At 40.0% G+C, this 144179-nt stretch overlaps 1 protein-coding gene and 1 non-coding gene across 2 annotated transcripts; one reads left to right on the forward strand and one right to left on the reverse strand.

Moving 5' to 3' along the window:
* Positions 1-634: 634 nt before the first annotated feature.
* Positions 635-88886, reverse strand: Gldc (glycine decarboxylase). The gene is made up of 25 exons (XM_027943075.3): positions 88632-88886; positions 88022-88100; positions 66824-66959; positions 59791-59955; positions 55961-56038; positions 54838-54985; positions 54341-54537; positions 52505-52601; positions 46258-46363; positions 44772-44911; positions 44158-44238; positions 42460-42557; positions 41755-41839; positions 41537-41578; positions 39486-39628; positions 26925-27000; positions 21690-21815; positions 19858-20007; positions 18313-18425; positions 17217-17358; positions 14505-14616; positions 6766-6861; positions 3474-3646; positions 2218-2298; positions 635-1321 (listed from the first exon to the last, which is right to left on the reverse strand). Exons 1-25 carry the CDS (start codon positions 88884-88886, stop codon positions 1178-1180), a joined length of 3063 nt encoding a protein of 1020 aa, XP_027798876.1. The 3' UTR covers positions 635-1177.
* Positions 57143-57216, forward strand: Trnan-guu (transfer RNA asparagine (anticodon GUU)). Its single transcript has one exon. It is a non-coding gene; the product is annotated as a tRNA-Asn (tRNA).
* Positions 88887-144179: the final 55293 nt, after the last annotated feature.

A 144179-nucleotide genomic window follows, 5' to 3' on the forward strand; every position in this document is an offset into this window, starting at 1 on the left:
TAATTATCAAGAGCACCTCAAATATTTGCTTTTGGGGGGAGAAAGTCATGGCAGGCATGCTAGTTGCCTACCCAAAACCTATTCCCCTTTCCTTTCACAAAGTGCTGATTTTGTCTGGGGCAGTAGGGTGCCCAGGTAAAAGACCTCCCCTTAGTCCCTTGTAGTTAGGAGTGGTGATCTGAAACAATACTGGCTGGTTAAAAGTAAGGAGTTCCTAGATGGACCTTCTTGAAAAGCACTTCAAAAGAGACAAAACTTCAATAGAATGTGCCTTTTGCTCTTTCCCCTCATTCCTATCTTAAAGGGCTATGTGATACCTGGATGTGCAGTAGTCATTTTGAAATGTAAAGGCAGGCAGAACAGCAAGACTGACAGAGCATCAGCCCTTGGCTGGTTAGCTCTGGACTTAAAAAAAAAAAAGCTGCTATTTAAATTGAAATTCTGTACTTGAATTTTAGTTACATGCATCCCAACACAATTCTAAATGGTCAAAGTAACCTTCAATGGTGACCAGGACAAGCAAGCTTTCTTTAGCCAAAGGCAAAACAGATAATATAACTATGGCTCTTGGGTTGGGTACTCTTGTTGCTCTTCAGTTCCCCCTGAATCTGGAGTGTGATAGGGTAAAATTATAAAATGGAGGGCATTCTTCAAATTGAATTGTTTATTAGAATACTAATAAATGCAGATAAAAAATCCACACACAGAAAATGAACACACTTAAATGCTATTACAGATTAGGCAAATTAGTCAGGAAAAAAGTTCTTCAGTAGATATAAAATGTAAACATTTGCCCTGGGATTTCCCACAGATGGCATAGTCCATGAGGACTTATTTGGAACAAAAATGTGACTATTGAATTTCCAGTAAAGCCTCTAACTTCTGCAAACTTGCCACATTGAAAAAGTTCCTAGCACACTCAAATTTTTCTATGCAAAAAAATAAATGGCTTCCAATCAACTGGATACAGAGTATTGAAGCAAAAAAAACCAGACTTCCAACAGTCAGCTGCCACTCACTATGCTAACTGTATTTACATTAACCTTGAGAGAGATTATAAAAATATAAAGTACATAAAACCCTTACTTGAGCCTGGGTGGGAGATGAAATATTTATTGCTTATCAAATGCTCCAGGGAGAGACATCAACTTGGTAGCTTGAACTTAGGGAGAGAATATTAAGAAGAAGCTCTCTTCTGTTCAGAAAATGGGGACTCATAAACTTCCATGGGTGGGCAGGTACAGACCAGGTGCTGATCTCCATATATGTCATCAATCCGGGCAATGGTTGGCCAGAATTTGTTCTCTGGTTTCACAAAGGGCTGGAAAGGACAAAAGATGAAAATACTAGGGGATATTGTGAGCGTATGTTCTTGGGGAAAAGGAAGGCGCAAAGATATTCCCACAGCCCAAAATACCATTAGCCCAACAAGTACTAAAAGCTATTCTGTCAAAAACAACAAACATCCAGTGCAGTGGTGCACACCTATAATCCCAGGAACTCAGGAGGCTAAGGCAGGAGGATCACAAATTCAAGGCCAGCCTCAACAACTTAGCAAGGCCCTATGCAACTTAGGGAGGCCCCACCTCAAAATGCAACATAGAAAGGGCTGGTATGTTGCTCTCTAGGTTCAATCCCCAGTACCCCCAAAAAACTTCAACTTTTGCCTTAGTAGTGGCAATCCTATAATCCCACAACTTGAGGCTGAGGCAAGAGGTTAGCAAGCCAGCCTCAGAACATAGCAAAAACCTGTCTGGGACTGGGGCTGTAGCTCAGTGGTAGGATGCCCCTTGGATTCAATCCCCAGTAATGCATTAAAAAAAAAAAAATTCCAACATTTGAGCCTTGTCCCTATGTCACTCCCAACAGACTACAGAGTACCTTCTTCATATAATCTGTAAGAAGGCAGAGTGCACTTGGGTCCATTTTTTGTTGAATGGCAGTAGAAAACATGTTAATCACAGAGATCCCCTAATATTCAGCTTTCTTCTGTACCTCTGTTACTGTGGGTTCCAAACCTGTGGTGAATGTCCTACTTCTGACCTCAGGCACTGAAGCCAGGGCCTTTGCCCTGTGTTCATCACGACCCACCTATCACAAGGTGTGCCATATAGGGTTTCTCTAATGAGGCTGTAGGAAAAGGATCCCTCAGGAGATGTGGCTTAGGCAAGTAAACACCAACGCAATTGCCACATTCAGCTTCAGAGGAGAACTTACAAGTGGGAATGCCGCCACCTCTCTGGAATATGGACGATCCCAGTGGGAGGATGTGACACAGGTCAAGGTGTGTGGAGACATCTGAGAGAGACAAGGATGACAGTCAGCAGTGCACTGCCTTCTGCTCTACGCAACAGTCCTCGAGCTTCTGCTGGAAGCCCAGCGAGAGGAGTTGTCTTTCAATTTGGGGGATAGGAAAATTTTTGATGATATATTTCAATTATTAGAAGGGTAGGTAATAATAAGCATATCTACCACCCAGCAAGGTGACACGAACATTTTTTCATACTTGCTTCACCTTTTAAACTAAGACATTACATAGTTAAAGCTGTAACTCCCCTCTGCAACTCATTGCTTGCTCTCCTCATCAGTGATAATCACTGTCCTGAATGTAGTGCTTATCAGTCTCATGTTTTTAACATTAATAAACAGCAAATAGCACAATTTGGCTCATTTTTAAACTTATCAATCTTTGAGAACCATTCTCCATCTGTTTCTGTAACTCAGTATTATGTTCTTTGAGATATCTATTGCCATTTTTAAAAATAGTCTAAATCCTGGAAGAATCAATATCTGGGGAGAAAAAAGAAATGACAGTAAAAATATATTCCTCACATTTAGCAAGGGCCTGCCTTCTCTTAGGCAGTGGCCCCTACATGCCAACTTGCCTTAGTTCCTTGTTTTCTAGCTTAGAGCCACGGAGATACAACCATAGCCTTCATGGTATGTTCCATTCATGGTTCTCCAGCCCAATGTCTGGACCTAACCAAAACTTAAGACCCTAACCAGATATAAAATTAACATGCTATAGAAGAGGTAGGGTAATGCCTAACAAACTTTTCTCCAATATGGCTCATATACACTGCAAAACATCCAGGGCAGATCAAATGTTCTCAGAGGCCACTGTTCCAATACAAGAATTTGTATTTATACAGTTAGAATTTATGCACTTCTGATTTATGCCATCATTTCACTACAATGCATGAGAGACTTAGAAGGATAAGAATGCTTCAAGTCCTTCAGTATCCACTGCCTCCTTTGGCAATCCGTTGGGTACATGTAGGTATGTAGCTCCCACCCCAACATTATATCCGAGGAATCAGTTTGCTCAAGAAATGGACTACACCTTCTCAGAAGAATTATCTTATTCTAGGCAAGACTATCTTCAGATGAGAGTTCAGTAGTTGCCAGCAGACTGTCCAGACACCATTTCCTACTCTATGGGACATCTGAATAAAGTATCAGCGCTGACGCACCTTTAATGGATTGACCCTAGGGTCGATGCGGCCCTCTTCAATGTCAGCAATTTCCTGCCGAATGTTGATCATGGCATCACAGAATCTGTCCAGCTCTGCCTTGTCTTCTGACTCAGTGGGCTCAACCATGAGGGTTCCTGCCACAGGCCAGGACATGGTGGGGGCATGAAATCCTGAAAAGGGAGATAGAAGAACTTGACTCATTTACTTTGGCCTCCCCTTATAATTTACCCAAAGGAAATCATCAAATAAATGTGTGCACACATACATGCATCTATACATGTATACACATGCATACTGCACATATACATGGGTACACACAAATATACATGGAAATTCATCTTAGCACAGTTATTCAAAGAAAAACTTAGGATATAAGCTAATTTCCAGCAATAGGAATTGGCTAAATAAATTTTACAGGACACCCATACAATAACTGTGAAAGCATTCAAAAATATATAAATTAATATTTGTTAAATTGGGTAAAACTTCAAAATTAGGTGTAAAAAAAAAGTTACTTATTACCCCACTTTGGTAAAATGACAACAAAAAAGACAAATACTAATGTTAACAGAGGTTATCACCAGGTTTCATTTTGTGTTTTAGGCTCTTTGAGACTGGATATAGCTCAGTGGTAGAGCATGTGCTGAGCATTCACAAGGCCATGGATTATCCCCAGCATGCACACACAAACACGCGCACATCCCCTCCCCCCCCCCCAAAAAAAAACACCTTTCTGCAATGATCATACCTTACTTACAAATAACAGAAATAAAAATATAGCCTATACAAATTTAAGTTACATATTGTCCCCATTTTTGTAAGTGAGGAAACTGAGACTTGGTCAGTACAGGGAAAGCATGAATGCAGCATGAGGTGTTTCTGTTTCCAAAAGTTTTTATACGTAAGATGAATCAATAAGAAATATTAACAAAAGATTTCCTGAACAAAAGCAAACAACATTTTTACATTTTTCTGTGGAAAAAAATAATAAAAAATTTTGAGGGTGGTGCTGGGGAATGGAACCCAGGGCCATGTGCATGCTACCTGTGCACTCCTCCACTGAGCTACATTCTCAGCCCTACATTCTCAGTCTGTGAGACTTTTAAAAGAAAGAGTAACTCCAAGGCTGATAACACCTGTCAACTAATCTTGCCCCAGACTTCAGTGGTTCCCCAATTCTGGCATGCGTTAATGATGTGGAGTGTTATAGTAATGTCTGCATACCATAAAGATTTATGTCCCCAACATTTTATTATAAAAATTTTCAAACATACAGATAATTTGAAAGCACTGTAGGTGAGTACCCAAATACCTATCACTAGATTCTATAATGTTTGCTTTATCACATTCATCCAGCTTATTTTTGATGCATTGCAATCATCATATACTTAGCTCTCTAATATTTCAATATGCATATCATTAACTAGAATTCAATATTTAGTCACACATTTTTGAGAAAATCTTCAATAAAATGCACAATCTTAACTGTACCCTTTAATGAATTTTAACAAATGCATACACTTGTGTCACCCAGCCAGTAAAGGACTGTTTATTTTTTAATAATAATCTGATTTCATTGAAGTCTACCCTCAATTTACTGTGTGAGCAAATTCAGTCCAACATTTTTAGTGGTCTCCATATCTGAAACTGTCAGAGATGTTTTCAGAGGACATTTCTGGATCTAGACCTTGGTTCAGGAAGTCCAGGGTAGGAGCTGAATCTTAGATTCTGAAAATGAGTCTGATAATTAGTTTGGCCTAAGACAGTATATCCCAAACTTGTCTGAAAAGAGACAGTGGGCACTTGTAAAATATATAGATTAAATCCAGATTCAGTGTTTATGGCTAAGATCAGAACCTGTGTTGTTAATTTCATTTTCCAACTCAATTTTTTTTGGTGGGGAAGGGCAATACCAGGGATTGAACTCAGGGGCACTTGACCACTGAGCCACATCCCCAGCCCTATTTTGTATTTTATTTAGAGACAGGGTCTCACTGAGTTGCTTAACACCTCACTTTGCTAAGGCCTGCTTTGTACTCTTGATCCTCCTGCCTCAGCCTCCTGGCCACTGGGATTACAGGCATATGCCACTGCACCTGGCTCCAACTCATTTTTTTTTCCCCAACTCTCATTTATTAACACATGTGCTGAGTGCTGAGGAACCTGGGCTTTGGACAAGTATGGAAATTCTATCAAACATCAAAATAGTATCCAAATTGGGAGAGAAAATATGACTTGGACACAGTGAGTTGTGACATCAGTTGCTACCTCTCTCTTAGACTTTTCTCTGTTGATGTGGTGTAATTAGGTGTGGGATGTAAACAATGCATGCAAGAATTGAAAATCTTCATCTCAACTGGCTATTACTCAATCCCTGGCTGGGTGAGTGAATCAGAAGAACAGAGTTAGTTCTACTATCAGGTAATGGGAGATACAGTTGCTAATTTTATTGGTAACAGCTTTCTTTGGTTTTTCCATTTATTATCAGTGTAATTCTACATAATATCATTCGAGAGGAGTTAATCATACATGCAGGACTCCCATTATGATGTAATAGCAAAACTACTAAAATTTTCACATTCCTTCTTAAAACAAGACATTAAAATTCAGACAGCTCTCCACATCCCTCCAAAGGCAAAGTTCTCCCCACCTTAGCCTTTCTGTGGGTTGAAGGATCCTTGATATTATTCATAGTGTCATTAAGAAAATGTAATTATAATGAGGATGTGGCGAATAAGGGATCTAAGCTTCTCAAAATACTTTGGAGAAAGCTGAGTTTTTGTGAAAAGCATATCACCTATTTCTTCATTTCCGGAAGCAGCTGCAACGGCTGTGCCTTGGCCACAGTGGTTGTGTAACTCCAGAGCTATGTGTCTCTTAACACTTCTACAGGTCACCTGCTCTGTTTCCTTCCCTGTTCCACCAGCTTACCTTTTCATGGACCCCGTATTTAATAGGAATGGGAGAGAAGTAGGAATTTATGAGAAACACAGAAAAGGCACAATAATCCTTTTCTTTGGCATTTGAAAATCTAACTATTATGACTCCCTTTCTTGGCTCTGATGCATCCAAGAGGCATGTTTTAATGTCTTTCAAAGGGCAGGAGTGTAGCAATAGAAGAAAATTTTTTCATTATTAAAGGTTGCCAATAACCCTAGACTCCCAATTTATCCCATGAATAAGGATGCTGTGGTGCCTGAACATTCCATTTGTTTTTTGAGGAACTGGTCTGTAGCCAGAAGGGACAGCTGCATGAATGTCAGAAGCTACTTACCCTAAGTCCACTTACCATAATCTTGAAGCCTCTTGGCCACATCCACAGCATCAATATTTGCTGACTTTTTGAAGGGTCTTGTGTCCAAAATAAACTCATGAGCCACAAAACCTGTTCAGGGCCCCCCCCCCCAAAAAAAATTGTTTCACTTCAAGATTAGCATCAGCTTGTTTTGCCCAAACAAATAATTTAGCTCTTTCTGCATATTAGTGAGGACCAAGAAGCTACGAGCACTTGGTAAGTTTATAGCTGGCAATGAAGAATTCATTGACTCTAATTACATGTGTGTCTGATTTTATTTCACTACCCACCCATGAGCCTGATCACAGCTGATGGGAAGTGGGAGGCATTACTGGAACATTCAGCAGGAGGTATAAGGAGATAAGATTATTTCTACTCTGAGGACCTAAAATCTACTTGCAATAATTAAATATAACATTGTAGTCCTGATCCTTTTAAACTTTTTAATATTTATTGTTTTAGTTTTCGGCAGACAAACATCTTTGTTTGTATGTGGTGCTGAGGATCGAACCCCGGCCGCACGCATGCCAGGCGAGCGCGCTACCGCTTGAGCCACATCCCCAGCCCCTCCTGATCCTTTAAACAAAATATTTCTAGAGCCAAAGATCCACACAGACTTTTTTTTTTTAGCAACTTTACCCTCATCATGGACTAACAGTTTCTTCTGGATGTGTGTAAATATATATTAAATATATGTCCATAGGACACATACAGGATTTTATATAATTCTTCAAAAGAGCTTTGGTGTTAGCATGCAGACTGAGAATTAGAGATAGGTCCTATCAAATAGTACACTGAAGTGGCAAGGAAGCAGTGAGGTACAGTCCGCATGGGCAGTTCACTTTGTTCTAATTTGAACGCAGATGAGCTTCTGACCACCCCTCCATTGTCAATTAAAAAAAAAAAAAAAAAAACAGTCTACGGGGCCAGGCCAGTGGCACATGCCTATAATCCCAGCAGCTGAGTCTGAGGCAAGAGGATCACAAGTTCAAAGCCAGCCTCAGCAAAAACTAGGGGCTAAGCAACTCAGTGAAATCCTGTCTCTAAATAAAATACAAAATAGGGCTGGGGATGTGGCTCAGTGGTTGAGTGCCCCTGAGTTCAATACCCAGTACAAAAAAAAAAAAAAGTGAGTTAATACTTGAAAACAGAAATTTCTGGGGGCTTCCCAAATTCTACAGTCCACCAACTGATGAGTTCTCTTAAGAGAAATTTCTAATCTCTAATATTGTGAGACAATAACGTATCCAACTTGCTTTCCTGACTCTCAGGAAATAAAGAAATAGTGAATCCACTTATGAGCAGAACAGACAAAACTTCCCAAGCCTGTCAAGAATAGCTCCAGTCACTAACAACCCCTGCAGATGGTCTGTGAACTGCTCTGAAGAAACATGAAAGAATTGGTTTTGTTTGGGTGGGGAAAGTATGAGAACCCAAGACACTGAATACACTAAAACTGTTTGTTTTTAAAATACAGTTTCTAACAACAGTGAATTGGTCAAGAGTGTGATTCAAAAACAGAAAGTTCTATTCAAGAGTAGGTAAACTTGAGGGGAGGAGGGGTGCCAAAAAGCAATAGCCATGAGAATGCTCAAGGAGAACACCAGGAGAATACTTAAGAGCTTATCAACTATTTATTTCAGTGCCCTGCTATACTATCCTACCTTTGGAGTCCAGTGTCAGCCTTTGCCCTTTCTCTGAACCTCTGGCTGCCACTAGGTCATTAAACTATGGCAATGACAGAAAGAAGAAGGCTAATGGAAGCTCACTGCTGTGAAGGACATGCAGACAGCAGGAAGGCAGTGATGCCCATAAGGGGGAGAGGAATTGCTTGTTGGCAGGCGGAGAGGAGAGTCTTCCAAGCAAGGGTTCAGTAAAAGCTGAAAGCCCAACTTAGCATGGCTAATACCAAGACTTCATCTGCTGAGGGCCCACCACAGCCAAGTGGTTTGGGAAGAGCTCCATTTTTAAAATGAGGTTCAGATGTTATTGTCTAAATCCGTATTCTATTACATTCAAATGGAAACTTGTGGAACATCAGCATGTCTATCTCTACTTGAGCCCCGAAAAGGATGAAATTTAAACTTGGCAGCCATCAGAGACCAGATACCAAGATATTCATCTTTGCAACTTTTAGGAGAAAGATAAACTTCCTATGGCATTTTGTTGAGTCAGGACAATCTGAAGTAGAAACTGTATAAAATGATTAGTGCAAGTTTTCATTTTCACCAAGTAGCTATTTTTAGCTATGCCTAATTAACTATAGCTTAAGACAAAGGAACATGAAAGAGATAAGAAAAGTGGATGATGGAAAAGCAAAAGAAAAGTGACTTAGTTCTGTTGGTACCACCTCCCCTCCTGCCAATTGTCTTGGGAGGCTGAAAACAAAGGAATATGCTGTGGGAAAATAGGGCTTCCATAAAGCCTTTCTTTCTTTTTTTTTTTTTTTTATGTTTTAGTTGTAGTTGGACACAATGCCTTTATTTTATTTATTTATTTTTATGTGGTGCTGAGGATTGAACCCAGGGCCTCGAACATGCTAGGCGAGCGAGCACTCTACCACTGAGCCACAACCCCAGCCCCCAAAAGCCTTTCTTAAGGGCAGCAACTGAACTTTGCTTGTCCTATGACCTCAGAGAAACTGCCTAGTAGTCAGTCATGGTAACACACATTTGTAATCTTAGGGTCTTAGGAAGCTCAGGCAACAGAATCACAAGTTTGAGGCCAGTATCAGCAACTCAGAAAGGCCCGAGCAGTTTAGACCATCTTGAAATTTTAAAAATAAAAGGGGGAGGGGGCTTTGGGCATGTAGCTCAGTTGTAAAGCACCCCAGGGTTCAATTCCCAGTAACCCCCTCCCCTAAAATAAGAGGTCACCTAGGAATATTGGAGCTGATTAGGCAATTATTTTGTAAAGCTTGGGTGGGCAATCAAAGCTCCTTCAAGCTCTTCAGTGGTAATTCAGGAATCATCATGAATAGAATCTAAATTTGGCTGTTTCCCTGAAAATGCAATCAGGTACACTAGACCCCTGGTCTCAGCAGGGTCACTTTGGACTGGGGATATAAGGGCCTAGGCCCTAAGGCCCCAGCCGATTTACAAAGCAGAGGCCACCTGGACAGGAATTTGCAAGTAGAGTTAGGTTTGTCTAGGGTAAAAAGCAGATAGGCATATAAGAAACTAAAATAATAAATCACTGGTATACTAATAAAGTTATCTCCTGCTGATGGGAACTCCATTCAGCTCACACAGGGAGCTGAGGACTTCCCATAAGATCAAAAACCTGCAAACTTTCTAAAATGCTTCCTTTAAAAATGTATCATCTTCCCTGAGGTGATTCCTTTCTTTTCTCATCCTAGCGGAATACATACTACTGCTCCTCCAGCCCCACCCTCACCCATGCTTGCCTGTTAACTTCCTTGTTTCAAAAAATCACAAGCAGTTTAGCTGGTATTCAAATCTCGAAAAGAAATGGCTCGTATAAAGGCAAGCCTGGAGTTGATTAAAATGATTGCCTCATAGTCAGACACAATTCCAAAGTCTTCGTTTGAGCTGGTAAACATGATTAAGACGAATGGCAGGCTTCTAATACTGCCATTAGACGTTTTAGAATACAACGTGTTCATTGGGAATGTTCCTGTTTGGCGCCCAGAGGAGGGACAGTGGTGATTGTTTTTAGGACCTAAAATACTAAGCCTCAAACTGTGTATTGAATGTGTTTACCAGACCAAATATGAGACAATTTTTAGTTTCACAAACTTTGGGATTGGATAATAAAGTCTGTACCAAATATTTCTGCTTGGAATGAGAAATATTATTTGTTATTTAATTCTGGAGTAAAATGTCAAAACAAATGGAAATTTCATCTATCTTTTTATACCACAAATTCCCCAGGACAGTGAGTGGGTTGGTGGGGGTGGTGAGGGGGTGTGGTCAGTCCCTGTGGTAAAGCTGTCATTTAAATCCTAAGCACATGGCTGTAATGGTCCCTCTCCCGCAGGGTGCCAACCACCCCACTCAGTTTAAATCGCATTCATTCTTTTTTGTTTTTAATTTTGATTTGTTATATGTGACAACAGAATGCATTACAATTCATATTACACATATAGAGCACAATTTTTCCTATCTCTGGTTGCACACAAAGTAGAGTCATGTCTTCTTACATGTACTTAGGGTAATGTTGACCATCGCATTCCACCATCTTTCCTACCCCTATGCCCCCCTCCCTTCCCCTCCATCCTCTCCCCTCTCTCCCCTTTTCCCCTTTGCCATATCTAGAGTTCATTTAATCCTCCCACCCACCCCACAGCATATTATGGATCAGCATCCTTAAATCAGAGAAATCATTCGGCATTTGGTTTTTTGGGATTGGCTAATATCACTTAGCACTATATTCTCCAGCTTCATCATTTACCTGCAAATGCCATATTTTGTTCTCTTTTTTTGCTGAGTAATATTCCATTGTGTATATATATGACATGTTCTTTATCCATTAATCTACTGAAGGGCATCTAGGTTGGTTCCACAGTTTAGCTATTGTGAATTGTGTTGCTATAAACATTGATGTGGCTGTGTCCCTGTAGTATGCTGTTTGTTTGTTTGTTTTACATTTATTTCATTGTAGATGAACACACAGTATCTTTATTTATTTTTATGTGGTGCTGGGGAATGAACCCAGTGCCTCACACATGCAAGGCAAGCACTTTATCACTGAGCTACAGCCTCAGCTTCTGTAGTATGCTGTTTTTAAGTCCTTTGGGTATAAACCAAGGAGTGGGTTAGCTGGGTCAAATGGTGGTTCCATTCCCAGTTTTCCAAGGATTTTCCATACAGCTTCCATATTGGCTGCACCAATTTGCAGTCCCATAAGCAATGTATGAGTGTTCCTTTTTTTCCACATCCTCACCAACACTTATTGTTGTTTGTATTGTTAATAGCTGCCATTATAACTGGAGTGAGATGAAATCTTAGTTTTGATTTGCATTTCTCTAATTTCTACAGATGTTGAACATTTTTTCATATATTTGTTGATTGATTGTATATCATCTTCTGAGAAGTGTCTGTTCAGTTCCTTGGCCCATTTATTGACTGGGTTATTTGGTTTTTTTGGTGTTAAGATTTTTGAGTTCTTCATAAATCCTAGAGATTAGTGCACTATCTGATGTGCATGTGGTAAAAATTCTATAGTCCTCCACTCCACCAGCAGAACTATCAAAGGGACTCAAATAATGGTACATCATACAATCAAATTAACATTTCAATAATCAGTATTTCATGCCATGGAAAATGCTCGTAAAAGAAAATTTTTAAAAATAGTATAAAAACTGTATTTTTTAATTGAATCAACATAGCCAATGTCAAAGAATATTTAATGCCATGGGGAAATGCTCCTGATATAAGAGGAAGTTTAAAAATAGGATTAAAATCTGTGTTTTAAACACAACCAGGACTGGGGCTGGGGCTCAGTAGTAGCGCACTTGCCTGGCAAGTGTGAGGCACTAGGTTTAATTCTCAGCACCACATATAAATAAATAATAAATAAAGGTCTATCAACAACTTAAAAAAATACTTTAAATACATATTAAAAAAATAAATATGACCAATTGTGTAAAATAAAGATGAAAAGGAAAATAGCAGAATATTAATAGCTGGCTATGCCTGACTGACAGAGGCATGGACCATTTAATTTTCCTTCATGCTTTATTTTCCAAAATGTCCATGTTGAACAATACACATTATTTATATAATCAGACTGAATATTTATGCTAATCCTTAAAGCTCAACAAGCAAGATACATATCACACAGGAGCTACATTTCAGTTAATTAGTAGCTCTAGCAGCTTCTTTAGCACCTACCTCAGAAGCATCTTCTCATGTAGTTTAGAAACTTACTGCCTACCACTTTTTTTTTTTTCCCCTCCTGGGACCAGGGAGAGGGGGGCATTCCTAACCAGAACTTCTATATATATTTAGTTTTTTCCTATTTTCAAACTCCCAAACCACCCCTTTGGATACATATTTATAAGGTGAGACCTGCCTTTAAATTAAAGATCACAGGTGCAGATGTACACTCTGCCTGGCTGGAGAAACCAAGAGCCCAGGAAGGGCCTGGTTGCTATTGCCCAGATCTGGCCTGCTGGTGCCTAGCTTCTCTCTGCTGGTCTCTGTGTCTGCTCAGCTCTCATTCCAGGGCCACAGCCAGCTTTCCAAAGGTCCACTTGGTTCTTGGTTTCAGCCTTTCCCACTCAAGATGACCCTATTCTCCCATCTATTATTCTATTGTAGTTTCACTGTCCCTTCATAGACTTTCCTCTGGCAGCTTAAAATCATATTGCTTTCTGTTTAAAAATAATACATGACTACATAACTTTTATGTTGAAACACCCCAATCCCCTTTCACTACCAAACTTCTAAAGCACAAAAGCTTCTCCTTTCTCCTTCCCAATCCCACATCAAGATCTCAGTCCATTTCCATCTGGTGTGTGCCTCACCATTTGCCCAAACTACTTTCACAGGGTACCAAAGTCTTCTTAATTATTGAAGTCAAAGGTTCTTTTAAAAACTCATAAAATCAGATTTGTCACTCATACCTCAATAAAGCTGTAGAAAAATATGAATTCATGAAATAAAATCAGCTCCTCACTGTCTATAGTCTCCCTTTCCTTGTCACGCAACGTCACACACATTTATCTGTTGACTGCATGTGACAGGCCAGGTATGGGTGCTGGAGAAATGAAACAGACAGACTGCATCCTGGGTTCCTCTCCAAGACTCTGTTCTTCAACTCTGTGGTCATGGCCAATGTCTAAATGTCTACCTGGCTCTTGGTTCCATCACCTTCCATCACTTCTAGGGTGACTTTGTTCCCCCACTTACCTAGACCTTTTGTTGTAAGCCTATAAGGTTTACCTAAGATTTCTCTTCATACTCAACTAATCAGTAAATACAGCCAACCAATTCTACTTCTAAAGAGCAGCTTTCTTCCTTGCCACAGTCTTAATGATCTATGGTAATAATCTCCTAATGAATCCTGTAGCACTCCCCCTTCCCCCCACCAAGACTCCACCCACCCAGGCAACTCTTGCTTCTCTGGCTTGCTCCTGTAGCAGGGATCTTACCTGCTACTTTTCCTTCCAGATTCATTTCAACAAGCTCCTTCCAGAAGGGTCTCTCTACTATTCCACCCTGCCTTACCCAATCTGAGCGGCTCCACTTTTTGGAAGCAGACATATAGCATTTTGTGATAACCAGCTCATAGTATTATGCATACGCATCTCTCAGTGGTGTGTGTTCCTTGTTGAAATGGGCTGTGTAGACTAAGTGCCTTGGATAGCCTTCTTACAGTAATACTATTAACTATCCAAAGTTATTTTCAAGAACTTTATACTTGCTGGGCACAGTGGTGCATGCCTGTAATCCCAGTGGCTCAGGAGGCTGAGACTGGAGGATCATGAGTTCAAAGCCAGCCTCAGCAACTTAGAGAGGCTCTAAGCAACTCAGGGAGACCCTGTCTCTAAATAAAATATAAAAAGGGGCGTAGGGTAGGGGTGTGGCTCAGTGATTAAGAACCCCTGGATTCATCCCCAAAAACAAACAAACAAAAAAATAAACAAAACACCCAACTCTATACTTTTCTCTAGTATGTGAAATAGAAATCTCCCGCTCACGTCACAAGTCAACTTAGTTAGGCCAAGGAAAAAACCAAGGTGATGATAATCTAAAGTTGATACTTACCTCTTGCACCCCTAAAAAGGACTCTATAGTGTTTTTCTAATCGCTTCGCCATGTAGTTGGCATTTAATATAGCAATTTCTGTGGCCTGTTTAAGGCCTTTGCCTCCCATCATCTGCAACAAAAAGAAAAAAAGCCATCAACAGGTGAACCCAATGATCAAGATACTAATCAGACAGCCCCAGATAAACCTCACCCAAAAAAGATGTCAGCCTACCATAACTCTCTGGATTAAAGATGAATGGAAAATCCTAAGAAAGATATCTGTCTTTTCAGAGCCTGAAATAATTTTTCAATCACTACCTCTACTTCCCCAACCCTCCAACACCATGCTGGGGATTGAACTCAGGGGCACTTTACTACTGAGTTATATTGCCAGTCCTTTTAATTTGTATTTTGAGACATGGTCTTGCTAAATTGCTATAGGTCTCACCAAGTTGCTAAGGCTGGCCTTGAACTTGCAATCCTCCTGCTTCAGCCTCCTGAGTCACTGAGATTATAGACATATGACATTGTACCCAGCTACATTTTTTATTATAGTAACACAGTCTACAACAGAGCAAAGTTCATGCTGACTACTACGTTATTTAAAGTGAAAAAATAACTGTTCGTAGATACAGGTATTTTGAGGTAGTTTTTTTGTTTGTTTACTGTGAATTTAAGATATTTCGATAATTGCTAGGAGTTCCATGAGATCTTGGTCAAAATCTTCATTGAATCAATTTTGTACAATCTGTTTTCCTATTGTCTACAGAGAAGCCCATTGATTTTTAACAAGTACCAGGTTCAATCTTACTCTATTCTGATGGTTATTAAGTCCCTGTGATCATAGGAGGAAATGCCATGACTAGCAAAGAGCTTAAAATCAAGACTCTCAATTTTCACCATCTCCTTTCTTCCCCAAGAATCTCCTCTACTATGGAGCCTCAATATATATTATATATGTAACTAATATAAAGTAAACGAGAAATCACCAAAGAAAGCAAGAGTGGTACCAAACTCCACAGTAAGGAGAGGACACATGTCCTCAGGCATGTGTCCTGAGTAAAGAATGCCTAGAGTAAAAGTTAGAATTTGACTGAAAACTTAAAAATGGGCAGAATTTGGAGAGGCAAAGAGAAAAGGGGAGGCACCCCAAGTGAGAAAAAAAGAAAAAAAACCAAGTGTGGAAGGCGGCACATGCTTGTCATCTGGGAGTCACTGTAGGACAAGGTGGATTGTGACTACACCTTCTAAGCCTCAAAGCTTCCTTAAGAAGAGTGTGGCCCTGTTCAGCCAGCCTCTGCCTTTGCACATACATCTCAAAGTCACCAAGCATCTTTTTCAAAATGCTGACAGTTCCAGATCAAGCCCACATATTCTGAATTTTGTTCTCCCTGAGATGGGGCCAAGGCATATGGCATATGCTAGTGAGAACCAGCAGTAAAGACAGTAGGAAGCAAGAGAGGCTTGTGGGACTTCAGTCTTGCGGTCCTGTGGGACTGTCCAAGAAGGATCACAGCAGGGAGAGAAGAGGCTCCTGCTAGAGTACAGGAGATAAATAACAACAACCTGAAATAAGAAAAAGCCCCAGGTCAGAGGACTAGCTTAAACACTACTTTATTTATTTAGTGTTTAAACTGAGACTTTGTCTGGTGTTCCAGGCATATGGCCAAACCAGCCTCAGGACATTTATTTTCTATATGTGGGAAATCATCTCCAACCCAACTATGTCCATACAAATAACCCAGATTTAAAGAATCCAGGGATCAAAGGGAAATGGGAACTTGATTCAGTTTGCAAAGAAACAGACCTTTATTCCGACTGTTTTTGTTACGACTCTTTGCAAAACAACTTTGAGTATCATTTTTAAAAGCACATTCTAGTCTCTTGATTCTGCAGAATTGTTCTAGCTTCCAAGAAACTTTTCATTAAGAATCATAAATGCCACACTGTTCATGAATAACAGCCACCCCACAGAGTCATCCCGCGTGATCTGCTTAGCTGAGTTTGGGGTATTGTTCCACCAGTAGCCACCCTTCCTTTAATGAGGGCCACTGCTTTGAGGAATCTGCTCTAATTAGCAGGTTACACAACATTCCTATCCACAGGCTTGACAGTCAGGAGGTGGGCAGGCCATTTTGAACACAAGCTGTATAAAATAAACTCTGGTCCCAGTATTTTTTTGGAGAAAGACAAAGGAAGGAAGCCTGGTCTCTGAAAAAGTCTAATTACCCCTAAAAACGCAGCTCCACAAGTCCTAAAGGGCAGAGAGCTTTTGGAAACCACTACAAAGGCAAATCTCCACTACTTTTCAAGTTATCCTCCAGGTCACCAAGAAATATAAAGTAAAGTGAGATTTGTCCCTAAAATTTATCCCAGGATCTCAACAAAGTGTAATAATTAGTATGTGCACTTGCAAGAGGCTGTCTAAATCTTACAGGAAACCAAATGATGCGGCCAGAACATCCACATGACTCATGGAACTTAACTGTGTCTGGAAAAATATATCTGGTTCGTCAGTTTCTCTGATGTTAAACCCACTATGAGAACCCAAAGGAAATAGCATAATGAAGAAGAGATGAATTTTAGCAGATCTCTTCAAGGAGGTTTCTCCCACCTAGGCATCAGCAGTGTCACTGAACAACATCTCGCATCATGAATTTCTTCATTTTTAACCCAAGAAGGAAGTGTGCAGTCTCCAGTTCTCCACCCACACATATCCTCAAGTCTCACCTTAATATAAGCCCAGGAAATGGGCAAGATGGAACTAGATCCCCACGGGGCTGCACTGACGGTCCCCACAGGCCAGGTGTCCTCATTCGGCTTTACTGCAATGATGGGATGATTGGGCAGAAAGGGGACAAGATGCTTCTTCCTGTATTTTTTGTAAGCAGACATTCAGAAGATGTTAAAAGATCCAGTTGAACTACACAGGCAAGTATTGGGCCCTTTCAAGAAGCCTTATTGTTAGTGGAGGAACTTAACTATGGAAGGGACCTGATATCTGCCAAGAGGCTGGCAACAAGGCAGGAAGGAACCAGGAAGAGTTCCTTCCTTCCTCCTCTACCAGCCATGAGAGTCCCAGAAGTTCACCCAGTGGTGGACGATTCAGCAGGGGTAGCATGCAGAGCCATGGGCTCCAGGTGTGGAACATCCCAGTTCTGGCCCCACCACACACACACACACACACACACACACACACACACACATCTATGGGGCATAGAAGAGTGCTAAGGAGGAGATGCCCCAGGACCTGTACCTTGGAAGCCAGTACATAACCACCCCCACCCACACACACACACACACATACGGAGCTGATGCACGGGGGATCATCTGCTTACTATAATAACACTAATCAAAGAGAAAAGCAAGAGAGCCAGGATCCCATTAATCCTGAAAACTGGCCCCTCTGGCCCACATTTTTGGAATATGGAAGAAGATCCAGAAGTGGCTACTGTCACCACAGTATAAAAGCTGACGAGGATTCTGTCTGTCTGTCTTATTATGACTTCATCCAATTGTTTCCAGCACTTCCAGGTGCCAACACTTAGTTCTAACCCCTAATATTCCAGTGAAGTTTCCCGTCCCTTCCTCTGTTAATAAACCTACTGTCTACGCACAATTGGGAGCTCAGCTAGGCCAAACATTGTGGGTATGAAAATCTAATTACGCTCTTCTTTGGACATACCCCAAAAGCACTCCTTTCACTGGTCCTCGCCCAGCCCCCACATACTAAGGCATCCTCGACACTTGAAGACCTCGATGGGAAAAACAGTTTGGGGCCATTCTGTCTCCAGGGCCAACCTGAAACCAGTGGCCCAGAACTCACACTCCAATGGGCCCCATGCCAGGGCCACCTCCTCCATGGGGAATACAGAAGGTCTTGTGAAGATTTAGGTGTGAGACATCAGACCCAAAGTCTCCAGGACGACAGATTCCCACCTACCACAAAGAGAAAGAGCCAGAAGTAAGTATCAAGAGCTTGGCAGGGCCCTCTGCAGCAAAGACCAGGACCTTTTGGTGCTGCCTCTCCCACTGAAAGGCAGGCAGAGCAAGCCACATCCATGGTGTTCACAGAAATGTCCTTCATGCTGGCTCACTTCTGCTGTTGAAACTGCCATCCTACAGAGTAGCTGTAGTTTCTATGGAAACAGCAACTGACCCTTTAGCCCAATTGAGATTTTAAAATATAGATTTGAATACACAGTATATTTCTAATTATCTGCTCCAAAAGAAGTAGTAAGAAGTGTCATTAATCCAAAAAAAGACATGATCTCTTTGTTATTAAAATAGGCGACTTCCCTGCTCCCCAGCAGTTCTTCCTCTTCTGCAGGTTCAGATACGGGTACTATGCACATTATCAAATGCCCCTTCAGCCTCATTGATGTAAGGGCCTAGAGGGCCACCAAAGAGGAAGCTGAACTGAGGGAGCAGGAATGAAGCTGCCGTTCTCCTGAGATGATCCAGATACAGACCTTGACATCCAACTGGCATTTCTGCCCCTTTGGCATTACAGCTCAGTTAGATTATGGGCAAAGATAATTTGCTTCATGCTATTAAAACAGAAGATTATTCCTGGACTGTACTTATGAAAGGTATCAGAGAAAGTAAAGCATGAGGAGGGAAGGAGGAAGAAACATCAAGAAGTTGAAAAGATTGTGACAATCTTCTCTTTAGTGGCTCCCTACAGCATTTCCCAGGAGGTTCACATTACACAGACCCTCAGTCCTCCAGGTAGTCAGGATTGACCCCTGGGGCTGCTGTTTCATAGCTGACAAGTCGCAACCTGCTAAAGTGGCTTGTCCAAGGCCAGGGGAGATCACCATCTACCAGTTGCTACCATGTAGATCTAAATTTCTTCAGCCAAGGAATTGGGAGGCCTTGGCTGGAAGCACTCCCAGAGGGAAGGTACTTCCTGATAATCAGGAAATTCAGCTCATCCCTGCTTCCTTTCAGTCTTCCACCTCCTCCCCAGTGACCCTTAGCATTTAGAATCCCAGTGAAATGAGGGTACTCCGTTGGAAGCTGGCAACAAAGAAAGTCAGCCTTAGTTCTGAATTTAGAGTCATTTTATGTTTGTTGTTGCTGTCCTAGGGATTGAACCCAGGGTACTTTACCACTGTGCTCCATTTTTAGCCCTTTTAATTTCTTGAGACAGGAGCTTGCTAAACTGTTGGGGCTGGCTCCAAACTTGTGATCCTACTGCATCAGCTGCCTGAGTCACTGGGATTATAGGTATAAACCACGGCATCTAGCTTGGTGTCATGTTTTAAGAGGTGTCTCCAGAAGACAGAAGGGACATTTTTTTTTTTTTTTAATTTGTTCATCCTGAGCCCTCTCAGGATTCCCACCTGAGCCCTCTCAGGATTCCCACCTGAGCATTCATATTGGCCCCGTCGAGATAGACCTGCCCTCCATGTTGGTGGATCAGAGCACACACATCACTGATGTTCTCTTCAAACACCCCGTTAGTGGATGGGTACGTGATCATGATGGCAGCCAGGTTCTCCTTGTGTTTATCCACCTGTGGGAGAGAGGGCGTCAGAGGGAGACAAAGGGAGAAAAGGTTTCTTTCTTGGTTAAACCCTTGCATCTTAAAGGATTGATTAATGAAAGATGAAGTCTTAGTCTTTGCATTCTTGGCACTGTATCAAAGTACAATAACAGCAATAAAAGATAAACAGCCACTATCCCCCTCATGAATCTTCCAAAGAAATATCAAGATTCGTTCAGGCTAGGACTCTATGTATGCTCGAGACCTAAAAGACTTTAGGCTGGGTACAGTGGCACCTGCTTATTATCCCAGGGACTTGAGAGGCTGAGATAGCAGGTTCACAAGTTTGAGGCCAGCCTCAGCAACTTAACAAGACTCTGTCTCAAAGTAAAATAAAAAAGGTAAGGGTATAGCTCAGTAGTAGAATACTTGCCTAGCATGCCCAAGGCCTTTTCAATCCCCAACACTGGTGGTGGGGGGAGACTTTTCAGAAGATTTTTGGATATTTTGCGTCTAACTCTCTAAGGTGGTTTTCCTTTGGTCCATCTCAATAATTATTTTGGGCTTCTTTGGTTCTCGATATGTCTATTCTCACAGTTAATCTCTCTGCTCATCTTGTCACACCCATCCCTACTCCCTTTCCCTCACACTCTCTTGAAATTAGAAAATCCATAAGAAGCATAACTGATCTGATAAGAAAGATTTCCTTTCTGCAGAAGGCAAATGTATATAAAAGACTAGTTACTGGTTTTGACATGTTTTTTGCATTTTAGCTGTTTTTCTCTAAATAGCAAGTCAGAGCAGAAGCATGTGAAAATGGGAGGAAAATAAAGTCATATCCTATATTGGAGAGACTTGATAATTACCACTACTAGCCCAGAATATTTGTTGGAAAAAATTCCATCTGGCGATGGAAGGGTAGGGGTGGATGGAAGAGATGAGTAGTACTGTGTATTTTCAGCTTCCCTCTGAAAGAGGGGTTACATAGGTTCCCAGTCTCGATGCCTAATAACCCTGACAAAATCACATTGCTATTCCACCGATTTCCTTCCCTTTTAAGAAGCAGCCTCCAGTCCACCGGTGGAAAGCAGATATGGTTGCTAAGCAACCTCTTCCTGGAGGTTGGGAGGTTGGGAGTGGGGGTTGGTGTTGGAGGAAACAGGGTGGAATGCTGCTTGGAATTCAGCACAATGTAGCTGGAACATTCACAAACATTTGCAAAATCTACATTTGTGTTTTAATTCCCAACATGAAGACTGTGTGGAACTCTGACTGCCAGGTGTGATTATTAACGGGGGAAGATGACGAAGTAAAGGGAAAGTCGGTCATAAGAGGTGCGCAGATCCTGCAAGGGGCGCTCTTCCTACCATGAATAATTCATTCAGTGTCTTACTCAGGCATGATTAAAAGATGGGGATTTTAGTTTAAAGAACCTTCTCCCAGTTGGTGAAGGAAAGGGTACATAGAGATGCTAAGCTTTTTTAGGGACCCAAAACATGATTGTTGTTTTTTCTTTTTCTTTTTTCTTATAGAGACTATTATTAGGTTTCTGACTTTACACCATTTTCCCTCAGACCCATTCAGAGGAGGAATTGTAGTCTTTTCATTAGAATGCAGGAGATGATAATGTTTCCATAGCCCATCAGGTCTCTGCTCCCCACCTCCTCTTCCCAACCCAAACCTGTCCCATCTGTGCGGGAGCAGATGAGTACCATGGCCTTGAGGTGAGCAGCGTCGATACTGCCATATTTATCCACTTCTACAGGCTGAATCTTCATGCCTGCCATGTGGGCACTTGCTGGATTGGTACCATGTGCTGATTTCGGAATGAGGCAAACCTTGGGAATGGAAAGGAAACAGGAAAGAGGGAAAAAAATAATAATAACAGGCTATTAATAATGACAGAAAAGTCCCACAACATGCACAAATTAAATAGGCAACATATGCTTTTATTTAAGCTGACCTTGAGTGCCTTAAAATCTGCTACAATTTAATTTTTAACCGTTATTACAAAACAATGTGTAAACAGAGTTTCCATTTGAATCCTGAAATATTGTTCCCTAAAGAGGTTTGGAATATCTTCCCTCATTCCAGCCACTAAAAATAAGCCTGTACTTACTCTAACCTTGTCTCAGTCAAAATATATAGAAAGTACCTTATAAGAACATGAAATTGGAAGTTAAACTCTAGGACTCAAATGCATATAGCTGCTTCAGTGTTCCTCTGGGCTTATTCAGGACAGATGCTAATGACAAAAACACAACCCAGGGCCTCCTGGTACCAAAACACCAGTTGTGTCAACATTTCTTGGATGCTTACTCTACAACAAATTGTTAGCTACCATGAGAATCCTAAAGTAAGCATGAAAAGCAATCAACACTTGCCCATTGACAACAGTGGCGTATGTAGCATGTCTAGAGTCCAGAAGTATAATAGGAAACGGAAAAATGGGATGAAGCTTCAAGTTGAAGAAATCAAGGGAAACTTCCTCAAGAAGGAACTGGTCCTGCCAATGCCTTGACTGTAAGCTCAGGGCAACCAATTTTAGACTTATGGCCTCTGTAATTATGAAAATAAATGTGTGCTCTCTTAAGCCATAAAATTTATAGTAATTTGTTAGAGCAGAAATCATAACTCTCAAGAGCTACTAAGTTACATGTTAAATATGTGCTGGACTTTTGATTGGTTGGTTGGTTGGTTGCTCTGCAGCACTAGAGATTGAACTCAGTGCCTCACACCTGCTAAGCAGGGGCTCTACCACTAAGTGACACTCCATCTCAGTCTTGGATTTTTATGGATGGTAGGTGCAATGTTAGAATTCCCAGATTCAAATCATCTTTGTTTCCTCCAAACCATCATGCAAATATAGGCAAGCACATAGACTCCTGTAGATATAATGATGTACCACAACAGCAAAGTAAATCACAAAGTTTTCCTCAGCAGAAAGCAACAATGAGAGGTCATGATTACCCTAAAAATAATCCTCCTCCTTTTTTTAAATCCCAGAATCAAGATGGCAACCCCTTTGAAGAGAAATGGGCATTATAAAATTGGGCTTATGTAGAGAAAACTTAGCTTCCAGCTATTTCCTTAAAAACAGCAAAGTAGTCTATTTCAGAAGAAAAACACAGAACTTTAACCAAAGGCAAAATGGAATTACTTTGTCACTTTTCTGCTGACAGAGAGGCTAGAGTCCCTTTTGAGTGGCTATTGGTCATACACAGGCTATGCTTATGACCACAGATATATTGGCCACAAATCCTTTTTCTTATTTATATGCTTCCCTTTTGTAGTTGACTTTTTTCCTTTCATTTTTTTGGACCAAAACTAGAGTCACTGTCCTCTCTCACAAGGTATTTTTATTCTACAAGGAATTACTGAATGAAAGGATCCCTTCAGGGAAGAATACTGATAAAGGAAGGAAAAGAATATTACCAATGAATATAAAATATTCAATAAAAGGCCACAATTAAGGATTGTCACCAGGGAAGATCTGATGAAACAAAAGCATTCCAACTAAAAATGTCAACCACCCTAAGGGCTGAATCATCTTCAAGTCCTGATCCTTGGAACCTGTGGGCATCACCTACTCTGACAAAAGGGACTCTGCAGGTTTGAGCAATTTAGGCAGGATCTTGAGATGGGAAGGTTATTCTGGGTTTTTGACTGAGTCCTACATGTATTCCCAAGTGTCCACATCAGAGGGAGACTGGACTACAGAGGAAGGAAATGTGACAACTGAAGCAAGAAGCTGGAGTGATGGCAGGAAAAAGACCTGAGCCCTGGAGTGTAGGTGGCCTCCAGAAACCAGGAGAGGCAAGGACATGATCCACCCCCCATTCCATCTGAAGGAAGCAGTCCTGCCAGTCTTGCCAACACCGACAGTAAACCCAGTGAATCCAATTTCAGATTTAGTCTGGCCTTTGTAACTAAGAAAGCAAATGTGTGCTGTCTTAAGCCACTATAATTTGTTATAGCAGCCATAGGAAACCAATATCTATCCTGGTATAAAGAATAGTGAAAAAAGAATTTTTTTCAGTGGTTTTATCAATAGATTATTTATATATTGCTGTTAAACATTTATTGTTTTCCACATGGGTTAAAGAAACTTGATGACAATGTCAATTTTCCCTCACTTGAAAAATCAGTGTTGTGAGAGATCTGAAAGTAACAGGACCCAGATTTGACATTTTAATTTATCCAAAGTAAATACAGCTTTTGGTGCATTTATGCCAGTTTGAGTGAGGCTATTTTCCTGACTTCCAGGGAGCTTGGCACAGATCTTCCTCAAAGACTTGCTGAAGGAGAGAAGGATTAAGGAGACATGCTACTGCATAGGGGAAGTTGATGTTTTAGCATCAATAAAACTAAAGGCCTCGGCAGTTGGAAAGAAAAAACATTCTTATATACATGTATTTAGGGGGCTCAATATTTGTCCTTCTTGTAGGCAACTCAGTCTCCAATCAGCAAGCAAGTTAATATTTAGCAAACTGAGATATTAATTATAAAGTGTTTGGGACAGAGCTTGGCACATGGTAATTGCTACATAAGTGTTAGATAAATTTGTACTCTCCCAAATTAAACTGGTAAATCAAGAACGTAGGCATTCCATTTCAGGAACCTCTGAAATTTAACCCAAGAGCAAATGTGAAAATAACTTCAAAAACAGCTTCAAAGAAGAAAATCATCAGGAACCCAGGCGGTTCTATAGCACATGATTTCTCCATACTCCTTTTCAAAACAGAAGGATCTATTTTACTGGATTCCATTAGAGCCTATTGTGTGGGAGCAGCTGCCTCAGACATCACTGATGTGGAAAAATCTTCCCTGATTACTTGAATAACAAGTCATTTTCTTTAAAAAAAAAAAAAAAAAAAAAAGTTGGCTTTCATTAAAATCTTTGATCCAAAAGGATACCAATACTTCCAGGCTTATGAATTTTGTATTTCTACAAGCTTAATAACCGGGTGGTCTTTCCTGCCTCTCCTTTCTCCTCCCATCCCCAAAGTGCAGAATCTCACTCCTCTCCATTCTTCAGACTGTAATGGCCTCTCACAACACTTCACTGGTAGCAGTATTGACAATGATGCCAAGAGAAACACACAAAGGGATAGGAGAGATGGGAGGACCAGAAAGCACAGACAGAGGAACAGGGGTCAGGAAGAATCAGCGAGCCACAGAAGAATGCTGCCCAGGCCAAATCAGAAGATCACTCATCCTCCTTGACCCTTCTGGCTTGATCCCCAACTCCTACACCTTCATAGCTACTTCCCTGGTGTCAGACTGGAGAATTAGGAACACATTAAGGGATGGGTAGCCTCAGAGCAGAAAGAACCTGGATTCTAGCTGTCCCTTCTACAAACACTGCCAACATGAACTTCAGTGGCCTGTAGGTGATGGGAATGTAATGTGGATAATCACATAGGACAAACTCCTCCCTTTACAGGGTCCCCAGAACCCCCAGCACCTTATGGGGAAAGAGGGTAATGACCAGGAGTGTCAGGGGCTCCCTAAATGCTTGGTAACCATGAAGGAAAAACAGGAGAGTGGCGCCTGGCATCTCTCACTAGACAACCTGAGATCCAAAGTTTCCTTTCTGATTCTGTAAAAGCGCTGAGCCTCTGAAGCACTTACAAGTTTAAACTAACCCTTCCTTAGAAAGTTAAGAATTCAAAACCATGAGAAAACCCCAGTAAATAAACCCAACTTGGAAGGTCAGGGTCTGTGTCTGCCAGGCTATCCCTTGATCTCTCTCTGGCTGGTACACACTCCCTGCTCATGGCTAGGATTCAACAGTTTATTGAATTCATGAATGGCTTGTTTTTAAAAGATTTTTAAAAATCACTTATATCCTCTAACTAGGACAACGGCCTGGGAAGATATGCCTGTGAAATCAGGATGGATAAGTAAGGGAAGGAGAGAAAAAATCTTTCTTCTTTTCCCTTTTTGAAGGGGAAGTAAAATGGTTTCAAAAATCTTCAATGCCAAAGCCAGGCAGCTAGCCCAAACAATCTTCCAGTTTTAATAAAACCAGGAATGGACTAAGATTGGGCCATTGCCCACCCCCCACACACACCCCCACACACACCACTTACTTGGGCAGCTAGAACCACTGTGCACCTCTTTCTCAAACTCTCCCAGGACAGGCCAGGGTTTTGCCCTGCTCCAGACTCCTACCCAATGCTCCCTCTAAGAAAGCCAATTCCACAGCTCAGTAGAAATCCTAGCATAGCACTGGCCACCAAAACCAAGAAACCAGGAACACAGGTCACCTTCAGCTACAACTTGAGGCCTGTAATGGATCAAAAAGCTTTGTTGCTGGGGATTAGTGATGTCTATTAGAACCCGCTGGTCCCCACAACGGTCCCCAAGAGCAATTTGGATACTGGAGACTGGACTCTCATACCCAAAGCAAATGGGTAGCCTCAGAGCAGGCTGCTCCATGTCTTTTTTGTTGTTGTTGTTACTTAGAGCTGAGTCATCTAGTGGGGAATTTATTTATTCAATAAATATTTTTTTGAGCATACATATAATGAGAACTGTGCTTAGGCATGGTAGGGGTTATAGAAAAATTAAAGTATGGTCTCTGCTCTTTGTCCAGGCCCAGGGCCTGGAGAGCCAAGGAGCGGAGGAGAGGAGGCTTGCAATGGCAACATTCCTGCCCCCTTCCTTCCTTTGCTCCCTAGAGAGGGCAGTTCTGCAGCCAACTGGCTGACTTTTACATTCTGGGTTTGAGCAAAAACCTTTCATCTCTGAATGTTTTCCCTCAATATGGCCTTGGAGGCAAGGATCAGAATGGCCCGTTCACAGAAATTTGTTTCTTGATTATATGTTTCTCATCTGCTTCCAAGAAGGCTTAGAGGGAGTAACCCACAGAACAACAGGGACCCTAACAACTGGGTCCACTGCCACCCAACGGTGAGCAAGCACCACCTGTCCACCCTCACCGTTCTGTGCCTCTCTCCTTTCCGGTCTAAGTATGCTCGGATTGTGGCCAGTCCAGCATATTCCCCCTGGGCTCCGCTGCAAAGACAAGAAGAGAAGGATCAGGGCTTTGGTCTTTGGGCTTTTATTGACTTATTCAGTATTTATTGGGTGCCAGCCACATGTTCCCCAGTATTTGAAGCTTTGTCACTTTCCCAGACACAGAGGAAAGTTCACCTATTAGCTCGCGTGAGCCAAAAGGTCTTGAACAACCAATGCAACAGCATTTGGTCTATGCACTAAAGCTCACCCACTCCTAACCAAAGACGGACGTTTCAGCTCAGGACCACACACTGAAAAAGAATATTTTATTGTCAAAAATTTCAAAATTATATGGAAATAAACAAAAAATAAGCAACAACCATGTAGCTATCACTCAGCTTTAACAGGTATGAGTTTATGGTCAATCTTGTTCCCAAGAACCTTCACGGAACCCCCTTCATGCTAAGCTACATTGTTTGAAGCAAACCTCAGACATCATCTTTTATCAGCTCAAACTTCAATATGTATCTACCAAAGGAAATATTTTTAAAAATATAACAATATTATTACACCTAAAATACTGAACTAATTTCTTAACATTATCAAATTCTGATTCAGGGGCCAGGTCCCCAAAAGAACTTTGCACTTTTAATATGGCACCATTCCTGTAAGTCTTGGGTTCGGCTTTCCCAAGACCTGCTCACAGATGGCTGCTGGAGGCTGGCCACACTCTCCACATCCTTGCAGGCATCTCTTTCAGAACATACTTAGTGACTAACATTCCAATGAGCAATGCTGAGTCAACTATAGACTGTTATTTAATGTTCTCAGTACCCCACGTAGGAAGGAAAGGGAAATGAGTAATAGCTTATTTAGCTCCATTCAAAATGCACATGTCCTCCATTGTGCACTATTTTACACATGAAGAAACTAATGTCAAAGTGTTATCCGCCCAAAGAGCCAACGGTGACAAATGGAAACTTCCATATGGAGATGGCCTGTCTCAAAGAGCCATGTGCTTCCTTTGCAATCAGAGCTGCTTCTTATGTTAGCTCCCTGAGGACTGAGAATCATGAGAGCAATTTTCCTTCACAGAATTGTACTCTGCATGTAGTAGCTCTGCAATAAATGTTTAGAAAAACTTTTCATAATTGAATTCCACCCTTTATTCAGGCAATTAACACAAATGTCATCCTTTTCCCCTACAGTCAGAGACTTTGACAGATGTATTTTCTATTTACGCCTATGTTTTTCTCATCACTTGTATTCATCTTTTGCAAAACAAATCAAGGTGTAGACTAGGAGTAAAAGAAGAGACTGAGCTATAAGCCAGTAATTTGAGAGGAAGATATTCCTTCATAGACATCCATCTGCTTGACTTAACTAAGAGGTTTAGCGAAAAGCAAGGGTGGAGGGCAAAGCCTGTCTCACAAAACCTGAGACCCAAATCCTTGTTGCCTGCACTGAATTGGCTTCACTATTCTCAGCAGTCTTCCAGGGAGAAAAGCAAAGACTGTTCTGGCTTCTGAAAAACAAGTGCTAGGCCATTTGATGCTTTTTGTTTTGGGAAATGAAAAGATGGATATGCCACACTTCAACAAGCCACTCATGTCACTAATTACTTAGTCTCCCCTTGCCTGTGACCTCATCTGTAAAATGGGGATAATAACTGAATCCACCTCATAATGTAGATGTGATATGTAGATAATACATGTCAAGTGCTAGTCAGCCTGATCTTACCCATTCTTCAAATAGTTCTAATCTTTTGCAAAGCATTTTGCAATCCAGCTCTTTGCCAGGGCCTACAAATTCTAGGACATCCTGTAACCTGCCTATACTTGTACCTTCTAACATCCTCAGCCACCCAGGCCTCCCTCCTGCACTAAGGTTTTGTACCAGATATTCCTTCTGCTGATAAAGATCTTCCTTTAGATCCTTTCAGGTCTGACTTCTTTTCAATATTTAACTTAAGTGCCACTTCTTCAGAGAGGTTTTATCTGAAGACAAGAATCTTGTTCATAACTGTATTCTCTATCCCAAAAACACTGACATAAAGGATATTCGATAAATATTGTTTGATCTTGGAGCACTGTGGCACATGCCTGTAATCCCAAAGACTCTGGAGGCTGAGGCAGCAGGATTGCAAGTTCAAATTCAACCTCAGCAACTTAGCAAGAACCTGTCTCAAAATAAAAAGGGCTGGGGAGATGGCTCAGTGGTTAAGCACTACTGGGTTCAATCCTTGGTACTAAAACAAAAATAAAAACAAAAAAATCTGATTGAATGAATGATCCTCTACTTCTTCCAAACTATCATAGCATTTTCCTGCACATGCTCATCTGGTAATACCATCATATATTATGTACCATACATGGAAAATTATTACACATCTCACACTTTGCATGCTGATCTTATCTCAATTAGAGTAAGCTTTGAAAATAGGAGCTGGGGCCAGGTGGGGTGGCACACGCCTATAATCCCAGTGGCTCAGAAGGCTGAGGCAGGAGGATCGCAAGTTCAAAGCCAGCCTCAGCAAAGGTGAGACACTAAGAACTCAGTGAGACCCTGACTCTAAATAAAATACAAAATAGGGCTGGGTATGTGATTCAGTAGTTGAGTGCCCCTAAGTTCAATCCCTGGTACCAAAAAAAAAATAGGAGCTGGGACTTGGAGTTCTGTACATTTCCCCCACAAGAATATTCAGAATTATATTCTGCACATATAGAATTGTAGCTCTACAATAAATGTTTAGAAAAACTTTTCATAATTGAATTCTACCCTTCATTCAGGCAATTAACACAAATGTCATCCTTTTCCCCTAAAGAGACTTTGACAAATGTATTTTCTACTTACGCCTGTGTTTTTCTCATCACTTGTGTTCATCTTTTGCAAAACCAATCAAGGTATAGACTAGAAGTAAAAGAAGAGACTGAGCTATAAGCCAGTAATTTGAGAGGAAAGGAAGGCAATATGCTAAAGACTTGCCTGGAAATGCTGGATGATTTTTGCCTTAGATGCCCTTAAAATCAAATACATTTCAACTCAAAAATACAAACATGTTCAAATACCATACACAGCTTACCACTGCGGAATTACCAGTGCCACCTGTTGGTGGAAATATATAATCTGCATACTCTAGATAGAAAACCACTACATACAGAGAGAAGCTAGGACGGTGGTTTTCTGACATCTATTAAATGAAGTGGCTAGCGGTCAAGAGCTTCAGGGCTGGCTGCAGGGAGGATGATGCCAATGGATGGGGAGTCTCAAACCCACAGAAATGCCACAGAGCACACGCTGATATTGTCTTTGCAAATAATTCCCACCAGTGGATAACAGTCATTTAGGCTGATGAAGGAAGTTATATATTTTACTCTTTAACACAGAATTAGAGAAAATGAGGAGATAACTTCTTCCAAAGCACATACTCATTCTACAAAGAATCCAAGAGAACTTTCTAGAAGAAACTTGAACAACTGTGTAAGTACAAGAACTCACAAGTGAAAATAAATTGGAGTTGATGTGCTTCAACTGTTTTGTGATGACTAAATCTAGGCCCTATCATCACAGGTGAAGATGTTCAGGAAAGCTGGTCAATATGAATGCAGCAAAAAATTTAGCAAGCTTTAACATTAAAAATTTTAAAAAGCCAGGAGAGGTGGCACAAAACTGTAATCCCAGCAGCTCAGGAGGCTGAGGCAGGAGGATCACAGGTTCAAAGCCAGCCTCAGAAACTTAGCAAGGCCCTGTCTCATAATAAACAATGAAAAGGGATGGGGATGTGGCTCAGTGGTTAAACACCCCTGGGTTTAATCCTCAATACCAGTCAATCAATCAATCACAGATGACCTGGCAGAGAATTTGATAGTTAAAACCTAAAAGTTCTTTTCCCAGGGTTAGAAGAGGAATTTTAAGGGCGCTATAAACTTTAATTTTAAAAAAAATTTTAATTTTCTTTTACCTTTGCCAGGAAACATAGACAAAAAGTTTGAGATTTAAAATGGCTGTTGCATATTCAGTTTAGTTTTATCTAGAAGGTTTAAATGTTTGGATCTTCAGAATTAATGTTCAATGCAATATAACATAAGAGCAAACTCAAAGGACACATGGCTATATTTTGGAAACATGATTATAGATGATATGTCTAACTACCATGGAGAAAGAACATGGGGGCTGGGGCTGTACCTCAGTGGCAGAGCATTTGCCTAGCATGTGTGAGGCACTGGGTTCAATCCTTAGTGCCACATAAAAATAAATAAATAAATAAATATTAAAAAAGAAAGAACATGATCTGCTTTTATAGATGATTTGTTCTAAATAGTCAAGGCTAATACAGATGGAAAGCACAGAACTTTTCCAATGTAAAAATAAAGATGTATTATGATTATAAAATTAATTGCATCTCAGCCAGTGCAGTGGTGCGTACCTACTATAATCCCAGAGACTTGGAGTCTGAAACAAGCGAATTGCAAGATCAAGTCCAGCCTCAGCAACTTAGCAAGACCCTGTTTCAAAATAAAAAGGTCTGGGAATGTAGCTCAGTGGTAGAATACCTCTGGGTTCAATCCCTAGCACCAAACTAAATAATTAATTAATTAAAATTGTTTCTCATAAAGTAGGCATTTTGTGGTACAGTTACTGTGTACATTTATGGCTGATTACAGAAGTCATCCCTGACCAGTCATGAAGAAAACACTTTATTATGCCTAAAGAACATGGTGGCTAACCACGTGCAATGTTTATCACCTGTAATCTCAGTACTGGGGAGGCCGAGGCATAGAATCACAAGTGGGAGACCAGCTAGGTAACTTAATGAGACCTGTCTCAAATAAAAAGGACTAGGGAGGTAACTCAGTGATAGATTACCTAACATGTGCAAGGCCCTGGGTTTAATCTCAGAACCAAAAAAAGAAACAAAACATGATGGCTAACTTTATAGACACCATAAAAAGTTTCTCAGATGATGGCTGCTTTGGAATATCTGGAAATTGATTATTATAGCTGCTGCTTTAAGGAAAGTATTTCTACAAACTTTATTCATATACACAAACAAACAAACAAACAAAAACACAGAACCCATTTTGTAAAACTGCAAGTTCAAAGCCAGTCTCAGCAACTAAGCAAGGCCCTAAGGTCTATTTTGAGGCCCAAGGTCTAGAAATAAAAAGTAAGAAGGGCTGAGGATGTAGCTCAGTGGTAAAGTGCTCCTGGGTTCAATCCCCAGTACACAAAATAAAAAAAAGCAATACATTTACGTGATTTTTTAAAATCCATCTATGCGGAAGGATACAAAGCCACATGTACCCATTCTGCCCAGTCCCACTCCTCAGAAGGAAACAAGTTATTGTGATAGATAATAATTCAGAGATGGAGATCTCTGATGCCAAATTTCCCTCATACAGATTCCCCTTTACTTTAAAAATACCACCATCAGATGGTCAGAAACAAAAATGATACAAGTGAAACATAAGCTAAGAAATTGACATTATGGTAATAACATTGCATCAAAATGCCAATGTTGAAATGACTCTCAATTCCTGGCAATCTCAGAAGACCACTCTCAAGAGAACAAGGTAAAAATTGGCACTGATTCCTATCTTAAAAGTGTGATAAACACACAACTAATGATTTACCAGCACAAATATCTTGAAAGTGACAATTTTAACCAATCTATTTGGGGCTTATATCCTAAACACTACATGGATCTCTATTTCTACAAGCTTAAAATAAAAACTCTCAACATGTCATTCTGGGATGTTCTTACTAACCTGTATCTAATCTGACATAAATTCAATTCCGTATAAAATTTTGCTATCTGGTCAAGACACCTGGATGGACCCAGTTACTATCAGGAGAACACCTTAGAGCAGTGGTTCTCAGACTCATCTGTCTAGTCCTCAGACAATAATATCAGCATCATCACCTTGAAACTTGTCAGAAATGCAAATCCATGGGCCCCACTCCAGAACTGAATTCACTCCAGAGTGAATTAGAAATCCTGAGGGTGCAGCCCAGCATGAGAACAACTGCCCCACTACCTTATAAACTGAAAAAAAATAAAATATGCTTTTGAGTTAAGGACACTAGAAAGACGAAAACCTTATCCCTGCTTTAAACCTCTCCTCAAAATGGCTTTCTTCATCCCTCATTCTGCTTTCTCTTCTTGCTGGCATTTTGAATGCTTCTTTGTAAAATCAGTCTCTATTCATGGGGGGCTTATAGGTCTCACATGTAGCCAGTGGACTCAGTTTCTGAAGCTGCATTAGACTTGGTAGGAAAAATTAGACATGAAGAATGACATCAACCATGAGCTTAGGAAAGGAGGGGAGGGAGGTGGCAAACAGCAGCTGCCAATCCTGCCTGCTATAAATTATTTGTGATATATACAGGATACAGGCCAGTTTAGAAATCCAAGGTGAAGAGCTATTAGTCATCTAGCTAAACCTCCCTTTTTGGTTATTCCAAGTCAACCTATTCTTCAACCAAATGATCATTGATTTGCAGGGTATTGGACACTAATATTCTTAAAGGTTCCCCAGGTAATTCTAACTTGCAGCCAGGTCTGAGTTCCTCTACACTCCTCGTGGTTTTCACAGGGTGGTGCTCAAACCAGCAGCACCAGCAGCATGTTGCTAGAAATGCAAATTCTGAGTCCCTAACCCAGATTGACTGAGTCAGAAGTGCCAGGATTTCACAAGCCTTCCAAGTGATTCTCATGCACAATAAATTCTAAGATCCACTGAGTCCCTGTCCACACCACAGAGTGTGAAAAACAACTTCCTCAACCCTAGAAGTCCCGTGAGCAAACAACACTTCTGGCTTGTCTTCCACTGTGATTGTCCATGGAAATTATTAATTACTGTTTCTGTCTGCATTAAACATTATCTCAGAACTCTAAACCAGCAAATCCTAGAGTGTATTTGGGTGCTGCTGAATGACTGTAAGAGTGACAAAGTGTTATGGGGAATAAGCCTGTGCAAGCCACACCAGGCTCAGTGGGGAATGGAGAAGTCATTAAATATTATTTGGCTCTTTTCTCCACCAAGCTAGAAATATACCCGAGAAAATAGGTATACGTTTTTTGACATTTTTGTTTCAGGCCTTTAAACACCCTTAGGCTCTAAATGTCCCAAGGCAGGAAACAAGACCAGTGAAGACTTGGCTGCATCAGGCGAAGTGTTCACGCAAAGTTTATGGTTACTGTCCTAAGTCCATTCAGGCTGCTATAACAAAATACCATAGATGAGGTGGCCAATGTATTTCCCACAGTTCTGGAGACTGAGGAGCCCAAGATCAGGGTGCCACAGATCCATTCTGATGAGGCCCAGCTTCCAGGTTTGTTCATGATCTGTGTGCTAATTTTAATTTACTTAACTTTATTTTCTGTGAATTTTCTCCTTTCCTGCCCCATTCTCCATAGCATTAATTTCTGCTCTTATCCTTATTCTTTCCTTCTTTCTACTTGTTTTGAGTTTAATTTGCTCCTCTTTTTCCACTGTTTTAGTTCACCGGCTTGTGGTTTTCTTTTCTTTTTTTAAAAATGTAGGCATTTGTAGCTATTAATTTCCCTTTTAAATGCTACCTTAGTTGCATCCCACAAGCTTTGGTAGGTTGTATCTTCAATTTTCTTTAACTTTTTATGGTGCTGGGGACTAAACCCATACTAGGCAAATGCTCTACTATTGAGTTGTATATATGTCTGGCCCTATGTCTTCATTTTGATTCATTTCAAAATATTTTCTAATTTCCTTGGGATTTCTTTTTGGTCCATTGGTTATGTACGAATATACTGTTCAGTTTCCATATATTTATAAATTTCCCTTTTTCTGTTATTAATTTCTAATTTCATTTTTTTTGTCTATGCACATGTAAGAGATCATAATTTTATTTTTTTTCACTGTCAGAATTTTTTTTATTTTTATTTTTTTATTATTAGTTGTTCAAAACATTACAAAGCTCTTGATGTATCATATTTCATACATTTGATTCAAGCGGATTATGAACTCCCATTTTTACCCCATATACATATTGCAGATTCACATCGGTTACACATCCAGTTTTTTACCTACTGCCATACTAGTGTATGTTGTATTCTGCTGCCTATTTCATTCCTTTGTGATCAGAGAAATTACTTTTTTCACCCTTGTGTTATCTGGATTTATTGATCAAAAGAGCAGCAGTATGCTCTTTTTAACAGCTCTATTTAAAAAAAAAAAAAAAAACTTCCCATTGAGAGAAATCACTTCTTAATCTGCTTTTAACACACCTTTATTCCCCTAACCTTTCAATAAGAAATCATTTGTTTCTGTTAAGTTTGTATGAGTTTGTCTATGTGTGTGTGGAAAACGGGATTGAACACATAGCCCCAAGCAAGCAAGGCAGTCACCTTACCGCTGAGCTACATCCTCAGATCTGTTAACTTTTCATATTTGTTGACATATGGTAGCATATGTTAATCTTGCTATTCTTTTACAATTATTTTAATCTTACATATACATATATCTATGACTGTTTCCTTTCTCATTCCGTGTGTGTGTGTGTGTGTGTATACATACACACACATATTTCAATAGTATAAAAAGTTTACTGATTTTTTTTCTCTTTCACTTCATAAAGCAAGGAGATTTATTTAGCTCACAGTTGGGAGGCTGGAACTCCCCAGGCTCAAATGCATGGCAGGAATGTATATGTATCTCTGTATTCAATTGTTTACTGATTTTATTGGACATTTCAAATAATCAGATTTTTATTAATTCTTTTTACTATATGTTTTAGTTCATTCATTTTCATTTTATCTTCAATAATGCCATTGTCCTACAATCACTTTAATTATACAGTCATTTTTCATCAATTCTTAAGATGAATATGAATTGACTTCCATTTTCTCCTTCTAAAATCTGCACTTTGAATCTGTCTTCTTAGTTTTTAACTTTTACTTCATAACTTCAATCTCTATATTTTTGCTTTTTGTTTTGAAATATTTTTTCTAAGAAACTTTCCAAGTCACCAGTTGGTTTTCAACAGTACCCCACCCTAACTTTTTAGAATTACAGCCCATAATTTTAGTTCCAGAATGTCTTTTTTCCAAGCCAGGCACCATGGTACATGCCTTATAGTCCCAGCAGCTTGGAGACTGAGGCAGGAAGATCACAAGTTCAAAGCCAGCCTCAGCAACATAGAGAGGCCTTAAGCAACTTAGCAAGACACTGTCTTAAAATTAAAAACTTAAAAAAAAAAAAAAAAAAAAAACGGGCTGGGGATGTAGCCCAGTTGTTAAGCACCCCTGCATTCAATCTCTACTACTCTCCCCCCAGCCAAAAACAAAAACTAAACAAACAAACAAAAAAAAAAAAAAAAACAGAATGAGTGTCTGGGATTATAGATACTGGGATTATAGTGTGAGGCCACTATTGGGTAACTCTGCCTCACTTCCACTACCTGCAGTATTAGTTATACAGGGCCACCTGTTCTGAGGGCTGTACCTCTCTCTGCTATTGGGTCCAATGAGACACATGGCTATCTCATTCATGGATATGACTCCATTCACCCTGGGGGTTCATTACAAACTGTTCCAACACATTCAGCAGCAGAACCAGCCTACAAAACTGTCAGTCCTCTATTGAGAACATCAGGTCTCTCAAGAGGAAAAATCTCCCCATCTACAAAGGATAGAATGTTCTTGGCCTCAAAATTAGGGAGGATATGGTCTAAACCTTACTTTCCCCTGAAACTCCTCAGGAAACCACAAAAACCTTCTGGTCTATCCAGAAGACTCCTTCAGACGACCTCTCTCAGGTCCAGGGTTTGTAGATCTCCATGAGCCAAAATCTCTTTAGGCTCCAAAAAGCCACTATCATAACCCCCAGGGCTCCCTGCCTCATATCACCAAGTGCTCTGCTTCCTAACCGTAGCCGCCTGTCATCTACTTCTCCGTTCAGGGCCCATTTGGGCTGCCATCTTCCTCTAAAGTGCATTACCATTTCTTTTCCTTCCTTAACCTATTCATGGTCCTTAGTAACCATTTGCAAAGGCCATACCTACTAGAAACCAGCTGTAATGGAGTGGTTATTGTACTACCCATAGTCCTTTGTCTCATCCTGAAGCTCATTTGCAGCCTCTGTAGACAGTTATGATTCAAAATGAAAGCATCTAACTCAAACACCTGTGTTTCTACTTTGTGGATTTTCTCTGCTGGCATGTGCTTGATCAGAGGAGGGACAAGCCACATGTATAGGAGTGCCCAGGAGATAAGGCACCCAAGAGAGGTTTTCAACCAAAAGTTGGTAAATACCCTAGCTTCCCTACTTCTCACTGGAACAAATCTGAGGCATGTTCCACCAGTCTACCATGATGTCCCCCAGTGAGACTAAGTGCGAGAACACCAGTGACAACCTGCTCATCTTCTCTAGCTTTTCTCATTTCTGCAGCTTACCTCCATACCTTCTCATTGTACTTTCTGTGAAGAGCCTGCAAATTCACTTATTGTATTTAAATTAGCTTCAGTTTCTGCTTTTGGGAAACCCAAATGAAGACTCAAGCATATTGAGGAAAAATGGCACTTTCGATAGAGCTGCCAACTTTCAGGGCCAGCTAGTATCTAGGCCAACAGCATAAATTTCCAGCATGGACCCCTTTTCTCTAGATACCCAAGGACCGTGTCAAGGCAAACAGCACAGATCAGTTTAAACTACACCACAGTAAGTCACAATAATAGAAATTGATGAGAGACTATCCTTGTTGACAAAAGGATGATATTTACCAGAAGAGGGCCCTAGCTATAGGGCATTAGACAAAGTATAAGTTCTTTACATATGAACAGAAAAGTTTAAAGTTGCTTTTGTGCATAAAAGAATACTATCAATAAAATAGACAATTCATGGCATGGGACAAAACATTCACTAATTGATAAGAGACTAATATTCAGAATATATGAAGAATACCTACAACTCAACTACAGGCTTCCAAACAAATTCCAAAAGATGATCAATGTTTCCAGTCATAAGGAAATGCAAATCTAAATCACAAAGAACTACCACTCTATACCTATCAGGATGATGATTATTTAAGAAATAAAAAGAAAATAACAAGAGTTGTAAAGATTTGGAGAAATTGGAACTTGAGCCTTGCTTATGGATATGTAAAATGGTATATAGCCACTATGGAAAACATTACAGCATTTTCTTGAAAGATTAAACAATAATTCACTTTTAGATGTATATCCAAAATAACTGAAAACAGGGACTCAGAAATATTGTACCCTGATGTTCACAGCAATATTATTCACAACAGCCAAAAGCTTAAAGCAACTCAAATATCCACTGATAGCTAAGTGGATGAATAAAATGTAGCATGTACTTACAAGACAATACTCAGCCTCAAAAAAGGAAGGAAATTCTAACACATGCTACAACACTGATGAAACTGGAAAACATGCTCAGTGTAATAATCCAGGCACAGATGGACAAAAATTATACAATTCCACTTACATAAGATGCTTGGAGTAGCCAAATTCATGGAGAAAGTAGAATGGTGGTTCCAGGGGCTGGGAAAAGTGTGAAAAGAGTTACTGTCTAATAGAATAAAAAATTTCTGGAGATGGATTATGCTAAAGGTAGTTAAAGACTTTAAACTTAAAAATGGTTGAAATGGTAAAATTTGGTGTGTTATGTATATATGTGTGTGTGTGTGTGTGTGTGTGTGTAGGTCAGATTTCTGGATCCTGGCTTGGAGCTCAACTTAATGTAAAAGTTATGACACTGAAGATGGATCATATTCCCATCACTAGAGGGCGAAGTCTGTTCATTTTCAACATTTTAAAAAGTACATATGTTTTAAAAGTTAAATGATGAAATTTCAATGAAGGTACACAAAAACTTGATTTTATGGTATCAACTCCTTCCTCTTTATGAAGTGAAGAGGGGAAAGGAACTTTCAAAGCTGGTGAGAACCAAAGCAGGCCCCAAGTTCACCTGGTCCCACCAGATCAAGACCTGCTGCTTGTTAGGAGTTACCATTTGTGCAGGATATTTATTCTTATGCTATATTATCGACAGGTATTGTAGCCAGTTTCCAAATTTGGCCCACAATGAACCATGTCTCCATTCAGACCTACATGCTGTCCCCTCCCACATTCAACCTGGGCTGGTACCATGACTTGTTCTAACAGATAGAATGCTCTGAAAGTGATGTTGTATAACTTCAGGGGTGAAAACATAAGAGGTCTGCAGCTTCTGCATGCTTCACATTGGAAAACTCCATTATAAACCTGGACATCCTGTGTTAAGAATGCTCAAGGAACAACAGGAAGAGGAAGAACTAAGGTTCTAACCAGTATCCTCAATGGTACTCCCAGCCAACAAACCATCACCAACTTTTTGAATGAGGCCAGCTTGTACCTTCTGGCCATATCACCCCAGTCAACTCATAGGAGATGTCCAGTCAACTCACAGGATGACACAAATAAAATGCTATTTTAAGTCTGAAGTTTTGGGTGGGTATTAACAACAATGGATAACAAATGGGAGGGGGGAAAATCCCCTTACCTGTTAGGCTGGAAAGAGACTTGATCATAACCTGTGAGTTCACACAAATCTTTCTCAAGCTCTCGGAATAGCTGCTGGTATCCTTGAGCTTGGTCCAGAGGCACAAAGGGGTGGATGTTTGCAAATTCTTTCCATGTGATGGGCTAAACAGCAAGAGAAGAGGCCAAAAATACATATGTGAATATTGTAATTGTAATAACAACTTTAAGGATAATGATGACAATACCTAGCACCAAAAAATGCCTCCTCTTTGCTGGAGACTGTTCCAAGCACTTAAATATATTAATTCACTTAGTCTCACACAATCTTATTAAGTCACTATCTTCACTGTACATGCAACATACAGGCCACAAAGGGAACCTATAAAAAAGTCTTTACACCTTTTCAGGGATAAAAAGGCCCAAGTAGATTTATATCCATGAAAACACAATGAGTTTGTTCAAACTCTTACATGCACATGTATTATTCTGTCTCATCACTAAGCAGAATAATGCATAAATGTAAAAACAAATATTTCCTTTTAAAATAGAAAATTATTTTCTCTGCCTAGTGTAATTTGTCACATTAGAATAATCCCATAAATAAAAGGTATAAATTAACTTTCTTAGAAGGATCCTGGCCTTGGAGATACTTATCAACCAAAACACCAGGTTACAAAATCCTCTGTTGGCATTTGGAAAAAATTTAAGCCTCAAATTCATATCCACTCCCACATTTTTTTTCATTTAAAAAAATTTGTTCTTTTTAGTTATACATGACAGTAGAATGCATTTTGACATATTATACATATATAGAGTATAACTTCCCATTCTTGTGGTTGTACATGACATGGAGTTACATGGGTCATATATTCATATATGAACTGAGGAAAGTTATGTCCTATTCATTCTACTGTCTTTCCCATTCTCATCCTCCCATACCCTTCTTTTTTTTTAATTTAAACTGTTTTTTTTAGTTGTAGATAGACACAATACTTTTATTTATTTATTTTATGTGTTGTTGAGGATGGAACCCAGTGTCTCACACATGCGAGGCAAGCACTTTTCATTGAGCTACAACCCCAGAGCCAAATTCATACCCTCCTAACACAATGATTTGTAGAAAGAAGGCTTAAGGTTCTTAATTCTACTTGAGGTTAACAACTACAAATAGATAAAATTAGTTTTTATTATGATAAATTTAAAAAACAAAACAAAACAAACAAACAAAAAAAAAACATCAAGCTGACACAATGGAACATGCCTGTAACCCCAGAGACTTCAGAAAGATCCCAAGATTGAGGCCAACTTGGGTACCTTATCAAAACCCTGTCTCAAAAATAATAAATAAAGCCAGGCATGGTGATGCATGCCTATAATCCCAGTGATTCAGGAGGCTTAGGAAGGAGGATTGCAAGTTAGAGGCCAGCCTCAGCAATTTAGTGAGACCCTGTATCAAAATAAAAAAATAAAAAGGTCTGGGGATGTAGTTCAGTGGTAAAGGGTTAAATCCCTAGTACCTAAATAAATAAATAAGGCTAAGAGGTAGCTCTGTGGTAGAGTACCCTAGGTTCAAGTGCCAGTATTGTCAAAAATAAATAAATAAATAAATAAGTTTAAAAAGAAAGGATATGAAGGTATAAATACATCTAATTATTTTAATTTAAAAAAATAATTTTACATAGCAAAGCATGGTAGTACAGGCCTATAGCTGCAATTACTTGAGAGGATGAGGCAAGAAGATTGCTTGAACCCATGAATTTGAGACAAGCCTGGGCAACATTAATAATAATAATAATAATAATAATAATAATAATAATATAGCATGAATAAGGCCCTGGATTTGATCCCCAGCACCATCAACACCCCTTAAAAAAGGTAATTTTTGCCCATATATTTAAATGGTCAAGTTGTGTGAAGTATCATGGTTTCTCCCAGTATTGGTGAACAGCAAGGTAAAGGATTATTGAAGTGATTATTAAGTCATAGCCCTGGTAGATTTCTCTAGATACTAGTTTCTGTACAAACTGGAAAACTGTACCTAGTAAATACCCTCAGAAGTGACCTACTTACTGTGAGTTCAGATGAGCTATTGAGCTTCATGGTACAGGATCCCTTTAAGAAGAACATCCAACATTTATCACATTAGTGATTTGCTACAGTCCATCATCAACCCTCCTCTCTCCCCACCTGGCCGCCCCTTTAACCCTCTTGCAGTGTATTAGATATGACCCAAATGGGATCAGATCAGGGCAGGACTAGAGGTAAGAAGGAAGGCCACAAACAACTACCAGTGGAATCATGCTGTGAACAAGGGAAATGTCTTTGTTCTCTAGTTTCTTCATGTACCGGACAATATTTGTTTCTGAGTGATAGCTGTGAACACAAGATACATGGTCAGGGCCAACAAAATCAGATGAGTCCACGCACATCCCCCTGAGACACACTGACATCTACCTTCAAAATATAGAGAAATTTTGGACACAGGCAACATGTCAACTCTGCATCAGAAGGAAGGGTACAGAACCCCTGACCACAGAGAATGCCTGATTCAAGAAGCTGCCTGTGGGCATGAAGAAAGGAAGTTGGGAAGAAGAGAAGATAGGGCTCCTAGGTGAAAACTTCAGCCTGGCAATTATATCTCCAAACTCCCCTCTCCCCCAACAGTGCCAGCAGAGTGGTTTTTATTATGATAAATTTAAAAAACAAAACAAAACAAAACAAAACAAAAACATCAAGCTGACACAATGGAACATGCCTGTAACCCCAGAGACTTCAGAAAGATCCCAAGATCGAGGCCAACTTGGGTCCACCAGGTAACAAGGCACGCTTGGCCCAAATCAGGAATGAGATCATTAGGGCGCTGATTTTCAGTAGGTGTGGCTGTGCCACAATGACCCAGACCCTATCACAATCAGCACAGAAGCAGCTCCCTACTGGGCTCCCTAGCTTATGGCCATGACACAAAACGCAGATGTCACACAAGCCACACAAACCTGTTGAACACTTGATGTGTGAGGAATGGGCTAGTTCTCTTGAATGCAGATCCTGGAATACCTCTCCATTCCTCTCCCATGCTTTCAGCCACCAGTTCCTGCACAGAGAGACAACAGAAACTAAAGGCCAGAACTGTGCCTGGAACCACAGTGGACATCCAGGCTTTCAGATGGCTAGGCCACAAAACATGCAAAATGATCAACCACATCCCTTTAAAAGCCAAAACTATTAAACTCTTAGAAAAAAATATAGGAGCAAATCTACATAACCCTGGGTGTGGTGGTGGTTTCCTACATATGACACCAAAAGCAAGAACAGCAAAAGAAAAAAAGTAGATAAATTGTGATTGCAGTAAAATAAAAATCATTTGGGCTAGGAGTGTAGCTCAGTTGGCCTTGGATTCTGTCCCTAGCATCACAAAGATAATTAATTAAAAACATTTGTCCATCAAAGGACACTATCAAGAATGACAAGAGAACCCACCAAGTAGGAGAAAATATTTGTGAATCATGTATCTGATAGGAATTTAATATCCAGAACATGTAACTAAATACATGGCTTGCTCTTCATTTTTTCCCCAGGCTTAGAGTATGGCCATCTTGAATCCTACATGAATGGCTCCAGAAATATTCTTCAAATGGATAGACCAAATAAATGTGATTAAATTTTGCACAGTGTTCTAGGGGGAAGATTACTCAGTCCTGTTTAATTAATAAATGAAGTTCAAAAGAGCATATTGTGAAGCTGCTTTGGTAATTTATGATTAGTATCTGGGTGCTGCAGTCCTCTTCCAAAGAGAGCACACACAGGCAACCAAGATGGCAACATTCAGCACTCTGGGGATATTTCTACTTCTGCAGTATGATTTTCTTTCATTAACTTATTCAACAAATAGTCCCTGAGTGATTATTATGCACCAAGCAGTGCAGTGTCTAGGTAGCTGCTGACTAACTCTCCTCCCACGGAACCAGAACCCTGCTCCTGGCTTTTCTTTGCTACTTTATTATTTTAGAAACCAACTCAGTCATCCTGAAGTGATTACATTTCTTGATCCTCTTGATCTTTGTGGCTGTTTCCCCCCAGTGTTTGCAATACCTCTAAACCCACCTTCCTTCTCCATTGTGCCATGTGGGATAACAGCTACTTATCTTTGAGATCTTAGCTTAGACCAAATCAATGCAAACCTTGGTGAGGAGCACACCCTCTGTGCTCCCAGAGCACCTTCACACATCACCTAGCATATCACCTGGACTGTAATGCTGTGCTTGCGTGTCTGGATCCTCTCTGGACTATGCTCAGTGAGGGCAGGGGCCGCGCACAATTCCCCACTGGATCCTCAGGGCCTAGCATAGTATCTGGCACATATTAGGTCCTCAATAATTATTTATAAAAAAATGAGTATCATAACTTTTCCCTAGAATTGACATAAACAAGATGCTAACATCATGAATCTTTGTATTTGGAATAGTTTCAATTAAACATCATTAATAATACTTCCAACTAGCCTGGCTGCATGGTCCTGGCTGGGGCCCTACAGCAATGGCCTTTAGCTGTCAGCAGTCACAGGAACAAGGGACAGTCAGTGGTGTAATTTTAACAGCAGGCTGCCCAATGTCATACCTGGGCACTCTCTCCCTCACACTCTTTAACACCCCCTAAGAGTCATTACAAGGAATGCATGATTTTACTTTACTTACTGCAGATGACTCACAGCCAAAGATCCATAACAAATCATCGAGATCTTTTTCGTTGACTGTTTCATCAAGAGAAATACCAAGCTACAGAAACAAAAACAAAATGAAAAACATCAACTCTAAACTCCAAGATCAGTGGAGGAACCCAAAGGAGAGATCAAAGGGGAGAAGGTGGTGGACAAAATTTCTGGCAATCCAAAATATCAATATACCAGTCAATCCAAGTTGACCCTTAGGGGATGGCAACTAGACCAGGCTGAGACTTTACAAGGTTTAGAGTTCTGCAAGCCACTTGTGGATTCAATAGTCCAATGGCTACTGAGTTCAAGGGCACTCCTATTAGAACTAAATATGCTTGACTTTTTCTCCACTTAACTTACTTTATTTATATCAATCATTTAATAGAGATTTGTCCTTGAACAGTGTGTATGAAAACACAAAGACTCAAGAAAGCTGTAAACAAACTATTTGAAAAGGTCCCAATGTTCTAAACTGGTATTTACAAAAACAGGCTGTGCCCAAAGTCCCAACATATTTTTAAATAAAAAGGAAAACTTTTAATGAGAAAAGTCATGAAAAATTAAAGAATTGGTAAAAATACAGAAAAGTTGACTTACTGTGCCATCCTCAAAGAGCCGAAAATTGATTTGCCGCTGGGCAGCCCTGCTCAAGACCTCTTTCACTGAGCAGCCACACTGAACCTTCAAGGTGTCAAAGAACAGGTCATGCTGGAGTTTATGCCCTGCTCGCCTGAGACCTAGACAAGACAGGGAGCCACCAGTTACTGATACAAAAACATGCTCCTCAGCCATTGACATCCCACAGAGAAACAGAGAACTTCTACTATAGACTACTACTGATCCTGGCCAATGTTTTGGGGCTGCTTTAAAAATAAAGACCTTTATTACTAATGCTATAGAAAATTATGAAATAAATACTAAAAAAGAAAAAAGATCATCGTTATCACCAACAAGAAATCAGTACTGCTTACATTTTGGTGTGTATTCCTCCAGAAATGGTGACGGCAGGGGTGGGGGAGGGAGATGAGGTATATATATTTTGTTACACCCTTTTAGAGCTAAAATATGAGTATCTTTGTTTTTCTATAGATTGATATCCATCATTATTTTCAATGGCTGTGTAAGGTCAAACATGGATATACCATAATTTAGTTGCATTATTAAACTTTATCATGTATAACAGATCTTTATTTTTCCCCCCTTGTGTTCTTCCAAGCTTCTGATTAAAGGAAAAGAATAAAAAGAAAAAAAAAGGAAAATGTGTCTAAAGTGCATCAGTGTTAACTCCCTGTGACAGGGATGAAGGAAAATAATTTAATAGTTTAAAAAATAATAATGTTGAAAACTCTCTACAAAAGACGGAATGTAAAAGTAAAAAATGTTTCAATGGGCATGCTTTACATACTTATTTTATTATGAATTTTAGATATATCCCTAGAAATTTAATTTCTAGATAAAATTATAGGGATATTTTTAAAGCATTTGATATGTAAAGTGCCATCATACCCATATGTTATCAGCATTTCTTATTTATTATGGTACTGGGGACTGAACCCAGAGGCACTCTACCATTGAGCCACATCCCCATCCCTTTTTCACTTTGAGACAGGATCTTGCTAAATTGCAGAGGCTGGCCTCAAACTTGCAATCCTCTTGCCTAAGCCTCCCAAGTCACTGGGAGTATAGGCATGTAGACTGCCCCCTCAGCATTCTTCTTAGTCTTTGCCAAAGTGATAGATAAATACTACTTGTATTTCCTTGATTAATAGTGAGGTTGAAATTTTGTATATTCATTGGCCATTTACTTTTATATTTCTTTCTAAATTACATTTAGTGTCCTTTGCTCATTTTTCCATCAGAATGTTAATTTTTTTTCTGTGTTTAGGGGTATAGAGAGAGCACAGTATATATTAAAACTATTCATACTCAGTCTATCATAGATGTTGAAAATATTTTTCCTGGTTTCTCATTTGACTTTTAATTTTGCATTTGGTATTGAACATGCCCCAAATTTCCCATTTTTCTTACTCAGATTTATCAGTCTTGTTATGCCTCAAAATTTTGAAACAGATAACTGACTCACCTTCAGACAAAATCAAAGTGGCATTATGTACCCTCCTAGCAATATGCTTCAGCCCTTGGGAACCATGGTAGATTGCAAACATGGCAGCCATATTTGCCAAGAGGGCCTAAAAGAATAAAAAACATTTAAGGAATCATGTGCAACAATGTCACAGAACGTGATTATTGGGAGGGGGAAATTATACAACTCGTGATGCCAAAACTGAAAACAGGAACAACACAAAATGATCATATTTCCTGCATTTTTTAATGATAGTTGGGGATCATTGTGAACTGCCTGATTACCTGAGGGTAAAGACAACATCCGAATCACTCTGAAGTCACTATATTAAACCTTCAAACTTAATCATTATAGAGGGATCTCATTAATGCAACATAACCATGACACCCATGAGGGGGACAAGCAGGCTCCTATCCAGCATCAAAAAGCAATATTTAAAAAAAAAAAAAAAAAGCAATATTTGATGTTGGAAGACAGTGGAGCAAGAAAACTTTCAGAGGAAAAAAATTAGATCTGAGAATTTTATACTCAAATAGTTCTTCAAGAATGAAAGAGAAAAAGCAGCAAACAATTTCTAAATACTCAAAAATTTTCTCAGAGATGCCAGGTGTGGTAGAGCATGCCTATAATCCCATAGACTGGGGAGGCTGAAGCAGAAGGATCACAGGTTCAAAGCCAGCTTCAACAACTTAGCAAGGTCCTAAGTAACTTAGTGAGACCCTGTCTCTAAATAAAAATAAATAAATAAATAGGGCTAGGGATGTGATTCAGTGGTTGAATGCCCTTGGGTTCAATCTCTGGTTTAAAAATAGATAGATAGATAGATAGATAGATAGATAGATAGATAGATAGATAACTCAGGAAATACAATTCTCCTGAGGTCTTAAATAGAACACTAAAAACTGAATTTCACCCAATCAGTAGATGAGCGGAGCTATGGTATAGCTAATAGAAAAGTGAAAGCTTGTAATGTTATTAAAAGTTCTGCATTTGATCCCCAACACTCCCTCCCATAAAAGAAATGAATGGAGAATTTGTGACCATAGACTGCCAAAACTAAAAATGTGGGAAGAAAAGAAATAAAGCCAAAATGAGCTGGTAGGAGATATACTGGATGACCCAATGAAAACAAGGTCATTTTCTCAAGTAATCTCTCTCTTAACCATTGGATTGAGGTTTCAGAAAAATATTTACAGGAAAGTGTGAGTTGCGTGTTACAGAAATAAGAAAGAAAGAGCATTGGAACCTCACTGAGATAAGGGACCCCTGTGTGAGGGGGTCCTGAATGAGGAACAAGAGATGACCCACTGTGATAGCATCTGGAGTAGGGGAGAGAGAAAAAGAAGGCAGCTAGGGTCAGAAGCCAAAATGAATGGTGTCTCAAGAGAAAATGATGGAGGCCCACATCCTACTTCTCCTCTTGGTCTCATTCCTCACTTGCTTTTTCACCCTAGAACCTACCAAAGAGCAGCATTCCAACCATTCACTGTCATCCCAGGTAACTGGTCCAAATTCAAGTCTCTCATTTGCTACCTGCCCAGCCCACTCTACTCTCCCACGGTCCCTCCTCTCTCATTAGAGTGATCTCTAATGTACTAGGTAAGCAGTTCAAGGTCTACCTACCTTCATGGCAATCTCTCCAGGATGGGAAGGAGCATTTCACAAAACAGACACCGTACTCAACTGAGAAATACAGTAAACACTTTAAAGTTGAATAGTGCTCAATGTGGGATCTATTTTTGCTAGGTACACCTTTTCTCTGCTAGAAGAAATCTCTCTATGGGGCCATTGCAAAACAAGAAACATTTTGGAAATAATTTCATAAAGGAAGTTAGCAATCAATGAAGAAAATGAGGAGGAAAAGACATCATCAGAGAAAAAAGAAATAGACTTTCCTGAACTAGAAGCTCCCAGGAAAGCACTGACATGCTTATAGACTCCATACACCAATCAGAGATAAATACAGAAGGATCACAGCACATTGCTGCTGTGGAGGGGGCCAGCATGAAGTAGAGAATCCATGGCACAGTGTGCTCAAATGCCCACGGCCATGCTGCCAGGGAACAGAAACCAGGCCTGATATTCATAGAACATCCTGGAAGCCTCCTTCACTACAGCCTTCTGGAGGCTGGTTCATGTCCCTTTTTAGTTTAGAAATGAGTCTTTCCATAACCAGGAGACTATATGACTGGACAACTATATGAGTGTACAACAAATTGATAAGAAGTATAAAATCACTTCTAAAAATCTTTGAAAAGGGTAAAACTCAGTGGTATAGCACTTGCCTAGCATTTGTGAAGTCCTGGGTTTAACCCCCACTGATGTAAAATAAATAAATATATCAATAAATAAAACAAAAAATAAATAAAACTAAACATAAGAAATTAAATTTTTTTTACATTAAAAAATGAAAACCCTGGGCTGGGGTTGTAGCTCAGTGGTAAAGTGCTCACCTAGCACATGCGAGGCCCTGGGTTCGATCCTCAGCAACATATAAAAATAAATAAATAAAACAAAGGTATTGTGTCCATGTACTACTAAAAAAAACGAAAAAAAAATGAAAACCTGTGGTGCATGCCTGCAATCCCAGCGGCTCAGGAGGTTGAGGCAGGATGATCAAAGGCAGCCTTAGCAAAAGCAAGGTGCTAAGCAATTCAGTGAGATCTTGTCTCTAAATAAAATGCAAAATAGGGCTGGGGATGTGGCTTAGTGGTTGAGTGCCCCTGAGTTCATTCTCTGGTACTAAAAAAAAATAAAACTTTTGAAAAGCATATATTTTTTTTTTTTTTAGTACTCAGTATGAAAAAGCATCAGAATAGCAAAATAAGATCAGAGAAACAAAGAGACCAAAAAAAATTTCAAATTTTTTTGATATAATCAAGGTATTTAAAAATTAAAGGCAACAAATAATCATGAAAAAATATTCAAAATCATGAGTTACTAGGGAAATGCAAATCCAAAGCACAATGAGGGCTAGGGTTATAGCTTGGGTAGCATACTTGTCAGGCATGTGTAGGGCACTGGGTTAGATCCTCAGCACCACATTAAATAAATAAATAAAGGTATTGTGTCCATCTACAAATAAAATATATATATATATATATATATATATATATATTTTTTTTTTTTTTAAAGCACAATGAGGGGCTAGGATTGTGGCCCAGTGGTGGAGCGCTCGCCTAGCACAGGCGGGACCCGGGTTCGATCCTCAACACCACATAAAAATAAAGGTATTGTGTTGTGTACCTCTACATCTAAAAAATAAATATTTTTTTAAAAAAAAGCACAATGAGATACCACTTCGTGCCCATTAGAACGGCTAGACCCAAAAAACACAGGCAGTAACAAGTTTTGGGGAAAAAATGGAAAATTTTGAAACTTCATCTTCTGGTAGGGATGTAAAAGAGAGCAACCACTTTGATAAATAGTTTGAAGTTCCTCAAAAACTCAAATATAGACTTTTCATATGACCCAGTAATTCCACTCCTGGGTATCTAACCAAAAGAACTGAAAACATATTTGCACAAAAACCTGCACAAAAAATGTTCACAGAAATCTTATTTATAATGTCCAAAATTGGAAACAATGCAAATATCCATCAAGTGATTAGTGGATAGACAAAATGTAGTATATCCACACAGGAAGCTATCACTCAGCCATAAAAATTAAAAAAAAAAAAAAAAAAATTCATGTTACAACATGGATGAACCTTGAAAAGATGCACATTTAAAGAAGCCATGTGCAAAAGCCCATATGTTATACAATCCCATTTACATGAACCATCCAGAGTAAGCAAATCTGCAAAGATAGAAAGTAGAGTAGTGGTTAGGAGGCTCTTTGAAGGGAAAGGTATGGGGAATGATTGCTTAATGGGAAAAGGTCTCTTTTTGGAGTGATGAAAATGTTCAGAAATTAAATACTCATGATGGTTGCACAAACTTGTGAATATACTAAAATCCATTGACCTGTATACCTTAAATTGGTGAATTCTGTGGTGAGTTGTAGCTCAATAAAAAAAAAAAGCTAATGAAATATATATTGTTTCTCAATGCACCTGACTTTGGAAAAGCTAATAAACGAGCAATTTTTGGCTAAAGGTGATAAATATGAGAACATGATGAATTCCAACATCTGTAATGTCACAAGTTTATAGAAAGATTTTTAAAATATTCCATTAACAGACTTCTAGAGATTTAAAAAAAAATAGTCATGCCCCATGAGTGATTCAAAAATAAGACCCCATTTGGACCCCATAATGCCAAGAGGAAAAATGCAGGATTGAGAAGAATATGAAAGAGTTGCTATGAGAAGCAGAAGGCCAGCGACGAACAGCACAATAGGAACAACTCAAAATATATCAGTCATCTCCTAACAAAGAAGGGTAATTTTATGCTCACAAATAGAACAATAGTTATATGAATAACTGCTTTATGCAACAGTTATGAAAAGGAACACATGAAATAGAGATGGAAAATTAGAAGACTACCAAAATGAAAAGACAAAAACCAGATGAAACAGTTTGGCAATTCCAAGGGTAAACATAATTTTTTTTTTTTTTTTTTTTTTTTTTTTGGTGGTGCTAGGGATTGAACCCAGGGTCTTGTGCATGTGAGGAAAGCACTCTACCAACTGAGCTGTATCCCCAGCCGTGGCAAACATAATTTTAATAATTGCTTTCTTAAAAAAATAGCCACCAGCTGGGCTGGGGTTGTGGCTCAAAGGTAGAGCACTTGCCTAGCAAGTGTGAGGCCCTGGGTTCCAGGCTGTGGCAAGAGGATCAAAAGTTCAAAGCCAGCCTCAGAAATTTAGTGAAGCCTTAAGCAGCTTGGCGAACCCTGTCTCAAAAGGTGCTATGGATATGGCTCAGTGGTTAAGCACCCCTGGGTTTAATCACTGGTTACCAAAAAAAAAAAAAAAAGGAGGTTTTACAACTCAAAGTACTGAAATATGAGTTATATGTGAACTGGAATAGTTTAAGAAGGAGAAACTTTTCTTCCTTGAAGGTAGCCCAAGTTCCCCTGGAAAATGAATTTTAACCCTGGAAGCAGAAAACTGAGTCCCTGAATGGATCTAGGACCAGACACCACTTCTGGAAGGACATGGGCAGGAGCAGATAGCTCCCAAGGAAGACAAGATACAGAAGCAGAGAATTAAAAAAACGGAACAGAAATTACAGAAAGGAAAGGCATCATATAAAGATCAATTTATTGTTCAATGCAAGCAAAGCCTTTAACAACTGGTTCCTTCCTCTGCCACTGGATGATCAGAAGATCTTTCACCTGAAAAAGGGCAGCCACCTTCCTGAGGCAAAAAGTAATGCAAGAAAAATAACAGGTGAAAATTATCAAGACCAGTGGCTGTAGAACCAACTACAGAAAGACCTTATTATCCTCTGCCTCTGTGGAAACGTGTTCTAAAACCTCCTGGCAATTCTTGGAGCCAACACCCTCTGAAAGAAAAATGCCATACCTCCCACTGAGGTGTCTGTGAGATTTTTCACTTTCCCCAACCCCTAATGGAAAAGATGCACCTAGCATGGATACTATGCTCAGGAGGGGTCTTCTACCTTGTCCTATGAGGTGGTTGGATTTCAAAGCCCTCTTACCTAAGCCTTGGAGCAACTTTGAGGATGGTCAAAAGGGCAGGAAGTGCATCCTTTAATCCCATCCTTTTCAGGAATGCTTTTCATGAGCTCTGAAAGTGCCCCATAGCCAACACCAGTTGGCCAGTATGGACCATCCCCTCCAGCACCTCTGCCTTGCAGACCTCATTCCCAAAGCATGTCCATTCCAGTCCTAAATAGAATATCCCAATCTCCACCCAGAATGAACCTGCCCGATGGCCAAGAAAGGTACAGACCCTCATCCACATCTGTTATAAACACTCTTAAAATACATGTAAACAAAAAGTGAAGAGTAGCCCCTTTGTCCCTTGGTCTTAGCCTGTTCAAGATCTGAAGATGTGATTTTTAGGTAAAATAAAAATGAACAATGTTCTTTGTTTTTTATTAAAACACTTATGAAGTGAATACATAGGCGATGCATGTGTATACACAGAACATCAGTAAAAGATGTCTATTTTGGTTCTGACAAGACTTCCTATTAAGATCTTGTCCTTCTAGTGTGCGCACTCTTCAGCAGGCGGTGAATGAGTAATCAAAGGAGTGAATGAACGAGTAGCTCACTCCTATAGACTGTAAGGTAGCTCTCTTCTGCAGATTAGCAGGCAGGTCAGATATGTGATTTACCTGAGCTGTGCAGATGTTGCTGGTAGCTTTGTCTCTCCGGATATGTTGCTCCCTGGTTTGAAGAGCAAGACGATACACTTCTTTCCCGGTGGCATCCCTGGACCAAGATAATGTGTCCAGTTAGCACAGGTAATTGTAACACTAGGAGGTGCCATAAACCAGCTTCTTTCCTTCTCAGATAAACTGAATTCAGAAAATTTACTTGGGTGTGAGTTCAAAAAGAAATTTCCAAAACTTTCTCTTCTAAATAGGACTAACTGGTATTTATTTTATACTTTTGAAGCACTGAGACATACACAATGAGGCTAGAAATGTGGAAATAAAATAAAAGTTTCCGGGATTACCCTGCCTAATATAATGTTAAATTAAATTTCACTCTGAGCTTCTCAGCAACAGATGAAAAACAAAAATACTTGAAAAATTGAAATTGTTGTACCAGAAGTATGAAAAGAACTGAATGGCTATTAACACACACACACACACACAAAAAAAAAAATCATAATAGTCTTACTGCTTGTCTCTAAAATTTTCCCCTCCCTAATACAATTGGAAATTTTTATAAGAATCAGTCTTAATCTTTATTTCATCAACCTACAACTTATGGGACCTACTTTTCAGAAAGATAAAAAGTTCATTATCAAATGTATTTTTTTTACATTTTTATCAAATGTAAATTTTTTAGCAGAATACAACAGTCATTAATATGGTATTATGTAAAAATGTGGATGAGTAACTGATGTGATTCTGCAACTTGTATTTGGGGTAAAAAATGGGAGTTCATAACCCACTTGAATCAAATGTATGGAAGATGATATGTCATGAGCTTTGTAATGTTTTGAACAACCAATAAAAAAAAAAAAAAATCAGTCAATAAGCCAGGCATGGTGGCACTTGCCTGTAATCCCAGAGACTTGGGGAGGCTGAGGCAGAAGGATTGTGAATTCAAAGCCAGCCTCAGCAACCTAGGGAGACCCTGTCTCACAATAAAGAATAAAAAGAGCTGGGGATGTGGGTCAGTGGTTAAACTCCCCAAGTTCAATCCCCACTACCAAAAAAAAAAAAAAAAAAAAAAATCCATTTAAAAAAATCAGCCAACAGTAACTAACACACTAACTTTTTAAATTAGAAAGCCTTCTGCCTTATCCCTGATGAAGAAAGGGCATCAATAAGATAAGTTCATGCAAGAGTAGTTGATGAGACTATTTCTACACTAAAAAGCTGTTACACAAATTTAGAGTATTTCAAAATTTTATATCACCCTTACATCATTCACTATATTCAGCCTACTCACTTATGTTCAACAGTCGAGCTTTTAGCAAAATGATTATGCTAAATTTCCCCAGTAATATTCCTGGCAGTCCTCTGAATTCTTCATCTGAGAAACTTCATGAATGAGAAGCACTTGAGAAAGTACATCTGAAAATTACTTCAATGTCAAGTGGCAGACGCCTCTGGGAAGTGACAGAAATCACTTAATGTGATCTTTGTCATCTCTCATTGCACTTGTCTTTACATAACTATATGGTATGAGAATACTTATGATAAACAAACTAGGTAGACACAAAATGCACCTAAAATATTTAGTGTCTCAAGGTTTTGGTCAACCTAAATGAATGCATTTACATGAATAAACACCAATATATGGTAAATTATACACACACTTCTTCAAATATGTACAAAATTTAGGGTGTTTGAGAAGTACTAGTTCATATCCCAGACTCTTCCATCTTAATCTATGCTGTACATTTGTTTCATTAACTCAACATTTGTGATCAGAAGGAACAGGAAAGGAACCACAATAAGGGGCAGGGGGGTGGGCAACAGGAGCTGCTTTACCTTGTTACCCCTACCATCCTTCCAGGCATCATCCTCACCAAGCTTTCTCTGACAGCAAAAAAGGCTGCATGTGGTCCGCCGTAGCCCAGTGGCACTCCAAATCTCTGTGAGTTGCCCAGGGCGATATCCACCCCAAACTCTCCTGGTGGCCTCAAGATACACAGGGCTAGAAGGTCCGTAGCACAGCAGGTCAGGGTCTGGAAAGGAAAGAAAGGGTGGAGTTGCTGCCTTCGCCTGAGAGCAGAGCACATAATAACTAGATCTACGACAGCTGGTTCATGTTCAGTGAAGTCCATTTGCTCCTTCATTCTTTGAACAAATATTCAGAGGGCCTGCTATTTTATTTATGAACAAAATATATCAAGAGAAAGGAATAGGTAGGAGTTTCTCCATTCCTTGTGATAATGGTAAAGAAATTAAGACATCAAAAGATGGATAGATAGACAGACACAAGATGGGACACACCTCCCTGAACTCCCCCAAGGAGGTCGGCCTACCCCAGTCTCATGGGCTCTCTCCACAAGTTCTGTAAAGTCTTCCACCTTCCCCTCAGTATCTGGGTATTGGAACAACACCCCACTGACATCTTTTCCACTGAAGTCCATTTCATGGGGTAACTTCAGCTCAATGAGGACTCCACGGTATCTGGAAAAAATAAGACAAAGAACAATCATGTTTTGGCTTCACAAGGGAAAATTAAGTGAACTACAGTTTCTTTTCAGCGAAACAGCATTTATTTTATGTGCCCTCCCTTGATGTCCTCCCAGCCCCACCCCACTCCACACCTGGCCCTTCCATGGTAACAGGACTTCACACCAACTCAAGGGCATCCAACAGCTCAGCTTCTTCCCCTCTCTCCTTTCTACCCCTAGCACTCTCCTCCTTCAACCTTTCCATCAGAACCTACTCCTGAGAGAATCAGGAGCACCACTTCCTAAGGCAGAAGGAAAAACAGCTGAAACCACAGAGCCACCACCACTTTGACCTTGGATCAGTTTTAGGAGGTAACTGGGAAAACATCAGTAAGGTGAGGAGGAAGAATTTCCCTAGATTTCTAAACTCTAACTATAATCATATGTCAGAAAACCTTCTGAAGGGGTGCAGGATGGTGGTGTGGGATGGGGGAGGAACACCTGATGTTTCCAAAGGAGAAAGCAAACACACACAAATGGGGGTGGTGCTAGGTTTGTGCATGATTACAGAACTAAACAAATGCAACACACCTTACATCAGTTTACACCTCGGTATTATGTAGATTCCCCATAAATGATGTTTACAGAGGACACATAAAAAAATCATAATACTATGGGTGAGTTCTATTTTTCCCCTTTGTTTTTTAAAATTTCTGAAATATTATTTACATATATATGTATTTTTTAAATGAAAAGACAATGAAACAGCATGGTAAATTACCATGAAACAAAGCAACTAAACCCACTATGTATCCCTTTGATTCTGACAGTGAGGTTAACAGAGAAATCCCTGGAAGAAAGTAGGACGGAAAGTAAAGCGCAATGATCCTAATTAAAAGCATATTCACCTCCAATCAGGTTACAAGTGACAAAGAACAAGAGATAAGTGTGATATTACCCTGGGTTTAAAACAGATAAAGTTAATTACTTGGCTCGAGTCTGGATGACAGCTATTGTTTGTGGGTGGCAACGAGGGTCGACAAAAAATTTCCTCCTCTTGTTGTGTCTATTGAAAAGAAAAAGCACATTCAAACATGAACATTAAAAAATCAAAGTATCCAGGAATGCAAAGCAAACATGGCACTTAGGGAAAGACTGAGCATAGTACAAAAAGTACCAAGTCATTAATTCCTAATGATATTGACTGTGATTCCACTTAAATCAAATTCCCATTCTAACCCCATTTAGTAAAATCAGTCTTAAAAAGGCGCAAATATATATATATATATATTTTTTTTTCTTTTTTTCTTTTTGGTATGAGGGATTGAACCCAAAGACACTTTACCACTGAGCTCTAAACCTAGCCCCTTTTATTGTTTTTTAATATTGAGACAGGGTCTTGTTAAGTTGCTGAAGCTGACCTTGAACTTGCAATCTTCCTCAGGCTCCCAAATTGCTGGGATTATAGGCATGCACCCTACACCTGGCAAAACAGCTCAAATTTTTTAAAAAATATATCACAATAAGACAGAAAGAAAAGGTCAATGGTTAGATATAAGTGAAAAATTTTTTAAATCTTATATAAATAAATACATCTTAGAATTTTATTGGCATAAGGAGCATTTTAAAAATATATATCTAAATCAAGTTCCTTCACTCATACAAAAGGAAAAAGACTTAGGTTGTGAGGTATACAGGACCACAAAGAGTAGAATGGAACCTGAACCCTGGGAGCTCTCTATCATCCCATGGTTTCAAGCAAAAAAACTGGGATGGACGCTCATAGTTTGGTATCATGAGCACATTAGGATAAAAAGAAAAGGGGTGGGGAGGCGGGATATGTGTGCATTGTGCTATACACTTAATATCCAGAAGGAGACACAATGGATAATCAACAATGGCTTCAGGGGACTAAGAAAAGAAAACAGCAGGTTTTACTTTTACTTATATCCCACTCAACTTTCTGAAATTTTTTCCAAAATTTTACAATAAATAAAATTAATAGAGGAATTGGCAGAGTTGGGAAAATACAAAAATGATTCGTTATCCAATGCACAGTGCTCTTAACAGTTTGAATCTAAATAAACCTGGAGAAAAAGCTCTCTGAGAGCCTAAATGACCTGAGGTACAAACAGAAACAGCACTATTTAAAATATTTTTGGTAGCGCCTGTCTCCGTGGCATAATCAGTTAGTGCGTTCGGCTGTTAACCGAAAGGTTGGTGGTTCGAGCCCACCCAGGGACGAGGAGGTGTATTTTATGAACCGTGAGGGTAGCCCAGAAATAGACTTTATGGTTGTTATGGTTGTCTTCATCCTTAGCCGATTCACCCCCTGCTTTTAAAAGGGAGGGGAGGAGTAGGGGGGATAGCAAGGGCAGCAGAATAGAATAGACATTATGATGGCTGTATGTATGTAGGTGACTCTATGACCAGTGTGATTCTGCAATCTGTACAATTAGAAAAATGAGAAATTATACCCCAAGCTTTGTAATGTTTTGAACAACCAATTAAAAAAAAAAAAAATGTCAAGAGCTTTGTAATGTTTTGAACAACCAATAAAAAAAAAAAAAGAAAAGAAATTATACCCCAATGATTCAAATGTATGAATTGCCAAGATCATTGTAATGTCATGTGTAGCTAATAAAATAAATAAATAAATAAATATAAAAAATATTTTTGCTACAAATAAAAAGCACACACCTAAGCTCTTAGGGCTGCTTTTCAAGAGTAAATATAAATGCAGACACCAAGGAATGAGAATGAAGGGAAGACACAAGTCAGGCATTTGCAGAGTGTGAGCACAGCCCATGGATACTGAATATATCAGGGTAGGAAACCCCTGGGCTCCACAAGTGTGAGGTGAACTTTTCCACACAGAAAAAGAGGCAGGGGGAGGTGGGCATGGTGATCCAGCCTGTATCCCAGTGGCTCAGGAAGCTGAGGCAAAGCCAGTCTCAGCAACTTAGTGAGGCCCTAAGCAACTTAGTGAGACCCTGTCTCTAAATAAAAAGTTTGTAAAAGGTCTGAGAGCTCCAGCTCCAGCCAGAGCTCCAGCTCAGTGGTGAAGCACCCCTGGGTTCAGTCCCTAGTAAAAAGAAAAAGAGGGAGAGGGAGGGGGAGAGAGGATAGATGGTAGGAACAGGGAGTTGAAATCAGTGAAAAACTGAGAATAACCAGGTACACTGAGTCATGCCTGTAATCCTAGCTACTGGGCAGGCTGAAGCAGGAGGATCCCAAGTTTGAGGACAGCTTGGGCAAATTACCCAGGCCCTATCTATACCCTTGTCCCTGTCTTTGTTTCTGTCTGTCTGTCTCTCTCTCTCCAAATACATATACATACATATGTTTTATTTTTTTAAAGGGCTGGGGATATAGTTCAGTGGTAGAGCACTTGCCTAACACACTTAAGTCCTTGGGTTCAAACCCCAGTACCACACAATTGAAAAATGATAATAAAAGCTGAGAATAGTTACCAAGGGTTAGATGGATGGCACTCCTTTGTGGATGTCCATCCCCCACAGAAGGAAGAACCTGAACTCACCCTAAGGCTGCTCAGGGAGCAGAAAGGCCTATGGCTGGAATCCACCATAGGGACCTCCACACCTACTGAGGGAGTTTGGGCCTCTCCTTTCCACCCCCAGATCTGTCGGACCCAAGAAGTAGAACTCCATGGGCATTTGGGATCCAGACGGACACACCATGAAATGGGCAGATTTCCCAACCAGAGGGCCATCGGCATGAGAATTCTAGCAGGAAGGTATGTTCTAACACACTCACGAGGCAGAGAATTAAGGAAGGAGAGGAACTGAAGAAAAATTACCACAACCCAGTAACTACTTCTAAAACTGAATCCTCAGGAAATAATCAGAAGTTTTGACAATGATTTATTACAGGGGTGCACCTGAAGTGCTATTACTAATAATAAATGATGGAAACAAAGAATAGGAGGACATGAAATAAACCACATGCTTCCAAGAAAGTGAGTACTACCATGGAGACAATATAGCATAGAAAGCAGGCTAAGGAAATCAAGAGATGTTCACAATATATTGTAAAATAGGAAAAGAAAACAAGGTTTAAAAAAAACACACTGATATTAAATGTAACCTGAGTACAATATCTTCATAAAAGAGTGTGATACTTATTACATACTACATTCCAAATTAACCAGTTCCTCCCAGTATCCATTTGTCCCTTCACCTAAAGTAACAGAATCCCAACATGTTGGGTGCAGCAATGTGCCCATCTAAACATAACTTATTTCCCTAGGTCACCTGCAGAAAAGGGTGACCATTGAAGTATAAGTGAAAGTTGTTGAGTGGGGGCTTCCAAAAATCTTTTTTAAAGAGGGCATATTTAGCTAGCAGTCCCCTGTATCCTTTGCTTCTTCCTGAGTGCAGATGTGACAGCCAGAGCTCCAGCAGCCATCTGCTGACCATGAGGATGAAACCTCACGCTAAAGATGGTGGGGGGCGGGGAGGGGGTTGGCATTGGTCCTTGGTAATATCTCAGGGATGCCATAAAATTCCTGAACATAATGTTACCTCTGATCTTAAAATTATGTAAGATAAAATGAAATGTCTTTCCTATATGTTAAGCAATAGTGGCTTTTATTATATCAATCAGACCTTTTGGTTACCTCAGCTAACTAATGCAATGTTACTGTTACGTTGTTTCTCATGTATACCAATTTGTGTGTGAGAGAGAGACAAGTCACAAAGGCACTGACAGGGATAGTGGAGCCTGCTCCCATGTACATCAGGAGAGGGACTGGAGGATGCCCCTGTCCTGGAGGGACTCCCAGGCTGATCCTCTTACCTGTGGCACAGCTGCATCGCCTCAGCAGCTGCGGTCGCCTCGTCCAGCAGGGATGCATTGGCCATGTCCATGCCTGTGATGTCACACACCATGGTCTGGTAGTTGAGTAAACTCTCCAACCTCCCCTGAGACACCTCTGGCTGGTATGGGGTATACTGGGTGACCCTGGGAGGGAAATACAAGACCATGCCCAAACTGTGTCTGCTGCTCAGAGAGGCTCACGAAATGCCTTCATTTTAGAATTCAGTACCTGAATGTCTTGAGAAATATACATCAATGAGCAGCGCTTTTGGCTTTTGTAAGGGAGATTAGAATTAAATCATAGTAATAATATTATCCTTTGTTTGGGGGGATAATCAATACTTATTTTTCTTCTTCTACGATTTTTTTTTAACCTATGTTACTATATGGGGGAAGGGTGAGCAGTGGGGAGTAAACTTGGAGTGCTTTGCCATTGAACTACATGCCCAGACCTTTTAATTTTTTGAGAAAAGGCCTCAATAAGTTGTCCAGGCTGTCCTTGAACTTGAAATCTTTCTGCCTCTGACACTCAAGTTACTAGGATTACAGGCATGACCACTGTGCCTGGCAGAACATTACTATTTTAATGATCTTACTGTACAAATATGTTTCATTTTAAATTATCTCTTAAAATCCACATGAGCCTACCTATGATATTATAAACAGAACTCTCACTTCCTATTATCTTTCCTCGAAATAAAGCACATATCTTTCACAGCTCATAATAGGAAAGCATTCAAGAACCTAGTATCTAATACTTGAAACCTTTTTATATTAAACAGGAGACAGTCTATATATTCCTAGGAAATTAACAGATATCTGTGGGGCACAGGCATGGTGGTACATGCTTATAATCCTAGCAATTTAGGAGGCTGAGGCAGGAAGATTGCAAATTTGAGGCCAGTCCCAGCAACTTAGCAAGATCCTATCTCAAAATAAAAATGTAAAAAGGGTTAGGAATGTAACTCAATGGTAAAGTGCCCCAGGTTCAATGGGGTAGGAGAAGAGGGGGTGGTGAGGAGGAGAAGGAAAAGAAAGAGAAGACGTAGAAGAAAGAATAAATTAATAGACATTTAAGAATTCTCACTAGCTACTAAGTCAATGAAGGTTAACTCCATAGCTATCAAAAAATTCAGGGGTAACAAATGATTAGAAGGCCCCATAGACATGGATTCTAATCTTATGACTGCTAGCTGTCAGCCAAGAATGTGGCTTTAGATATTTGAATTAACCCCTTGAGTTCCTTCATTTTTTTTTTTTTCATTTCTTCATTCATTCACCCATCCTCCAGTTTACTATCTTCTTAGTATCAGGAACTATTACAGGTTCATAAACAGCGTGGTTAGTAGTCCCTGATTCCAAGGGAAATATATCTTAAGGGAGAAAAGAGACAATAAATAAAATAATTTCAGAGTGAAATCCTATCACCTTATTTTATTTAAGACATTATTATTATTATTTAAGACATTATTAAATGTCTTAAATAAAATAAGGTGATAGGATGGGGGTGATTGAGGACTTATAACAGAGCTGCTACTTTTTTAACCAAAAACCTATTTGCTCTGACTACCACCAACATGGATCAGGTTTGTGTCCATGCTCCTGCAGGAGACTGGCATTCTTAAAAATCTCTATTATATTTATATTTCCAAGTCAAAAGAGTCTTAGAAAAAAGTTTTTGGTGGTTGATTTGCTTTTCATTTCTTCAAAGTTCTTTTACTTTCACCCCTATTCTGGTAATCATCTTTGGAATATTTCCATTCACCCCCCTGCTCCTTTTTGAAGCATTTGAAATCAATATCTTTTGGGTCTTGTTTATTTTAAACATTTTATCACTTAGGGGAAGTGTAAGGAGGAGTTTTCCTTAGCAAGCAGTACAATATCAAGACTTTTAAATAATTTCCAGAAACTTGCTGGTGTAACAATGTATATATGTGTATGTATGTATACAGTCTCTTTTCTATGTTAAATTTTTGCTTCAGTTAATTCCTTGAATACCCTGGCTTAGCAACTGTAAATTAGTTTTTGCCAAATTCTAAGTGAGTGGTGAACTGGAATGAATGAGGCACATAATGCACAGTGCAGGCCATTAAAAAGGGAATGTGCACAGAAATGGGGTCACACAAAAGGCATGGACAACAGGCAGCTGTGATCTCAAATCAGACTAGACCTTCATGCATCGTTTGCCTCCATGAAGACAGACATGGCGCTACTCCTGCCACATGCTTAGGTTGACTGGCTAACACAAAACTTCCATTTGGCTCAGATCCACTGTTCGGTATACAGACACACAGAGGCATATGCACAAACCAAGGATTTAGTATATCCATGGAGAAAGACCTTGAACAAGATAAGCATCAGGGAGAGAGTGGTGTTCTGAAAGAATTTAGCAGCACTGAATGGGGAGAACAAGGAACAACCTTAATTGTTCACTAGTAGGAATGGTAAAATAATTTAAAACACACGTATAATACCGTGCACTCATTGAAAACAATGCTCTAAATAAATATTTTCTGACTTTAGAATATTTTCAAAATGTTGATTTTTAAAGTGAAATATAAAATACTATGATCCCATTTTTGTACATTTGTAAAAACAAGCTAGTAAACCAAATATTAAGCAGTGATTTTTCTCTGCATGGTAAGGATAACACTAATTTTTATTTTACTATATGTTCCAAGAGTTAAAGACATTAGATACCATTTATTAACTACTTTCTGTATGCCAGGGATATATTTACTATCTTTTTTTATGATTATGTTGTACATATTCATTGTAATTAGTTGGAAAATTCAGATGACTATTGAGAAAATAAAATTGCTCATAATCTTCAAATTTCAAGATAACTACAGTTAACATTCAGTGCATTTCTTTCAGTCTCTTTTCTATATTATAATCATATTTATATCTAAAAGTAGGATTATATTCATCATAAACTCTTATATCCTGTTTTTCAGTTAACATTATTCCATAGACAATTTAACAACTTTACATATTATTCAAAAATCTAATTATTCTATGGTATTAAATGTTTTTATTTTATTTAAATGATAACAATTATGAATTTACATTTAACAAGTTCCTTCAAGTTTAATATGACATTTGATTTTAGTATCAAAAATAGCATAATAGTGAACAAGCTTATCTAGGTCTATTACCTCCGAATAAATTCCTAGAAGTAGAATTTTAATTCATATTTGATAATTAGTTTTAAGGTTCTCAGTACATATCGTCATCTTCCTCTCCAGAAAGTTTATACCTGTCTGTACACCAGTAAATAGCACATTGACTCAAAAGATTTCCCTATATCTAGTATTAAGACACCTGGGCACAGGGCATGGTGGCACACCCCTATAATCCCAGTTACTCGGGAGGTCAAGGCAGAAAGAACGTAAGTTTAAGGATAGCCTCTGCAATTTAACAAGAACCTGTCTCAAAAATAAAATAAGGGGATAGAGATATAGTTTAGTTGGTAGAGTGCTTGCCTTGTATGCATAAGGCCCTGGGTTCAATCCCCAGCACCACAAATAAAATAAGAAGGGCTAAGGATATAGTTCAGTGGTAGAGTGCTAGCCTAGCACATATAAGGCCCTGGGTTTAAACCCAAGCACCACCAGGGAGGGAAAAAAGGAGGTAGTAGTAATAGTACTGAATTTCAGTTTTAATTCTTTAACTTACTAGTTGTAAATTCAGACAAATAACTCTCTAGCTGATTCCTCTTGGCCATCAATGGAGATAACTACTTATATCAAAGGTTTTTCTTAACACTCAAATGAGATTCACATACATAAAACATTTTGGAAATGGCAATATAGTGCCCAATTGTTATTCAAGCAAACAGCACTGGTAAATTAGTAATTGCAAATTCTTTCGAATGAAAAAGAACACTGATAATTGTTGCCTTCTAAATCCCTGGCTTTAGAAAATTAATGTGCCTGTAAGAATCATGTGTTCTAAGAGTCCATATAAAGAGGCATGCACGCCTTAGTTCCAGCTACTGGGAGGCTAAGGCAGGAGGATAGCAAATTGAAGGCCAGTCTCAGCAACTTGGTAGATCCTGTGTCAAAATTAAAAATAAAAAGAACTAGGATGGGGCTGGGGTTGTAGCTCAGAGGTAGAGCGCTTGCCTAGCATGTGTGAGACACTGGGTTCGATCCTCAGCACTACGTAAAAATAAATAAATAAATAAATAAATAAAGGGATTGTGTCAACCTACAACTAAAACAATAAATGTTAAAAAAAAAAAAAAAAAGAACTAGGATGTATTAGGACGCATCTCAGTGGAATGGCACCTCTGGGTTCAATCCCTAGCACAGCAAAGGGAAAAAAGAAAAAAGAAGAAAGAAAATGTGTCTGTGGTCCATAATGTCTATGTCTTGACTAATTAATTCAGTTGGTTTCTGTATATATTTTAATATATATTTCAAAAGTATCTGCCTATCCAAGAAAGCTTTTAGTTCTGCTCAAATAGGATGTCTGATATTTTCAACATGACATTAACATTTATTCAAATGAATTAGTATTCTCTATCATTTTGGCTGTGACTTTCTTTTAGAACTGGAAGTAAGGGAAGTAGTGGGGGTTTGCATGAAGACAAACACTCATGAGTGTCTCTCATTTTAATCCTGGTACCAAAATTACATAAAACAGAAAGCCACAAAGAAAATGTGAATGTTACTGATGATATTAGTTACTCATGTTATCAGCAGTTGAAAAGTTGGAACAGAGGACCCCATAAAACAAACTCTAGATTTGATATAAATTTTCTTTTAAGGGCCTAAATGTTTGTATTCTTTCGAGGCTGTGTTGCCCATTTATTTTCACCTCACGTCACCGGAATTTGTTGGTTCCATCTCTATGGAAACCATTCAGAAGGATGATAATGTGAAGTCCACCACCCACGCGTGCACAGCCCTCCCTATCAGTGCTGGTAGGGTGCAGTATCTCTCTCTGGTTCAGATTAGCTTTCAGAGAATGGAAAGAAACAATATTTAATATGCACCCAAAATGGAAATTGAAAGGCACACAAAACACTGCCTCCCCCTCAAACGCTGGCTGCTTCTAAAGTAAACGAACACATTCGTTCACAACCAGAGAGCCATATGGTGAATATTCTCTATGGCCACCAAGAGCAAAGGCTGCAGGCCAGCACTCAGACAGCTGGAAAATTGCTGCCCATTCATGAACTTTGGAAGGTTTTTTGTTGTTGTTGTTGTTTTGTTTTGTTTTTTAAGGGCAGCAGAGAGACAGGCCATTTGCTTTTGAAGTCAACCTTGGAGTTGACCATTCAAACTTTTACCAGTATCACAGTGGAAAAGAAGCCCTCAGTAATGCAAACACCTTCACATATACACCCCAAGCAGAAAAACGAGTTCTTAGATGGTCTCGTCTTCCTGTTATTAATAAAGAAGTGGAGCATATTGAAACTAAAAACTACATGCAGGCGTAGCAATGCAGGTATGATTGTGCCAACAGATCTGGCTCCTATAAAGATGTGACACAGATAACACTAGGACAAAGCACTCTCACCTGCCAGGTGACAGTGATACTTAGGTAAAAGCAGATAAAAAATACAAAGTATTGATCAAAATTTTAAGATTTGTCAATTTTAAATGAACTTTGGAATTTTAAAAGATCCTGTTGAGGTGATTCCTTGATCTGCCATTTACTAAAGTTGATTTTATATATGTTAATCTGAAAGATAATCTCTGTATCTTGTTATAAATACATTTGAATTGCAGAAGCAACCAGTTATTCTGTCCTCACATAATAATGGTTCTACTAGAAATTAAAGTTATTTCTTACAGAAACAAACAAAACACCTAGGAATCATCACCATCTCTCCAACTGCATATTAGCTCTGTTTTTATACTGGGAATAAGTATACACCTATATTCCCAAGTAGACAGCTTCCTTTTGGACTAAGCCTTCACTTGAAATAAAGTTTCAATTCAAATATTCTAGCTTATAAAATGTCACCAATCCGAAGAGGAGGCACAGAGGGCCCTGCCCTCCTTTCTCCATGGTTAGCCATTATTTCCCAAGAGACAGAAGCAGCAACTGCCCTCATCTGTCCTCATTCACTTTTGGAGGCGTGGCCTCTGCCTGGCAGGACATGACCAAGGTATTTGCTTGTTTAGCACTGGGATGTAAACTTCTCTGGCTCTTTATGACTTTTAGCACTCAGCAATGGGAGACAACAAAGAGGGCATGAAAGAGGCCTCCAAGTTGTTCCTCAAATGTGAAAGTGCATTCAGGGTGTTCCATCAGTGAGAGCCAGAGTGGCTATGAGGCACAGTCAGGCATTCATTGTGCAGACCCCTAAAGAGCAGAATGACTCATCTGAGGGGTAAGGTAACTGGAGCAAGTAACAAGTATGCACAACCCAGGCCTTTCTCTTGTCTTTTCAAGAAGAACCTATCCACAGAATACACATGCTCGCTTTGTCAATGAAGTGCTAAGTAATCAACAAATATCATGATCTTCATTTATATAACAATTGTCTTTTCATTTTCATTTGGTCACGAATCCAGATATGGGGTAGGGAGGGGTGGAAGGAATGATTATCTGTGACCTTCAAATTCTGAGAGAAGACAACCTAATGAGTTCTCTCCTGGACACCAACACTGATTCACTGAGGAAGCTTAGACCTAGCTTAAAGTTCCAGGATCTCCAAAGAGGACTAAAGCCCTGAGTCTACCACCTGTGGGTTTGATGTCCTGCTCAAAGACAGCACGCAGAAACCAAGTTGCAGAGATAAAGTCACTATCAGCATCTGCAATTTACAGTGCTAGATGTTATGGGAATAAAAGCAGGAAGAAGCTTCTATTTACTCAACACTTGAGCAAGGAGACTTCCCAGTCAGAGAAATCAGGTAGGTTCCTGGAGCTTAGAGACAGTATCAGGGTCTAGGTGTCAGCATGTGGGCTTGAAGCACCTTGGGGAAAGGAGGAGGATGGGAAGAATCAGGCAGATCAGAGTATTCCTGTTCTGTAACCAGGAGATACATTACCATCCCGAGTTCTCCAGTAAGTTCCGCAAAATGGTCTGTGGCACTGAGCAGTTATAATAGCCCATGCCAATATACGATCTCCAAATCTGGTTTTTGCTGGAAATGGCACGCAGAGTTGCAAGGATTTCATTTTCACCTGATTGTGGAAAAGAAAGAAATGTTAGAAGAGAAAATGTCTCAGAAGGGAACGCTAAGTACAGTTTAAAAGCTTCATTTTGTTTGAATAGTTAAATGAGGAGAACAGATATATGGAAAATATAATCATCTATCCAACCAACTCTAGGTACTATATGTGGAAATCTTTAAAAATGAGAGAGGGGTGGGGGAGGGAGAGGGAGAGAGACTGGGTATGATTGTGCACACCTGTAATCCCAGAGACTCAAAAGGCTGAGGCTGGAGGATCATAAGTTTGAGGCCAGCCTCAGCAACTTAGTGAGACCCTGACTCAAAATAAAAAATAAAAAAGAACAGGGATGTAGCTCACTGGTAAAGGTTCAATCCCCATAAAAAGCAAACAAGCAAATAAAAACCAACCAAATAGCACTCATATTTTCCTAAAGGTTGGCCCTTCATAGTAAGTTGTTTTGTTGTTGTTATTGTTTTGTTTTGTTTTTTTGGGGGGTGCTCTTTGTTTGCCAGAATTGATCAATTTCCCCTGCTTTGAGTACTAGAAACTGAACCCACAGGTGCTTTATACTGAGCTACATCCCCAGACCATTTTATTTTTTATTTTGAAAGAGGGTCTCACTAAGTTGCTGAGACTGGCCTTGAACTGTGATCTTTGCATATCAGCCTCCTGAATTGCTAGATATGTGCCACCATACCTGCAGAATTGACCAAGTTTAACTCTTGCCTCATTCCAGGTTTATTCTTTCTGCCTTCCATGTTTGTTATACATAATCTAAATAAAAATTCTATCTCACTGTTTTTCCTTTTAAATTGTCTATACTTTCTGCAAGCAGGAAAGGTTGCAGTTTTTAAAAACATAAGTTACATTTTCTCTACAATTCTTCCACTGAATCAAACACTTTCCCTTTGTGTCACTGGAAGGGCTACTTATGAAAAGCTCATCACCCAACAAGAAATATCAATTAAAATAAAAGACCTACAAGCATTGTCACCCAGTATTTCCATTTTATCAAGTAAAACTTATAAAATTCTCAGATGTAGGTCATTCGTATGAAAATCAACAAAATAATAATGGCACCGGTGATTTATTGAACATGAACTCTGCCAGGAAGTACACAAAGGCTTAAAGAGGACCACTTCCCTGAGGTCACATGGATTTAAATTAAAGGATTACCAATCCAGTCTCTAACTCTGGATCCCACACTTTAACCCACTGAACAAGACTTCTGTCCCTCTGCAAATAGATCATGCTACTAAATTTAACTGTTTAGCAAATGTACGTATCCTTAAAATCTTCCTAGGGATTCAGTCACTTAATCCCTGGAACTGACTGATTTTCTTGTTGCCATCTCAGAAAAATGTAGGCACATCAAAATCAAGTCAGCAAAACGGCTAGGAAGAGGCTTCACAGTGTTTTATCTCTCAATATTGTTTTCATCAATATATTTTTATCCTGAATGAAAACACTGTCACCCTCCACCACACATACAGAAATAAATTCATAAGCAGTGTGTCACATTACCACAGTAGATTAAGGAAAGACAACTTTGTGAGTTACTAGTTTCATGAGTATATATAACCCAACTGCCTTATGGAGGTCTATCTTGCCTTCTTTCAGTGAAAGCTTAGGAAATAAATCAAAATACAATAATAACTAAGACCTGAGGAGAAAGACAAGGAAGGCATCTGTAGGAACAATCATGCAAGAAACCCCAAGTAATTACTTAGATTACTTCCCAAGTAATGTAAGGAGCAGAGTGATCCAGAAGCCCAGTAGGAGGGGAGACTAATTAGCAGTGCCTGGCAGGCAAAGCCAGGTTCAATTAAGATCCTGTGCAAGAGGTCTGGTCCCTGCCCCACATTATGCCATAAGGACAAAGGGTCCAGTTCTCAAATGAGAATAGAATAAAGGAATTTGTCAAATCAAGAGTACAGATTTAAGAAGTCAGAGAATATTTTCAAGCAAAAGAATAATATAATTTTTTTCAACATTATAGAAAGATCATTCTTTTGCTGGTGTAGAAAGATCATGGGGGGAAGACCCTGGACAGAGGGAGATGAGGTCAGAGGATAGGCAACAGTCCCAGAGGGAAATGGTTAAGAGGAATATCGTGAGTTGAATTGTGTCCCACAAAATGATACACTGAAATCCCAATTCTCTGTATCTGTGAATGTAACCTTATTTGGAAATTGAGTCTGCTGATCCAATCAATTTAAAATGTGATCGTGCTAAATTAGGGTCATCTCTAATCCAATGACTGGTATCCTTACATGAAGAGGGAAATTTTAATACAGGGACATGGACCCAAGGAGAATGCCATGCATGTTATGATAAAAGCAGAGATTGGAGTGATGCTTCTACAAGCCAAGGACTGCCAGCTATGACCAGAAAATATATAAAAAAGTCTCCTTTAGAGTTCCACAATAGAACCAACCCTGCCAACACCTCAATTTTGGCCTTTATAGTCTTTGGAACTATGAGAGAATAAATTTCTTTCGTTTAAGCCATCCAGTTTGAGGTCCCTTTTTATGTCAGTCTTGGCAAATTAATATAGACAGTTCTATCAGCCACTTTCCACAGAGGCTGCTCTGTGCTTGAACCCTCTGTCTGGTCAAATCACACTCAGAGGCTTTGGTGAACTCCAGCATTTTGCCAGACATTCCTTACATTGTTAGGATTCTACTGGCAAAGTAATCAACCCAAATAGTATGTTCACTCCCTAAAAACAATCTTCGTATCCACTGGCACAAGACAGCTGGTGTTACGTTTCTGGAATGTATTAAAAATCTATATAGAAAAGTGCAGTGCTTTCCCCCTAGCTCCTCAGTGTAACTTGGCCAGATGTCAGAGCCAATTATCCAGCCCAAAGATCTGCCCTGAGCATTGCCCACCCTTCTCACAGCCTAACGTGGGAGAGGCAAAGGGGTCTTGCAGTTGTGGTGTTCCTCAACTGACAGAGCTCACATAACCAACTCAGTGGCTGATGTTTAACTTGCCCCATACCTGGAGGAAAACAATCTAATGTAGGTGACATAATTAGAAATAGCTCAAATATATTTGATAGGAGCCAAAAGGATTATTTAGATCAGAAGTTTTCATATTTAAGCTGCCAACATGATTCTTCCAGTACAGGAGTCTCCTTCCCCCTCTTCCTGTCCCATGAGAACATATGGGACTTCAGAGATAGGAATTGGGCTTTATGCCAAAAGCCATGATTATGATCCCTCATTAAGCCAGAATATCTGAAAATTGCACTTCAAAGACTCAAAGTCAGGAGGTCAAGGAGGTGACAGGAGCTGGAATCAAGAGAATTCTAAACTAAAACCAAACCCAGATCTCTTCCCTCTGGGGACACAAGATAACCAGTCTTCTGCTTCCTCAGCAAAAAGTCTCCCATTCTTTCCTCATGAGTAGGTGCTCAAATGGGTTGTTTTGATTTTGCCTGTAAACTGTCCCTCTTCACTACAGTCTTGTTTTCTACTTCTTTAATAGTAGCTCTGGCTGTGTGTACAAATTCCCATTGAGACGCAAGATCCTTTCTCTTGGAGGGAGATCTGTCTATCTTATAGACCCCAAATAGGAACTATCTTTCATATTGGTGGAAATACACACACACACACACACACACAAACGTCCCTAGAAGGCAGGGCACCACCCTAGCTCCACAAGACCAGACTCTCAAGACTAGTAGAGAGGACAGGGTAGATAGCCCTGTTTCTTCACTGGACAGATAGCACAGGAACCAGGAGGGCACCTGCCACTTAGAAGAGGGTTTTCAGAGTGGTGGAACAGAGCATAGACATGGTAGGGTCAACAAGCCTGGCTTCTCATATTTAACTTTTTCTGTTATGCTTTCTTTCAGAGATTGAAAGCTTTTCAATTCCCCGCCCCCTTAAAAACTCAGACTATCACAGGTGAATTAAGAGGAACCTCAGAAAGGGGAAACCAAGGACAGCCAACCCAGGGGCACAGGAAATGCTTTTCTTGGGCCTCACACTGCCCTCTGCTCCAAGATCTTCCTTTTGGAGCTCTCATAGCTAGAAACTCCTGTGTCTCAATATTGTCCATTTTTATGCTTCTGCATCTTTAAAATTAATTATTTTGTTCTTCATTTATGCTAATTGGCCTTTTGAAAAGCTTAGGTATATCACTCAAGTGTGAAAATTTCTGGAGACCCCAGCCTCTCAACTGGAATAGTGGAGAGGTCTGAATTTTCCTTGTAAAAGAAAACTGTTGCCTCATACTCCCCAACAGAACTGTCCACAAAGATAAGCAAAGGTGAAGAGTTCCAGACGACAGAGAAGCCAATTCCTATCTCCCTTCCTTCTGTAATCTCCTACCACATGGCCCCTGTCCGGCCTTGCCCCCATGCCTTCAATAGCAAGGAAGAAAAGACACCATGCCAGGAATTAGCACATTCCACGTTAGTTCAAGATGTAAATCAGCATCCCTTACAGCAGTCACTGAAGTCTTATGCACTTGAATAAAACACCCGAGCCTGTTATGGTGGTTCACCCTGTAATTCCAGCTATTTGGGAGACTGAGACATGGCTAGTGATGTAGCTCAGTGGTAGAGTAATTCCGGGTTTAATCCTCACTATCAAGCCAAAAAAAAAAACCCAAAAACCGTGAAAATTTTAAAAGCCAATAAGCATAAATGAAAAAAAGTTAATTACAGATAAGATCAAGAATATGGTCACACTCCTAGGCACATTCCCACCCTGCTAAGTTGCTTATCTACAAATAACAGGAGAGATCTGCTGCGCCAGGTGTCCCTGATTCAGTCAGGCTATGTGAGGATCCATAGCAACCCCCTAGCAGCCACCAATCAGCATGAGACAGGGAAATACCTGGGAGGCCAGGTGACCCTCCCAGTAGTTTATGGTGGTTGATAACATGTTGGGAAACCATGTAGTTCAGCACGAACAGCCAATCAGTTCAAATGAATCACCCTCTTGTAGTAACCAATCACCCCTACCCAACTTGTTCCCACCAGTGACTGTGCTAATCATGTTTTAGAGTTGTTATTTGATTTTCCCTCAGTGTGTGATGATTTGCTAAGAGATGCTATGATGTATGCGAAGTCCCTGCCTTCCCCAAAGAGTGTATAAAACTGCTACAAACCCTGGGCTCGGGGCCTCTCAGCGTCACCAGTTGCTATGTGTGCGCGCGGAGGACGGAGCTAGCTCGCAATAAACACCTCTTTGCTGTTCACATCAAAAAAAAAAAAAAGAATATGGTCAAGCTAAGACACAGAACTTTCTAATCCCATAAAGATACAACCCTAGTCCCTATAGCACCAACCAAGCTTTTCAAGAATGTGTTGATGCTCCTGACTATCCAGATTGGGATTGATATGCATTTTATTTCCCCCAATGTGACCTCATCATAGCCTGATCTTCATGCTCAGTTTTATCTGGGTTGAGAAAAGAGTGTGAAGAGAATAAGCTGTCCCCTGTACACCAAGCTAATAGACACTGGAGCCAACAGGAGTAGGGCAAGTACCTGGTCAAGGTTCCTAAAGCATGAACAGTGTGAGAAGCCCTTGCCATTAATTTACCCATTCTTTATCATGTCCAAGCTCCACAGCTAGAAGCCAGGACAGTCTGTGACATGATGAACAGAGTGAAATTTCTCCTTTCCATGATAAGAATCTTAAGATTGCAGGCTCCCCCATCTACACAATTAAAAAAAAAAAAAGAGTTTTCCAAACACCAGCCTAGTGAGTGTCTGAATCATTTCAAATATTTGTTCACTGGTTGCCATTGCTCAAACCCACTCATGAAATCTCACTTTGGTCAAATCTGCAGAAGAGTCAAATGATGAGTTTAGGAACCCAGAGTCAGTTATAATCATAAGTGATACCCAAATAGCAATGATATGGGGGGCGGGGGTCCACAATCAGATTTCTACTTGCTTGAAATTGAACTTAGTAAGTTCTAGAGTATGATCAGGTCTAAATAAAACTCAAAATTCTAGCACACAATGCCCACCACTGTCACTTATTTTCTCCAGTGGAAAAGAACTCTCTTGCTAGAGAAAACAGTGTAGAATCCTTAATCCCAAAGTGGCAGCCTTTTTCCCCTACCTAGTAAGAGAAGCATTATAAAGAAGCAATTGTGCCATCCAACCCCCAGGCAGCACAGCCCAAGGAAGCTGTGTGTACAAAGGGAAGAGGAAAAAGAAGACTGGGACTACACCCTAGAGCCAACTTCACGAATGCACATTCCTTACAATTTTCCTTCCAACTTGACAAAAATAGCTTGCTCCTGGGCACAGGTCTGATTCCTATAACTATCTTCTTGAATGTGACTGTGATGAAACTAACCAAGGGAAAATGAGAGAGATTAAGAAAAGGAGCATCTACTAAGAACTACTTGGAAGAGAGATGAATAGAGGAAAGGGAACAGGGGGAGGGAGGAGAGAAGAAAAGGGAAAATACTGGGAAATAATATTGGCCAAATTATATTGTTATATTATGTGCATGTGCGAATATGCAACCACAGATTCACCATTATGTACAACCATGTTGTACCAAACAAACAAACTGTGGGGGGGGGGGGGATTGAAAAATAGAACTACTTGGAGACAAGTTGTCATTTTCCAAATGCTTGCTGACAGTCCTGCAGGGCAGTCAGACACTGTGTACTCCCAGCCAGGAGGGAGTCTAGCAATCCTTCAGGCACCTAAGCAGTAAGTTCCTTCCTTGTGGAACAAGCACCTGCTTCTGACCTTGTTTACTCCTCTGCCTCAGAGCATTATGCAATGCTCTGGTCCTAATGTACCAGGAACAGAGTTCAGTGGCCTCTCAGCATTGCTTCCTAAGAATTCACAGGTGATGACTTGTACTGCTCCTGCTTCTCAGAATTCAGAATGAATACTTCCTTCTTCCTTATATAATTCTAGAAGTCTTTCTAGAAGCAAGTTCCTTGCCACTTCTGCCTAAAATATCAAGATAACTACACTAAATAAATACTTTCTTTTTTTTAATAATTTTTTTTAATATTTATTTTTTAGTTTTCGGCAGACACAACATCTTTGTATGTGGTGCTGAGGATCAAACCCGGGCCCCACGCATGCCAGGCAAGCGCGCTACTGCTTGAGCCACATCCCCAGCCCCTAAATAAATACTTTCTAACAGAAATAAATCAATTTAACTATTAAATACTTGATGCCTTGCTAGAGGTAATTTTTAATTGCCCATATATGAGAATTTGCATAAGAACTATACAATGTCATTGAAACGGACAGGCAGGCTGAGTGGAGATATGTGCTAAATCTAAACACACATACACACTATTCCCCATCCTTAACTCTTTACCCCAAATACAACCTTACTATAATTTTTTTTTTGCCTAAATTATATGTAAAATGTATCCATGCTTCACTTTTTCTTCTATAACAATCTAAGATTGTTATGGCTAACATTCTACAATGTATAGAGTATGCTATCATTATATTTTTAAAAGAATAAATATATATGCATGCTATTTGAACAGAACATCTCTAAGACAATTCACCAAAAAAAAATAAGATTAGAAATGGGAAGAAGTTGTACTTTTCCCTGTATATCTTTTTGTACTTTTGAGTTTTGGACAATGTGTCTATACTATTTCTCAAAAACTAAGCCAGGTGTGGTGGCACACACCTGTAATCCCAGAGACTTTGGAAGCTGAGATAGGAGGATTGCAAATTCAAGGCCACACTCAGCAACTAAGTAGGGCCTAAACAGTTTAGCGAGACCCCATCTCAAAATAAAAACAAAAAGGGCTTGGATACAGCTCGATGGTTAGGCACCCCTCAGTTCAATCCCTGGTACCTAAATAAATTATAATGTTATGCCTAGAATGAAACACCACCTGGGAAATACCCGGTGGGAGAGCCTTGTCACTCCCTGACTCTGGTGTTTCCTGGGCAGCCCAGCCAGCAGTGTCTTGCACAGAGCAGCCTCTAGCCAGCGTCACAGCCTGCCTCCCTTCCGTTCCTTGCTCTTCATGCACTTGGCAAGATACTAGGAACAGGTCTCCAAGGAAATCATCAGGACCAAAAACCAACAAACTCATATTTGAATTTGCCCAGACAATGTCACCAGTTTGAGAAAGGCCTTTCTCTGCCAGAGACTAAAGAGGAAATCTGGGACCAGAATGTGAGGACAGAGACCGCCTTGGCAGATTTTTCTTGCCAACATGCAGATCCTTGGCTTCAAAGCTGTGCCGGAAACCATGGGGGTAGGGTCCGGGTATCAGTCAAGATAAATAGGCTATGAATGACAGCACAAGTTAAGATTTTCTGATTTTTCTGAGTAGAAGCCAGAATTTGGGTACAAATTCCAACCTAATGCTTAGCCTTTCCTTTATTTCACCTGATTATTTACAATACTTTTTTAGTTCCCCCATAACCACCTGCCTTAAGCCCACTTCCACAGCCCATGTATCCTATTGTCACACATGCAGAGAAGAGCAGAGAAGAGTTTCACAACCAAAGTCTGTTCAATCACAGAATTTGTTCATTCCAGGAAGCCAAACCAAACCATAAGATCTGCACAGTGTAGAATGCAGACTTTAAACTGAAAACTGGAGACTGATAGAGAAGCAGCATGTGTGATAATGTGGCCAAGACAGGAGCACCACATGGACTCTCCTCACCCCAACCTGCCACGATCTTCCCCATCTTCTTTCTTGCTCAGCCAATTAATAAACCATATGAAGCCAGGGCCGGTGGTGCACGCCTGTAACCCAGCAGCTCAGGAGACTGAAGCAGGAGGATCACAAGTTCAAAGCCAGCCTCAGCAACTTGGTGAGGCCCTAGGTAACTTAGCAAAACCCTGTCTCAAAATAAAATATAAAAAATGCCTGAGGTTGTGGCTCAGTGGTTAAGTGCCCCTCTCTTCAATCCCTGGTACCAAAAAAATAAAATAAATAATAAATCATATGACTCAGTCCTTCATGACTCTTAGGAACTAGAACCTTCCTTAGGACATCTCCACTACCCAAAAGCAGCTGAGGTACTTCTCCTCTGTGTTTTTAATGGCTCTTTGGTCCCTCAAGGGTCAGCATAAAGTAAGCAGTCATACAGCTTGTCCTACTCACTCAAAAGCCACAACTTCAAGATCCTTCTAGTTATAGGATCACTAGAGCAGCGTCCTCAGTGGACAAGTAGGAGCATCATGTCTGTCATTTTGTTCCTTTGAATCTTATTCCTTCTGTGGGAGGCTCCTTTACAACCCCTCTTCCTTTAATCTATTATTATTATTATTATTATTATTATTATTATTTGCTTTGTTTTATTTTGTTTGCAGTACTGAGGATTGAACCCAGGGCCTACACCCCCCAGCCCTGAATGTTTATTTTAAAGAAACATACATAGAGGGGCTGGGGATGTGGCTCAAGTGGTAGCGCGCTCGCGTGGCATGCGTGCGGCCCGGGTTCGATCCTCAGCACCACATACAAACAAAGATGTTATGTCTGCCGATAACTAAAAATAAATAAATATTAAAAATTAAAAAAAAAAGAAACATACATAGAAATGTTGCAATTAATAGTTATCTGGGACATCAGATAACCTATGTAATCAGGCCAAAAGGTTAATTTGAAATGAGAATCAGTGGAATATTTGTTTTTCCTCTTCATTACCCATGGGCACACTGTTAAGGAAGAACATATTCTAAGAGCCTTACTCCAACAACTTACACTGCTAGAAGGAATGATATTTTTTTATAGATCATAAGATTAGTCCTATGGAGAAATCAGTAGTTCAATCCAGAATCTCATCATGTAAATTGTATTCTCTCTGTGAACAGAGGCATCCTGGGTTGACAGGCACATAGTAAGTGCTCAGAAAACAGGTGAATCGATGTGTTGCAAGGAAAATTCACCTAAAGTCTCACAAACAGATAGATCAATTTTTGCAATAATTCACCCATCACATACTCCATATGATAAATAAAACATATTGTTCTCACATTTGGTTCAACTGCATCCCTAAAGTAAAGGCTTCAGAGGAACATTTATAAATGGAAACCTGCTGCTATTTATAAAATTTTTCAAAAAATACAGTGCTTACAATAATTTCAGATTTCCAGAGATTTTTTATTTTCTCATTGTTTAATCAGTTAGTATGTTGAGCAAGCATTGAGAATTCTTACAAAAGTTCTCAGTTTGCAATTTTTGTTTAAAAAAAAAATTCGGGGGTTGGCCAGGCATGCCATACCTTAAGACCCCGTTTCTTTTCTTTTTTTTTTTTTTGGTACTAGGGATTGAACACAAGGGTGCTTTAACCACTTAGCCACATCTCCAGGCCTTCTTTCTTTTTTTTTTTTTTTTATTTTGAGACAGGGTTTCGCTAGGTTGCTTACAGCCTTGCCAAGTTGCTGAGGCTGGCTTCAAACCTGTGATCCTCCTGCCTCAGCCTCCTGAACTGCTGGGATTACTGGCCCCACACTACCATGCCTGACTAATGAGTCCCTGTTTCAAAATAAAAGAGGATTGTGGATATATTTTCATGGTAGAATTCCTAGCATGTGCAATGTCCTGGGTTCAATCCCCAGTACTATAAAAATAAATAAACGAAATAAAATTCTCTGCTAAATAGGTAAAAATAAACTGCCAAAAATCAGATCAAAGTTATTCATTCATCATATAACTGAGACTCATTAAAGCAAGTCAGGGTGGAAAGAAGACTAAAGAAATCAGAACCCAAACGGCTTGTAAGCTGCTCATAACCTTGTTGCCCAGCACCTGCCCCAAAGCTCCTGAATCATTCACAATAAGCAGCTCAGGCCCTCAGTCCATGTCTCATGAGTCGGTCACTGACCCTCGAGGGACCAACCTGGGGCTGCCTCACCTCTCTCCAAACCAGCTGACCTGAGCTAACTAGCGGACCTTGAAGTCCTTGGCACTGGATCTGCCAATACTCAAGTTCAGCTGAACTCAATCACCACATTCCTCTCTTCCTGCTCCCAGATCACTAAATAATATAAGGGAGAGGAGACCCTGACAAGCCTTACAAATCCAAACCATTCAATCTCAGCAGGTCCTCCATGCAGGCTGACCTATGTTCTTACCACCCAGATAACACACAATAGCTCTTCTGAAACTCTTCTGTTTCCTAATGCTCAGTCTCACCCTTCCTGCCCCTCTGCAGCAAGATCATCAGGCAGATTTTCAACTCCTCCCTTCTCAGAGAGTCCTCGTGTTTTTATGTAGACTTTCTTCCCTCCTGTATCTAAGAAAAGTCCAGAATATAGCACTAGGTCCTCACTTCCCTGCTGAAAATGTGCCTTCCTGACCCTGATGACTTGATCACAGATTGCACTGATCCATCTACATGCTCTATTTGCTAACATCTCAACTTTGTCTTTCTTCCCTACACTCCATCCCTGGGTAATATCACTCATTTCCATGGACTCATTCAAAAGACTAAGTCTGCAATTTCATCTCTTTTCTCTTGAGCTCTAAACTCTACTTTCAGACTCTTGCCCCAACTTTTCCAAATGCTCCAAGAGCACCAAAAATCTAATTCTACTTAAGAATTTGATCTCTCCTTTCTCTAGGACCCTGTTCTCTCCCTGTTAATGACATTGCCATAACCACAAAACACTCATACTGGAAATTGACAGTCTTAATTATTGCCCTTCTGGATCAACCACCATGTTTGTACTGGAGCCATACTTCCCAAAGACTGTCCCTAGCCATTGACAAAGCCCAGAAGGAGAACTAATGCAGACTCATTCCTGCGAGACATGAGACTTCTCAGGCGGGTTGCTTTAACTCAAGAACTCTTGGCCTAAATGAACTTTTCTTAGATTTGTGCATCAGGGTAAGACTTTTTCTGCCCAATTCTCTTCCATCTTTCTCACCTCTCACCAGGGTCAGACTTGCATTAGTCTGCGTACTCCTCTGCCTTCTCCTGCTGCCATTGCCAATAAATGTCTTGTGTAACTAACTTTATTTTTGGTGTCTGCTTCCTATGGGACTGAACTAATGAGCATTTAATATATCACATCTAAACTTGCCAAAAATCTCTCAGCTGTTTCTCTGCCTCCGATCTCAGAGGCACTCAGCAAAACTCTGCACTCTGAGAAATGGCTAGGCTGAATCCTACTGATGGCTGTGATAACTTCTAAAGTCTCCAAATTACTTAGGTGGGTGGAATCCTTTACAGCTCTGAGCCCTCCAGATTGTGGCCCCATACCTTCAACGCCCCTCTGCAACTTAACAGTCTACTCACATGGTGTATTCAACATTCCTAAAATACCCACATCCTCACATACTTCTATTCCTCTGCTGATGCCTTAGCCTCAGCCAGAGTATTGATCCCATCTGCAGAATCATAGCATTATTCAATATCTGTCTCCCTATCATATATGACCTATAGTCCAAGACCATATCTTTATTATCTTTTACTTCCTTACTCTTACATAGCCAGTTTTTAAAACAGTACTTCCATAAGTCTCTCAATAAATGTGGAATGGAAACAGAAGGAGGAAGCTGTAGAAGCAGATTTGGTAACAGAAACTCACCTGCTCATAAAGGTGATGGCAAACGCCATGCAAAAACCATAAAGCTTTGTAGTCTATGGCATTTCATGCATGGGCAAATGGTCCTATGTACTTTAATAATCCCAAGGATAATTCCACACTTACAGTTCAGTGTAAATGATTTCATTTTGATTCAAGGAACATTTTTAGAATTATATAAAATTCATTATAATTTAAGATATGGAGTATGTACAAATTTCAATGGTTGTGATAGTTTTAGAAGTATGCTTGCAGAGGATTCTTTTTTCTTTTTTATATGTATTTTTTAGTTGTTGATAGACCTTTATTTTATTTATTTATATGAAGTGCTGAGAATTGAACCCAGTGCCTCACACACGCCAGGGAAGTGCATACCGGTGAGCCCCAGCCCCTTGCAGAGGATACTTAAGGAAATGAAACTATTTGGTATGATACTATAATGATAAATAAAAGTCCTTACACTGTTATTCAAACTTTTAAAATGAACATTAAGGCTGAACCCTAATGTAAACTGTGGGTTTTAGGTGATGACAAGGTATTAGTATAGGCCCATCAGTTGTAAAAAATGTACCACTCTAGTGGAAGATATTGATAATGAGGGAGACCGTGCTTGTGTGGAGCCAGAGGTGTATAGGAAATCTCTGTATGCTCTGCTCAATTTTGCCATGAACCTAAAGCTGCTGTAAAAGATAGTTTACTGAAAAAATTAGACCTACAAATTTGTTTATACTCCTCACTTCAAAATGTGACAACTAATTCTTCGTTTGACTGCAGGTCAGACTCTGGCTGACTAATGTATGAAATATGGCACAAGAGATGCTATGGTATTTCTAAAGCTAGGTCATAAGATGGATAGCTTCTGTCCTGTTTGCTTTCTCAAATCACTGGTTCTGTGGCATCCAGCTACCATGGTGAAAGGACACCCCAAAAGCCTGTAGACAGACCCGTCTAAGGAACTAAAGACACTCCACTTTACAAACCAGCATCAACTTGCCAGCAGTGGATCCTCCAGTTCAACTGAGCATCCACCAACATGTGACTGCAAACCCCCTAGAGACTCTACCCTCCTAAGAGACTTCAATCCCCACAAGAGACTGTAAGCCAGAGCCCACAAGCTAGGCTGCTTTTTTTAAAAATTTATTTTATTTTATTTTTACACAAATGGAACACAACTTTTCATTTCTCTGGTTGTACACAGGCTGCTCTTGAATTATTGGCCAAGAAACTGAGGATAGTAAATATTTATTATTGTTGTAAACCATCAATTTTTTTTTTTTTTTTCAGTACTGAGGATTGAGTCCAGGGGCACTCCACCACTGAACCACATCCCAGCCCTTTTTATTTTTTTATTTTGAGACAGGGTTTCACTAAGTTGCCCAGGCTAGCCTTGACCTTGGGATGCTCTTGCCTCAGCCCCCCAAGTAGCTGGGATTATAAGCATGCAGCATCAGGCCCAGTTAAGCCATCAAATTTGTTAGTAATTTCTTATGTAGTAAAGGATAACCTAAACAATGGCTTTTCCAAGAGAATCAATTTTAAAAAATAATGTTAAGGCCAGGTATGGTGGCACATGCTTGTAATCCCAGTGACTTCAAAGGCTGACAGGAGAATTACAAGTTCAAGACCAGTCTCAGCAACTCAGTGAGTCCTAAGCAACTTAGTGAGACCCTGTCTCAAAATAAAACAAAAAAAGGGCTGGGGATGTATGTCAGTGGTAAAGTGTCCCTAGGTTAAATCTCCAGTACAAAATAAAACTTTAAAAAATTATACAATTTATGTGAACTGTAATTTTGAAATATAAAATGTTTTTATATTGACGATACTGGATGAATTCCATGATCCTTTAACAAGATGCAGAGGAAAAAATTTGACATTTTATATTCTTTGCCTGACAAGCATGACCTATTTGGCCCCTCATCACCATATGCCAGCATGTTTGTACCCTTAATATATCTAAAAAAAAATAAGAAAACACCAATTATTTTAATACTAAAGGTTAGATTTATAAAGACTTGGATTTCTAACTTGGCATTCTAATTTTAATAAGAGGGAAATGATTATGATTTAGGATTCATCTCTTTTAAGTAAACATTTTTACCCCTCCACTTCTGTCAGGAAATACTTTCACATTTACCTGACTCTCCACAAATGATTGACAGCATTATTCTTAGATTCCAGCAAAGATGACAGTGCAACAATTCTCAAGTGCTTCCCTAATTATGCCTGGCATGTTGCATTATTCCATTTTCTTTTTCTCAGAGAAATACAGCCTTTGAGGTTTTCCCTGCTTGTATAACACATTTACACATAAAAAGTCAATGCAAAAATATCATCTTTGCTTCTAACAAAATATGTATTTCAACTACTACCGCCATTTCTGAAATTCCTATTTTCACACCCAATGTTACACCATTTCTGAATAATCATGACATTGTTTAAAATATTTTTTAGTTGTAGATGGACATGATAACTTTATTTTATTTATTTATTTTTATGTGGTGCTGAGAATCAAACCCAATGCCTCACATTTCCTAGCCAAGTGTTCTACCACTGAGCTACAACCCATTTTTTTTAAAGAATTTTTATTTATTTTTTATTTTTATTTTTTTAAGAGAGAGAGAGAGAGAGAGAGAATTTTTTTAATGTTTACTTTTTAGTTTTCGGCGGACACAACATCTTTGTTTGTATGTAGTGCTGAGGATCGAACCCGGGCCGTACGCATGCCAGGCGAGCGCGCTACTGCTTGAACCACATCCCCAGCCCCTACAACCCATTTTTTATTCAAGGTTCTCATGGCATCTGGAATCTATTTATTTGTTTATTTATTTATTTATTTCCAGCAATTGCACTTAGGGAATCTCTACCATTGAGCTACATCCCCAGCCCTTTTTCTTTTTTATTTTTGAGACAGGGTCTCACTAAGTTACGTAGGGCCTTGCTAAATTGCTGAGGTTGGCCTCAAATTTGTGACCCTCCTGCCTCAGCCTCCTGAGTCACTGGAATTACAGGTGACATCTAGAACTTTTTAACTTCCTGACTTAATTTATATTAAGAAGGCAAGATGAAAGCATCTTGGAGATAGTGACCATATTAATTCATAAGTATATCCTCATAGTGCCTTACTATTACAGAGAGTCAAACATGTAACAATTTAGTGCCCAGGTGTGGTGGTACAGGTCTATAATCCCAGCAATTTGGGAGACTGACACAGGAAAATGGCAAGTTTGAGGTCAGCCTGAGCAACTTAGTGAGATCCTGTCTCAAAATAAAAAATAAAGCTGGTGTGATGGTCCACACCTGTAATCCCGGGGATTCAGATGGTTACAGCAGGAGGATTACAAAGTTCAAACTCAAAGCCAGCCTCAGCAATTTAGTGAGGTCCTACGCAACTTAGCGAGATCCTGTTTCGAATTAAAAAAAAAAAAAAAAGATGGGGAGCTGGGAATATGGCTCAGTGGATAAGTGCCCCTGGGTTCAATCCTCAGTACCAATAAATACATAAAATAAATAAAAATGGCTGGAATGTAGCTTAGTGGTAGAGTACCCCTGTGTTCAGGGCCCAATACAAAAAAAAAAAAAAAAAATTAGGCAATAGGTTGTTTGTTCAAGGTATTATTCAGATTATTCGGATCAGCAGGTGTCTACTTAGTAAGAATTAATGACACCTTCAATAAATGAATGGATAAAGAGACTGTGGTATATATACATAATAGAATATTACTAAGTATTAAAAGAGAATAAAATATTGGCATTTGCAGGTAAATGGATGGAGTTGGAGAACATCATGCTAAGCAAAGTAAGCCAATCCCAAACAACCAAAGGCTGATTGTTCTTTCTGATAAATGGATGCTGATCTATAATTGGAGGAGTGGCCATGGGAAGAATGGAGGAATTTTGAATTGGGCAAAGGGGAATGAGGGGAGGCGAGCAGGATGGGGGTAGGAAAGATGGTGGGATGAGAAAGACATCTTTACCTTAGGTACACGTATGATTGCACAAATGGTGTGACACTACACCATGTACCAGAGAAATGAAAAGTTGTGCTTCATTTGTGTACAATGAAATGAAATGCATTCTGCTGCCATGTATAACTAATTAGAACAAACTTAAATAAAAACAAAAAAGAATTAATGACAAGCGGGGTGTGGTGATGCATACTATAATCCCAACAATTTGGGTAACTGAGGCAAGAGGATCACAAGTTTAAGGCTAGCCTGGGCCACTTAGTGAGACTCTGTCTCAAAATTTAAAAAAAGAAAAGACTGGAGATGTAGCTTAGTGACAGAGCACCCCAGGTTTAAGCCCTAGTACCCAACCACCTCCCAATAAAGAATTAATGACAAAAGCATAAGATAAATTCTGTTGTGGAGGAACTGATAGGCATCAGCCTGTCCATATTTCAAAACAGAACTCTCACACACAATTTGTACATAAACTAAAAATCTTATCTACAAAAAATCCAGGAAGACAGCCTACTGTAAATTATCTTTGCCAGAAAACCAGATTGCTATCCCTAATTACAATCCAGGAACTGAGCAAAAACTTCCATAACAATAGTTTGTAAATGGTCAGGACCTGATTAATAACTGGCAATTTCCCTAATTTTTTCCCACTTCCTAGTTTGGACCAACCAGACGAAGCCAAATATACACCCCTAACCAATCACTTTGGATGTTCTACTTCTAGTTTGCCCTCCTGCGGCAGGGCCATTCCTGCAGCCTTCCCTTTTACCACTCTGAAGCTTGCCCTTTGGCCAAAACTCACATCCAATCCAACTGGAGTGAAGAAGTCACCACCTGCAGCTGCATTACATAATGCCCCTTCCCTCTGGTCACTGCCCTCATTAACCATCTATTAAAAATCACTCTAAAGTGATTAGAACATCTATCATATGTCTCATTCCAACAACTCAGCTCCTTAGCTCTAGCTCAATAATTTGAACATTAGGGAATTTAGTCTCTTTGCTCTCTTTCCAAGTTGCCCATGATAAGCAACGCAGTTTTGTGTAAACTTTAATCCCTGCAGATTTTGTAAGGTTAGTTCAGTCTAGTTCAATCTGGCTATTTGGAGATGACTCCACTGAAAACACTGCACAGCAAGGCACACTGTGGCTAAAAGGGACTGGCTTGGTTAACAAAGTATTTTAAATTTTGTATTAATTAGCCAGGTACAGTGGCACACACCTGTATTCCCAACAACCTGAGGGACTCAGGCAATAGGATTGCGAGTTCAGAATCAATTTAGTTATAAAGAGAACTGGAGATGTAGATATAGCTCCAGTTCTGAACCAAAAGAAAAAAGCTAACTTTGTATTAATTACAAAATGAATATATGGTATGGCAGAAAGTGCAAAAAAAATAAAAAGCTAAAATCACAAATGATGACACAAGAGAACCCAATGTTCCCTTTGAAATACATTCTTCTCATTTTTTTCTTTTGTTTTGTTTTGGGGGGTGAGGAGCATCTATGATTAGGAGAGGGAAATTTACCTGAATAGGATTAAACTGATAGGGTTTTGATCTGAGTGACTTTGCTTGTTTCTCTCTATAATGACTAAGAGTCCAGTTGATAAAACATTTTTTCAAAGCACTTCTCAAGTGTCTAAGGAAAGGTCCATGTCTCCTGACTGATGGAACCACCTGTACTTCCCCAATATTGACAGGCTGCTCTGTCCTGTAAGTGCTGGTCCCTCTACCTGAAGCAATCTCCTCCAGGATTTTCCAGCACAGCATCATGGCTCCTTCATTACTTAGCCTACACTTCAATCACCCAGGTGTTTGGCCTGGGTGCTCTCACACCTGTGTCCTCAGTGTACTAACTCATTTCCACTGGAGGTGTTGACATATATGGTATAGTGATTCCTCTGTGACTGAGTTTGTGCATTTCTGTAAATGAGGTACTTCAGAAGAGTCAGGGCAGGAGTTTTCTACTTTGCATAGGGCACCATGAAGACAATACAGAGTAGTGGTTGGAGTGAGGGCGGTGGATCTGGGTTTGTATTTTGCCTCCACCAAAAGGTCACAGGCTGTGACCTTGGGCAAGTTACATATTCTCTGTATACCGTGGTTTCTACCTTTTCAAAAGGTAGATAACATCTGGGCACATGCCTATGGTCCCAGATACTTGAAGTGGGAGAATCAGTTGAGTCCATGAGTCAGATACCAGCCTAGGCAACATTGTAAGAGAATGTCTCAAAAAAAAAAAAAGATAAAGAAAGAAAGCAGGGATAGATAATAACCCTGCTTACCTTATAGGGTTATAATAAGGATCAAATAATAATACATGAAGGGTTGCATAGCTCAGTGATAGAGCGCTTGCCTAGCATATGAGGCACTGGGTTCGATCCTCAGCACCACATAAAAATAAATAAAAGTATTGTGTCCATCTACAACTAAAAGTAATTAACAAAATAATAATAATAATACATGAAAAGCTCTTTATTTGGGGTGGAGGACTAGGAATTGAACCCAATGGCACTTTAGCACTGAGCTACATCCCTAGCCCTTTTCAAATTTTATTTTGAAACAGTGTTTCACTAAGTTGTGTGGATCCTCCTGCCTCAGCCTCCTGAGTCACTGAGTTGTTAAAGGTAAACACCACCATGCCCAGCTGAGAAGCAATGTAAAGCAATATACAGCAAGTGATAAGCACTACATAAATGTTTGAGATTATTCAGTTATGCATAAAAATTAACCCAAGTATCTCCACACCACTTACAACTTTCACAATCTTTTTAGTCAGCAGTGAGGGAATTTAAAACTCCTATAATTTGCTCTTACTACAGTTATCTTTGGACAAGGCAAAAACTTGGTTCAGAATTCCTCTGACTACACTAGAATGCACGCTCACATGAAACCAAGTTTGGATAATGCTGCTCCATTATTAAATGGAAATGCTGCTAACAGAGGTTACCTGGACCAATTTACTCCCACTATGTAGAAAACATTCATTAGCCATAACATGAGCACACCTCAGAGTAAAACATCCATGTCTTGCGAAGGCATCCTCCCCACCCTCTGCTCACTATTCCAAGAAGCAAGCTTTGCTGGACAGCCTGACCATTTCAGGGCACAGGGGACTCCTGACTGTGCAATGTTTTCTGAGTCACCTCAGACTAACCAGATGAAACCAAACCAAAATGTCACAGAAGCTTCTAGGTTTAAAGTTTACACTCAAGTTGCAAAGTACTTCTGAGTCTGCTTCCAAAAGAGAGGAGAAACAGGAATCATCTGATGGCCAAATTACTCAGCAGAACCAAGTAGCTGAACTAAAAAAGAATAGACACATTTGATGTATTTTCCCAGGTTTTGATGCTCTTAAAAGAACATCTTATTTCAGATTACATTGTAAAAAATAATAATAACAACAACAACAACTTAAACATTCTGACTTTGAAAGTCTCAGGAAGGCATTCATTTGTTCAAATACTCACCTAAGGCTCACAATATACAACCCTTCACTTTTCACACAATGAATTAGAATTCTGATTTCCTGAAATTGAAATAGATAAAGCTTCCAGCTAGTTCTAGGTATCAATCCATTTAATTCAACAAAAGGTGAAGACTTTCTTTTATGAGTTCTCTGCCAGCAGATTGAAAGCAACAAGAGCAATGTCCTTAGCACAGCTTGAGGTACAGAATTAGCCAATGGTGTGGGGACAGGTTCCATACCTCAAGTCACCTACTTTAAAACAAAACAAAGATTGCACTCAATAATTCTTTCCTATCACAGAAACTAAACAGCTCCTGTCTCTTCACTTTACTCCAAGAAGTAAAAGAGCAAGTATCTCCCTGATTGAAAATGAGATGACTAGGTGAAATCCGCAGGCCCATCCCCATTTTTTATAAGAGCTCTTCAGCTCTGCCTGTGACCTTGATTTGTAGACTCTACCCTCATTTCAAGTAAGTCAAATACCCTCATAAAAATACCTCTGAAGGGCAATCTTTAGACCATTAAAAACATCTCAAATATAAAATCCCAAGAAAGTCTATGAGTAAACTGAGCTTTTGTGGCCAAGCATGAATCTTGTTTTCCTAGAAAAATCGTTGGGACCTGAAAAATCCTGCTGCCTTTCAGTAGGTAAGTAACAAAATCTGGATACCAGATAAACTACCTGAAGCTACTGTGATATACAGAACCTTGGGCTGGGGAGGGACGAAGTCTGGGTCTCCTTCCATGTCTGTTTCTTCCCTAATCGGCTTGATTTCAGGCAATTCCCTTTTCCTTTCTGAGTTTATCCTAATCTGCAAAGAGGAGATGACAACTCTCAACACAAAGGAGGGGAGAACCCTGCACTTGGGAGTGCTTGGGAACTGGGGAGTCTTCCACATGCCTGGCTGGGCCCTAGGATAAAGACTTAGAAAGCAGCTGTGTCTCCCGAAACCAACCATCCCACTCTCTTGCAGCCTCCAAGGTAACCGCAACTGTTTCATTCTAGTCAACATATTTCCAGTTTCGAGCAATCCTACCCCAGAGCTGGACCTTCAGAGATTTACGGAAGGCCAATAGGCCTGAGCAAGCGGAACTCAAGAGAGACCCCAAGGCCACTTACAAATAGGGTCTTCCATTTTCAAGGGTCTTTTCAAGCGGATGCTGGCAGGGACCGTCTTCTCGATCAGTTCATCAATGCTCTAAAATTAAAACGCAAGCCGGTGAACACTAAGGGCAGAGTAAACTGCCCTGAGTTAAGAGGCACCTCTGTGTTTTGAATCTACAAAGGCTTGTGAGAGCCTCATTTAAATCGCCTAATTAGGTGTTCTTTCTAAAAAGAAAAACTTTGTGCAAACCAGAAATCACTTGGAGGAAAGAAAATCATGAAGAGGGGTGGTGAATTGAGTTGGATTTAGGCTGCAACTGGGAGATAACGGGATAAACCCTCCGGGGGTCTTTCTGCTCTTCTTACAAAGTTACAGTTTAATGTGCAGGGCTGCTCAGGTTAGGGGCGGTTTTTACATGTACGGTTTTGAGACAAGAAGAGCGGGTGCAGCGTAAAGTAAACTGTGGAAGATCAAATGCATGACCTCAGGCCGGGGGCTCAGGCCGGGGACCCACGCGGAGGGAAGCAGAGTTTAGGGCTGGAGCCCCTAAATTGGGGGGGGGGGGGGGGGGCAGAATCCGGGCTGAGCGGAGCAGAGGCCCAAGGGCCAGATGGAGGTCCTTACCGCCAGCCCCAGGGCCTGTAGCATCTCTCTCTGGTCTTTGTCCCCGGGGCCGATATGTCTCCGAGCAAAGTCGTCGTGTCTGGGCAGGAAGCGCTCGAGGAGGCGCGAGGCCCCAGTCGCGCCGCTGTCCCCACCGCCGCTACTGCTGTCCCGGCTCCGCGGCGCCCAACTCGGGCCCGCGCCCCCAGCCAGACGGCGGCCGCCCCCGACTCCACATCCCAGGCGCAGCCCCCATGCCTTGGCACACGACTGCATGGACTCAGTCGCCGTCTCCTCCCCAGCCCGGGAGGGTCAGCGAAACTCTGGGCTCCCTCCTCTGGCCTCAGTCCCCGGGTGGCAGCTGCGTCCGGCCTGGAGACCCTTCCCGTGGGATTACGGCGGGACAGAAGATAAAGCTCGGAGGCAATGAATGAGTGCTGCAGTCAACCCCAACTCTGACTCAAAGTTGTAACTGCACCCGAGGCACCTGCTCCGCACACTTTAAGCTTCGCCCGGGAGGCGGGAGGTGGGATGGGGCCAGGAAGCCCTTGGCCAATGGGAGTGGATAAAGGGGCGGGGGCGGGGCCGTTTCCGCCCCGTCCCCTGTTCCTGCAGTCTACTCTGTCGCTGTGTGGAGTACTGCTGCTCCGCCCCGAGTCCGCCGATCCCTTCCATCACTGGCTGAAGCCGGTATTCCGGTTGAGCTGTGTGTCCCCTCCCAGAGTGTGGGGCCACACTAACGTGGGATCAGGATAGATAAGAGTCCTGGAGAAGTTTCAACTGCACTCTACTGAGATGAAGATGATTCTTACAGCCAAAAACTTGGTTAGGGGCTGAGGATATAGCTCAGTGGTAGAGCTCTTGTTTTGTATGAATGAGGTCCTGAGTTTAATCCCTTGTATTACAAAACATAAATGAAAAATTAGTCTCCATTCATTAATTTTAGGTTATCTTTTCCTGTCATATCTCATGGGAATCTTATGGGCAAACTGGAGTTCTTTTATACTTATGGGATTATGAGAATTACTCAGCCTTTCCGAGCATTTGTCTGCTCATCTCACAGAACAAAATGGTATTTTAAAAATGGATACTTGGGTGTGGTTAGACACACCTGTAATCCCAGCGACTCCAGAGGCTGAGGCAGGAGGATCCAAAGTTCAAAGCCAGACTCAGCAATTTAACAAAATCCCATCTCAAAATAAAATATAAAAAGGAGCTGAGAATGTGGCTCAGTTGTTAAGTCCCCTGGGTCCCCATTGCTCCCTCCCCACACAAAGTCAAGGGTCATATGTTTTCTCTCATATGTGGAAGCCAGAGAGGAAAAGGAAAAGAAAGTTGTGTTTGTTGGGTGGGGGGAACTCATGAAAATCTGAGTGAAATCAGTAGAATAGAAAAAAAAAAAAAAAAAAGACCAGGGGGAGGGAGGAATGGAGGGAAATGGGAAATATTGGGGAATGATACTGGTCAAATTATATTGTTATTTGTATACATGTACAAATATGTAACAACAAATCCCACCAATATACATAATCATAATTTACCAATAAAAGGTATGGAAAAAATAAATTTAAAGAAAAACAAAAAAAGAAAGACCCTTGAGAAAGGATCTTTATAATTATATTATAATTATAATTAGTGCACACCTCTAATTCTAGCTACAGATCAGGTAATCTTCCTGCCTCAGTCTCAAGAATGGCTGGAGTGGCTGAGTTGGCTGGGTTAGCTGGGCTCGATGGCACATGCCTGTAATCCCAGGGGCTCAGGAGGCTGAAGCAGGAGGATAAAGCCAGCTTCAGAGAAAGTGAGCTGCTAACCCACACTCACTGAGTGAGATCCTGTCTCTAAATAAAATACAAAATAGGGCTGGAGATGTAGCTCAGGGATTGAGTGCCCTTGAGTTCAATCCACCGTACCAAAAAAAAAAAAAAGGCTAGGATTACCGTGTGTACCATTGTTTAAAGGAAGTTCTTTAGACAGAAAGAAAAATGGTAAAAGGAGAATTTGTAACACCAGAACAGAAAAACAAATACTGGAAAGAGCAAAAATATAAATAGCTGGGCAAGGTGGCACAGGCCTGTAATTCCAGAAGTTCAGGAGGCTGAGGCAGGAAGATCATGAGTTCAAAATTAGCCTCAGCAACTTATCAAGGCACTAAGCAACTCCATGAGACCCTGTCTCTAAATAAAATAGAAAAAAGGGGCGGGAGATGTGGCTTGGTGGTTAAGTGTCCCTGAATTCAATCTTCAGTAGCAAATATATAGATAGATAAAGATATAGATAGATAGATAAGTAAAAATAGATAAAGATATAGATAGATAGATAGATAAAGATATAGATAGATAGGGGATTTTCTTCCATCTGGGTTTTCTATATTATGTTTCATGGCTGAAGCAAAAAATGGTAAGACTATGTATCTACTGTTGAGAAACTAATGTGACTCCATTTTTGAGAAACCAGCCTCTAGCTCAGAGCAAAACCAAGGAAGGAGCCGTGACCCTTGTCCTTGGAAAGACCCACAGAGCATTCCTAGGCACATACCCACCCTGCTAAGTTGTCTGTCTACAAATAACAGGAGAGATCTGCAGCGCCAGGTGTCCCTGACTCAGTTAGGCTAGGTGGGGACCCATAGCAACCCCCCTAGCAACCACCAATCGGCATGAGACAGGGAAAATATCTGGAATGCCAGATGACCCCCAGTAGTTTATGGTGGTTGATAACATGTTGAGAAACCATGTAGTTCAGCATGAACACCCCTCGTGACCTAAACCAATCAGTTCAAAGGAATCCCCCTCTTGTACTAACCAATCACCCCTACCCAACTTGTTCCCGCCAGTGAATGTGCTAATCAATGTTAAGAGTTTTGTTTGACTTTCCCGCGGTATGGAATGATTTGCTGGTGATGTTGTGACGCATAGAGTATCCCCCCAAAACCTATAAAATCTCACTGACTGGGACTCATTCCCTGGGACCAATGCATCGGGATGGTTGTGAGTCCAGGCTCAAGCTTGCAATAAAGACTCTTGTGTGATTGCATCGGATTCAGCTCCTGGAGGCCTATTGGGGTCCCAGGAATCTGGCATAACACTGTGAATTGGGGGAAGAAAGGGAGAGAGGAAAAGAGAGACAGAGAAAAATAACTCTTCCATGATATCTTTTAACCTTTTATTCTTTGATCAAGGCACAAATAAACATATGTGATTCCCTATGAATACATTATTATTTCTGGTAAGATCTGGTCCTTACCAGAACTCATGAAAATGGACTCTTGGGGAGTATCTGTAATTTCCAGATCTGTTAAGATCTGCTTACCAGGGCAGAAGCTTCTGGAGCTATAAACTGATAAGATTGTGCACACATAATTCTGACAAATTGCTGGGCTAGTTGAGGGGAAGAAACCCCTGGGGAATAAAGGCCTAGAGGAGATCCCACATTTATGGGCTTTACTTCAAGGAACCCCACTAGGTTTCCACAGTGAAAATTTAAGGAATATCCCCTCATCCCCTCATGGCATTGGCTGGGAAGATGAGGAATAACCATTGTGAAATACGCCCAGAGCTTTCTTCATAACATAGGCCTACTCTCCAAGGGAAAGTATTTTACCAGAACTTCATCCAAACTGGATAACAGAATTCTCCTCACTCTGGCCCTCTCCAGCCTTCTCATTTGACATAATGTAAAAATAAACTTATTCAACGGAGTAAGTACTGAGAGGAAATTAATTGCAGGTAGGGAAAGAGGAACAGAAGTGGAAAAAAAAAGTGATATTACTGGAGAAACTTGTGGGAAGTTTACAGCCCAAGACACAAGCCTATGAAAACACTAACCTTGAGGCGTATGGTGGCCACGCCTGTAATTCTAGCAGCTCGGGAGGCTGAGGCAGGGGGATTACAAGTTCAAAGCCAGCCTCAGAAAATTTGTGAAGCTCCAAGCGACTTAGCAAAACCCTGTCTCTAAATAAAAAATTAAAAGGGCTGGGGATGTGGCTCAGTTGTTAAGTGCCCCTGGGTTCAAGCCCTGGTAGTACTAAAAAAGACCAAAACACCCACCCACACACACACATAATACTAATATTTAATCAGAACATTATAGAACATTCCTTGTCCCCTATAATTTACCACAAGTCCAGCAAAGTTCCTATAATAACAGCTAATGGAGATATAAGACACAGAATTTCTCTGAGAAAGAATATGTAGGGAAACCCCAAAACAATAAGGGAGAAAAAAAATACAAGGTCACTAGAGGAATATGAAGCCTTTGGCATTGTTAGACACAACAAACTAAACACAGCCTAACTCCTAGCCGAATTAATATGAATCCTCCCATTAAATTTTACCTCATCTCCTATTACCCAGTAAATGATGTTAGACTTAACCCCCCAAAAAAGTGCAAGGTTTATAAAAAGTCCAGAGAAAGAAAAATACAGTTTGAAGAGACAAAGCAATGATTAGAATGACTTAGATGTGTGATACAGATGTTAGAGTTACCAGGCAAGAAATGTAAAATAACACCAGGCATGGTGGCACACCCCTATAAAATCCCAGTAGCTCAGGAGTCTGAGGCAGGAGGATCATGAATTCAAAGCCAGCCTCTGCAACTTATAGAGGAGCTAAGAAACTCAATGAGACCCTGTCTCTAAATTAAATACAACAAAAGGATTGAGGATTTGGCTCAGTGGTTAAGTGCCCCTGGGTTCAATCTTCAGTACCAAAAAAAAAAAGTAAAATAACTATAATTAATATGTTAAAGACTAATGGAAAAAGTGGACAAAGGCAAGAACAGATGATCATTGTGAGCAGAGATAATTAAATTTTAAGAAATAATAAAGAGTAAATGCTTGAATGCAACTGCAACAGAAATGAAAGATGCCTCATGAATGTTCATGAGTAGACTTGATGTGGTTGAGGAAATAATCAGTGAATCTGAAAATAGGTTGATAGGAATTTTCCACACAGAAATGTAAAGAATGAAAAGACAGACCAGAACATCCAAGCACTCTAAGCAGCAGAAAATAAAAACATTTTAAAAATCTTAAAAGATGCCAGGCTGGGAAGGAGAAAACAACAACAATAACAGGGGATTTACAGAAGATCAAGGACAGAATGACAGCAGACTTCTTGTAAGAAAGAATGCAAGCAAGAAGAAAGTAGAATAAAATATTTAAAAATCTAAACCAGGTGTGGTGGTACACACCTGTCATCCCAGTTACTTGGAAGGCTGAAGCAGGAGGATTGCAAGTTGAGGCCAGCCTTGGCAACTTAGTGAGATCCTGACTCAAAATAAAAAATAAGGGGCTGGGCTGTAGCTCAGTGGTAGAGCGCTTGCCTAGCTTGTGTGAGGCACTGGATTCTATCCCCAACATCACACAAAAATAAACAAAATAAATGTATGCTGTCCATCTACAATTATAAAAAATTTTTTTAAATAATACTAAATAAATAAATATGGCTAGGGGGCTGGGCTTGTGGCTCAGCAGTACAGAGAGGCACTGGTTCAAAACTCAGCACCACATCAATAAATAAAAATAAAAGCATTGTGTCCACTTACAACTAAAAAAAAATATTTTAAAAAATGGTTAGAGATGTAGCTCAGTGGTAAAATACCCCTGGTTTAATCTCCAGTAGTAGGGAAAGGGAGGGAGAAAAAAAATCCTAGAATTCTTTTAAAAATTATTTTATTTGTTATAATATATTCATACATTCACACAATAAAACAGTATAATTTGATCAAATTCATTCCCCAGTCCCTCCCCTTCCCCTTACCACCCTCCCCCTGTTCTCCTTCTTCTATTCTACTGGTCTCCCTTCATTTGTTCTAATTAGTTATACATGGCAGTGGAATGCATTTTGACACACTGTACACAAATGGAGAAAACACTAGAATTCTACCCAATGAATTTATTCTTCAAAAGAGGAGAAAGATTTCCTCAGATGAAAATTATTTCAAAATAAATCATAAAATGCAAAGCTATAAGACTTCCAGGAGAAAACCAATGCAACATTGGTTTTGGTGATGAGTTTGCAGATATAACACCAAATAGTAATTCACAAAATAGGGGCTGGTTATTTGGCTCAGTGGTAGAGTGCTTGCCGATCATACATGAGGCCCTGGCTTTGATTCTCAGCACCAAAAAAAAAAAAAAACTGACCATAATTCACAAGATAGGAAAAAAAAAAAAGATATTATAATCCCAGGATCTGGGGAAGCTGAAATTAGGAGGGTTTCGAATTCAAACCCAGTCTTAACAACTTAGTGAAGCCCTAAGCAATTTAGCGACACCCTGTCTCTAAATAAAATATTTTTTTAAAAAGGAGGGGGGCTGGGGACACGGTTCAGTGGTAAAGCACCACTGGGTTCAATCCCCAGTATCTGTCCCCTTCAAAAAAAAAGAATGAAAAAAAAACAACAACACAGCCAGGCATGGTGGCACATGCTTGTAATCCTAGCCACTAGGCAAGCTGATGCAGGAGGTTTGCAGGTTAAGGCCACTCTCAGCAATTTAGAGATCCTATCTAAAAATTAAATTTAAAAGGGGCTGGGGAACAACCATAAGTGTTGGCAAGGATGTTAGGGGAAAAGCACAGTCATACATTGCTGGTGGGATTGCAAATTGGTACAGCCAATATGGAAAGCATTATGAAGAATCCTTGGAAAACTGGGAATGGCTGGTGGGACTGCAAATTGGTGTAGCCAATATGGAAAGCAGTATGAAGAATCCTTGGAAAACCAGGAATGGAACCACCTTTTGACTCAGCTATTTCAACTCCTCAGTCTATATACCCAAAGGACTTAAAAACAGCAAACTACAAGGACACAGCCACATCAATGTTTACAGCAGCACAAGTCAAAATAGTTAAATTGTGGAACCAAACTAGATGCCCTTCAGTAGAAAAATGGATAAAGAAAATGTGGCATATATACTCAGTGGAATATTACTCAGCATTAAAAGATCATAAAATCAGGTAAATATATGGAACTGGAGAATATAATGCTAAGTGAAGTTAGCCAATCCCAAAAAAACAAATGCCAAATGTTTTCTCTGATAAAGGATGCTGATTCAAAATGGGGATGGCAGAGGGGGGGAGCATGGGTGGATTAGACAAACTCTAGATAGGGCAAAGGAGATGGAGGGGAAGAGAGGGGGCATGGGGATAGAAAAGAAAGTTGAATGAGATGGATATCATTATTCTAAGTACATGTATGAAGACATGAATGGTGTAACTACTTTGTGTACAACCAGAGACATGAAAAATTGTGCTATACATGGGTGATATGAATTGAAATGCATTCTGCTGTCATATATAACAAATTAGAATAATTTTTTATTAAAAAAAAAAAAGGCTGGGAGCTGGGCCTGGCACATGCTTGTAATCCCAGTAACTCAAGAGGTTGAGGCAGGAGGATGTGAGTTCAAAGCCAGCCTCAGCAAATTTGCAAGTCACTTAACAACTCAGTGAGTCCCTGTCTCTAAATAAAATTTAAAAAAGAGCCAGGGATGTGTCTCAGTGGCCCAATGCCCCTGGTTCAATTCCCTACCAAAAGAAAAAAAAAACAGAACAACTCAAATTTTTAAAAAATGGGTTTTAGTATAATAGGTATACAGAAGTCATAACAAGCATATGAGAAGATGTTCAACATCATTATTCATTAGACAAATACAAAATACAACAATGAGATACCAGTGTACACATTAGAATGGCTAAAACCCTAAAAACTGGAAATACTAATTGTTGGCTAAGAGCAACAGGAGCTCATGTTCATTGTTGAGGAAAATTTTAAAAAATGATAATGGTATGTGAGAAAATACAATGATGGTGTTTTGGAAGATACTTTGGCAGTTTCTTATAAAGTTAAACACAGTCTTACCACGTGACTCAGCAATCATGGCCCTAAATATTTATCCAACTAATAGGAGAATGTATATCTATGCAAAGCCCATCATGAGAATGTTTACAGTGGATTTATTTATAGTCATCAAAAACTGAATACAATAAAGATGATCTCCAGTAAATGAATGGGTAAACTAACTATGGCATTCCCGTACAATAGAATACTGTTCAGCAATTAAAAGGAATAAGTCATTGAGCCACATAGATAAATCTTAAGTGTATATTACTAAGTGAAAAAATCCAGTATGAAAAGGGTATATACCGTATGATTCCACTTACATGACATTCTTGAAAGGGCAAAACTAGGGACTGAGATTGTGGCTCAGCAGTGGAGCACTCATCTAGCATGTTCAATCCTCAGCACCACATAAAAACAAATAAATAAAATATTGTATCCAGTTACAACTAGAAAATAAATACTAAAAAAAAAATTTTAAATAAAGTGCAAAACTAAAAGATAGTAAACAGATCAGTCCTTGCAGTAGGGAGATGGGAGAGGGAAGGAAGGATTAAACAGAGGAAACATGGGGGGCTTTTTTTAGAGTAGTGAGATTATTCTGTATGATACTGCAATGGTGGACACATAACACTATGTGTTGATCAAAACCATAACACAAATAGTGTTCTTTAATGTATACAAATTTACCCCTTATTTGGGGGGAAAAAATATTTCGCCATGCTGTCCAGACTGATCTGGAATTCGTGGTCTCAAGTCATCCTCCTGTCTCAGCCTCCCAATTAGCTGAGACCCACACCACTGCACCCACACCATATACAATTTTAAATGAAGACTTGGTTTAAGTTCATCTCGCAGTGCAGATAATGGGCCCTTGAACGTAGTCTTTTGTTTGTTTGATACTGGGCATTGAACCCAGGGGCACTTTACCACTGAGCTACATCCTCAGCTCTTTTTATTTTATTTTAAGACAGGGTCTTGCTAAGTTGCTGAGGCTAAATTGAGATCCTCCTGTCTCAGCCTCCCAAGTCGCTGGGATTATTATAGCAAGCCTAGCTCCAGGGGAAAGTTGGAATTGCAGCTCCCCAAAATAGGAACCAGAAACAATAATGCATTTGTGGGGAATCACATATGTTTATTCGTGCCATGATCACAGAATTAAAAGGTTAAAAGATATCATGGAAGTCTTCTTTTTCTCTCCCTCTCTTTTCCTCTCTCCCTCTCTCCCCGCAATTCACAGTAGATAGAGCATCTTACTGCTTTTTGCTTCAGCCATGAAACATAATGTAGAAAATTCAGGAGGAGGTAAATCCCCTATATCTATCTTTTTGTTCTATACAGTATTCATTGTTCCTATCTGATATTACAAATCTTTCTTTTATCATTTTTCTTTTTGTCTAGAGAACTTCCTTCAAGAAGGTGCAATGGCACATACCAGTAATCCTAGCCACTTTTGAGGCTGAGGCAAGAGGATAGCAAGTTTGAGGCCAGGATCAGCAACTTAATGAAATCCTAAGCAATTAAGCAAGACTCTGTCTCTAGATTTAAAAATTTTTTTAAAGTGGTGGGGCGATGGAGATATAGCTCAGTGGTAAGATGCCCCTAGATACCCACCCCCCAATACAAAGACAGAGAAGAGAAAGAGAGGGAGGGAGGGAGAGAAAGAGATCCTTTGGGAATTTTTTTTTTAAGTCTGTAACTAATTCTCTTAGTTCTCCTCTCCCCTGAGAATGACTCAATTTCCCTTCATTCCCAAAGAATATTGTAATGAGATGTAGGATTCTGGGTTGACAGTTTTTTTCTTTCTGTACTTGAGTAGTGTTGAGCCACTTCCTTTTGGCGTGTGTGATTTCCGATGAGAAATCTGCTGTCACTCAAGTGATTTGCCCAGGTGGACAAGATCTCATTTCTCTTTTAATTCTTTCAGAATTTTTCTTCAGAAGTTTGACTATGATTTGTTTTGGCATAGATTTTGTTGGGCTTATTGTGTTTGGCTTTCACTCCATGTCTTAAATATGCAGGACTCCCACCACACACACACCTGATTTGTGACTTTTTCAGCTGCTATTTCTCTAAGTACTTTTTTTTTCTATTTTCTCTCTGTTATTCAGATTAGGTAATTGGTATTTCTTTGCCTTCAAATTCATTGATTCTTCCTTATATCTTTTCCATTCTGCTCTTGAGTCCAGCCATTGTTGATTTTTTTTTTTCAGGAACTGCCAAACTTTTAGTGTTTAATAATTAATAGCACAACTGATCAAGTTCTGAGATGTAAAGAGAGCATGAGGGCAGGGGGATCACTCTAACAACTCTCTATATAGTATGTGATTTTGGCTTGGAAAAAATGTTACAGATTTCAGTATAACTGGCAACCTTCAACTCTTTTGTCTTCACTTGACAGTTTTTCCACCCCAGGTCATGAGGTCTGTTTTTCTCCATATGATCAACGATGACTACTCAAATCATCAATCTTGCATCTGCTACAGAAGTGTACAGACACCCCTAGATGCTCTTAAGGAGACAGGACATTCCAGCCATTGACTTTTTTGGTGGTGGTTCTGGGGATTGAACCCAGGGCCCTGTGCATGCAAGGCAAGGACTTTTCCAACTGAGCCATATCCCCAGCCCCCTAACCACTGACCTTTTTTTTTTTAATATTTATGTTTTGTAGTTTTAATTGTACCCAATACCTTTATTTATTTATTTTTATGTGGTGCTGAGGATCAAACCCAGGGCCTCACACTTGCGAGGCAGGCGCTCTACCGCTGAGCCAAAACCCCAGCCCCTAACCACTGACTTTCAATTCATGTATGTATCTTTCAGTTCTAGAATTCCCATACTGTTCTTCTTTGTATGTCTCATTCAAGTTGCACTTTTCCAGGTTGTTGATGATTTTTGAGTATTATGAAACTCTACTTCTTATTTGGATTTGCTTCTTTTTTTTTTCTTTTTTTTAAAGAGAGAGAGAGAGAGAATTTTAATATTTATTTTTTAGTTATTGGCAGACACAACATCTTTGTTTGTATGTGGTGCTGAGGATCGAACCCGGGCCGCACACATGCCAGGCGAGCATGCTACCGCTTGAGTCACATCCCCAGCCCAAGATTCGCTTCTTTTTTAATTTCTTTTTCCTGACACTGGGGAGTGAACCCAAGTATGTACTACTACTGAGTTATATTCTCAGCCATTTTTATTTATTTATTTTTTTTTTAATTTTGAGACAGGGTCTCACTAAATTGCCCTGGCTGGCCTCATCTTGTGATCTTCCTGTCTCAGCCTCCTGAGTAGCTGGGATTACAGTGAGAACTATGGTGCCTGGTTTATATCTTCAATTTTAGAAGGCAGTTAAGGTATAAGAAAGAATATATTTGTTCTTGGTCTCCAATTGCTGGTACAAACTTCCTAAAGCCTTTGGAATTGGCTGAGGTCTAGAAACATCTTTTGTTATTCATAAGGAATACCTTTAAAAAAAAAAAAAAAGCAAACAGTTTCTGCTAATGGGGTGACCTAGGATGGGACATCTAGAAAGCCTCAGGATGGGGTTGGTCACTAGAAAGACCAAGTGATGGGAAGGTTGGAATTTAAGCCCCACTCTGTGACCTCCCAGAAAAAAATGGGGGGAGCCAGCTACAGATTGTGCTCTATAAAAACTTATTTACTTTTTCCTTTGGTGGTTCTGTGGATTGAACCCAGGGCCTATGTACATGCAAGGCAAGCACTCTACCAACTGACTATATCCCCAGCCCCTACAAAGACTCTTGAAAAGGAGATTTCATGAAACAAGTTGCTGAAGAGATGGAGGTGCTAAGAGATTAGTACATCCTAACTCCACAAGGACAGAGGTCCCATACTAGGGACCCTTATGGTTCTTGCCCTGTGTTCTTCTTCAACTGATCGTTTGATTGTATCCTGTATAATAAATCAATAAAAGTAAGTAAAAGTCCCCCTACATTCTTTGAGCCATCTCAGCAAATTATTAAACCCACGGGGAGGACTGAGGGCGTATCTTTGGGTTAGAACACTTGCCAACATGTATAGGGCCCCAGGTTCAATCCCCAGCAACACAAAAAACAAACAAATAAATAAATAAAATAGAAAAAATAAAATCAAAGAATTGGGCTAAATCCAAAGGGTGTGTCATGCTTTCTCTAATGTATAGCAAACGGGTCATGAGTACAAGTCACAACCTGAGAGTTGCAATTGATATCTGTAGTGGGAAAGTCTTGTGGAACAGAGACTTTAACCTGTGGGGTCTGACACTGTCTCCAAGTAGATTGTATCAGAATTGAATTCAATCACAAGATGCCCAGTTGGTGTCCACTAGAGAGTTGCTTGGTGTGGGAAAGAACACCCCCACCTCCACACACCTGGTGTTACAAGTGTTGTGTGAGAGGGTTAAAGAAGGAATGTGGTTTTCCTAGTAGTCAATCTGTTTGGGCTTAGACTTCAAGTCCTAAGGCTGTGGTTGAAATGTCAATTTTTTTTTTTTTTAATATCAGGGATTGAACCCAGGGGTGCTTAACCACTAAGCCACATCCCCAGCCCCCTTTTAAAATTTTATTTAGAGACAGAGTCTCCCTAAGTTGCTTAGGGTCTTGCTAAATTGCTAAGGCTGGCTTTGAATTCACTTTCTTCTGCCTCAGCCTCTCAGACTCCTGGGATTACAGGTGTGCACCACCACACTTGGCTCAATTTGTTTTTCAAGGCTGTGCTTTGCTATTTGGTGCTACCTGAAGCCTGTCTGAAACCTGGGAAATAGTCCATACATGTTAGTTTGCCATATTTTTTTTTTTTGAAATTTAATTCTTTATTAGAACTTTTAAATTCATGTTTACATTTAACACAGGGGGAAAACAAATCATATCACACAATTCTGTCCCCAGCTTTTAGGGTAGAAGGAGAACCATTAGGAACACGACTTCTTCGGAGACTTCCACTTTAACCCCTGGCTCTTCCGACTCAAAGATCCCTTCATAACCTAGTAACCAAGTCCTGGGCTGCCTGGGTAGGCTGCTGAGTCCCTGCTTCTGAGACTTTCAGGTCCAGAGACTGCTCGTCTGGAGATCCCTGAGTCCCAGTCTCCTGGGTCCCAGCCTCCCGGGTCCCAGCCACTTGGGCAGCGGCTTTCTCTGTGCTTAGCACCCGGCGGCGCAGGGAAGTGGTTAGCCAAGTGTATGATCATCTCAGATACCTCCAGTTGGAAATAAGGCCTCCCAAATAGCAAGATCTCAGCCTCACCTTCAGGATTCCACCTATCCATGTGAAGCACGGTGTGGGTCACACACTTGACATGCGGGATTTTCTCTCCATCCGGGCATGGGTGGGGTCTTCGAGGACCTCAAAAAATTTTCCTTCTTTCTGTTGCACTTCCACAAGGGTGTGAAACTTCTTGGGAGTGGCCATGCCGCACGAGCTAGGGGCAGGCGGGAGTGTCGGAGGAGACCCTAAATCTGTGCTGGAGATAGCGGGCCTAGTTTGCCATATTGAGGAGGGTCAGTTTCATGCATGGTCTGCTTGAAGCTCTGCCTACAACTTCCCATTCAGATTTAAAGAATTTCTTTCTTGGGGCTGGGGGTGTTACTCAGTAGTAGAGAACTTGCATAGCATGTATAAGACCTTGGGTTCCATCCCCAGCACCACCAGCCTGGGCAACTTAGTGAGAACTTGTCTCCAAATTTAAAAAAATAAATTAAAAGGGAATGTGCTCAGTGGTAAAGCTCCTCTGGGATCAATTCTAAGAAGAAGAAGGAGGAGGAGGAAGAGGAGGAGGAAGAGGAGGAGGAGGAGGAGGAGGAGGAGGAGGAGGAGGAGGAGGAGTTGTTAGACTCATGAAGTTTGGAAGAAAAATCATTTTTTGCAACCAAACTTTTCTGCAACCAAATGCTCTTCTTGAGAAAAAGCTTCTGGATTGAACTTTGAACAATGAATGAGTCAATCAATAAGAGACGCTGTGATCTGTGACATCCATCATGAGTCTGACCCATGAATCTTTAAAGCTAAGTATACCCAGTAGTACTGCATTATCAACCACAAGTGATATCTGTTTCATCATCCAATGGGATGTTGGGCTCAAGCAGATCTGAAGGCTCAAGTAAGTTCAAGAACAGGTGCTCAGACTCTGGAACCTGCCTAGACTCCATTATCTCCTTTCTTTCAATCCGCATGTATTGCCTCATGGAAAAAAAAAGTTTGAACTTGATGTATAGTTGGTTATTATGATATTTAACAAAAAACAAAAGGAGCTGCTATAAAAACTTGGTCCCACTCAGGGATAGCTCTTTGCAGGATAATGGGAAATAGAGATCCTCCAAGTGAGCAAAACTTGAAATAGTGCACTTGGAAAGAGATAGCCAGAGACAAAGATAGACTGATTTGGGGATAGTGGCTAATGGTTTGTAGATAAGGGTTTTTTTAAATTAAGAGACAGAAGGGCCAGGTGTGGTGCCACATGACTGTAATTCCAGCAACTTGGGAGACTGAGACAGAATTGCTGGTTTGAGGACAGCCTCAGCAACTTGGTGATACCTTAAGTAACTTAGCGAGACCATGTCTCAAGATAAAAAATAAAGAGGGATGGCAATGTAGCTTCATGGTAAAGTGCCCCTGGGTTCATTCCCCAGTAACAACAACAACAACAACAACAAAAAGAAGGAGATCAGTAATAAGAAAAGGGGTCTGTGGCTGAGCCTCTTACAATGACACAGAAAGAGGCCCTTGTCTATAAATGCAAGGCTCTGGGTTCAATCCCAATACCACACACAGACACACACACACAAAAAAAAAAATAGATGACACAAAAAGAGAAGGTGGTTAGCCCTCCATATGAACATTCATCAAAGGACAGTCCTGCAGATGAGGCTCTCAATACTCAAGTAGACAAGGTAGCCCATTCTGTGTCAACCAAAATCATTACCCAAATATTCCTATGCTTTCTCAATGAGCTTATGTTAAAAATGGTCATGGAAGCAGGGCATGGTGGTACACACCTGTAATCCCAGATTTTTGGGAGGCTGAGACAGGAGGATTGCAAGGTTGAGGCCAAGCTGAGCAATTTAGCATGGTAGAGTATCCCTCAGTTCAATCCCCAGAACCAGGGGGAAAGAAAAAAAAGAAAAGACCATGGAGCTTTCTGTTTCCTTTTCCAGGAACAATGTTTAAAGGCACTCAGAGTGATTCAGCTTTGCTGGGCATAGTGGCATGTGCCTGTAATCCCAGGGACTAAAGAGGCTGAGGCAGGAAGATTACAAGTTCAGGGCCAGCTTCAGCAACTTAGGAAGACCCTCTTTCAAAATATAAATTTAAAGGACTGGGGATGAAGTTCAGTCATAGAGCATCTGTGAATTCAATCACCCATACCAAGAAAACAAAACAAAAAATGAATAAGTCAATTAGTCATATGACCATAGGCTTCCCAACAATACAACCTTTGCTAGTCAGCTTTTTGTTACTATGACAAAATACCTGAGAAAATTGACTTTAAGGAGGAACAACTTATTTTGTGCTAATAGTTTCAAAGATTTCAGTCCAGGGTCACTTGGCCCTATTGCTTTGTGCCTTTGAGATAGAACAAAATGGCAGGGAGCAGAACTGTTTACCTCATGGCATCAGAAGGCCTGGAGACAAAATATACCCTTCAAAGGCAGATCCCCCAATGACCTATTGCTCCAGGGAAAATGGGGCTCCACCTCCTAATACCTCATTCAACTATGAACTCATCAATGGATTAACCCATTGATAGAGGTTAGAGCCCTCATGACACAATCACTTCCCAAAGGCACCACCTCTGAACATTGTTGCACTTGGGACCAAGTTTTCAACACATGAGCTTTGGGGGACATTCCAGGTCCAAACCCTTACACAGCTTCTAACAAAACTAAGCTATCCCAAAAAGTAATACATTTCTTTTTCAGTGCTAGAGATTGAACCCCAGACCTGGCATATGCTAGTCAAGCATTCTATCCTCAGCCCTATAAAATTGTTTAGCTTTAAACCAAGAAGGTTAATAAAGCACCAACATCTGCATGTGGAGTGTGGCCAGACTGACTTCAAGGGGTTGATGCTGTGAGACCTAAAATTTCTGAGATTGTTTAAACAAAAAACATGTCAACAGGACCCATGTAGTTCCATGCATTGCTAAATGGGTCTGGACAGGAACAAGGGTGCTTTGAGGCAATAAGGAAAATCTTTGTGAAAGTGTTGAAGGCACGAGCACAAAGTCAAAAGTTAAGTTCAGAAATGAAGCTATTTGTCTAGGTTATACAACACTGCAAAGAAGAAAAGCAATAATAACAGGTGGCTGGGAATATAGCTCAGTTGGTAGAGTACCTGCCTCGCATATACAAGGCCCTGGGTTCAATCCCCAGAACCACAAAACAAAGAAAGAAAAAAAAAAAAAGCAATGAAAATGAGGCTTTTTTTGAGTAACTGGAAGAAAAAAAATAATGATTGTGGGGTTAAATATGGGCTTAATAACGTGGGACTACCCTACTCTCATTCCACAGTTTTTTACTCTTATTTCAGAGGTCTTAGTTCAAAAAAAAAAAAAGGAATGCATTTTTTAGGAGATACAACAACAATCCCGTTGAACTAGAATTAAGACTGCTACCTGGACATTTGGGGTTCTTCATACCACTGAATCAGTAAGCAAAAAAGGAAACTGTTTTCCAACTGGGAGAATTGATGCTGACTATGAATGGAGAATAAATTTATTGCATTTACAGTAGAAACAAGAAGGAGAATATCAGAATCCAGGGCATTTTCTGGATTTCTTAGAACTTCCATACTCAGTGGTAAAAGTATGATGGTAAACTAATAAAAACAGAGCCACCAAAGGTTCAGACCTCTCATAAATGGAGGTTTGGAACATTCCACTACAGATTAAAAAACCAACATCAGGGGATGGGGATGTGGCTCAAGCGGTAGCGCGCTTGCCTGGCATGCACGCGGCGCTGGGTTCGATCCTCAGCACCACATACAAATAAAGATGTTGTGTCTGCTGAAAACTAAAAAAATAAATAAATATTAAAAAAAAAAAAACATCAGGACAGTGTGGTGGCACAAATGCCTATAATCCCATCATAGGGATTATATGTTTAAGTAGAAGGATTATGAGTTTGAAGCAAACCTTGGCATCTTAATGAGAACCTCAGCAACATAGTGAGACCCTGTCTCAATACAAAAAGGGATGGGGATGTTGCTCAGTGGTAGAGCACCCCCTCAATTCAATTTCAATCCCCAGTACAAAAAATAAGGAAACAAAAAAGAAAACATGCAGAAGATAAGGAGCTGTCTGATGAAAAAAGGACAGTGCATAGGTAGTGGATAAGGGCAAGCTACACAGTAAGGGTGAAGTATGTAGGCACACTTTTCCATGTTATTTTATGTATATACTTTGAATTAATGTATTTTTTCCTTTTTCCCTTTCAGTACCATTTTATGTAATATGTGTTTGTGATAGTTAAATTTATAAATTAGTCTTTTGTGCACACTATAAAAAAGGAGGATTTTTTTTTTTTTTTTTTTTTTTTTTTTTACCCAGGGATTGAACCCAGGGACACTAAATCACTGAATCACATCCCTAACCCTTTGTTATATTTTATTTAGAAACAGAGTCTCTCTGAGTTGTTTAGGGCCTTGCTAAATTGCTGAAGCTGGCTATGAACTTCTCCTGCCTCAGCCTCCAGAACCATGGGGAATACAGGTGTGTGCCACCATGCCCAGCTCAAAGGAGGATCTTGACTGAAATAGAAATACTCAGAAATAGATATAAAGGCTGGTGTATACAGTAATATAAAATGCGCTTTGGTATTTGTTCCCAATATCTGCCATAGAGCTCCTAAAACCCTAAGAATTTGCTAAGTAATAGGACTATCTTGTCATTCATAATGTGTCCTTTTTTAAAAAAAATATTTATTTATTCTAATTTGTTATACATGACATCAGAATGCATTTTAATTCACATATCTCCATACTGCTTTCCACGATTTTTCATGTCTCTGGTTGTACACAAAGTAGAGACACACCATTCATGTCTTCATACATGTACTTAGGGTAATGATGTCCATCTAATTCCACCATTTTTCCTACCCCATGCTCCCTCTCTTCCCCTCCCTCCCCCTTGGCCCTATTTAAAGTTCCTCCATTCCTCCCATCCACATATCAGAGAAAACATTTGGCATTTGGTTTTGGGGGATTGGCTAATTTCACTTAGCATTATATTCTCCAATTCCATCCATTTACCTGCAAATGCCATGATTTTATTCTCTTTTAATGCTGGGTAATATTCCATTGTGTATATATACCACATTTTCTTTATCCATTTATCTACTAAAGGGTACTTAGGTTGTTCCCACAATTTAGCTATTGTGAATTGTGCTGCTATAAACATTGATGTGTCTATGTCCATGTAGTATGCTGTTTTTAAGTCCTTTGGGTATAGACCAAGGAGAGGGATAGCTGGGTCAAATGGTGGTTCCACTCCCAGTTTTCAAAGGAATCTCCATACTGCTTTCCATACTGGTTAAAAATGTCTAGCACACAGAATAATAGGAGCATTTTAAAAGCAACAGGAGATGGGGCAGGGGTTGTGGTTCAGAGGTATATGTGTGAGGCACTGGGTTTGATCCTCAGCACCACATAAAAATAAAATAAAGGAATTATGTCCACCTACATCTAAAAAATAAATATTAAAAAAAAAGCCACAAGAGAAAGGAATCAGATCACATATAGGGGAAAACCAATTGGGATATCTGCAGATTTTTCAACCCAGATCCTGAAAGATAGAAGATCCTGGAAAAATATATACCAAGCTCTGAAAGAAATGGATGCCAACCAAGAATCTTATATCCAGCAAAATTAAGCTTTAGATTTGATGATGAAATAAAAACATTCCATGATAAACAAAAGTTGAAATAGTTTAAAAGAATTTATAACTAGAAACTCTGTACTACAGAACATCATTGGCAAAATATTCCATGAGGAAGAAATGAAAATCAGAAAAGGAAGGTAGTACACTAAAGGAAAACCAATCAAAGGAGAAACCAAGTCAAGTTAAATACCAAAAAAATAAACCAATATGACCAGGAACACAAATAATATCTCAATAATAATCCTTAATATTAATGGCCTAAGCTCACCAATCAAAAGACATAGATTGGCAGATTGGATTAAAACAACAACAACAACAACAATATGCTGCCTTCAAGAGACCCATCTATAGGAAATGACATTCACAACCTGAAGGTGAAAGGTTGAGTAAAAATATACCACTCAGGTGGCTAGGGTACAGCTCAGCATAAAGCGCTTGCCTCCCATGTTTAAGGCACTGGGTTCAATCCTCAGCACCACATAAAAGAAATAAACAAAATAAAGATACTGTGTGCATGTACAACTAAAAAAAAAAAATACCACTCACATGGACCGCAGAAACAAGCAGGGGTTTTCATCTTCATATCAAATAAAGTAGACTTCAAGCCAAAGTTAATCAAAAGGGATAAAGACAGACATTTCATACTTCTTAAGGGAACCATACATCAACAAGACATAACAATTATAAATATATATTCCTCAAAAATGGAGCATCTATATGTGAAGGGAAAGTGAGGAACGAGTGATGGGTAAGTGAGAAGTGAAAGATGGAGACCAGGCAGAGATACACACTAGAGTATTTGTCAGAGCTGACAAATACAAATAAAGGCCATCTCTTTGTAGGAGAGAGAGGCAAAGCAGACTTGAGTTCTAGGAGGCTCAAGAATCAGACCAGGGCATGTCCTAATATGGGTGATTAAAGGTTGGGTTGGTATGAAGGAGTGGTGAGCCTTTCTCAGAAATGCCCTTGGTGCCGTTGGCAGCTGTCTCTTAAGATGGCCATCCAGATGCCGAGCAAGGACCTTATAACGTGCATCAAACAAACTCTTCTCAACTTCAAGAGTCAAATAGACCACAACACAATAATTCTGGGTGACTTTAACACACCTCCCTCACCATTAGATATATCTTCCAAACAAAAGCTAAACAAAGAAACTATAGAACTCAATAATACAAACAATGACTTAGACTTAACAGACAAATATAGAATATGTCATCCATCAATGAGTGAGTACACTTTCTTCTTAGCATCCCATGAATCCTTCTCTAAAATAAACCATATATTATACCACAAAGCAACTTCTAGCAAATACAGAAAAGTAAAGATACTACCCTGCATTCCATTAGATCATAATGGAATGAAATTAGAAATCAATGATAAAATAAAAAATAGAAGCTACTACAACACCAGAAGACTAAATAATATGCTATTGAATGAAAAATGGGTTGCAAAAGACATCAAAGAGGATATTTTAAAATTCTTAGAAGTAAATGAAAACACTGATACAGCACATCAAAATCTCTAGGACACTATGAAACAGTACTAAGAGGAAACTTCACTGCATGGAATTCATTCCTTAAAAGAAGAAAAAGTCAACAAATAAATAATCTAACATTACAACTCAAAGCCCTAGAAAAAGAAAAACAAATCAACACCAAAAGCAGTAGAAGACAGGAAATAATTATAATCAGAGCTGAAGTCAATGAAATCGAAACAAAAGAAACAATTGAAAAATTTGACAAAACAAAAAGTTGGTTCTTTGAAAAAATAAATAAAACCGATAAACCCTTAGCCATGCTAACAAAGAGCAGGAGGGAGAAAACTCAAATTACTAACATCCATGATTAAAAAGGAAATATCACGATGGACACTACAGAAATACAGAAGATAATTAGAAATTATTTTGAAAATTTGTACTCCAAAAAATAGAAAATATCAAAGGTATCGACAAATTTCTAGAGTCATATGATTTGCCCAAACTGAATCAGGATGATATATACAATTTAAACAAATCAATTTCAAGCAATGAAATAGAAAACTCCATCAGAAGCCTACCAACCAAGAAAAGTCTAGGACCATAGGGATACACAGCTGAGTTCTACAAGACCTCCAAAGAAGAACTAATACCAATACTCCTCAAATTATTTCAAGAAAGAGAAAAAGAGGATGCACTTCCAAATTCATTCTATGAGGCCAATATCACCCTGATTCCAAAACCAGACAAAGACACATCAAAGAAAGAAATCTTCAGACCGATATTTCTAATGAACATAGATGCAAAAATTCTCCATGAAATTCTGGCAAAATGAATACCAAAACATATCAAAAGAAAGTGTGTTGTAATGTGCCCTTTGGGATCACACCTTAGTTTATGCCAATAAGATGATTTTAGAGTGAGGGAGGGGCCTCTGGGTAGCCTCAGGGTGGCCCCAGTCATCAGAAAGACAATGATCAGAGGAATAGAAGGTTGGAACTTTCATGGGATAGGTTGCAGGAGATGGAGCTCTATAAAAACTCTTGAACAAAATTTGAGGGCTGAGGTTGTGGCTCAGCAGTAGAGCGCTTGCCTAGCACATGTGAGGCTCTGGGTTCGATCCTCAGCACCACATATAAATAAATAAAATAAAGGTATCGTGTCCAACTACAATTAAAAAATAAATATTAAAAAAAATTGATGCTTCCAGATTGGTGAATGCATCCATGTGTGGGATGTACCCCAACTTCATGGGGACAGAACCCTGTGCTTGGAACCCTTCTAGACCTTGCCCTATGTAACAATATGTATCTTTTTATAATATCCTGGTAAACATGTTTCTCTGAATTCTATGAGCCAACTTAGCAAATTAATTGAACCAAAATGGGTAGAGGTGCCAGGCATGGTGGTGCACACCTGTAATCCCAGCAGTTTGGGAGGCTGAGGCAGAAGGATCACAAGTTCAAAGCCATCCTCAGAAATTTAGCAAGGCCCTAAACAACTTAGTAAGACCCTGTCTCAAAGTAAAATATAAAAAGGGCTGTGATGTGGCTCAGTGGTTAAGTGTACCTGGGTTCAGTCATCCCTGGTACCAAAAAATAGGAGGGTAGGGGTATGAAAATTCTGGTTTGTAGCCTGTCAATCTGAATGTGAGTGGCCCAAACACATGATTAGCATCTGAAATGGGTACAGTCTTGTCGGACTGAGTCTTCAGCCTATGAGATCTGACACTATTTCCAGGTAAATAGCATCAGAGTTAAATTATAGAATACCCACTTTTCTGTTGCTGGAGAATTGCTTGATGGGTGGAGGGAAAAATCACACATCTGGCCACAGAAGTGTTTTGTGCTGAGTGGGTAGATAGGAGAAAATTGCTTTTTTTTCTTTTGACAATGACTCATGGTATGGTATTTTGATTGTCCCATTCTAAGGAAAAATGTGGGAATGTCTACTTTCACATAAGGAATATTTGCATTACATTAGGAGGAAGCAGGCTATTTTGCTATTGCTGTTTATAAACTTAAAATAGGTATAAAAGTTGCATGGTTGCTAAGTAGCCAAAGGGACCCACTATTGTTTTCTTTTTGTTTGTTTGTTTGTTTTGTTTTGGTACCAGTGATTGAACTCAGGGGAAATCGCCACTGAACCACATCCCCAGCCCTTTCTTTTGTATTTTATTTAGCTACAGAGTCTCCCTGAGTTGTGAACTCCTGATCCTCCTGCCTCAGCCTCCCAAGCCGCTGGGATCACAGGAGTGCGCCACCACACCCAGCACTACTGTTTTCCATCCAGGATCCATTCCCACTCCCTTTTAGGCTCTTCTCTGTATCTTAAAGAATGGAGACTTGGAACTCTGGTTTTCCAACCCTGTTGCTTGAAGGATCCCACATGTGATTTTAGTCAACCACAAAATACACTCATGCAATATTTGTAAGGCAGAAGAGAGGCAGGAGCCATTGCCTTTCTTCTGGGCAGCAGTGGACAGGTATGTGGGATGAGGCCGATAGAAAGTTTTCTAATGACCTTAGACATTCTGCTGTTAGTTCCTTGCCTCTGTGAAATAAAAAGGTGATGATTAGTGGCTACTTCCTGTGTCCCTGACCTTTGATAGCCACAACTGACAAAGTTTCAGGACCACAGAAACAGTGCAAACTGAAGGTCAGCAGCAAGTTGGGGTCTTTTTTCTTTCTTTCTTTTTTTTTTTTTTTTTTTTTTGGCAGGGGTGGGGGTACCAGGGATTGAACCCAGGGGCATTTATCCATTGAGCCACATCCCCAGCCCATTTTTCTAATTTTTTTTTTTTAGTTGTAGATGAACACAATATATATATTTTATTTTTATGTGGTGCTGAGGATCAAACCCAGTGCCTCATGCTTGCGAGGCAAGCACTCTACCATTGAGCCTCCGATGTTATGCCAGATTCGTGGGACCCCAATAGACCTCCAGGAGCCGAATCCAATGCAATCACACAAGAGTCTTTATTGCAAGCTCGAGCCTGGACTCACAACCATTCCCGACGCAGCGGTCCCAGGGAGTGAGTCCTGATCCCTTGTCCCAGTGAGATTTTATAGGTTTTGGAGGGGATACTCTATGTGTCACAACATCACACAGCAAATCATTCCATATCGCGGGAAAATCAAACAACAACTCTTAACATTGATTAGCACATTCTCTGGTGGGAGCAAGTGGGTAGGGGTGATTGGTTAGTACAAGAGGGGGATTCGTTTGAACTGATTGGTTTAGGCCTCGAGGGGTGTACGTGCTAAACTACATGGTTTCCCAACATGTTATCAACCACCATAAACTACTGGGGGGTCATCTGTCATCCCAGGTATTTTCCCTGTCTTATGCTGATTGGAGGTTGCTAGGGGGTTGCTATGGGTCCTCACCTAGCCTGAGTCAGGGACACCTGGCGATGCAGAACTCTCCTGTTATTTGTAGACAAACAACTCAGCAGGGTGGGTATAGGCTTAGGAGTGCTCTGTGGATTTTTCCAAGGACAAGGGTCATGCCCCCTTCCTTAGGACAGGCCTTGAGGTAGAAGCTGCTGTTATTTATTTTTAAAAATGGAGTCACATTAGTTTCTCACCACAACCCCAGCACCGCCCCCCCCCCCCCGCCAGCCCATTTTTATATTTTATTTAGAGACAGGATCTCGCTGAGTTGCTTAAGGCCTCCCTAAATTTCTGAGGATGGCTTTGAACTCATGATCCTCTTGCCTCAGCCTCCCAAGCTGCTTGGATAGCAGCAAGTTTCTTGACTCCTCTTATCCAGTGAGGTACTAACCTTCTGCTTGCAATATGGCCTTGGCCTTGAGGGATTTCTATTTTCCTGTAGGAAACCTGATAGATATAATTTTGCATGTCAAGCCAGCACACTTGGTGCTCATTACAACTGTGATTTTGGTGGGGGTGGGAGTGGAGAGATCTGACTAGCTGATAGTTTCTACAAAAGTTTCAAAACCCATCTACATGGTTGTTTGAATTGTCTGAACTTTAGCAGCCGCTTACTGAGAGTCTTTGGGTTGCCATGTAATATCTAGGAATCCATAGAAGAAAAAACGGTAGCTTAACTTTTTTTAGTTATTTATTTATTTTTTTTTGTATCAGGGATTGAACCTAGGGTTGCTTAACCACTGAGACACATCCCCAGCCCTTTTTATTTTTTCTTTTGAGACAGGGTCTTGCTAAGTTACTTCAGCCCTCACTATGTTGCTGAGCCTGGTTTTAAAATTGTGATCCTCCTACCTCCCGCTTCTGAGTTTCTGGGATTACAAGTATGTGCCACCTTGCCCGGTGGAAGTAAACTAACTTTATCAAATAGTTAAGGGACATGAATTTCTCCTAAAAATACATATAGTTTTCATTTACCACTATACCATCTCAGTAGAGACAGCCATATTCTTATAACTAGAAAAAAAAATCCTCAAACTAGCTGCAATGACATACACCTATAATCCCAGCAACCGGGAAGCCGAGGAGGAAGTTGAAGCCAGCCTCAACTAAGTGGGACCTTGTCTCAAAATTAAAAATAAAAAGGGCTGGGGAAGTAGCTCAGTGGTAGAGCAGCCCTGGGTTTAAGCCCTGGTACCAGAAGGAGGAGGAGAAGGAGGAGGAGGAGGAGGAGGAGGAGGGGGAGGGGGAGGAGGAGGAGGAGGAGGGGGAGGAGGAGGAGGAGGAGAAGAAAACATCTTAATGTTTTATCCATGTTGATCCTCTTTTGTGTGGTTGCTTCCTTGAGTTCAGCTCTAAGTGATGTATAAATATGATACGTATGAAATATTCCTATGAAACATGTAAGTTCAATTAAGACTTTTTCTTTTAGAACCAGAATATAACTAAAGATAGTTGTAAGCTAATCAATGGGATAAAAATATATTTTGATCAAAGAAAGGTGTTCTGGATGGATAGAGTGAACAATTATAAATGATTGTGAAACAAGTATGGAAACAAACAAGGATGCCCACGATAGACAAGGCTTATTTAACACTGGAAACCACATCCTATATTCATGCTTGAAACTTCTTTAAACCAGTTGCACTGTGGCATGTCTGTAATGCCAGTGGCTCGGGAGGCTGAGGCAGGAGGATTGCTAGTTCAAAACCACTATCAGCAAATTAGTGAGGTCCTAAGCAACATAGCAAAACCCTGTCTAAAAAAAATAGGGAAAAAAGGGCCAAGAATGTGGCTCATTGGTTAAGCACCCTTATTACCAAAAAAAAAAAAAAAAAATTATCATGTGGTCAAAACAAATACTAAAAGACTATCTGGCTAATGTGAAAACCAGAATAATGTCCTCTCAAAGATGTCCTTGTCTTGTGAATAAAGTTATCTTGCAGTAACAAAAGGGACTTTGCATACGAGGTTAAGTTATGGACCTTGAGAATGAGAATTATCTAGTATTATCTGGGTGGAGCTAATGTAATGATATGAGACTTTAAGCCCAGTGGTGGCCAGAGGGGTGTGTGATTACAGAAAAGGGTTACAACATTGCTGGCTTTGAAACTAGTGGATGAGGCTGTGAGAGTGACCTCTAGAAGGTAAAAAAGCAAGGATATAAATTCTTCCTTAGGTCTTCCAGAGAGGAGCACAGCCCTGCAGACTTCCTTTGAGTTGAGTCTGTGAGATCGCTGAGTCTTTTTTTTTTTTTTTTTTTCAGTTGTAGATGGACACAATTCCTGTATTTCATTTATTTTATTTTTATCTGGTACTGAGGTTGAAACACACTGCCTCACCCATGTGAGAAGCTTCCACCACTGAGCTACACCCGCAGCCCCCAGGGTGACTCTTTGGATCTAGAGCACTGGAGGATAAAACATCTGGGTACTTTCAAGCAATCGAGACTGTGGCAGCAACAGAAAACTGATGCAGTTTAATACTGTGCCCCAAAAGGAATGTTAAAGGCTCTTATAAGTGAATTTCAGAACAGCAATTCTCAACCCATAACAAGAACCCATAGACCGGTGGAGCGCTTTGGGTGGTTGCCGCTGCCCCTGATACCATTGTGCCGGTCCCTGGGTCTCAGTTGCCTGGGTGACACTCCAGAATGGGCAACAAGCCAATTTGGGAGCAGATTAGATCCAACTTCATTCAACATTACTACCAGTTATTTGATAATGACAGAACCCAGCTAGATGCAATTTATATTGATAAATCATGCCTTATGTGGGAAGGACGGCAGTTCCTAGGGAAAGCCGCCATTGTGGAGAACACCCAGCACAGCTTTGGATACCAAGAGTGTCTAGAATATTCTTTACTACTTTTGATGTGGCTTATTAAACTGTGTCCTGTAAAAAAAAAAAGAAAAGAGAGAGAGAGAGAGAAAGAAAGAAAAAGAAAGAAAGAAAGAAAGAGAAAAGGGAAGGGAAGGGAAAAAAATGAAAGAAAAAGCATAAAGAGGCTAGGCAAGGTGGCACATACCTGTAATCACAGCTATTTGGGAGATTGAGGCAGGAGAATCACAAACTCAAGGCTAGTCTGGGCAATGTAACAATATCTGTATTGAAATAAAATTAAATTAAAAAGGAATGGGGATATATCACAGTGTGTAGAGTACTTGCCTAGCATATGTGAGGCCCTGGGTTCAATCCTGTTTAAATGCGCGTCCACACACACACACACATACACACCAAGTATGAAGTATTGAATAGAACTAAAAATTCAATATTTGTGACTTGCAAAAATCAAAATAATCAGCCAGGTGCAGTGGCACATACCTGTAATCCCAAAGACTCAGTAGGCTTAGGCAGGAGATAACAAGCTCAAGACCAATCTTAGCAATTTAGCAAGGCGCTGTCTCAAAAAAAAAAAGTAAGGAGGATAGGACTTTTAAAACACTGGGTATTATATGACACTTAGAAATTTGTGTTATCGCAGCTGTTAATGGTTATGTAGGATAATACATCTAGGAGCCACCTATGAAGTATTTAGGAAGAGCAGTTATGATGACTACAACTCATTTTCAAGTAGTACGGAAATTTAAAAGATAGCCACATAAAACAAATATGGCCAATAGTATGTAGTTGTTGGATTAAGGCAATGAAAGACTATTTATGTTATCCTTTTCATTTTGTTTTACTTTTCGTTTGTGTGGAAAAATTCCATTAAAAAAAAAAAAAAGGCAGTGGGACATGAGCCCAAGGAAACAGCAGTTAGAGAAATGGAACCAACATTCCAAGATCAACATTTACTGATGTTTTTCCTCTTCCCTTCAAATTGTTTTTGGGGGGAGGGCAGTGATACCGCCGGTTATCAGTGATGGTTATCGGTGATGAGTCCTGCTTCCCCACGTATTGAAGTATAACATGTGAGAAGCACGCAGAGGCAAGCATATAAAGCAGAGTTTATTTTAAAAGGGGTAACATAGACTTTTCCTGGGAGGGAGAAGGGGGCCATAGCTAGAATCCTGGTATCCCAAGAAGCGAGGGTGTTTTGCCGGTTTATGTGTCCTAGGCTTCCTTGGTTCTCCTGCCCTCTTCCTCTTATCTCTTTCCTTCCTGCATGTGTGCTTAGGCCCAGGAATGCTCTGTGGGCTGGCCAAAAGGTGGGAAACAGGTGGGCTGAAGGGGTTAGGGCTGGATGGTGCAGCCTAGGACACATTAATTAACAACTTTATAACTCCCTGTATGGAGGGGCAATTCCTGGAACAGGTTACTTAGCAACAGGTTGAAGCAGGGGCAGGTTCTTGATAAGGATGGAGGAAGGGCTCCGAAGGAATTAACATTTCACTCCCTCAGGGTGCAGTCTCCAACTTCCCTGGACTCACTCAAATTGGCCTCCTTGATCTGTCCTGACTCAATTTACCCATCTATACCGACTGCCTGTCTAATTCTGACTTCAAAGGTACTGAGGATTGTTCCCTGGGACACCTGCGGATTTGTACCCTGGGGAGCCCCTACCACTGAGCTACTTCCCCAAACTCTTTTTCAATGTTTTATTTTGAGACAAGGTATCCCTAAATTGCCAAGGCTGGCCTTGAATTTGTGATCCTCCTGCTTCAATCTCTTTGTGAGATTATAGGCATGCATTGCACCCACCCTCTCCCTTCAAATCCTCCATTTTTTTTTTTTTAAGAATTTAATCTTGGGCTGAGATGTAGCTGAGTAGCAAAGTGTCTGCCTTGCATTTGCAAAGCCCTGGGTTCAACTCCCAGTTTAAAAAAAAAAAAAAAAAAAAGACAAAAAGAAAGAATTTAATCTTTATTTATTGTTAATTTTATTTATTTATCTTTTAGTTGTTTTAGGTGGACACAATATCTTTATTTTACATTTATATGCATTCTATTATGTGTATTCTATTTACAACCCAGTGCCTCATGCTGAAAAACTAGCCTCTACCTCAGAGCAAAGCCTGTCCAAGGAAGGAGCATGACCTCTGTCCTTGGAAAGACCCACAGATCACTCCTAGGCACATTCCCACCCTGCTAAGTTGTTTATCTACAAATAACAGGAGAGATCTGCTGTGCCAGGGTCCCTGACTCAAGTCAGGCTAGGTGGGGACCCATAGCAACCCCCTAGAAGCCACCAATCAGCATGAGACAGGGAAATACCTGGGATGCCAGAACGTCAGGACAGCATCCAATTCAACAGATGTCTTATAGAGGGTGTCCTGTAGAGCATGTTAAATGGTGAAATACATGAACTCCACACAGTTCGCTTGACTGCACTCTCAGGCTGAGGCTATGTGCTACTCCATTCCTCCACATGTGATGTCTCTGCCTTACCACCATCATTATACTCACCTTTCTTACCTTACTGATCAGTGGCCAAAAGAATAATAATTCTTTGAATTGGACTTTGTATTTCAATTCTAGAAATGCAAAAGTTCTCAACTACTTATCATGAAATTCAGGTGATCCAGGTGTACCGGCTATCAAATCCTAAAAAACTTCTTTAAATTAAATGGTTTTTTAAAATAAATTTTTTAGCTGTTAAAAAAAACTGTTATTTTTGCAATATTATAATATGTTATTTCTTTAAAAGCTAAATTTGGTTAATATAAAAACATCAATGTACAATTTTACAACTATGGTTAAATAACAACTGTTATTTTGCAATATTATAATATGTTATTTCCTTAAAAGCTAAACTTGGTTAATATAAAAACATCAATGTAATTGTGGTGCTATTACTGTGTTCATATCTTCCAGGTATACAAGTCTGTAAGGCAGAAGCTCTAAAAGAGCATTATATCAAGCTGGTGTTCTACAGTTGTATGGTAATTTTAGGCTTAATAGAAAAACATATTGGAGATTTATTTATATCATTTGATGTTCTATACTTGGACTTGTTATCAATAAGATGTAAAATTTTATGTTGCCTTTTACACTGGGGTACAATTTAAATGTACTTTTAAGTTAATGAGAGTCTAATCTATGTAAAGGTTATATTGTAAAACACAAAAGTACTTTGCTACTTTTCTAGAAAAGGTTAAAAGCTTTCAGCCTTTCTTTAATTCATGTATTAGATGTGATATTATATTGTGTTAGCTAATATTCTTGTGAATTTGAGCAACAATTTATGTAGGCTTTGTAAAATGATGTTTAAAAAGCAAAGATCACCTTCAGAACTAGAGCACTTTACTTAAGATTTATGAAGAGCCTCGCCTTACCTGAGATAAGGCTCTGTGTCCCATCTTACTACATGTGAGAATGACTATGAAAGAAGTAGGCCAGATTTCAGTACATTTAAGTTGTGTTGAAAAGTTGGTTTTTGTCAAGATTACTAGAATCTCAAACAGGGGTCTGCCAAGATTCAAGGTAGCTATTACATGAACTAAATATGTTTTTACTCTTGTTAATTTTATTTTGTAGTTTTCTTATAAATGGTCTAAAGATTGTCTGTTAATGTTTTGCAGAGGTACTGCTTTAAGAACACACAACCTGGGTTAATTTAAGATAATGAGTTATCACCTACAGGATAGAGAGATAGACATTAAAGCCCAGTACTCTTAATATAAGGCTGTTGAAATTTATTTGCTGGATGTTTAAGATTAAGTTTTAAAATTAAAGTTAAATTAAAAGGACCAAGAAAACCAATATTTAGCTCTTGCCCTCTGAGTCAGTCTGAATTCAGGGAACAGGGGACTTCTCTAAAGAGCTTTGCAACTCTGGGCCACATAACCTCCCGATCAGGGAGATTAATGAGACCACTGGAGAACAGAAATCCAATCAGTGCATTTGCTATGAAGAGGAGGGTCACCAGAGAAGGGAGACATCCCTGATGCTTCCAAGGGAAGCCACATGGTCAAGCAAGACCTGGACCCATCCTAGTGCAAATGGCACTAGATGAACTAAGAAGCTGATGTAAAGTTCCCCCAGGACTCCCATTGAAACTCAGCTGACTGTTAACAATAGATAGAAACAAAAGTCAGTTTGACTGCTTCATCTTGAACACCTAGCAAAGACGGTTAAAACCAAAACACAGCTATTCCCGGGCATTTTAAATAATAATAATAATAGGTAAATGTAACTTCCAAGAATAAGTAAACTGGAGGCTACAAAAGAGATTCTTAGGCAGGAATGCCTGATAACTATCAAAAGGAACTGCCAGAGTAGTTTTTACTTTAAGGCATATAGCTATTTCTAATCTATACAGGTAGGCTTGATGTTAGCTAGTATGATTATGCAGCCCTAAATAACAGAATTAAAGGTTTCTGTATCAGACACAAAGATCATACTAGTAAAAGGATTTTGCAAGATCAGATGACATTAAATTATTAAACTGTAGGGCTAGGGATGTGGCTCAAGCGGTAGCACGCTCGCCTGGCATGCGTGCGGCCCGGGTTCGATCCTGAGCACCACATACAAAGATGTTGTGTTCGCCAAAAACTAAAAAATAAATATTAAAAGTTCTCTCTCTCTCAAAAAAAAGTTCTTAAAAAAATTATTAAACTGTATCTTATGGGGAAGAACATCTGTAACACTAAAAGTTAAATGTTATGTTTACAGTCCTAATAACTAGGAGGCCAATTTTGAGTGAGTCTGGGAAGTTGAAGACTGTCCCCTGAGGGTTATTGTATACCAAGATGTAGAGCCTGCCCAAATAGACCCCCAACTGAGGAAACCATGATGGGTTTCCAAGTTTCCAGACAAAGAGGGGAATGAAAAATCAGTCTCTACCTCAGAGCAAAGCCTGTCCAAGGAAGGAGCATGACCTCTGTCCTTGGAAAGACCCATAGAGCACTCCTAGGCACATTCCCACCCTGCTAAGTTGTTTATCTACAAATAACAGGAGAGATCTGCTGTGCCAGGTGTCCCTGACTCAGTCAGGCTAGGTGGGGACCCATAGCAACCCCCTAGAAGCCACCAATCAGCATGAGACAGGGAAATACCTGGGATGCCAGATGACCCTCCCAGTAGTTTATGGTGGTTGATAACATGTTGAGAAACCATGTAGTTCAGCACGTACACTCCTCGTGGCTTAAACCAATCAGTTCAAATGAATACCCCTTTTGTACTGACCAATCACTCCTACCCAACTTGTTCCCGCCAGTGAATGTGCTGTAAGGGTCCGGCGAACATCGGAGGAAGAGACCACCAAGATACCGGCTCATGCAACAGCAAAAGGGGATTTATTGAGGATCCAATCCAGCGCGCTGGGGCTCTAGGCTCACTCAAGAAGGGAGAGCGGCCAAGAGCCCCCAGCAGAGGTTAAGCAGTGCTTAAGTACACTTTTTGAGGAGGGCAGGGGCTCTGCATACATCAGAGCAAATCATCATGAGGCTCGGGAAAATCGAACAACAACTCTCAAACTTGATTAGCACATTCATTGGCGGGAACAGGTCGGGCGGGAGTGATAGGTGAGTTCTAAGGAGGGGGGTACATTCAAACTGATTGGTTTGGGTCCTGAATGCCTACGTGCCAACTGCACAGGGTCCTAGGTTATTAAACAACTAGATGGTCAGGGGGAATATTTACTGGGCAGTCCCGGGAATTGTCCTAACAGCTACAGGAATTTCAGGTTTTGGGTCCTTTACATTTTAACTCAGGCTTTGCAGCTTAGAAACTTTACAACACCCGGTCTTTTACACTTTAACTTCAATTTCTTTTACTCTTACAGTGCTAATCATGTTTTAGAGTTGTTTTGTGATTTTCCCGCGGTGTGTGATAATTTGCTAAGAGATGCTATGATGTATGTGAAGTCCCTGCCTTCCCCAAAGAGTGTATAAAACTGCTGCAAACCCTGGGCTCAGGGCCTCTCAGCGTCACCAGTTGTTGTGTGTGCTTGGAGGACCAAGCTAGCTCGCCATAAACACCTCTTTGCTGTTTACATCGATCTTGGTCTCTGGTGGTCTTTTGGGGGTCCCAAATTTGAGCATAACACTCACCTGTCCTAGGCAAGTGCTCTACCACTGAGCCACAACCCCAGCCCCTATACCTTCAAATATTTTATACCTAATCCTTATTAAGGATTTCTTTGCAATAAAAACTAAATGATATTCTGATTTAGCATCCAATATCTTCCTTAAAAGGAAACTGACAGGGGTTATATTCTTTTAAGGAATTGCCATCCCAGAATTCCTGCCCTTTGGAATATATAGACCTTATTTAGAATTAGGTCATGAATGACAGAAAACCTCTTACAGAAGACAGCTGTTGCCCGGTGTGGTGTTTGTGCACACCTATAATCCTAGAGTCTTGGGAGGCTGAGGCAGGAGGATCGCAAATTTGAGGCTAGCCTCAACTAAGAGAGGCCCTAAGCAACTTAGTGAGAAGTTATGTCAAAATAAAAAGGGCTGGAGATATGGCTCAGTGGTAAAGTGCCCCTGGGCTCAATCTCCAGTACCTAAATAAATAAATAATAAAGTGGACAAGTAAGGATCTCTTTCACACAGACACATTCTGACCAATAAACGTGCTCCACAATGATAGAAGGTGACTTCTGAAGGGATGTGGGGACATTCGGTGGATGGGGTCCAAAATACACTTCCTCAAAATATGACTATTGAAGTCTAAAATAAACTACCTCAAAATATGCCTCTTTAAGGCAAGGATTACTTTGAACTGGTAGTTCTGGGAAACAGAAAACACCTGAGACTGTGAAACTAGAGTAGAAGTTCCTTTTTGTAAGAGAGATTTGCATCTATAAAGGAAATCTCCATTTGTAAGGGTGCTTCCTGTTCATAGGAGGAAGAGAAGTTTATTATTTACTTATTTGTTTGTTTATTTGAGAAGTCTTAAAAACACTTGAAACTCTTAATGAGCAGAGAAAGCAGAGACTCAAATCTGCATAACAAACCTTACCCTTGCTTGAGGTGCTTTTCCTGGCCACCTCCTCCATAATCATCCCAAGTCCTTCTTTCTTTGTCTCAGATATTTAAGATTGAATCGAAAACCACCTCTTTTGTGTTTTGGGGGAGTTTCACATATTTTTCCTCTGGGTAGGTTCTCTGTATACGTGAAGTGTGCAGCTCACAAAGCTAGAACAAAGGGATGGGAACCAGAATTTAGCATCTAGGTCCCAAGTCCTAAAACCTCTGTCGTAATTTTCTTTTCCATGAGCGCTCCTAAGTTAAGTGTGAGATACCAGGAATGAGGAAGACTTTAAATGAATGCCGTTGTTACAGTACTGAATTTAATGCTGTCAACATAAAATAAAAACCTGTTTCAAAGAAACTAAGAAAATAGTTAATGTGAGCCAAATACAAATGACCATGCCTGAAAACATGGATTCAAGTTACCCTGAATGATATGTTTCACTGTGGAAGAGATTACATGAAGTTTTATAAGCACAGAACAAAAGTCGTAAATCCACACATTTATCAGTTACATTGGTGGAAGCATCAGACAGGCTTAATGATACACTCTTAAGAGTTTAACCAGGCAGTTCTGAGGATGTTAGTTCAGACACAGAGGTAGGTAGTAAGTGGCTATTAAAAGGGACTAAAGACAGTCCAAGATAATTTTGGCTCTTAATCTACAACATTCCATCTCTCTATAATCCACAATGTCCTAGCCAAAGCAAGTTTCCAGAATCTTCATAATTGATGCAGCTTCTTCAGAGAACTTCAGTTCAGGGTGCCATGCTGTGAATCTGCAGATTCTTATAAAAGAGAAGATTATGACACATGTGGATTATAGCTTCAAGGAGGACTGGCTCCCAGGTGATGATTTGTTTGCCCAGAGATACAGAATTGTACATTGAGGTTCTTTTGGGATGTAGCAGAGCAGGAACTCAGCCACAGGGATCTGGTTAGAGCTGAGTTCCAGCTTTGCCTCTCTGCAAATGGGTCATTTGCTTAGGGCAGTGCCCTCACTTGGCCAGGGCATGAATGTCTTCTTCGTGGTTTTTTTTTTTTTTTTTAACCATGAAAAAGCATATTGCATTTTTTTTTAAAGTTTTATTTCTAAAACAAAGCCTCAAAAAGAAGAGGTAAAACCGGAAAAAAGAATAGTACTTACTATTTATTCAATGAAATTTGCATTCTGAATGGGGCAGTTCAGATAGAGCCAAGCTGTGGTATTGATCCAGTGACCAGTCCTACTCTGATATCCTGTTACATAGAATTGCCCTCAGTATCCATGCATTCTGCATCTATGGATTCAGCCAAAAGCAGACAAGAAACATTTGGACCAGGTCAGTAGTGCACATCTATATTCCCTGGGATTGGGGATGCTGAAGCAGGAGGATGGCAAATTTGAGGCTGGCAAAGGCAATTTAGTGAGACCCTGCCTCAAAATAAAAAAATATATATAAAGGACTGGGGAAGTAGCTCCGTGGTAAAGTGCCCCTGTGTTTAATCCCCAGTACTTAAATTGGGGTGAGAGGTGCTGGCACAGTGCCTGTAATCCCAGAAAATTGGAGGCTGAAGCAGGAGGATCACAAGTTCACAAGTTTGAGGCATTTCTTGGTAATTTACAAAATGAAAAATTAAAAGGGCTAGGGATGTAGCTCAGTGATAAATCACTCCTCACTGATGAGTGACACTCTGGATTCAATTCCCAGTACTGAAAAAAGAAAGTCAAGGAGGGAGGAGGATTGCATCCATACTGAACATGTATAGACTTCTTGTCATTATTCTGAAATTAATATAGCATAACAACTATTTATATAGAACTTACATTATATTAGGTATTATAAATGATCTAGAGGTTATCTAGAGGTATACATGAGATATGCTTAGGTTATATGCAAAATACTATACCTTTTTAGGTTTGTGGGTTTTGTTTTGGTGCTGGGGATTAAACCCAGAAGAACACGCATGTTAAGCATATGTTCTAGGGCTGGGGTTGTGGCTCAGAGGTAGAGCGCTTGCCTAGAATGTGTGAGGCACTGGGTTCAATCCTCAGCACCACATAAAATAAATAAATAAATAAAAGATTGTGTCAACCTATAACCTTTAAAAAAAAAAAAGGAAGTATATGCTTTACCATTGAGCTACCTACCCCCTTACCCTCAGCTTGGCTCTATCTGAACTGCCCCATTCAGAATGCAAATTTCATTGAATAAATAGTAAGTACTATTCTTTTTTCTGGTTTTACCTCTTCTTTTTGAGGCTTTGTTTTAGAAATAAAACTTTTAAAAAAAATGAAATATGCTTTTTCATGGTTAAAAAAAAAAAAAATCACGAAGAAGACATTCATGCCCTGGCCAAGTGAGGGCACTGCCCTAAGCAAATGACCCATTTGCAGAGAGGCAAAGCTGGAACTCAGCTCTAACCAGATCCCTGTGGCTGAGTTCCTGCTCTGCTACATCCCAAAGAACACATTGTAGCAGAACATTTAACCTTGCTGCACTTCTGTTATTCATGTGTAAAATATAATCATTTTGAATTATGAATACTTTTCATTTTCCTTCCTTCCTCCTCTTGTACTAACTAAGTGTTAACCTTCCCAAATCCAAATATTTAAAGAGACTCCTTTTTATTTGTTTTCATCACAATTTCCTAACTTGGGTAAATCTACATGATGCAATTAGTTGGTTGGTTAGTGGGCCAAAATTTTATCAGAAATGCCATAGGATTCAAAATGGCAAAAGCTATATTGTTCCCAAATTCTGAGAAATGAGCCAGGGCAGTGGCACATGCCTCCCAGGGGATTGGGAGGCTGAAGCAGGAGGACTGAACGTTCAAAACCAGCCTCAGCAACTTAGCGAGACCCTGTCTCAAAACAAAATATAAAAAGGTCTGGGGAAGTTGCTCAGTGGTTAAGCTCCCCTGAGTTCAATCCTGTACCTACCTACCCACCTCACCCCCCAAAAATTGAGAAATGATTGTCAGTTGTCAGGGAGACCATGGTAGGATATTTGGGTATTTTGCCAGCCCCTAAACCCTAAAGCATATTTTCATTATTAAATATGATGGATGGGCAGCCTCGATGCTGATTTGATATTAAGTCACTTTGCATACTGAACAAGATCCAGATCACAGGTGGGTCACTCAAGCCCTGACCTGAGCACCAATCCTAGGGGTTGACCCATCAGCAAAAACCAGCATTTCACTCAGGTTTCTAAAGAAGCACTTACACAACTGCCAACACTCAACTTGTTCCACTCCCTCCAGGGAAAATTAAAAAGAACAACAGACATTCCCTGAAAGTATCAGCATAGATCCCATTAAAGAAATGCTGAAAAAAAGGACTCCAAATTATTAGCTGAGGGGCTGGGGATGTGGCTCAAGTGGTAGCGCGCTCGCCTGGAATGCGTGCGGCCTGGTTTCGATCCTCAGCACCACATAAAAATAAAGATATTGTGTCTGCCGAAAAAAAAAATATTAAAAAAAAATTATTAGCTGAAGTGGGGTGTACTCTGTCTCCAGTAGACCTTGCTGCCAGTCCGGACTCTGGAATTGTAGCAGGGACTGAGGCACCCAGACCAGGCCTGCAAGTACAGGGTAAGTGGGTCCCAGCTGAGGGGAGAAAGGCACACAAGTCTCAGGCCAGTCAGGACCTTGCTTTCAGCATGGTAGGACATGTCTACAAATGGTATTTTTTTGAAAGGAAGTAATCTTGGAAGCTGAGGAACAGTTGAGGGTTTTTACATTGATTCAAGGGGCGAGGGCCTCTGAGAATGGTCTTGGTGGTGTAAAATGAAAATGGCCCTGGAAGTGATTTTTCTAGGTGAATTGCTGAATTTCTTTCCCAGAATTATATAAACCAGATCATTATTTGGGAACTTCATTTTATTTTTATTTTTTATTTTTTTTTTTTTAAAGAGAGAGTGGAGAGAGAGAGAGAGAGAGAGAGAGAATTTTTTTAATATTTATTTTTTAGCTTTTCGGCGGACACAACATCTTTGTTTGTATGTGGTGCTGAGGATCGAACCTGGGCCGCACGCATGCCAGACGAGCGCGCTACCGCTTGAGCCACATCCTCAGCCCCGGGAACTTCATTTTAAATAATACTTTTTTTAAAAATACTTTTTTAGTTGTCAATGGACTTTTATGTATATGTGGTGCTGAGAATTGAACCCAGTGCCTCACACATGCTAGGCAAGTGCTCTATCACAGAGCTACAGCCCCATCCCTAAATAATACTTTTTAAAAGCTATGGATTTTTACATTTCTATCAAGTACCTAACTCCTTTTGCATATGTATTTTATATCTCCTTTCATAATTAAAATGTTTTTCATTACATGCTCTTCCTGTCATTATAGACTTTCTTCTTCTCTTGGGTCTGACATGTGTTAGTCCATTTCCCTGTTGATGCATCAAAATGAATGTTGGAAGAAAAACAAAGAGAGTACATAACTCTTGGTCTTGATCCTCTGTAATTCATCTTATGCTTCTGGTACCACATACCATTCTTCATCTCTTTTTTCCCTTAGAAGAGAGGATGGGTAAATGATGTTTCTGCTGGTGCCAACTTTTTTTTTGACGGGCAGGGTGGTGGGGGATGCCAGGGATTGAACTCAGGAGCACTCGACCACTGAGTCACATCCCAGACCATTTTTGTATTTATTTAGAGACAGAGTCTCACTGAGCTGCTTAGAGCCTTGCTTAGGGCCCCATCTTTGTTGCTGAGGCTGGCTTTGAACTTGTGATCCTCCTGTCTCAGTATCCCAAGCCACTGAGATTATAGTTGTGAGCCATTGTGCCTGGCCTTTTTTTTTTTTTGAAGTTGTAGATGGACATAATGCTTTTAGTTATTTTGTTTATTTTTTACATGGTGCCAGGGATCGAACCCAGTGCCTCACAGGCGATAGGCAAGCCTCTACCACTGAGCCAAAATCCTACCCCCACTCCTGCTTTTTTTTTAAATTGAGGAGTTCACATAACATAAAATTAACCTTTATTTCCCCTGGTGTTGAGAATGGAATCCAGGACTTTACACACAGAAAGCATGTGCTCTATCACTGAACTATATGGCCAACTCCCCACTTTTGTAAACAATTTTTAAAAATTGTTTAAGCCCTCATACCTCAGATCAATCAGTAGATTTCCTCATATCTAATGGTCAGAACTGGGTCACATGGCTTCTCCTGCATGCTGGAAAGTCTCTGCTTTTCCAGCCTGTATATTAAATGACAGGTCAAGAGAAAGGAGTTGGGACTCTCTTAAAATCAGAATAGAAGTATATTTGGCAACATACTTATTTTCTAGCAGCGCTAGGGACGAAACCCAGAGCCTCAAGCATGGTTATATTTTTAAATACTAAAAAGTTGCCTTAAGCAACTTAGACCCTGTCTCAAAATAAGAAGTTAAAAGGGCTGGGGCTGTAACTTACTGGTAAAGCAGCCCTGGTTTCAACCCCCAGGACTAAAAACAAGTAAATAAGACATTGACCCAGAAATAAATAAGATGTATATAAATAGGGCCCATATTAATGTGAGGGGGATTGTGGTGGGAAAACATAAAAACAAAAAATATTACTTGATATTAGTAAGATATAATGAAGACCCTTACTACTTACAGGCAAAGGATAAGAGGAAGAGAGGAGGATGGTGTTTTGTTTTTGCAGTCCTGGGGACCGAACGCAAGGCCTCACACATGTCAGACAGTGCTCTACCACTAAGCCACAGCCCCAAGCCCTGAGTTTTAACTCTAGAAAAAGGAAGGGTGTTGGCAGCCGTAACAGAAACAGAAATGTCTAGGAAAGAGGGATTTCAGAATGTAGGAAACTGACTTTGGCTCCTCAAGAACGAGTTTGGGGGGAGACACTTGAGGGGAAGGAAAACAAGCCAATGCCAATGTGGGGTGGAGGTCAGAGGTCAGGTCTCAGGATGAGGCCTGAGAGCTATCCATCTGTGAATCGGGTGAGGCGTTAGGATACCAAGTGTATCCCAGCAGGCCCTCTTGGGTTCAACCAAACAGTTCTGACAAAACTTTGAGGGTCTCCTGAAGGAAGCATGGAGAATTCTTGAGAAAGAAAGAGGAGACAGGATAGCATAGAGTCCTGGAGACCAGAAAGGAGAAAATATCAGCAACTGATTGGGACACTCTTATGGTCTGGATATGAGGTGTCCTCCAAAAGTTCACATGTGAGACAATGCAAGAACATTCAAAGATTGCCAGGTGTAGTGGTAGACACCTATAATCCCAGTGATTCAGGAGGCTGAGGAAGGAAGATCACAAGTTTAAGGCTAGCCTCAGCAAATTAGTAAGGCCCTAAGCAATTTACCAAAAGCCTGGCTCAAAATAAAAAATAAAAAGGTCTGGGGATGTACCTCAGTGGTTAAATACCCCTGGGTTCAATTCCTGGTGTCAAAAATAAATAAATACAAATTTAAAAATGAAAAATAAAAAGGACTGGAGATGTAGCTCTGTGGGTAAGTGCCCCTGGGTTCAATCCCCAGTACCTCCCAAAAAACAATTCAGAGATGAAATGACTGGATTACGAGAGCTATAACCTAATAGTGGATTAATCCATCAAAATGGACTAACGGGGCAGTAACTGTAGCTAAGCAGAATGTGGCTAGAAGAGAGGAGGTAGGTCACAGGTGGGGAGTGCGACATGACTTTGGGGTTTATAGTTTGTTCCTGGTGAGCACAGCTTTCTGTTTTCTCATTTGCCATGTCTTGAGATACCTTCTTCCTTCATACCCTTCCACATGCGTTGGGCCCAGAGGTATGGAGTTGGCCAGCCAAGGACTGAACCTCTGAAATCGTGAGCCAAAATAAATTTTTCCTTCTCCATATTGTTCTTGGCAGTTCTCTTGGTCACAGTGATGAAAAGCTGACTAAAACAGACACCGAGGCCAGATGCCCAGTGAGCTTAAAGGGAAGGGAAACAGAAAAAGATGAACTGGAATGTATGCTGAGGCGATCCCTGTGACCTTCAAAGAGAAACTGCCTGGGGTGGAGTCTGTCCGTGCTGGGCTAGAGAGAGTGAATTTTGAGGAAGGGAATGCAATAGGTTCCTGTCTTCTGTTCAAGGTGGTTGGTGAAAAAAGATGGGAAGAAAATCCCAAGTTACCTCAAGGGAATCAGGTGGAGAAAGTTCTCAAAATGGGCATTCATGACAATGGGTGAGATATTCATGTGGGCCTCTCCACATGGGGTTTCCTGGCTGGTGCTGGCCACAGTGGTGTAACCCAGCATTCCCTGGTCACAGCTTTACATCAACACGTATTACAGAGTCAACTCCAAAGTTCATTTGGAGGCCAACTTGTGAAAAGAACAAATAAACCATGGGTGTTTCTCTCAAAGCCCATTATCTCTACAAAAATGACCTCTGGAATAGCACATAGAACATCCTCTGCGTATTTTGGAAAGTGAATAGATTTGATATTCAGACCTTGTAAGAAGATGAACAGCACATCCATGTTTGGAGATGCTGAAGTCCTGACAGTCTTCTCAATAAACGAGAGGGAAAGGTTGAGTGATAGAAAAAGACAAAACACATGTAGAGGAGAAATAATGTTTCTCCTCTAACCACCAGGTTCTCCAGGGGGCCCTGTAAACTGGCAGGCAAAAGTCAGATTAGCTAGAGCAAAGCAAACAAACGTGCATCTTTGAAAGTATACATGGGCACATCCAAATGAATAACCCAAAAGAATATTTGGAATCTGGGCTCTAAAACATCTTACACTAAAAAAGAAAAGGATGTTGGAGCTTTGGGGCTGGAGTGAGGGGGCAAGAAATGGAAAGGTAGCTGAGAAAGTAAAGTGAACAAAGGTTGCTTAGTAAGGATTGTTATGCAGATTTAAATCACAGTGCCTTCCTAGCTGGTAAGAGTTGTTAAGTGGGGACACCTTTTACAAATGGTAATTTCATTTATAAAGGTAAATTTCTTTAACAAAGAAAAACTTCTGCCCTAGTTTTAGAACTTTCCTTGCATCTGCAGGTTCTCAAGGGCATTTAGCTCAAAATAACCCAAATGCTAAAGAGGCATATTTGGGGGAACATAATCTGGTACCCTTCAACCACCCAAGATGAAAATCTCTAATTTTGTAAGGCTCTGACTGGTTGATGGTGGTGAGAGGGGGCTTCCTGCAGAGTGGCCTAGATAGCCAGTGAGATGGGAGGGTCAGGGGCCAGTTCAGATAGTTCAGATGAAAACATAGGGCTGAGCCCTTCAGAAGGTTGTGATCTGAGAGGTTCAACTGTTAGTGGCAGCCCCCCTGGGGATGAGGAGAGGCTTTTCACCACCAATAGCAATACTGTACCTCTATAAATATTAATGCCCCACCCGAAGGTGTTGTGTATCTCCCTCTAAAGATGGCCTGCATTCTCTCTTGAATGTATATTTCTCACTCTACCTCAAAAGATGTGTCTGTTGGACCAGTGGTACATGCCTATAATTCCAGTGACTGGGGAGGCTGAGGTAGGAGGATCACAAGTTAAAGGACAGTATCAGCAAATTAGCAAGACCTTCTGCAACTTAATGAGATCCTGTCTCAAAATCTAAAAAAGATATCTCTATCTTGGGATAGCCTGCATTCTCCTTTGAATGTGGATCTGCTTTCCTAAGTAAATCTGTGTTTCTGACTGGGACCTGCCAAGGATACCAGTTGTCCTGAACCAAGGTCTCCCTTTCCAGGAACTCCACCAGTGACAGAAGAAGAGAACAAGGTCCAATGATCACCCCCACTCCACCCCCCCACCCCATGCTAAGCAAAAGAACTAAGCTCCTAAGTATGTTCCCTGCCGAGGGACAAACTGGTAGATAAACCTTAGAGGCTGGGGTGGTCAAGGCCAGTAGTTGGGGACCACGTGAGAGGGCACTGGGACCAAAACCAGGTCAATCATTGCCAGAGATACATACAATCAGGTGACTCCTTGGGCTTCCTGGCTCCTAATCCCAGGATTTGGATCCTCATCCAGTTCAAGAAAAAGGATACCAAGGGCAGAAGCAAGTTTGGAGAACTGGGCCTGTCCCGGGAGCTCTCCCTCTCAGCTCTGAGGAACAATGAGCAGTAGCTAACAGGAACCAACTCCATCTCCAAAGGATGCTTTCCTTGCCTTATGCTCTCCTCTCTGTAGAAGCAGGAGTGCTGACCTCTGACCTGAGGACAAGAGTGAGTAGGAGCTGTACTACAGACCACATTTCCACCCCCACCCCCTTTATTTTTTTGGTACTAGAGATTAAACCCAGGGGCACTTAACCACTGAGCCACATCCCCAGAACTTTTTATGTTTTACTTTGAGACAGAGTCTTGCTAAATTGCTTAGGGCTTCATTAAGTTGCTAAGGCTGGCCTTGAACTTGTGATCCTTCTGCTTCAGCTTTCAAAGCCACTAGGATTACAGGCAAGTGCCTCCATACCTGACCATAATTCCCTTTTGAATGAAAATTTCCACCTTAAGGGATCCAGATTTCACTCACTACCCGCAGGGTTCTGCTCCAGTAAGGAGTCATTGCCAATTACATCATTAATCCCTTCCTGTTAGCTCTGGGCACTCTGTTCATCATCCCAGCAGGAGAGAAGACTGGGGTTAAGAGAAGCTCCAGATCATGAGGGGTTAGACACCAGCCAGAGGCTGAAGGTACTCCTCACAAGAGTGGGAACCAGGTGCAAATTTTTTAGTGGCTTCAGCAGTTTGAGGCTGTGCCCACACATTTATTGAACCATGGGCAAAATCACACAGAGACTGAGAAAGCAGCAGCACAGGGTTGCTGTCAATCTTCTTCAGAATAGAAATTTGCTTTTTCAGAATAGGGGCTCCAAATGGGTACAGGCCTGTGATCACAGCTACTTGGGAGGATGAGGCAAGGAGATCACAATTTGGAAGCCAGCCTCAGCAATTTAGAGAGATCCATCTCAAAAATAAATAAATAAATAAAAGTAAAAAAATTAAAGGGCTGGCATGTATTTTGGTGCCTAGCGAGTACACTGAATTCAATTCCCTGTATCACAAAAAAGGGAAAAAATTTGACTTTCTTCTTCATTCCATTTCATTAAAACTGGGTTTGTCTGACTCTAAAGTCCATGCTTTAACCCATCCATCTATGCAAGAAAATACAAAGGGGTTAGACTACATTTGCCCCCTGCCTATTTCTCTAGGAATTGCCAGTTTAACAAAGCTTTGGAGAAGAGGACCCAAAGCAGGGACCTGATAAAGTTGGCATTTGAACACATACCTCACAGCCCAGTATTTGGCACATCTTTGCCTTCAGAGAAAAAAGGCCTATGTTTGAGTAAGTCAAAACTATTCAAGTGTATGGGGCTAGGAGCTCAATGTCCATTACCTCTTTGAGTTTCTGGATAAGATCAGAAGGAAGTAGGCAACAGGAGAAACTCACAGAGAAGGATGCTGGGTCGAACAGAGAACTCTTGTAAATGATCTACTTTATAGGCATCATCTGTCTCTGGGGAGACTGAAAAATCTCTCTTCTCTTACTCTTAAAAATGACTGCTGGACACAGTGGTGCACACCTGCAACCCCAACAAATCTGAAGGTTGAGGCAAGAGGATCATAGGTTTGAGGCCAGCCACAGCAACTTAGCAAAGGCCTAAGCAATTTAGCAAGATCCTATCTCAAAAAAAAAAAAAAAAAAAAAAAAAAGAATGGGGAGAATGTGGCTCAGTGGTTTAAGTGTCTCAGGTTTCAATTCCCAATGCCAAAAAACAAAAATCAACCAAAAAAGAAAAGAAAGAAATATCTGTTGAAAGCAAGAATTAAAGTAATAATGAAAGAGAACTAGCCAGGCGCAGTGGCACATACCTATAAATCCCAATAGCTCGGGAGGCTGAGACAGGAGGATGAACACTTCAAAGCCAGCCTCAGCAAAATCAAGGTGCTAAGCAACTCAGTGAGACCCTGTCTCTAAATAAAATACAAAATAGGGCTGGGGATGTGACTCAGTGGTTGAATGCTGCTGAGTTCAATCCCTGCTGCTGCTTCCCACAAAAAAAGAGAAATAAAGAACAGTGTTTTGTTTTTTTAATTTGGGGATTGAACCCAGGGGTCCTTTAATGCTGAACTACACTCCTGACCTTTTCATTTTTTAATGTTAAGGTAGGGTCTTGTTGAGTTGCTAATCCTAGCTGTGAACTTGAGATCCTCTTGTCCTCAACCTCCCAAATTGCTGGGATTATAGGTGTGCAACATGGCTCTGGAATGAAGGGATTTTTTTAAAAATCCACCTGCCCTTCCACAACACTGAAGATAAAATCACCTTGTTTGTTTTTTCTAAGTATTATATATGTGTGTATATGTGTATATATGTATATGTATATATATATATAGAGAGAGAGAATATATATATGGGGGCAGGTGCTTGTGGGCTGGGGTTTTGTTTATTTATTTTCTCTTTGTTTGAAAAAAGAAAAAAGTAGCTTAGAACAGTGAGGGCCTGGCACAGTAAATACAATATACCTTTACTGTATGCCTTTATTATTATTCCCCTCCTTTCCCAAGTATAATCCTTTTAGTTTAGTTCCTGGTAAACATTCCCAGATAGTGTCCTGATTGCTGTTCCAACTGAGGCAATCCAGATCATCAGAGGATTGCTTGTGTGTGTGTGTGTGTGGGGGGGGGGGTGGTGTGGAGGGGGAGGGGGTCCTTTGGCCCTTTGGAGATTGGTGGGGAAAAGCTTATTTGTGCTTATTCAGAAAATCCTGCCTGAATGCTGCCATCTAGTGTTCACTTTAAAAATCAAAATGCCTCCTGACTAATTAGAAGCTTACCCTTGACAATGACCATTTAAATATTTTATTATTGGATCACAGGTTTGTGGATCCAATAATAAATGTGGTGGTAACTGAGAATTTTCATGTACCAGTCGCTACATAAGCATACTCTATTTTTTTTTAGAGAGAGAGAGAATTTTTAATATTTATTTTTTAAGTTTTCAGTGGACAAAATATCTTTATTTTTATGTGATGCTGAGGATCGAACCCAGTGCGCTGCGCATGCCAGGTGAGCGTGCTATCGCTTGAGCCATATCCCCAGCCTGCTACATAAGCATATTCTAATTCAGGTCTTCCAGAGCCCTCTGAGTAAATATTGCTACCCCTATTTTAAATATGAGAAGATAAAGCCTAGGCCATTTAATATGTCTTCCTCTTTGAAACTACTTAAGAGAAGAATTAGTCTGTACACTAGCTAAACTGATGATGCTAGCCTCAAATTTACAATCCTTTTGCCTCAGCCTTCCAAGTAGCTGAGATTATAGGTGTGTGCCACCATACCTGGTTATTAATTTTTAAATTGGCTTATTTATTTTTTTTGTTTTGCTATTTCCGGAGTTTCTTACATATCCTGGATAACAATCACTTGCCAGATGTATACATTGCAAATATTTTCTCCCATTCTGTAGGTTGTCTCCATGCTATGTTGTTTTCTTTGCTGTTCAAAACCTTTTTGATATCACTCCATTTGTCTATTTTTGCTTTTGTTTCCTGTGCTTTTGGGGTCTTGTCCCAAAAAATTCTTGCCCATTCCAGTGTCCTGAAGCATTTCTCCTAGGATTTTTCTAGTTGTGTCACTGTTTCATTTAAGTTACCTTTCAGTCTTATGTATTTTGAGTTGTTTTTTATAACTAGAGTTTAGCTTTCTTGCTTCTTCTGCTTGTGAATATCCAATTTTCTTAGCACCATCCATTGAAAAGTCTGTCCTTTTCCTAAGGATGCTCTGAGCACCTTTGTCAAAAGTCAGTTGGAGGATGGGATTGTAGCTCAGTTGGTACAGTGTTTGCCTTGCATTTGTGAGGCACTGGATTCAATCCTCAGCACCACATAAAACAAATAAATAAAATAAAGGTTTTTTTTTTTTTTTTTAAAGTCAGTTGGCTCACCAAGTGTGGTGGCAAACACCTGTAATCCCAGTCTGAGAGACTGAGGTAGGAAGATTACGAGTTCAAAGCCAGAATCAGTAATTTAGCAAGGTCCCAAACAACTCAGAGAGAGACCTTGTCTCAAAAAGTAACACATAAAAAGGGCTGGGGAGGGACTGGGGATGTGGCTCAAGCGATAACGCGCTCGCCTGGCATGCATGCGGCCTGGGTTCAATTCTCAGCACCACAGACAAACAAAGATGTTGTGTCCGCCGAAAACTAAAAAAATAAATAAAAATTCTCTCTCTCTCTTTAAAAAAAAAAAAAGGGCAGATGTGGCTAAGTGGTTAAGCACCACTGGATTCAATCCCTAAGGTCAAAATAAATAAATAGAAATCAGATGTGTGGATTTCCTTCTAGGTTCTCTATTCTGTTTCACTGGTCTGTGTGTCTGTTTTTATACCAATGGTTTACCTAAGGAATACTGATAACAGTTTTTCATGAAAAATTATTATGTTGTAACTTTTTAAAGTGACTGAATTGAGCTCTTCTTTTATGGATTACTACATTTTATTTAACCAGATTTAATATGGACATGTGGTTTATTTCAGAGTTTTACTGAGACAAGATAAAGCCGAGGTCAACAACTGTACACATAAAGACTAACACTTATGTCTTAATATTCAGAGGACGATAACAGTGAACATGGCAAATCGCTTTTATCAAGAGTCTTGAGTCCCTTGAATCCCCCCATTTGACCTTAGCAATTTAGTGAGACCCTTTTTCAAAATCATTACCCTACCAGCTCTGCTGGTAGAGTGGAGGATATATAAAGAACTAAAAAATCTTCACACCAAAACAAATAACCCAATCAATAAATGGGCCAAGGAATTGAACAGATACTTCTCAGAAGATCATGTACAATCAATCAACAAATATATAAAAAAAATGTTCAACATCTCTAGCAATTAGAGAAATGCAAATCAAAACTACTCTTAAGATTTCATCTGACTCCAGTCAGGATGGCAGCTATTATGAATACAAACAACAATAAGTGTTGGTGAGGAGATGGGGAAAAAGGCACACTCATACACTGCAGTGCGACTGTAAATTGGTGCAGCCAATATAGAAATCAGTATGGAGATTCTTTGGAAAATTGGGAATGGAACCACCATTTGACCCAGTTATCCCTCTCCTTGGTCTATACCTAAAGGACTTAAAAACAACTTACTACAGGGACACAGCCACATCAGTGTTTATAGCAGCACAATTCACAATAGCTAAATTGTGGAACCAACCTAGATGCCCTTCAGTTGATGAATGGATAAAGAAAATGTGGCATATATACACAATGAATATTATTCAGCATTAAAAGAGAATAAGATCATGGCATTTGTAGGTAAATGGATGGAGTTGGAGAATATAAAGCTATGTGAAGTTAGCCAATCCCAAAAAAACAAATGGTGAATGTTTTCTTTGATATGAGAATGTTGATTCATAATGGGGCTGGCAGGGAGGAGCATGGGTGGATAAGAGGAACTCTAGATAGAGCAAAGGGGAGGGAGTGGAGGCGGCAGGGCTGTAGGAAAGACAGTGGAATGAGATGGAAATCATTACTCTAAGTACATCTATGGAGACATGAATGGTATAACTCTACTTTGTGTATAACCAGAGATACGAAAATTTGTGCTCTATAGGTGTAATATGAATTGTAATGCATTGTGCTGTCATACATAACAAATTATAAAAAATAAAAAAGAAAAAAAAATGATTCTTGAAGAGCCAGGAACAGTGGTTCATGTCTGTAATCCCAGCAACTCAGAAGGCTGAGATAAGAGGATCACAAGTTCGAGGCCAGCCTCAGCAATTTAGCAAGGCCCTAAGCAATTTAGTGAGACCCTGTTTCCAAATAAAATGTAAAATAAGGGCTGGGGCTGGTGAAACAGCTCATAGCTCAATGGTACAGCATGTGCAAGGCCCTGGGTTCAATCCCCAGTATCGAAAAAAGAAGAAGGAGAAGGAGAAAAAAATAGCAATGGATATGGCCAGAAACTTCAGGAATGTAACAGATGATCAAGTACACTAAACTGTCCAAAAATTAATCCTCTTATCCTAGGTGTTCCAACTAACATGGACAGAAGTAATTTTCTCAGAGGTGGGGCTCTGGCCCTTTCTCTATATACCAGGATGGCAAAGTTAGGAGGGTGTCATACAAGAGCGGCAAACCAAATGCTTCAGTAGTGGCTTCAGACAGGCCTGCAAATGGAGGAAGAGGCAAGGAACCGACACTGTCATCGCATTCAGAAGTGAAAGAGACTAATGCAGACTTGGTGGCACCCCATGAAGTTGGGTTGTGGGCCAGCATGTGAGCCTCTGACTTGCCAATTACAGGACTGTGAACCTGGGCTTAAACTCCTTGGCCCTCATCTCTCATTTTCCTATCTTTAGAATGTGATCAGTCATCACTGATGCTGCTTCCTCAAAGTTGTTAGAGGGTTAAACAAGGTAAGATAACGTCTCAGCAGGGTAAAGTGGATGGTACAGACTGGATGCTCAACAACTAGTAGCTATTAACAGTCACCAGTCTTTATCTAATTAGGGTAGGGGAGGCTCTGTGTTCTGGCCTCAGTGGCTTCAACTAGACAGGGCTCACTCCAAAGGGAGAAGAACGTTTGGATCACAAAGAGAACATTGGTGACCATGGTGAAGGTCAGGCTATAGGAGGCCAGGTCCCAGAAGTCAGGAGGACACAGGAGGCCTGGGAGGGGCCATGAGAGCACTGCTGGGGGCTGAGTCCAGAAAACAGATCCTTAACTGAGACTCCTCTCACTGCTCTGATTCCCAAAAAAGCTCCAAAAGCAGTACAGATTTTACTTAACTGCTTTTATAGGCATTTCCCTTTCCCATCCCATGTGATCCTTTGTTTGCCTCTATTAAGTTTCACTTTGATCAATTAATTTGTTTGTTTTTGTGGTACTGAGGATTAAACCCAGGGGCGCTCTACCACTGAACTATGTCACCAATCTTTCATGCTATATTGAGACAGGGTCTCACTAAGTTGCTGAGACTGGCCTTGAGCTTGTGATCCTCCTGCTTCAATCTCCTGAATCTCTGGAATTATAGATGTGCACCATTGAGCTGGGCTTCATTAAATTTATTTGTTTATTTATTTATTAAACTTATTTATCAGGGGTGGGGACATGGATTTTATCACTGAGCCACATTCCCAGTCCTTTTTATTTTGAGAAAGGGAGTCACTAAGTTGCTTAGGGCCTCACTAAGTTTCTGAGGCAGGTTTTGAAATTGTGATCCTCCTGCCTCAGCCTCCCCTTACTGAGATTACAGGTGTGTTCCAGCATGCCCAGCTTGATGAAACTTTTAATGCTTAGTTTCCACATCCTGAATAGGAAAGCCTTATTCAAGAGAGAGAAAAATAAATGTTTTCCTGGCAGAATTTAGAGGAATCTTCCAGAAAACCTTGAAAATTTGACAAGTCTCTCTCTCTCTCTCTCTCTCTCTCTCTCTCTCTCTCTCTCTCTCTCTCTCTTCCCCTTAAGTGTTGGGGATCAAACCCAGAACCTCGTACATGCTCTACCACTGAGCTACACCTGCCAGGCCCTAAGCAGTGGTCTTAATCATCTCACATCAAATCCATCCCCACACCTCAGGTATCCTACCTGTCAAATGAATCTACATCCTTCTTTTTTATTTTTTTCTTTGGTGAAATGTAAAATAACCAAAGTTACACCATTTTGTTCTCACCTGACTCCATTTTATGCTTACTTAAAATGTTTTCTTTTCAACTGGGTGTGGTGGCGCAGCCTGTAATCCCAGGGGCTCAGGAGGCTGAGAGAGGACGATCGTGAGTTCAAAGCCTGCCTCAGCAAGAGCAAGGCACTAAGCAATTCAGTGAGATCCTGTCTCTAAAGAAAATGCAAAATTGGGCTGGGGATATGGCTCAGTGGTCGAATGCCCCTCAGTTCAATCCCCAGTTCCAAAAAAAAAAAAAAAGTTTTATTTTCAGCCTTCTGACAGCTGTATTTATGTTGACAGTACAGTAGGACCTTCCTACGTCCCTGACTGAGGCCCTGATATATAACAAAAATGACTCTGAAATGTATAATCAAAACAATTCTCTCATGTAATCAACATATCTGTCTCAACAGGGTATTTTTTGACCTACATCTGACTCAACTGCCCTTGTGGATTTTTATGGTTTTTCTAAAACTCTGTATTTTCAAAATTCAAATGCTGGGAGTTCTTTGGGGCGCTAGCCTGCTCCCCGCCCCTTGCCTGACATACTCATTAAAGGACCTTTATTCCCTTTCAGTCTGGCTCAATAAGCGTGGTGGTCTGTAATTGTCTCACACTGCCTAACATCTGGTACTAAGGATTGAATCCAGAGGTGCTTTATTTTAAGATAGGGTCTTGCCAAGTTGCCCAAGCTGGCCTTGAACTTGCAACCTTCTTGCCCTGGCTTCCCCAGTGGCTAGGATTTCAGGAATGCGCTTCTGTGCCCGGCTCTGTATGCTTCTCTAGAGCATCGTGGTCATCACTGTAGTTCAAAACACCTTGGACTTTTGGTGGACTCCTACCTTCGCCTCCTAAGTGGATTTTTTTTTTTTCCAGAGAGAGAGAGAGAGAGAATTTTTAATATTTATTTTTTAGTTTTCGGCGGACACATCTTTGTTTGTATGTGGTGCCGAGGATCGAACCCGGGCGCATGCCAGGCGGGCGAGCGCGCTACCGCTTGAGCCACATCCCCAGCCCCTCCTAAGTGGAATTTTCATTTCTCCTTGGGCCCACACCGGTCCTCCATTTGTGGCTGGAGTAATACTGTATCATAAAAACAAAAATATGATGTCTCTCCCTGGCTTAAAAACTTTCTGATAATTTCCTCTACTATCAGAATGAAGTTGCAATTTTTTTCCCCTAAATTAACAAACAGTATTTTTTTTTTTAGTAGGTTTAGGTTTGTAAAGAGGTGTGAAGAAAGTACAGAGTTCCTATATGTTCCTTCATTTCCCCCTATTGTTTCTGTTAACATGTGAGTGTGAGGCACATTCATTACAATTGATGAACCAATATTTTTACATTAACTAAAGTCCATCATCTATACTACTGTTCACTCTTCATGTTGTACATACTTTTTTTTTTTGAACTGGGAATTGAATCCAGGGACAATTTACCACTGAACCACATCCCCAGCTCTTTTTATTTTTTATTTTGCCACAGGGTCTTGCTAAGTTCCTTAGAGTCTTGCAAAATTCCTGAGACTGGCCTCAAACTTACAATCGTCCTGCCTCAGCCTCCCAAGCTGCTGAAATTACAGGTGTGTACATCCATGCACAGCCATCTATAGATTTTTATTTTTTTAGAATTTTTTTAATATTTATTTTTCAGTTTTTGGTGGACAACACAACATCTTCATTTTATTTTTTATTTTTATTTTTATGTAGCGCTGAGGATCGAACCCAGCACCCCCACACCAGGCGAGTGTGTTACCACTTGAGCCACATCCCCAGCCCCATCTATAGATTTTGACGTGTATATAGAATAATGACACACATATCTACCATTACCATAGTTTTACAATAATTTCAATCCCTTAAAAGTTTCCTGTGCTCTGCCTGTTCTTCCCTGCTCCCCTTCTCTACACTCAGATCCTTTTACTCTCTGTAGACCACAGATCCTTTTACTCACTGTAGTTTTGCCTTTTCTGGAATGTTAAATAGTGGAATCACACAGAATGTGGCCTTTTCAGACTGGTCTCCCCCACATTTCTCATCACACTGGGGGTTAAACCTAGGGTCACTCTACAATAGAGCCACATTCCCCATCCTTCTAATTTTTATTTTGAGACAGGGTCTCACTGTGTCATTGAGGCTGGCCTGGAACTGAGATTCTTGAGTCCCTGTGATCTCAGGCATGCACCACCATGCCCATCTCTGGTAATTTTAATATCTCAACTGTTACCCTGACTTGGGCCAGTGGGAGGATCCCTCAGAAATAGGACTCCTAAGGAAGAAAGTTTCCAAATTCAGAAAACACTGGGCTTGGATTTTGTCAGGAGGGAAAATTGGGTCAGTAACTCAGAAAATCTCCTTTAAAAGCTGCCACCTGGTGTCCATTTCTGAGAATAGATTCTGACAAATCTTAAAATTTCCTATTTCAAAGACTTAAAAAAATTGATGTTTTATTGTTTGTTATTGTTATTTATTTTAAGAAAATTACATTACCAAAAAGAACACAGTTTTAGAAAATAATCATGTTGTTCACTTTGTGTTAATCATGGACATATAATATTGCCAAAATAGGACTTCAGTCAATATTTCTGAAAGAAATGATTCCGTACTAAACAGATAATAACAATAATTTTTTTAAAAATCTGCCTATCCTTATTGTTGATAAATGTTACCTGAAGTTTTATTGGAGAGAGAAGCAAGGAAAGAAGAATTATTTATTGAATGACTTTAACGTATTGGATTCTATAAACATGATCTAAGTTAAACCTTACTTCAAGTCATTGACTTCAATTCATTGAATTAAGTATTTTTTCTTTCTTTCTGTTTTTTTTTTTTTTCTTCTTGCAGTGCTGGGGATTGAACCTAATGCCTCATGCATGCTAGGAAAGCACTGTACCACTGTACCCAATCCCCGTTTCAAAATTGTTATTTTTTTATTGACAAATAATAATTATATACATTTATGGGGTAAAATGTGATGTTTTAATACATGTATACAATATAAAATGATTAAAATATGCTAATTAATATATCACCTTGAATATTGTCATTTTTTTATGGTAAGACCCTTGAAATTTACTTTCTTTGTTATCTTGAAACATAGAATACATCATTATTGATTACAGTTACCCTGCTGTGCAATAGATCTCAAAGCCTATTCCTTCTGCATATCTGAAACTTTGTATTCTTTGATCAATGAGTCCCTATTCCTTCTTCCCTGCCCCTTCTGGTAACCACCATTCTGTGAATTCAATTGTTTCAGATTCCACATATAAATGACATGATGTGGTATTTGGGCCTGCTTATTTCACTTAATATTAATGTCCTACAGATTCACCTGTGTTGTTGCAATGACAAAATTCCCCCACCTTTTTTAGGCTGTATAGCATTTGTGTGTGTGTATTACATTTTCTTTATCCGTTCAATTGTTAATGAACACTTAAATTGAGAGTTGAGTACTTATTTTTTAATGTATTTTATTTTTAATTGACACATAGTAATTGTACATATTTATAGAGAATGGAGTTTTTCTAATATCATCTTTCAGATAAGAAATTGAAGTAAATTGACTGATCTTTATGTCAGAGAGCAAGTAAAGCTAAAGAATCCACATTAGCCACGCTTAGTACACGCATTTATATTTACACTACAATGCTTAATAAACTCTGAAATTCTGGAGGTAACTAGCAAACTCCCTTTACAGTTTTCATAAACTATTAGAAGGCCTAAACAACTTTATTTAGAAACCTTGACACTAAAGAGAACCTCCAGGGCTGGGGATGTGGCTCAAGCGGTAGCGCGCTCGCCTGGCATGCGTGCGGCTTGGGTTCGATCCTCAGCACCACATACAAACAAAGATGTTGTGTCTGCCAAAAACTAAAAAATAAATATTAAAATTCTCTCTCTCTCTTAAAAAAAAAAAACAAAGAGAACCTCCAAAGCCCCATAGTTGTACACAGAACCATTCCTTAAAAGAAACTACATTCTTGAAAGATGAACCAGAGCATTCAATTTCTAAGTTAATCTGGGTAGTTTTACTCTCAAGTTATACTAGAATGAATGCATAAAATGTGAGAGTCTTTAGTTACCACATACCTCGATTGTAAAGCATTCCAACTCAAATCCCATGTTTACGTTACATTTACTTAAAGTTTGAGCTATTCCATTTTTCTTCAAGAATACAAAGTCATGCATGGAATCAAGTACACTGTGACTCCAGTTCCCAATTTTGCCTTCTGCACAAACTGTATTCCTCACAATAGAGAATAATAATCACACAACTATTAAAAAAAAAAAAAAGAAAGAAAGAAAGAAATTAAATTTCCTAGGTTTATTATGTAAGGGAGGAAAAATATTTTCTCCTTACCCTCTTAGGATACTTAATTAGGATCCTGCAAATTAAAATTAAACTTCCAAAACATAGATTAATAGAAAAAGTTTTATTTATGTGTCCAACATGCATATACACAAGAAATCTCGATAATGAGTAATTCAAAGAGGTGGTTAGAATTTTCAGCTTGTGCCAGGCTCAGGGGTGCACGCCTGTAATCCCAGTGTCTCAGGAGGCTGAGGCAGAAAGATCAAGTTCAAAGGCAGCCTCAGCAACAACGAGGCCCTAAGAAAGTCAGTGAGACCCTGTCTCTAAATAAAATACAAAATAGGACTGGGGATGTGGCTCAGTGGTTGAGTGCCCCTGAGTTTAATCCCCAGTACAAAAAAAAAAATTTTTTTTTAGCTTGCTACTTAATAGTAAGAGTGGGGAGAAAGACTTTAAAAAAAAAAAAATTTATACCACTTGAGCCACATCCCCAGCCCCTATTTTTTAGTTTTAAGTGGACACAATATCTTTATTTTATATTTAAGTGGTGCTGAGGATTGAACTCAGTATCTCAAGCATGCTAGGCAAGCACTCTACCACTGAGCTACAACCCCAGCCCAAGAAAAGACTTTTATAGGAAGGGCAAACAGATTTCTTAAGAAAAGACAAATGTGTTTTAAGGAGAACAAATGACATCTTCAAAAAGAAAAAAAAAAAGTATGTAATAATATTTGCTTATGTAGACGTAGTGGGTTTTTTCAGGATCAAAAAACTCCCCCAGAAAGGGAGTCTGTAATAGATTTACTCTTTTTTTAAATATACTTTTTAGTTGTCAATGGACCTTTAATTTATTCACTTATATGCAGTGCTAAGAATTAAACCCAGTGCTTCATACATGCTATGCAAGTTCTTTACCACTGACCCCAGCCCTAAATTTACTCTTGATCTCCCCTTCCCCCCAAGTAGAAACCATACCAAAGAGGAAATTTAAGGCAGTTCTCCTTTCTCTGAAGTTCCTATTTATTGATTTATTTATTTATTTATTTATTTTAGTTGTAGATGAACACATAGTATCTTTATTTATTTTTATGTGCTGCTAAGGACCAAACCCAGTGCCCCACACATGCAAGGCAAGCACTTTACCACTGAGCTACAGCCCCAGACCTCTGAAGTTCCTGATTTTAGATAAGGAGGTCTGAGAAGGCTTCTTTCTGCATCTGTTGAACCT

Source organism: Marmota flaviventris, chromosome 13, assembly GCF_047511675.1.
Source record: "Marmota flaviventris isolate mMarFla1 chromosome 13, mMarFla1.hap1, whole genome shotgun sequence".
NCBI classification, from domain to species: Eukaryota; Metazoa; Chordata; class Mammalia; order Rodentia; family Sciuridae; genus Marmota; species Marmota flaviventris.

What these genes read in the sequence shown, in the direction of transcription:
- Gldc (XM_027943075.3), bottom strand. Translation starts at nt 88,886, where the DNA reads ATGCAGTCGTGTGCCAAGGCATGGGGGCTGCGCCTGGGATGTGGAGTC. An exon ending in GAAAATGGAAGACCCTATTT is followed by an intron (nt 66,960 to 88,021) that starts GTAAGTGGCCTT and finishes TTCCACAATCAG; the next exon opens with GTGAAAATGAAATCCTTGCA. An exon ending in ATAGCTCATCTGAACTCACA is followed by an intron (nt 39,629 to 41,536) that starts GTAAGTAGGTCA and finishes CTTGCTGTTTAG; the next exon opens with CCCATCACATGGAAAGAATT.